Source organism: Notolepis coatsorum (genome assembly GCF_963971535.1).
Source record: "Notolepis coatsorum genome assembly, chromosome: 5".
NCBI lineage: Eukaryota > Metazoa > Chordata > Actinopteri > Aulopiformes > Paralepididae > Notolepis > Notolepis coatsorum.
The window spans coordinates 141,456,894-141,601,072 of record NC_140169.1 but is presented as its reverse complement, the minus strand read 5'-3'; the positions used below and the strand labels follow the sequence as shown (position 1 = coordinate 141,601,072).

The window sequence follows — 144,179 nt, the reverse complement described above, 5'->3', positions numbered from 1 at the left end:
TACAGTACTGTTAAACAGAGATTCTAACAGTAAATATATACATACGAGGGGGAGGAAACTGTACATTAGGAGGGGGTGGGTGGGTGGGAGGGGGGTTCAGACATTTACGGGGGCCAGTTTCGAATTAGAAGCCTCCTGTAGGTGTTCTTTGAGAGCGGTTTTGAAGGTGGGTAGGGATTCAAATTTTTTTTAAAGGATCGGCTGTAGACTGATTCATTTTGGCACTTGCTTGCTTGAACGTGTTGAGTAGGCAACAACAGTCTTTACAATGTCCGAGCTGTTTCAGCTCCGATCCGTGCCGTTTCCTCGACTGAACTTATTTTTGTTAGACTACGCAAACTTAACCAGCTGCCTATTCCAGTCAGGGAGGCAGGGAAGGTTATTACAGGCTGTAGTCGGACACGCCTGGCACGCTCGACTGATAAGAAAGATAAGCAGCACCAGTACAAATTATGTCAAAATATAATCTCAAAATAGATTACATGGCATTGTAATGCACTAGTGTGGAACTGTATTAAGTATAAAAACAACACTAGCTTTTTCCCCCCCCATGTCATCATAACAATGGGTGAAAAATGAAATGAGATGATGATGATTACAAAGCTGTAAAGGAATGTGAATCCCTGCCCACATTCAAAACCGCTCTTAAAGAGCACCTACGGGAGGCTGCAATTCGAAACTGGCCACCGTAAATGCCCAAAACCCCCACCACCTCCTAATAGACAGTCTCCTCCCCACCGCATGTATATATTCCCTCCCCGCCGTATGTATATTTCCCTCCCACCCACCCACCCCCTCCTAATGTACAGTCCCCTCCCCATCATATGTATATACTCTGTCAGGATCTAGGGGTAACAGTACTGTATATTTGAATACCGCTTATGTCACAAATGTATCAGTACTAAATACCATAAATGTCATGTATGTTGTGTATGTCATAAATGTCTATATGAAATGAAAATGGGGGACCCTGATGGAAACAAGACAAACGTCTTTCTCAGGTCTGCATCCCCTTAACAATTGTATGTATTGAGCCGTACTGTATTGTACCCATTCTGCAATCTGTTAAATAAAGTTTTCATTCATTCATTCATTCATTCATTCATTCATTCATTCATTCATTCATTCATTCATTCATTCATTCATTCATGTCATTTGGTGGGAAATATTCCAACGTGTTAGCTCATAGTAATTCTCAAACCAAAAGGTTTTGTGCCAGGATGATGTACAGTTTGGGGGATATATACTGTACATGACAAACCAGCTTCTTCAGCTGAACCTGACCAATCTTTAAACCGTAGAAGAAGAAGAAGAGAAAAAAACACTCCTTTCCCATCAAATTCCCTTTTTTTAACTGTGGTTTTTGGATAAAGGCCAGTGGTCTGGTTTCATTTTCATGCAAGCCCTTTTGACCACAGCAGAGAAGTAAACCGATACGCTGCATGCAGGTCCCGTGCTCTCCGGAATCCCCCCACCGACCGGGAGAGATGCGAGAGTGAAACCACGGCCAGAACAGGGCAGGGTATACGTTTGGAAAACGAGAGAGAAAGTTCTATGCCAGTGAGTCCCAGAACGTGCACAGGAGAAGACTGTTGACTTTTCCACTGAAACGGTAATTAGTGATTTATAACGGGGTGTTGAGCACATCATGACATCCTCTTGTGTTATTCCTGGTGCCGCTACCTCACGCTGACCCCCGTTCCCTGGCATTCGCTTTGGACATGTCAACCTTTACTGTGTGTTGTCGTCGGCGTACAGGATCTCACCTATTCAGCTTATTCTGGGCTCCCTTCCTAAGTGCCACCCCGCCCCAATCATCCATTACTCATTGTGTCCGTTTGACGGAAAAAGTGGTCAAATGTGTGTGTGTGTGTTTGTGTGTGTGTGCGTGCGCATTGATGTCTATGGGTGGGTGTAAGGATGTGAGCGGTTTACTCAAAGTGTAGGTGTATACCGGTGCATGCTGAATAGCAGGGGCGTAACTATGGGGGGGGGGGGGGGGGACACCGGGGACATGTCCCCGGCATGTTTTCAGAATGCAGTTAGTGTCCCCTGCACGATAATAAACGGTGACGCGACGTGATAGGACCACAAGGAAAACGGCTGCTTGGCCATCTCTGATTGTCGTGCAAAGTCAAGTAGCCAGGTGAGCACCCGGCGCTAAGTAAGTACCACAGCTGTCTTTGCATATCAACAACAGCCCAGTCTTCAGGTGTGCTCAAATAGGCTACACACCCCTCCCCAGTTTGGTGTGAAACTGTGATAAATAGCATCTCTCTCTCTCTCTCTCTCTCTCTCTCTCTCTCTCTCTCTCTCTCTCTCTCTCTCTCTCTCTCTCTCTCTCTCTCTCTCTCTCTCTCTCTCTCTCTCTCTCTCTCTCTCTCTCTCTCTCTCTCTCTCTCTCTCTCTCTCTCTCTCTCTCTCTCTCTCTCTCTCTCACACTACGCACGTTTCGAGACTCGTGCCGCATTATGACTTGTCATAAGTGAATTGTATATAGAAACAACTCACCAAAATTGACTTGCACAACTGATTAAAAAAATAAATCTACGAAAAGGGGGGGGGGGGCCCCCTACCCCCACCCCCGTGACCATACAACTATACGTAGCACCCCTCCGCCACTGACCACGCCCCCAAATCTGTCCCCTCCACCACTGACAACAGAGTTACGCCCTTGCTGAATAGTACACTGTGTAACACATTTGAAGAACTCGGGTCTGTCGCATGGAAAAGTCACCGGCCAAGAGAGATGTTATTCATACTAGGCTACGTTTCAATAGTCGTTTTCCACGCGTAAAACCTGCAATAGCTATTTTCTCACCACTAGGGGGGGGCGCAAATCGCCATTATAAACAAACTCCATTTACCCCCGAAACCACGCATCAACATAGAAATGCCTTACAGTACCTTACCTACAGGCACAATGCTGTTCAGACAGCACAGTATTGGTGTGAGAGATTCAACAGCGATGTAGTACACTCAGAGGCCCATTTTAGCCAGAATGCACTGCGATTTTTCTGCGTTTCCTGTGCGAGAACCAATGACTGAACAGACTAGTGTAAGTAAACAAACAATATCAAGATTAACTATCTGTGATATTTTCTGACTCATTACTCTGTAATTACTTTCACTCCCTAAAGCTTTAGATTTCCTACTTGTCTGCGTGAGGGCAAGTGCATTCCGTTTCAGTCTCTGCAAGTCGCTACGTATTACCAAGGGCAGAGGGAAAATCAGCGAGGGCAAGTTAAACAACTAATGAAACGAAGCCTAGGATTCTTCAGACAGAGCTGTACCCTCACCCCCCCCCCCCCCCCCCCCTGGATTCAAAGCCAGGTATCTTGCATGGGAAGCAACATGTCTACCTCCTTGGTTTATGAGGCTTCAGGCAGGCCTACTCTACTACACATACTGTACACACATAATGCTACCATTGAAAGCCAGGTGCTTTCAATATAGTACATTAGGGCTATCCTCAACTGTCCTCAACTAGACAACCTCAGTGTCACAGGATTTTGTCAACTGATCAACTAACCTAATTAATTGACACATCTGTAAAATAGATGTGAAAAAAACATTGTGATCCTTGCTTAACACTTTGAGTGCCGGCCTCCGTGTCCTATTTACCCCGTTGAATGCCACCTCTCTATTCAATGACAGAGCACTCGCATTTGTGAACGCATAAACTATATCTTAAATTATGGCTATGTGTCTAATACGACCGTCGCTTATCAATGACTTGTTTGCAGTCAACATTGTCGAAACGGATTGTTTTTTAATCGGTTCATTTCCGTTTTATACCATTTTGAAAAACGCTAGTTTTTTAAAACTTTCAGAAAAAATTTAAGATTCTGCAGGAATCGCGCTTTACTGTAATACACAAACACGTTGTAATTTTTCTGCCTATTTATGAATCGTTTTCAAATAAACGCTAGATTATCGATAGCATATGTGTACTTATGCACGCTATAGAAGCGGGCTGAAAAATCTATTCTCTTATTTCCTGATCAGCTACACACACTCACAGCCACACACACACATATGGAACACGTTGATATATAGGTGAAAACAGCTCTGATTATCCCAATACTGGTAAAATAGATTCCTTACCTCAGATCAGATGTTCTCCAAAAAGATTATTCCAATTCCTGATCGCGTTTATTGATCCAACGCTGGGTACTGGAAACATATATTCCACGCTGTTCTGATGGTCCACAATGAGTCCGATCGGCTCGAGTTACATGCCTGAGAAGTAAAATGTGGATTCCGGACTCTTTTTTTGCCATGCGTTTCATTCAGTCTAATCCAATGGGGTGCAGTACCATCTGGAGAGACGATAGGGGGCGGTATTTTCCCAATTCGAGCTCAGAGAGAGTGCCAGTGGTAACATGAGGCTAGATTGATGAAATATGAATGGAAATTGCTAATAAAAAAAATAACGATAAAAAAACAGCATATCTCATTCCTGGCACTCAACTGTTGGCATGAAATTACGAATTATGCCGTGGCTGGCACTCAAAGTGTTAATGAAGGCTGCAAATGAAAGACAAGACAACAAAACTAAATGTATCGACTAATAGAGGAAAGGCTTAATGTGCTTAACCTTGCTTTCCAGGCCTGGAAAAAATATGGAAAATTGTATGTGTCCATTAAACATTATTATCATGTAGGTCATGGATGATAATGCAGGTCATGATTATTTGTTATGAGGCTATTTCTCATGGAATCGTCATGGAGATGTCTTGGAATTGGATCAACAACCAAAAACATGTGTAGGACCCCTTGAGGCACGGAGCGGTTTCCCCCGCTACGTCAGTCAGTCAGCTGACTGCTTCCTCCCCCAGGGGGATCTCCGCGGACCTGGGAGATGGAGAAACCAGACGAGTGCTCTCCCGGGTGCGTCCTGTCCTCCATCATCACACAGCCACTCTTAATAACTCCAGCAGGTGTCACCGCAGCTTTAGAGGAAGGTACCAGACGGTCAGGACCCTGAAGAGAGGCTCTTCAGCTGTAGACGGTGTAGAAAGGCCTTGACTTAAAGGTGATCTGGGAATAACAGGTGACATGCCTCAGTGAAACCAACCAGGGAAGAAGACATGCTTTTTTTTTTTTTTTTTTTTTTTTAAATGATTTAGTCGGAAGAGGGCGATAGAAGGGTCACTTTGTATATACTAGTCTGGCTCTATGCAGACTCTTCCAATTTAAAAAGGCTGATGCGGTTTCTTCGATGTTCTATATGAGTAGGCAACAGAAGGGGTTTTATTGCGTGTGTTTGCTTGCTACACTTGTGTAATCTCGTAGAGCTATAGTATTTGCTACACTTGTGTAATCTCAGAGCTATAGTATTTGCTACACTTGTGTAATCTCAGAGCTATAGTATTTGCTACACTTGTGTAATCTCAGAGCTATAGTATTTGCAACAGTTGTGTTATCTCATAGAGCTATAGTATTTGCTACAGTTGTGTGATCTCATAGAGCTATAGTATCTGCTACAGTTGTGTGATCTCATAGAGCTATAGTATCTGCTACAGTTGTGTGATCTCAGACCTATAGTATCTGCTACAGTTGTGTGATCTCGTAGAACTATAGTATTTGCTACAGTTGTGTGATCTCAGACCTATAGTATCTGCTACAGTTGTGTGATCTCGTAGAACTATAGTATTTGCTACAGTTGTGTGATCTCATAGAGCTATAGTATTTGCTACAGTTGTGTGATCTCAGACCTATAGTATCTGCTACAGTTGTGTGATCTCATAGAGCTATAGTATTTGCTACAGTTGTGTGATCTCAGACCTATAGTATCTGCTACAGTTGTGTGATCTCATAGAGCTATAGTATTTGCTACAGTTGTGTGATCTCGTAGAACTATAGTATTTGCTACAGTTGTGTGATCTCATAGAACTATAGTATTTGCTACAGTTGTGTGATCTGATCTCATAGAACTATAGTATTTGCTACAGTTGTGTGATCTCATAGAGCTATAGTATTTGTGGAGGAGGGAAGCGGTGAGGTCAGATCTGTTTAGCTGATAACACCTTGCATCACTTCAGTGCAAGTTTTACCATGCAAGGCCACAGCCAAGTTCACACTTGTCTAAAGGGGTAAACTTGTTTAGTGTGCATGCCTTTTGGAGTAACTCACTAAATGTGTGTGTGTGTGTGTGTTCAAGTGTGTAAGCACATCTGTCTGTAGTATGTACAGTATGTGCTTGTATGTATGTACTACGTAAAGAGGTATGTACACGTGTGTGTGTGTGTGTGTGTGTGTGTGTGTGTGTGTGTGTGTGTGTGTGTGTGTGATCTATATGGTGATCAGCAGCATGTTTTCTCAAGGTTGTGTAAATGTTGCAGTACTTTGAGAACACACGCAGGACGAGACGTGTTGTACCTGTGCACTTGGCGTGTGCTCTTCAACGGAATTCTTAAGCCTTTGTTGTGTCTTGTGTGACCCTACGTGAACAGATTGTAGACTTAAAATAGACTGACTGGGTGTGTAAATGTAAGCAGCTGCGTGCCGATGTGAGTTGAACGTAACCCTCCACCACAACACTTAACCCCGTCCTGTCGGGACACTTGATGTGTTGATGAGAAAACATTCCAAACCTTGTTTTTTTCAGTGGAGCGTAATTATATTGCGAACGAATGATTCTGGACAGGTGTCGCATTAAAAGAAAAAAGTGCCGCACAGGCAGCACACACTGTGATGTTTGGACATGAAGTTGTATGGAATACTTGCCGCCAGTAGTGTAGTCCAGTGGTTCCCAAAGTCGGGGTCGCGACCCAAAGGTGGGCCGCGAGATGATTAAAAAAAATAAAATAAAAAACAAAAAAAAAAAATGTGTCAGGCCACTGAACTTAGAAGCAGGCCAGGACAGTATTTCTAGTTGTATTCTAAAATTCTATTATATTGTATTCTAAAATGTGACTATATGGTTTTATATTAACTTAATAAATAAACAAAAACGAAAAATCTACTTATTTCAACGAACATTTCAAACTAAATAACAGATTATGCACATAAAACGCTGAAAACAACCAAAGCAACAATAGTATTTTAATGAGGCTATTATTATTATCATTATTATTTTGCAACAAGTTAGCCCTCTCATAAATAGCACATATAAATGAATAACTAACTTGAACTAACTTAATAGGATTGAAGTGATATTTGGCTTAAAAAATCGGTCGCCTGGCAAAAAAAAAAAAAAAAAAAGCCTGACGATGTGCATTGGGCCGCGGCTCTCTGACACCTTATTTTCTGGGCCCTGGCCTGAAAGGTTTGGGAACCCCTAAGTCGATGCAAAGCTAGTAGCTTTACTTACTGAGACCGGTGGTCGTCAGTCAGAGTTCTTGCCGGGTTCCGAGCAAGGCGGGAAGCTTTAGACGGGCAGCATGAAATCCACACCACGTCACATGCAGGCGAAAGGGTTAAACCATCTCCAACACAAAGCCACGACCCCCCAGCGTTTTGAAACTGGCTCCAGTGTGTACAGGGTTCGCACAAGGTCCTTGAAGTGCTTAAAGTGCTTGATTTCATTTTGCAACGTCTGTGGGAACCCTGTGTGTAGTAATACACTGGTGCTTTTCTAGAAACAATAGTGCCAAGTGATAGAAGAATCCAAAGTGCTGGAGGACCATGGTTTTGTGTTAGATATATAGGTAAGCATTTTGCCTATGTTGCCTATGTATCTGAACCCGGCCACAGCTCTGATCACGGGACTTGGCAAGTAAGCTAAAAGCTTTGCATCCACTACACTACGACAAGTGTAAACCAAAGTATCCCTTTAAGGACTTTGTTACGCTCATCCAACCTTCATCGGTTATCTCACTAATGAAGGTCGGATGACCAAAAAGTAGTGTTTGATAATACAGTTGAATGTAAGTGAAGACTGTGGGGCTTTTCTCTTTTGATGAAATGTATTGTATAAAAAGATAAATATAACTAATTCCACCACCAGCACACCTGATTCAACTTAACTAGCCGTTTATTAGTTGAATCAAGGTGTGCTGGTGGTGGAATTTAACAAATACATGGAACGGCTGAGGTGTCTCGAGGAGAGGTTTGGGAACCACTGGACTAGAGCGTACATTTGAGCCATCAAAGAAATTAACTGGTTGAACTGGTTTATCTTTTTGAAAATAAAAAAATATAGTGGATTACTATTACGACTACTACCACTGCCAATACTACTGATACATCCCTATTGGCGAACTTTATATTAAAAAGTTTTGAATTTTTTTTAAATACTTTTTTTTTTGTGGTTCATTATAAAACTAATTAGACTGTGGCGGGCCGCCACAGTGTAGGTAATTAATGGGAAACACTGTATATATATATATAATACAGGTAATAATAAGGTGAATATCCCTAATGTTAAGTGACTCAGTAATCTTGATATTGACACAGAATTCACATGATGTCATTAAAGGGGACATGTACTGCTATTCCTAGCACTATTTGGGCAACTTTACACAATTCCTGTTAGTCTATTGAAGACATCTGTAAGGTTTTTTTCAAAAAAATGCATTGTTTTATATTTCTAATCAAGTACTCAAAACCATCATTTTCCAGCTTTAAGATTTCAGGCTGTTATGGCCTGGCTCCGCCCATAAGCACTTTGAGTGACAGTCAGTCCACACAGTCTGCGACTGGTAGACAGAGAGAGATAGAGAGAGAGAGAGAGAGAGGGGGGGGGGTGCGAGAGAGAGAGAGAGAGAGAGAGAGAGAGAGAGAGAGAGAGAGAGAAAAAAAAGACAGGCCGTCTCTTCCTTTCGTTTTTTCTCTCCCTGCGGCAGCTTGTGGGGGGGGGGGGCCTCCCTTCCTCCCCTCTCCCGTGTGGCGCGGCAGGTCCCCCCCCCCCCCCAAGTGCTCCCTCCCTCTCTCTCTCCCTCTCTATCTCTCTCTCTCTCTCTCCCTCCAGAGTATGCAGAGGTGTCGGGTTTCACTGCCTCGCAGTATGAGGAAGTGGTTTTCCACTCGCTGTCTAGTCTATGTAGATTGTGGGCGGGCATTAGCTACAACCACAGAGCCAATCACATCACTGTCTTCTACCCAGAGCCTGAACAACGTGACTCAGGCCTTCAAATCAGGATGGGCTAATTTACTGGAGCAGGAAATTATCTGAACTGAATCAGAGCAATCCGCCAATATGGTATTTAGACACTAAAACACATTGATACTAACCCCTATTACTATAATACAATGCTAGAGACTGAAAAATGACATTTATAGTACATGTCCCCTTTAAGTCAAATGAAATATCTACAAACTATCCATGGATGCAGACCATTCTGTTGAAGGGATATCTCACTTTAGTAGAACTCCACAGTCTTATCTCCGTGTAAAGTCTAGAGCTGCTGTCCCTGCTGTTGGCTGTCAACACCACCGCTCCTCCCAGGCGTCGGGCTCCTCGTTGACTTCCATACGTTTTTAGGACCAAGTCTAAATATCACACTTCTGAATTATAAACAAACAATACAACGCAATATTATTCTGCGTAATACATTTTTCTGAGTCAAAAGGTACTTGTTGTTCTTTAGAGCTAATGTTGCCGTTAATCTTTGGAATCTTTCTTCCAGCAAGGCAGCGGGTAACCACCATGGTAACCACTCCCCGAACATTACATACAGGGCAAATTACTGTTTTATTGAAATATGCACAACAGTAGTAGTTAGTTTACGCTTCAGAGGTATGCTATTTTAGACTAGGTCCCCAAATCGAATGGAAGTGAATGAGGAGCCAGACACCTGTGGTGGACGGTGTTGACGGCAGATGACGGGGACAGCAGTGGTCGCTAGCTTAGTAGTAGATGCACTTACATAGAAGTAAGAATGCTGAGTCTTGAAGAGTTCTACTAAAGTGGCAGCTTAAAGGGCCACTTCAGCGATTTTCAACCTCAATCCTATGGTTTTAAGAGCTCTCATCATCCCCCCCCCCCCCAGAAACGCCACCGGAAGTTTTGTCACTGGCAGGCCTCTGCTGGTGAACGGCAGACACTATATCTTCAACTATGTCTTCTACATTCCTGGAGTTGGGCCTCTACTACAGCTGGAAATAGTTAAGGAGATAGCGATTATTATCACACATTAAGCAATGACATCACGGATGGACCACTGCCAGATCCTGAACAACAACCAGATATGACAGGGCAGAGCATTAATGTGTGATTTCTCATGCAACAGGCTTGTCCGTTCTGTGAGCACTTTAAACACAGCAGAGAAAACAGGACAGACGTCAGTAAGGCAACAAGTAACGACACGAGGAAGTCAACTGATGATGCAATCCAGATTTCAGCATTGTGTGAGTGGTCGACTGTCATAGCTGGAGGCCATCGGCTGGCCCTCCTACTCCCTCTAGTGGATGGTTTGTGTATGTGATGTAAATACTTTGACTGCACATGCTTGTAAGCCAAGGGATGCACTGATATCGATGCTGGTATCGGATATCGGGCCCATACTAGACTAAAAGAGGATATTGGTATCAGATATCGGGCCCATAACAGACTAAAAGAGGGTATTGGTATCAGATATCGGGCCCATAACAGACTAAAAGAGGGTATTGGTTAGGGGTGGGAATCGCCAGAGACCTCACGATACGATACTATCGCGATACTTGCGTCACACGATACTAAATATATCGCGATACGCTGAGTATTGCGATATTAATATCACATTTGATTTATTACCTTTTTTCAACTGCAAAGTAAAACGTTGTCAACATGTTTTATCTAATAAAATAAAGTTCAGTCTGTTCATCTCACTTCAATAATTTTTATTGCAGAACATGGTATTTTCTCAAGCAGACAGATGTAAACACTGTAATCTGTGTTGCATGTACCTGACAAACTGAACTGTTTGTATTACAGTCATATTCCAACTTAACTGAATGCACGTGTGTGTGTGTGTGTGTGTGTGTGTGTGTGTGTGTGTGTGTGTGTGTGTGGACTACTGTACTATTACAGGTATTGAAATGAACAATCGTATACAAAAATAAAATAAAGTTTTATTTATTTTTTATGAATAATTAAATATCGATACTTGGCGTCCCTGTATCGATACAGTATCGCCATGCAAAGTATTGCGATACTACCACGTATCGATTTTTTCCCCCACCCCTAGTATTGGTATCGGATACCGGGCCCATACCAGACTAAAAAAGGGTATTGGTATCAGCAAAGAGACTTGATTCTCTGCATGTTGGACACATAGGAAGAGGTCAGATCTATATATACGCTTTATTCTATAGTAGTGTTATCAGTTGCAAAGCAAAAAATGTTACCCTTATCCAAAGTTACTACCATCTCTCCCTCTTCGTTTTCCATCGGAACCATCAAGCAGCTTTTTGATTTGTGAGGGGAAACCTTTTGAAACCGTTAACACCGATTACAAACATCACAAAACAAACTGGTCAGACTTCTGCTTGACCTTACTCCTAGAACTCACCTCACCCCTGCCCACTTTGACAACCTGGGATGGCTTAGAGTAGACGACAGAGTACAGCAACTTGCAATGGGCCTGGTCTACAAGATACACTATACGACTAAGGTACCCATGTACATGTCAAAATACTTCCCAAAGGTCAGTGAATACCACGACCACAACACCAGAGGGAGCTCCACAAATCATGTTCAACCCCGATTCGGCTCAAACAAGGGACTAAACACGTTTTGCAATTATGCCACATCAATGTGGAACGCCCTACCCAAAGCTGTAAAGGAATGTGAATCACTACCCACATTCAAAACCGCTCTTAAAGAGCACCTACGGGAGGCTGCAATTCGAAACTAGCCACCGTAAATGTCCAAATGCCCCCACCCCCTCCTAATAGACAGTCTCCTCCCCATCATATGTATATACTCTGTCAGGATCTATGGGTAACAGTACTGTATATTTGCACATCGTATATGTCACAAATGTAATGGTACTAAATACCTGTATGTCATGTATGTCCCTATGCCATAAATGTCATGATGTCATGCATGTTGTATATGTCATAAATGTCACTATGAATTGAAAATGGGGGACCCTGATGTAAACAAGACAAAAATCTTTCTCTGGTCTGCATCCCCTTAACAATTGTGTGTATTGAGCCGTACTGTATTGTACCCATTCTGCAATCTGTCAAATAAAGTTTTCATTCATTCATTCATACTCTTGTGTTTGTGTTCCAGGACTATTTGGCTCACATCATCGACCAGGCAGACCTGGCCATCCGGCCTGAGCAGGTCTGCGCCCTTTTTGGAAACATCGAGGACATTTACGAGTTCAACAGGTGAGAGCCGTGAACATCTTAACCCTTTCACTGCCGCACTACCAAATGGTTAACCCTTTCACTGTGACAATACAGATGGTTAACCCTTTCACTGCCACACAACAGCAGGTTAACCCTTTCACTACCACACACTACAGAAGGTTAACCCTTTACTATTTACTATAGTGTGATAGTAAAGGGTTAACCTTCTGTAGTGTGGTAGTGAAAGGGTTAACCTTTTGTTCATCCAGTTCCCTGGGTGTTTAGCTGTTTTCTACTACTCCCTCCAGGAGACGGATCAAGTTCAGATTCAGATTCAGATTATTTTATTGTCACAGCTTTTTTAAATGTACATACATTCAGAAGAACGTGAGATGCTTGTTTTTTCCCGGCTCTTCAACCGTAGTTGATTTGTATAATATACAACGATCTATACAATACAAGGTAAAAATTTATATAAAAAAATAAAAAACAGTAGATGAATAAAAAAAAAATTATTCCACAGTGTAAAAAGCAGTGTGTGTGTGTAATAAGTGTGGTGTGTAAGTCACTTAAGGTGCTTTTGTGACGTATGCTCATGTGATAATTCAGAGTGTGTCCGTCAGTAGTCTGATTGCCCGGTGGAAGTAGCTGTTCAGTGTTCTCTTGGATGTGGACCTGAGACTGCGGTACCGTCTGCCACCAACAGTTTGTGGTTTTGGTGGCTGGGGTCTTGTGGTGGATATAAGACTGCAAGTCAATGGATGCCGGATCACCCCCATGCTGTAGGAAAAATACATACTTTTGTTCACAGTGGCTTTCCACAAATGTGTATTTACACACACACAAAGAGATACTGTAGATGTTCAGACAAAGAGATGCATACAGATAAATATACACTAGGGCTGTCACTTTATTTTCGAATTTAATTTCGAATTTACATAAAAACACGAGATTCGAACTTGAAGGGAGAAATTCGAATTTGATTATTATTATTATTCTTTTTTTTTAATAATACTATTCTTTTTTTAAACGGTTAGGTCATATAGGTGAGCCCGTGCTGAAAAGAATGATACCAAACATACCATGGTAAAAAAAAAAGTAGCCAAAACTTAATAGCTTAGACTTTTTTTAGGTTTTTCTTTTTTTATTTATTTCTTTTTTTTACACTTGTCTACAATTGTGCAACGAATTTCTAATTAGATTTTTTGTTAACACTATGGGTGCCGGCCAGAAATCCGGAAAATGACTGGATTGCCAGCGCTATTTGTCTATAGAGAAATTCCCCTTCTTTGCAGGGCTATAACTTTTTAAATTCTATTGCTACATTGCCATTATTAGGGCCCATTCAAAGTCCTATATGTATTGTTCATTGTGTAGCAACGTTAAACTTTTTCATTCACATATTCATAGTAAAGTATGGTCTAATGTATAAGTATGTTTTCATCTCTTTCTGCAGCTTTCTCCAGAACGTGATATATAGCCCCAAATGCATTATATTGATGATGAAATACAGTTTGATGGCAATCGGGGCGATATAAAAAATTTCAATTGGACGTACTTCTAGAATGATCTACGTATGATCTGATGATGACCGGATGGGCGGGGGATCGTTTATAATTCCGTGGGCAGCGTTATATCATTCATCTAGTGTGGGTGATATGTTCATCATAACAGTTTATATGGAATACGATCAAAAATAACGCTGAATCTTACCGTATCCTCCTCGCGCCGTTGGGCGATGAGCGTGGAACAGTCATTTACCTATTATGGTATGTAGAAATATCGGGTCCATTTCCAGCTTGTATAATAGTATATATGTCCAAATCATGTTGTTTATCGAGTTATTGGCAATCGATCGCTATGTATTGTGTCGAGATCGAGTCCCGGTAGCCAAACAGAGTGCCCGGAAGTAATACGGCCGACCAGCACAACCTCCATAGCACTTCCTGTTTGGCGATTGCGCCGATCGGCCACCAGATGGCGCTCCTGAACCGCCAGAGAGCTCAGTGGGTCCTCCTGGTGGATCTCAGGCCAGCGGAGGGGAAATATGAATCCGATTGCAGATTTTTGAAATATTGATATAAGGACGCTGTAAAGCGTCCTCCGGCAACTTGAGCATGGCCGGGAATGGCGCTTTTAAGCGTTTTCCGGCAGTCAAAGTGTTAAAGTGACAGCCCTAATGTACACACGTGACGGCAAGCATGTGCACAGATAGAGTCCAAAGCAGGCTTGAGTCCCTGCTGGTCGCCCTCTCACAGAAAAAGTGCTCTTTTGGATGTATTTTTTTGCATATAGATTTTTGTTTACCGTCATCTCCACTCAAAACGTGGCATGTCTATCAAACCAGAGGTGCTTTACAAAATAATTTAAATGTAAATTAAAAAAGGGGCCACGTGGGATTGTCCTTTTGTTCGCAGACCCCAAGAGTCCTACCCTGTGACGTGTGTGAACACATATTTCACATATTTCTCTAATGAATACTTCTTAATGGGGCTGCCCCCTCTTAGTCGTCCTGTGTTAGTCAGCCAATACTTTGTTAGTTGATTAACTGGTTTATTGCTGGCTGTCTCTTGTCTGCTAAATGCTTATGTCTTGTTGTGCATAATTGTATCTTGCCCGCTAAACTATTTGACTTGTTTTATATATATTTTATTTTTATTTTTTTATAAACCTTGTGGCTTTTAATTGTTTGCATGCTGTTATGTCTTCCTCTTTTTAATGGATATTTAACCCTTTCACTGCCACACTACCAAACGGTTAACTCTTTCACTGCGACAATACACAGACAGTTAACCCTTTCACTGCCACACTACAGAAGGTTAACCCTTTACTATCACACTACCGACGATTAAAACATTTTTATCATAGCATACCGGTGAAACATTTAAATAATAATTATGATTTTTCTTTTTAATCCTAAATGGGTTATTTCTTTAAATTATTATTATTTAAATTATAAGCACATCTCTGTTGAGCACTGGATTTAAACAGGTCCCCTCTGCATAATTGATCTATCTCAAGCCCCACCCTCTTTTAATGATCCTCCAATCACAACTGTCACTTCCCTCTGGAGAAACTCGACGGAGTCCTATGACGATTAAGTCGCTGAAGAATTTCGACAGCCCCACAGTAATGACTACTTACCTCGTCTCTTGTCAAAGTCCCATAATCACAGACTGCATGACACACTATGAAGAGACTTCTGTCCGTGACCGGTATCATGTTTCCTTTGTTCCACCGGGTTCCATAGACATGTTCGCTGTATACAAACATACTGTGTTCGAGCCAATCAGCGATACCAGCTGAGTCACGTGACTAAGTTGCCCCCCGGACCTGCGTGACCTTCTGCGCTAAAAGATTACGACAGGGCTCTATCTCACGGGGCGACAGTGGCTCGGGAGGTAGAGCAGTCGTCTGGCAATCCGGAGGTTCCCGGTTCGGTTCCCGCTCCTCCTGGGCAGCGTGTCGAAGTGTCCTTGAGCAAGACACTTAACAACTAATTTCGTTGCTCTGACCAGGGTTACGTTCCTTTCTGCCCCGGTGATGCGCGCGCACACTGAGTCTGACGTATATGGCGAACAGGTCTATACAGTGGTGGTGCCCCTCTGTCCTAGTCAGGAGAGAATGCGAGCCATGCACACTCATCTCCACAACTGTAACGTCAGTGTTTTTATTTTATTTTTCCCATCCCACTGTTAGTCGTTATGCACTTTCCCCTACTGTTGGTCCGAGAGGCCGGAGACTGTCCGACGCATGTGCAGCCAGCCGGCAGCCAGCCTGGCCGCGCAGATTCTCACTGGGAGAGTGTAACGTGTGGAAGGTCGCACTACCTCTCTCCAGATCCTACCCTCGCTGAGCAGGCGCCCCGACCGAACTGTAGGGGTCGCTGTCCACAACGCCCAGGACCCACCCACGGCTCCCCTCCCCCTAACTCAGCCAAACGAGTTAGTATAGCGATCAGCCCGGCGAGCCAAGGCAATGCTGACTCTCCGGGAGTCGAGACCGCAGCCTCTTGCATTGGTGATGAGCACAATCTCTGCTACGCAACGTCAGTGTTTTTACTAGTGGAACATCTTGTCCTTTCATTTGGATTGTGTCTGATAAACAGTAAGGTCCCTCAAATGGCGCCAACAGTACCCCCCCCCCCCCCGCCCTAGCCTGCACCCCATTAACGCAAGGTCTGTAATTAGCTCATGCACAGCACAAAAATAATGATGTCATGCCTATTCATTAGATAGAGATCTGCTTTTAGATCTGGTTTTAGGGATAGTTCTGCTTTCTGGAAGCCTAGCCCTATTTCCTACTTACTGTACCAATGATGATGTTGATCGGTAAACACGTTTTGCAATTATGCCACAACAATGTGGAACGCCCTACCCACAGCCGTAGAGGAATGTGAATCCCTACCCTCCTTCAAAACCGCTCTCAAAGAGCACCTACGGGTGGCTGCAATTAGAAACTGGCCCCGGTAAATGTCAAAAACCCTTATGTAAACGAGACGAAAGTCTTTTTCTGGTCTGCATCCTCTTAGCAGTTGTTTGTATTGAGCTATACTGTATTGTACCCAGTCTGCAATCTGTTAATAAAGTTTTCAATCAATCAATCAATCAATAGAGTCCTTTCTCACACACAATCCATGCTGTTCCTCATGCTAGTTCCAGCTAGTTAGCCACAGACTAATGCAAAGTCAATGGGGTCAAGCTCCCGTCTGTACACACTGACTGAAGCTCAGTGAAATCTATGTTGTGTGTCCTTAGGAGTAAATTTCAGTGAGCTTAAGATAAGATAAGATATTCCTTTATTGATCCCCTTGGGGAAAGTCAGCTTCTACAGACAGGAGCTAACTAGCCGCAACTGGCATGAGGAACAGCATGGATTGAGCTAAGAAAGGATTCTACCAATTGATATCAGCATGGGTACAACAAGGGTTCCAACAAGGGTTCCAACAAGCATGGAACCGTACAGACCCACGGCACCACCTGCACATGCGTCCGGCAACATGTGAGTGAGTGCGTGAGGGAGTGAGTGATTGAGTGATCCCATCACCTGTAGTTTGCCCACCAACATGTCTGCAATACTATGAATAACCACGCTTTCTTCATTCTCCAAATAGATTAATCATTCTTCCATCATTCGTTCAATCGGCAATAATGGAATAATGGTGTGATTGCGATGATATGAGACAGTTGTAATTGTTTTGCATGATCGAGATCATTTGTTTGATTTTCCCCTTTTAGAAATGTTGCAATGTCACACCGTGTGCATTGCGCAACAACATGGATCGCGTTGCAACACCATGATGCACGACTGCAACAATCTTGGCACAGTTTGGATTCAAACCAAATCAGACTATTAAATTGTTAATTGCAATAATTTGTGAGACAATAATTGCCATTGAAAATGTCCTGATCACAGTGGCCCTAACTTTGACCTCTACTGTGACTGTTTTTACTGACATCTCCTTTGTAGCGTCCTCTACGGTGACCGTTTCTACTGACATCTCCCTGTATAACGTCCTCTACTGTTTCTACTGACATCTTCCTGTGTAACATCCTCTCCTGTGACTGTTTCTACTGACGTCTTCCTGTGTAACATCCTCTCCTGTGACTGTTTCTACTGACGTCTTCCTGTGTAACATCCTCTCCTGTGACTGTTTCTACTGACGTCTTCCTGTGTAACATCCTCTCCTGTGACTGTTTCTACTGATGTCTTCCTGTGTAACATCCTCTCCTGTGACTGTCTCTACTGACATCTCTCTGTGTAACATCCTCTACTGTGACTGTTTCTACTGACATCTTCCTGTGTAACATCCTCTCCTGTGACTGTTTTTACTGACATCTTCCTGTGTAACATCCTCTCCTGTGACTGTTTCTACTGACATCTTCCTGTGTAACATCCTCTCCTGTGACTGTTTCTACTGACGTCTTCCTGTGTAACATCCTCTCCTGTGACTGTTTCTATACTGACATCTTCCTGTGTAACATCCTCTCCTGTGACTGTTTCTACTGACATCTCTCTGTGTAACATCCTCTCCTGTGACTGTTTCTATACTGACATCTTCCTGTGTAACATCCTCTCCTGTGACTGTTTCTACTGACATCTCTCTGTGTAACATCCTCTCCTGTGACTGTTTCTACTGACATCTTCCTGTGTAACATCCTCTCCTGTGACTGTTTCTACTGACATCTTCCTGTGTAACGTCCTCTACTGTGACTCTTTCTACTGATGTCTCCAACGTCCTCTCCTGACTCGCTGCTCCTTGTAGACCAAAGAAATGCTGAGCAAGTCGTTTCTGTCGACATCAGCAAACCACTTGGCTAAAGTGCCGAGGTTTATTTAAAAAACTCTGTGTTGTCATTAAAACTCACCAGGGGGGCTGCCTCTGCCAACCATGTGTCTATGAAGGGTGAGTTTTAGTTTGCCAGTTTGAAGTGGTGGGCCGTGTGCAATGCCAGGACCGCAGGCTCGGCGTGTTGTGGTGTGTGGTTTGTTTGCCGTGTCTAGTTTAGGCCTCCGTGTGGTTTAGGCCTCTTCAACCCAGTGGGATCTGGGATTATGATGATGACGAATGGTCCCGAATCAGACTCGGGAAGTAAGTGCGGAGAGACAACGGGAGCAAAAACGAAATGTTCAGCCACTCAAGTCATTTCAGAAAAGCTTTCACATCTCAAAGCTTTTCCCCTGACAAATGTTGCCATATTGCAAGTGTTCCATCAAGAGCACGAGGTAATTCAGTCGTGGGGTTTTGTTAACGATGCATTTTGAAATCGACACCTATACCGTGTACAGTTTTTAAACATCAAATTCGCATCGCTGTTGGGCAAAATACACGTGACGGCAAATGTAGCCTAGAGCGTGTCTGTCTACCCCTTCAGGGCCTGTGGATATTTCACTTTCCCTGGACCAATGAGAAGTTTATAAAATCTCTGGTAATTAAACCATAATGTAATGGCTTTGTTCACGATTAATTCGGATTTTCACTCCCTGAAGAGCGAGCCAAACGACAAGTCACGTGTTCTTTTGCCCGACAGCGAGCGTGTGTTGTGTTTCACAGCCTTTATAGCTTTTTCTAACCTTCATCTGTGTTCAGTCTTTTCTTACAACTGGTTTCATTATGACCTCTTTTCCAGTGAGCTGCTGCAGGCCTTGGATCGGTGTGACAGCGATCCTGTCGCCATCGCTGTGTGCTTTGTGGATAAGGTGAGGTCCCCACAGCATCAGTGTCAACTTACCAAGATCGCCTGATAAGATAAGATAAGATATTCCTTTATTGATCCCCTTGGGGGAAATTCAGGCATCATAGCAGCATGGGGGGGGGGGGTGTACAGGTAGTAGAAGACATGATACAGGTCATAGAATTATAGTACAGTGGAGAAGTAAAAATAAAAATAGGCAGTGTAAACAATATAACAATATAATTAACTCTGGACATGCGCATATGGGCAAGTAGGCAGTGTAAAAATGTCAAGGTGCAAGATGAGGGTATGCCCTCTGTTATATTTTCCCTACAATAAATATAGTTACAATATATATCTAATATATCTAATCTACAAATGCTAAATATATGCTCTGATTAAATAAGTATACAGTATAATAATAACCTAATATCTAATATACCGTAATCTAAAAATGCTAAATGCTAAAAATGCTAAATATATGCTCTGATTAAATAAGTATACAGTATAGATAAAGCATCAGTGTCAATTTACACGCATTCATGCAGCAAAAACAGAGAGACTCAGACTCAGCTTCTTCCCCCAGGCCATCAGAACACTGAACACTGATCTCTCCACACACAAGCACACACACACACACACACACCACACATCCTCACTTACACTTACACAAATACACTACAAAAATGTCACTTTAAAAACAACTGTATATTTGTATATACTCATTGCCTTTATTTCTTAAGCTTAGCATTGTATTTTATTCGAATGACTTTTTTATCATGTCTATTTCTATTTTATTATCTATTCTATTTGATTATTTGTATTTTTGCACAATCGAGCCACACTGCATGCAACTTACAGAGATCGCCTGATCACGGATCTGCTTCGGTTTGGTTCCCCGCAGGCCTAGCGTTACGTTTGTGAAGCAATAATCTGACAACGTGGCAAGGATGTGACTCCGTATTGACCCACTGCTTTTCCCTCATTTCAGAGCGAGTACTTTGAGATCTACACACAATACTGCACTAATTATCCAAAGTAAGTACCGGTAATAGATTGGAAAGTTGATGAGATTTCCGTAAAAGTCAAACGTACGAACATATTACGTATCATGGTTTTCGCTTTTCTTCAGATGTTTTCATTCCGTTTTCACACAAACGTGACTTTTCTTTACTCATTTTTGAAATTCATTTAGAAATTCAACTTGGTAACTCATTTAGAATTCAGGCACAACCTCCAATAACCCTTTCACTGCCACACCACAGAAGGTTAACCCTTACTATCACACTACCGACGGTTACCGCAGTGAAAGGGTTAACCGTTTGGTAGTGCGGCAGTGAAAGGGTTAAGGTGGTACCATTTCGCAGGGGCAACATCCCTCCAGCCTCAGCTTTACATGTCTGTCTGAACTGATGTGTGGATTCTGAAGCAACGTGGCAGCAGACACAATAATAAAATAGCGTGTGTGTGTGTGTGTGTGTGTGTGTGTGTGTGTGTGTGTGTGTGTGTGTGTGTGTGTGTGTGTGTGTGTGTGTGTGTGTGTGTGTGTGTGTGTGTGTGTGTGTGTGTGTGTGTGTGTGTGTGTGTGTGTGTGTGTGTGTGTGTGTGTGTGTGTGTGTGTGACAAAGTGGCAGCAGAAATGATAAAGTAGGACATTGTACCAGGAGAATGTCATCTTTATGCACCTGGCCCACTGCTCTGAAGTAATGCCAAAACATCTGTAATGTTAACAGATACGTTGTCTTACACTTAGACACACCCGTTCTGACGGACCTCTCCTTAAAACTGACAGTCTCTGTCAGTAGTCTGTGTCTGTAACAAATAGCGGATTGGACAGTGAAGTAAACACTGTAGCTATCTGGTGTTTGCTCTCCACCTAGTGGCGGGAAGTGTAACTGCTGCCATGTGCCACAATGTCCTGCTGTTGATAGTTCAGTTCAAGGGGATTCAATAAAAACTTTATCTCATGTACCGCTTACAATAGGCAATTACGGTGGGGCGTGATGACCAATGCAGTTAGGGTTATGCGTCTAACAAGGTTACGGTTGGGGTTATGGTGGGGTGTGAGGTCCAATATCCCACATTGATATTTTTTTCTCATGATTCCTGGCCAAGAATGCTGCATGCCAAAAGTTTCACCTGAAAGATTTAACACAAATATATAACAAATATATCCATGAATATAATGGATGGTAAAACATGTACACATAGTTAGCAAGGGTAGCATAGTTAGCACGGGTAGCATAGTTAGCACGGTTAGCACCCTCTCCAGTTTGTTTCTTTAAACGGGTCAATTCCAAAACTAGACAACTAAGCTAAACGCATGCTTCCTGATTCAGCTCTCTGAATCACAACATGACACACAGTTTTGCACACAGTTCGTAGCGTCCACTTCATGGTCGAGTGAAGTAAATATTTACCGGTAGATTGGCAGCTGTCCCAAAATTGCCTTGTGAATAAACACTGCACATACCAAGGTGACATAACGCCTTATAGCCAAGGAGCGGCCGCGCTACTAGTCCAAACAACAATACAGTGATGAGTCCTACTGATGTCCCGTTTTAAACTGTGATAATTCAACCGTGGAATAGTTAGAACTTGGATTTGAACTGAAAGGAACATGCCAACATTTTGGGAAATTAGCTTACCGTCTTCTCCAGAGAGAGACAAGAAGATAGATACCAGTTTCCTCTCTGTGCGTTCAGTAGAAAGCTATCTGGCTGCATGTTGGCCTAGTTTAACACAATGAATGGAAGCGGACATGGCCGGTTAGCCTTCGGGAGAGGTGTTGGACAATGCCTAGGCTAACCGGCCATGTCTGCTTCCATTCATTGTGCTAAGCTAGGCTAACGTGCAGCCAGATAGCTTTCTACTGAACGCACAGAGAGAAAACTGGTATCTATCTTATTGTCTCTCTCTGGAGAAGACGATAATCTAATTTCCCCAAATGTTGGCGTGTTCTTTGAAAGTATACAGAAATGTTTATCTATTTATTTTACTTACACTGCATCGCTTCCCCTTATGTCCGCCCGCCCGCAGCTCTGTCGCTGCACTGACGGACTGCATGAGGAACAAGTCCCTGGCTAAGTTCTTCCGCGAGCGCCAGGTGTCTCTGAAACGCTCCCTCCCTCTGGGCTCCTACCTGCTGAAGCCCGTCCAGAGAATCCTCAAGTACCACCTGCTGCTGCAGGTAAGAACCACGTCGGCGATTTTTGTCCGCATACTCCTCCCAGAGCTTTCGCACCACATACAAGTGTGTAAGGTATCAAAATGACCGGCTTGGTCCAACTTGAGTTGTTCTTACTTTTTGGAAAGTTTCACCGCACCGTTTGGCTACAAATCGACTCTAAACGGGCAATTTTGGTCCATAGGAATGAATGACGGAATGTTCAAAAGTAGAGTGTAGAAGCTGGATTTTCTTTGTTTTACCATCACCTTTTGTAAATTGCGACAGTGGGCTCAAGTTTGGATCAAATCAAAACGATGCCACGACTGTGCCCTCACTCATAAAAGAAAAATAAACGGAATTGGACATTTCTATCTCAACTTATGGCCATTCCTTTGACAGTCATGCTCTCTGCACTCTAGCTTTGCGTCAGTTAGGATTTGAATCAATTAAGGCTTGCAGGTGTGCATGAGACTTAAGGGAGGTGTCAATCAACTCAGTACTGACTTCTACATGCCACTGCCTCTTGTGCAAAAAGATAAAAACGCTGCCTGCAACTACTACTCTTATCTATTTTCTTCTTTTAATATCCTGACAGTAGCGCTGGGCTATAGATCGTGTTTCAATTTCAATTTGCGATTTTGTCTCCCCGCGATCATGAAAACAAGATAATCGAGATAAAGCGGTTATTGTGCCACATGCCGTGTTGCTCTCATTTAGTCTTGTGTTGTAAACGCAGCGCACGCTTCCTTCACATTAGTGCACTCCGCCACCCCCCCTCAAGCTCAAACAGTAATTGAGAGAGGGAGTTATTTAAGCGTTTCTCCAGTTATTATGAAATGTCTTGCAGAACAGTAACTTCTCAATCTCATTGAGCAATCGTGTTAAATAATCGTGATTTCAATATCAATCAAAATAAATGTAATAGTGGACGGCTGGGTAGCGCAGTGGACTAAGCACTCGCCTACCACTGCAGAGACTCTGAGATCTAATCCAACTGTCAGCGGTACCTCCGGCTTGGTCAGTCGTCCCTACTAACACAATTGGCAGTGTTAGCGGGTGGGAAGCCAGGTATGTGTCCTGGTCATTGTAAACTGCGAATCCTACTGGTCGGGGCGCCTGTTCAGCAGGGAGGGGATCTGGGGTGAGATAGCGTGAACCTCCGCGCACGCGTTACGTTCCCCCAGTGAAACTCCTCGCCGTCAGGTGAAAAGAAGCGGCTGGCGACTCCACATGTATCAGAGGAGGCATGTGGTAGTTCTACACCCTCCCCAGACCGACGGTGGGGCAATGCGCGCAACGACCAGGAAGGGAATTGGTATAACGACTAAAGTGGGATGGGTGAAAAATACAGAAACCCCAAAAATGAATAGATACTTTTTTTCTTTATGTAATAGTGGAGTAGCCCTATCTGACAGTTATAACATTGTGAAGAGGACGGAACGGGGGGACTTTATTGGGAAAATGCTATAAGAAAACACATCATCTGAAATGTTCAGAATTGAACCCGTCTTCAGTTTATTTCATTCAATGGATTTCTCTAATCCAATTAATTGTAAAAGTATTACCTTGTTTATTTTAATGTGGATTTCTATGTTTGCTAAAAATGCAGTTATGATGGAGTCCCCTTTTTATGTAAATACATTGGAAACATAGTCTGGTACACTGACACTTTTGCTGTCTATGTTTTGTCAGGAAATAGCCAAGCACTTTGACCCAGAAGAGGAGGGCTACGAGGTATGATTCAATATAATAATAATAATAATAATATATGACATGATATACTTTATTGTCCCCATAGGGATATTTGTCTTGGACTCAAATTCTGCACACATACATACACACAGACAATACTGCCTCCATGCAGTAGTAATAAAAAAACAAACAAGCAACATATAAACAAAGCAATACATACTGTAGCATCACAACCACAAATGACACATATTACGCAACCAGTGATGAGAACAGCAATGTACTACACAACCCCTCACAGCCCCTCATATCCTATCATGAATCTATTTCCACAGGTGGTGGAGGAGGCCATCTACACCATGACTGGAGTGGCCTGGTACATCAACGACATGAAGAGGAAACATGAGCACCAAGTCAGACTACAGGTCAGGCCACTATTGTACAGCAGACATTATCGTACAGCAGACACTATTGTACAGCAGACACTATCGTACAGCAGACACTATCGTACAGCAGACACTATCGTACAGCAGACACTATCGTACAGCAGACACTATCGTACAGCAGACATTATCGTACAGCAGACACTATCGTACAGCAGACACTATCGTACAGCAGACACTATCGTACAGCAGACACTATCGTACAGCAGACACTATCGTACAGCAGACACTATCGTACAGCAGACACTATCGTACAGCAGACACTATCGTACAGCAGACACTATCGTACAGCAGACACTATCGTACAGCAGACACTATCATACAGCAAGTTCAAGTTCAAGTTTCTTTAATAGTTGTCATACATAAGTACAGAATACTTTTATACAAAATGCTTCTTTCTGTATCATTGAAGCCACTGTGAACGAGCCCGACGGCAGCAGTTAACCTTTGAACCCGCTGGCCTCTCTTGACAGACTGCTATGACACTATGATTACAAGCCTCCGGGTTGGACGGATGCAGGTCCTCTCTTTGGACTTCAGAGAGATGCTCAGCAGCAATTACAGCTCTGACCTTGCCATTGGTTCACTCTTTTGTTGAATCTTAATTACCTCCTGTTGATTTATAAAAAAATATATATATATCTGCCATTATGAACCTGCCTGATGCAGCAGGAGCCACACGGGCACAGTGGAGATTTCCGCCCGGCAACAGGGAGTCGAGAGCATCATCAATTTATGCCAGAATGAGAAGTTGACAATACATTTTTAGTCAGACTGTTACACGGTCATTCTGCGGGTTCTTGTTCTCTCTGATAATGTGGGGAAACGGATTTGTTTAGTAAATCAACTAAGGATTTTAGTCGAGGACAGGGTTGAGCAAATAAATACACAACAAGTTTCAGAACACCATCTGCCGGTGCTGCGCACGCTCTAAACCAGCCGGCGCTCACGCCTACCGTCTTGTGGTTTTTTCCAGGAGGTCCAGTCGCTCTTGCTCAACTGGAAAGGACACGACCTCACCACGTTCGGAGAGCTGGTCCTGGAGGGAACCTTCAAGGTCCACAGGGCCAAGAACGAGCGCACGCTCTTCCTCTTCGACCGCATGCTCCTCATCACCAAGCGGCGCGGTGAACACTACGTCTACAAGGCCCACATCTCGGTAAGCCACCGGTGCTGCTGCTGCCGCCTGCGTGAGCCCACGGGTCGTCCCGCTCGCGCTCTGCTGTCTTTCGTTTCTCTCTCGGTAGATATAAACCTGATGACTTCATTTGTCCGAAATGTGACGCACTGATGCACAAATACCTCTTCTTCACTGACACTTTCTCTGAGTCCTAGTCTTAAAGTATCTGGTATCATACTGGTATCAGACCCATATCTGATACTGTGTTTTAGCCTGGTATCAGACCAATATCTGATACTGTATTTTAGCCTGGTATCAGACCAATATCTGATACTGTGTTTTAGCCTGGTATCAGACCAATATCTGATACTGTATTTTAGCCTGGTATCAGACCCATATCTGATACTGTGTTTAGCCTTGTATCAGACCAATATCTGATACTGTGTTTTAGCCTGGTATCAGACCCATATCTGATACTGTGTTTTAGCCTGGTATCAGACCAATATCTGATACTGTGTTTTAGCCTGGTATCAGACCACTGATCAGTATCAGTATCAGTGATACTGTGGTTACTGTTGTTCCTTCTGTGAGTCCTCCTGAACTTAAACCTTCTCTCCGCTGCTCCTAGTGCTCCACCCTCATGCTGATAGAGAGCGCTAAGGACTCCCTCTGCTTCAGCGTCACTCACTACAAGCATCCAAAGCAGCCTCACACGGTCCAGGTCAGTCACTACGAGCATCCAAAGCAGCCTCACACGGTCCAGGTCAGTCACTACGAGCATCCAAAGCAGCCTCACACGGTCCAGGTCAGTCACTACGAGCATCCAAAGCAGCCTCACACGGTCCAGGTCAGTCACTACGAGCATCCAAAGCAGCCTCACACGGTCCAGGTCAGTCACTACGAGCATCCAAAGCAGCCTCACACGGTCCAGGTCAGTCACTACGAGCATCCAAAGCAGCCTCACACGGTCCAGGTCAGTCACTACGAGCATCCAAAGCAGCCTCACACGGTCCAGGTCACAGTCACTACAAGCATCCAAAGCAGCCTCACACGGCCCAGGTCAGTCACTACGAGCATCCAAAGCAGCCTCACACGGTCCAGGTCAGTCACTACGAGCATCCAAAGCAGCCTCACACGGTCCAGGTCAGTCACTACGAGCATCCAAAGCAGCCTCACACGGTCCAGGTCAGTCACTACGAGCATCCAAAGCAGCCTCACACGGTCCAGGTCAGTCACTACAAGCATCCAAAGCAGCCTCACACGGTCCAGGTCAGTCACTACGAGCATCCAAAGCAGCCTCACACGGTCCAGGTCAGTCACTACGAGCATCCAAAGCAGCCTCACACGGTCCAGGTCAGTCAAACACGACAGGAAATGGAATACGGAGTATGTTGTGTGTTTCATGGAGGTGTTTCAGAATGACATGTGACAAATGTTTTGTATTTTTAAAAAAGGTTAACAAAGCAAAACACTTTTAATCTTAAACTAAGCTCTGCTCAGGAAAATAGTCGGGTAAAATGTGTAAAATATGTGTACTGATTAGTAAATGAGCAAAAACTCACATTGAACTCACTGTATGGTCCTTTACACACAGACCTTGGCTGACCAAACCTTGGTATTGTATTTTGTAAGATAACTGTTGATGGAGTGGATTCATTTGATTCAATGCCGGACATGATTCTGCTAATACATTAGTTGTTGTTACTGATCCTGCTTATTGATTTGCCAAGAACCTGATGTCAATCTGATTATTCTGGTCATTCTGCAGCTTGGCTGGCTGCATCCAGATGATACAGAAATAAAACCAAAATAAATCCAAATAAAAACCCCATGCTACTGTGTGGATACAAACCTCAAAGGAGCTGACCCCAGACCTGTTTTATGTAGGCTTCGCCGTCTGTATCTCGCCAAAACAAACACCTCGAGTCTGCTTTTATGTCTTTACATTTTTCTCTGCCTTTTCCCCTCTCAGGCGAAGACGGATGACGAGAGGAAACTGTGGGCCCACCATATCAAACGGATCATTCTGGAAAACCACCAGGCCATCATTCCCCAGAAGGTACATAAAAGTATAAGATAAGATACGATATTCCTTTATTGATCCTTTTGGGGAAACTCTGGCGTCATAGCAGCATGGGGGAAGGGTGGTACAGCTATGGGCAGGGTAATAGTAGAAAGACATAAATATAGGCAATAAATTATAATACAATTAAAATAAACAGTGTAATCAAAGGTGCAGATGAGGGTCTGTAAATGTGCCCCATCGGTTATATTATATGTTACAATAAATATAGGCAATTAATAATTAAAATGTGAATATATACTATGAGTAAAGTAAACGGTATACACGGGTGCAGTAGATCACCACCGGAATAAAGAAGTAGAGAAAAGATGCATTGTGACGCTTCTTGTTCATTTCTTCCAGGCGAAGGAGGCCATCTTGGAAATGGAATCAATATGTAAGTATTGCTGGCTGGCTGATGACTACAGGCTAGTCACACTGTCACATGAGACATGCATGCAGGCAATGCCGTTCGTCAGCCCAGGGGATAACGAGTATCCCTTTTTGTATGCGCATTGTATTGTATCTTAAAAGAACACGCCAACATTTTGAGAAATTAGCTTACCGTCTTCTCCAGAGAGAGACAAGAAGATAGATACCAGTTTCCTCTCTGTGCGTTCAGTAGAAGGCTATCTGGCTGCATGTTAGCCTAGCTTAGCACAATGAATGGAAGCGCACATGACCGGTTAGCCTTCGGGAGAGGTGTGTTAGTTGGACAATGCCTAGGCTAACCGGTCGTGTCCGCTTCCATTCATTGTGCTAAGCTAGGTTAACATGCAGCCAGATAGCTTTCTACTGAACGCACAGAGAGGAAACTGGTATCTATCTTCTTGTCTCTCTCTGGAGAAGACGGTAAGCTCATTTCCCAAAATGTTGGCGTGTTCCTCTTGCCAGTGTAGTTGAGGTTGTTGATTGTTCTCTGTGCTGACAGACCCGTCCAAGTACCGCTACAGCCCAGAGAGGGTGAAGAGGGCCATGAGTTCGGATGAGTTCCTTCGAGACGGGTGCCAGGCCCAGGGCCGCCGGCGCTCAGGTATAAGAACAGACAAACAAAAATTACCAATGTGTTTTTACACAAATAGCTTAATAAAGGAATCTGAATCTGAATCTGAATGCAGTTTCATGAATAAGCATGTTTTGATTTATTATTATTTATTCTTGTCCCACGCGAGGTTGGTGAATCTTGTTTTATTGAAACAATTGCAATACGTTACTTCTTTGTAGACATGGGGTGTAGATCCTTGTAATTGTCCCTTTGCTGTAGTTGAAAGGGAATGTCCCGTTTGATCCCACATTAAAGGGTCTGCGACAGAGCTGGTCTTGTGCGCTGATGAGGCGATAACTGTCTGAACCGCTTTCCATTCATCTAACGGTCGTCTTCTCTCTACAGAGCCGACAAAACAGATCCTAAAGAACGCCAAAGGTGAGGCAACTGAACTGTCACTTAAAATGTCTTTGAGCTCACTCAACAAGTGCACTCGAACCAAGTATGATATAAGTACGTTTTTTACGTTTTCACCTAATTGAAGTTGAAAATATAAGGTTTTTAACAAATATGGTTGGATGCCAAACTTCTTTTCGTTGTACTGTACTTGTGCGGTATAATGACATTACATTTTAATCGAATCCAATTTAAATATGCATCATTGCTGGATTTCCCCACTGATAAATTAAAAGATGAAAGAGCTCTTAATTATGATGCAATTCCTAGACTCAGCAGGGGACTTCAAAGGAACTGTACTATCAATAGACTATGTTCTTTTGACCACGTTATTTTTCCATTATCGGATGAGGTCCACCTCTTTCTCCGTCTAGAAAGAACCTGCACCGAAACAAGCTTGTATCGGTGTTATCAAATGTGCCTCTCACTGTGTAGTTCCCTTCTCTGAAAGTCACAAGTATGGTTTTTGCCGCCAATCAGAGTCTCACCTGTTTGGCTTTAAGCCCAGTAGTATTAATTTGGCTTTGGCTCCATAACACAAGCAGGATCCGGTTGCCTCCATATTTCAAGTTAATAATCATATTACTGTAGTAACCATAACAACTGAATTCCGAGAGGGTGATTGTGAAGTTACGAAGGTTTAAGCTATTTCATGAATACCTTTGTGAACAGAATTCCCTTATCATTAAATCGTGTGATAAATGTCATGATAAATCAATTGTCCCTATAACTGTATGAACAACATGTTATATATAGGCCATAAGATATGATTTAATATATGAAGATTAAACCCAGAACTTGATTTCAAAATGATATAGCACAAAGGGAGATATTCTCATTTACATGTGCTGTAAGTGGTATTTTTTTGTTAAAATGTGTGTTAAATAGCTCTACATTCCGACAGCCATCACTGATATAGAGTGTTTGGTCAGTAACATTAACATGGGTACTCTCCGCTCTGTAAACACAACATAAATGTTCTGGTATCCCTTCACACTCCAATCATATTACTTATTTCAAGAAACCTTACCAAGTCAAATTTGCTTACTGCACTGTGGTAGATTATTTTACTTGTTTCAAGCACTATTTGCTGATAACTAAGTTGTATTTCTTATTTTGGTCAGACCATTTTTGCAGTGTGGCGTTCTCTCTCCTGATTGGATAATGTGGGAACGGGATACCAGAAAATATATTTTGTGTTTATTGCAGAGCGGAGGGACTGGGAGACCCATGTTACTGACCAAGCACTCTATATCAGTGATGACTGTCAGAATGTATAGCTATTGTATAGATGTATGTATTTAACAAATAAATACCACTTACAGCACCTTTAAATGATGTTGATTTGGCTTTATGCCTATATAAATATTTAAATCCCTTGTCGTTTTACTAACCGTGACTATTGTTTCTTTCTCTCTTGTTGACCCCACAGCCATCCTGAAGGTAAGCTGCTAGTGATTAGCTGGAACCCTCTCCCTCTACCTGACGTGTCTGTGTTCCCTGTTATGATGAAAGGACAATGGCTGAGGTTAAAAACGGCACACGCCAAACCACTTGAATATGGCCTGCATCAGCACCTAGAGCCCTTTGGCACATGAGTGATTGTTTCCTTTGTATCTGAAAGGTTATAGTTCTGGTAATATTCTCTCAATAGATGGGGACGATTTTAACCAGCAGCGGTATAGAATATTAATTATATGGATATCTACTTTGTGAGGAATAGAAAGGATCTTCTCAATGTTCTTTGGAAACTCGATATATCATTTTAACATTGTTATGTCATACTCATGCATGTAATACAGTAGCCTGACACCCTTTAGTTTCTCCCCTGGTATATTTGTTTATTTATTAATTAATTTATATATAAATGTGTCTGAACTTTGAACCATATTCTTGTCTGTCCCTGTGCGGTGGTACACACTAGATACGACATGCAGTTTGGCGCAATGATAAGAGGATGGTACTTGACAGATTTATGCGCAGTATGGTCCCGATTTACCCAATGGGGGCACTATTATTAGCAAAGATGAAAACTTTAAAAGGCCATATCTCACATACTCTCTGTGTCAAATTGGCATGGCTTGTGGCTGTAGTGTGATCCTTCTGTAGCTGTCCTTGTAATACTCCTCTCAAAATGTAATAAGTTGCTTTTCCCCCAGTTCCCTAGTCCATATCGTGCGCAAAATCACGATAGTGAAGAGTCCTCCTTTTTTAAATAGTGTAGGCTAGGGTTGGGTTCTGTTAGTCGGTTCCGTTTTTTAAACTTGTTCCAAGTTGGTAAAAATTTGTTAAAGGTAGAATCTGTAATGTCGCCAAACAGCGACCTCTAGGCAAAAAATAGACAACATGGTACTGCGCTTTGTTTACAGTTTTTGTTTTTGTCCGATGTGTTGGATTTCAGTGGGAGTAGGGGAGAGGGGTTGCTGCTGCTGGGCACACCTCGCCGGGCGATAATAAGTTACTAAACTCCAACCCACACGTCTAAAACACAAAGCGCAATACCAAGCAGGGCTCTTTTGCCTAGAGGTCGCTGTTTGACGGCGTTACAGATTCTTCCTTAATTAAGCTCCCGAGTCTCACAAATCTTCAAATCTCGTTTCCCCTCTCATTTACACAACTGTCATCCGCAAGTGATGATGTAATAACGTTAACTATGCTCCTTACACTTATGACATTGCTGAACGAATATTTTCTTTTGCACTAAGTGCGATAAAAGTGATAGTCTTATAAGAAACCTATAAGAAGGAAATATAATTTTTTAACTAATTACCTAAAAAGATTTGATACTGGATTCCGATTTGATAAAAAAAAAAATGCTTTCGAACCCCAACCCTAGTGTAGGCTCTCTCTCCCCCGGCTGTTTAGAACACATGGTCGAAATGACGTGTTAAAAACAATTCATATAAAAAAAAAAACGGAATCTGTGTGACCCCCCCCCCCCCCCCCCCCCGCACTACAGCACGCAGACAGCGAGTGGGCGCTGTCCCGCACCCTGCAGGCCGCCGCTAGCGTCAGCACCCTAGGCTCCAGCCTGGGCGAGTCTGACGCTGAAAGGCCTAGCTTGGAGGACGAGGACGAGGAAGACCTAGGTAGCAGGAAGAACTCTTTCGCGCGCCTGTGCACCGGCGCTAACGAGGAGGAGGCGGGGACCGCGGGGTTGCCACTGTCCCAAAAGGGCAGCCTGTCCCTGGGGGAAGACAGTGACTCGGACGATATTGTGATGGAGGGCGACCAGGTAGCCGACTTTGCCAGCTACATGCTGGCTGCCATCTCCTGCTGGCACTATAGAGCCAGGGCTTTGCTTACCATGGGGGTCACAACGGTGAGGCTCTCTGCCAGCATCGGGTTTCCTTTCCCCCCCCCTTGTTTCTCACACACCACCACCACCACCGCCGCCTCCGCCGTCACCTTTCGTCATGTGGCTTGGCCAGCGGTCTGACGTAGACCAGCTTCATAACCCTACTAAAGTCGCGGATGACATACAGCGCTGTTTTCATCTCTCGGTCGTAACTGACCTGTAAGAAAGAAATTGCCACGTTGCAGAAAGGCCATCTCTTAATTAACTGTGATGCTTTTCCGTTTGTTTGATGCATGAGCTGCGTACGCCAAAACAGCCTAGAACTACCAGTATGGCTGTTTGACTAGATTTATGGTTGTACACTCTATAACTACCAGTTTGGCTGTTTGGCTCGATTTATGGTTGTACACTCTATAACTACCAGTTTGGCTGTTTGGCTCGATTTATGGTTGTACAGCCTATAACTACCAGTATGGCTGTTTGACTAGATTTATGGTTGTACAGTCTATAACTACCAGTATGGCTGTTTGACTAGATTTATGGTTGTACACTCTATAACTACCAGTTTGGCTGTTTGACTAGATTTATGGTTGTACACTCTATAACTACCAGTTTGGCTGTTTGACTAGATTTATGGTTGTACAGCCTATAACTACCAGTATGGCTGTTTGGCTAGATGTATGGTTGTACACCCTATAACTGCCAGTATGGCTGTCTGGCTAGCTGTATGGTTGTACTGTCTTTGCATGTTTGGTGATTGCAAGTGCCTCACCAGTTGCGTTTGTGAATGCTTAAGACAAGAAGAAGAAATCCTCCATATGTATTATTCGATAATCATATTCATTCCACTGGCATAATTACCAAATAGATAATTAGACATATATAAGCCCTTACAGGACATTTAACATTAGTAGAGGATTTGCCGGTATGTATGTATGAATGAATGAAGAAGTACCTTAAGACATTACTAAAAATGTTGTTTGTGGTTAACTCAGTCAATAAAGATGTAATAAACTTAACAACTTAGAAATGCATTAGCTATTTATGAATGACATTTAAACTCAAAAAGCGAATTCACTCTGACCTTTAGAATTTAATTCTGTCTCCTTTAGTCAAATATGTTTCACAGACACTATGTGTGGATACAGTAGGTCACTTAAACAGTCTCTTAATTGCTTCCAGTCTAGACCACACAAACTGTACTTGCTGTTTTGCCCAAATCCGGGTAGAAATACAAGCAATTTTCCTGGTTCGACAAATACAAATAACACCACCCATGTTGTTCGCTATGTAGTTATTACATCATTCTATGTGTTGAAAATGAATTAAAGTGCTTGTAATCTATAACATCTATTATTAATTATTAAAGGATTTTCTTCGTTAAAATAAGTGTTAAATAGCTCTACATTCCAACAGCCATCACTGATATAGAGTGTTTGGTCAGTAACATGGGTCTCCCAGTCCCTCCACTCTGCAGTAAACATAACATAAATATTCTGGTATCCGCACTTTATCCAATCAGGAGAGAGAACCCTAGATATTTGTTGTTGATTATTTTCTTATATTTGTCAAGACAGTTCTCTCTCCTGATTGGATAGCGTGGGAATGGATACCAGAACATTTATTTTCTGTTTACTGCAGAGCGGAGGGACTGGGAGACCCATGTTACTGACCAGACACTATTATATCAGTGATGGCTGTCCGAGTGTAGAGCTACTTAACACTATTTTAACATGTAAACAAAATGATCACTTACAGCACCTTTAACACATTGAGTGCCACGCCCCTTCCGGGAAGTGACCCCTTCCTTGCCGTCCATTAAACCCATGTAAACGTAGTTGTAGAGTTTGTAGAGCTAAACCTATATTTTATAGTATAGCTATGGGTCTAATAACGCAGTCGAGTCTCAGTGACTTGCTTCTGGTCATCGTGCAAAAAACAGATTCTTTTTTTATCCGTACATTTCCGTTTTTATACCGTTTTGAATATGAATATAGTTTGGGTGCTTCTGAGTCATTCCAGGGAAAAGAAGCGAAAACTGCGTTTTTGTGTAATTCAATAAACACGATGTAATTTTTCGCCTGATTATCGGATCTTCCTGAAATCAACACTAGATCACGGGCGTGCAGGGTCAGTAGTCAAAACCATCCCTACAAGCGTGTGTTTTGCCGGAGTGTTTAGGACCCGCCCCCACGCCGCAGCTCGGTAGAGAAAAGAAACCAACCCGTTTCTAACGGGGTGCAATACTGGCCGAAGGCGTTAGAGGGCGGTATAAGACTGTCTGCCAGCTCAGACACATTCAGTACAGCATGCACAAGGTGCCCCGCTGAATTATGAATGGCATAAAAGAATAAAAGAAATACCGCGAGAAAAACGTAGATCTACGTTTCCGGCACTCAGCGATCGGGGCGACAGAAACGTAGTTCTACGTTAACGGCACCGGATGTGTTAATATGTGTCTAATTTAATTTCAAACCTTTATTTAAACTCGAAAGGCAACTGAGGTTTCCCTCATTTACAGTCATGTCGAGTGTACATACAGAGTTAAGCAAAAAAGGCATAGAAAATCATAACATGTAAGGATAACAATAATGTAACAAAAATGTCCTGTTAGGGCTCCTATGTGTCCAATGACCTATTTAGTAAATGGCTTTAAAATGGCTCATAAATACAGTACACCTCATTAAATGATATGTCATTGCCATTTGTTTTGCTTTGTTCCACTTCTAAAAAGAAGAAAAGGTAATAATTATTATAATAATAATATTAATAATAATCTTTATTGTGCATAATTGTTTGCTTTTAACTACTGACATAGTTGTAGTTAAAAGTGCATGCATGCTAGTATTTTACGACAGCCTCTGTAGTATCGTGTCTGAACCAACTCTGTGTCTCTGTGTCAGACTACATCGGACAGTCTGGAGTGTGTCTACTGTTACTAAACTAAACACAGTGTTTGCCGCTGCCTTCGTATGCTGCTACCATATTCAACGAGCATGTTAACGCCTGCTGATTAGCACATGTGTTTGCCCAGAGTAGGATGTTAATACTGACGTTTAGCATTATATGGCTCAGGCTTTACTGCTAATCCAGCTGTCGATGTAGTACTGTCCTTATTCTCAAACACAGACAATTACTGTCCCTTGTGTATTTAAAGTAATGGTGTATACGATATGTGAGCTAACTGTACATCCTGGAGATTTGCCAAGAATAATAACCAACTCATTTGTGGTTTATTTATTATTTATGTATTATTATTTATTTACTTATTATTATTATTATTATTATTATTAATTATTATTATTATTATTATTATTATTATTATTATTATTATTATTATTATTATTATTATTATTATTTGTTTCTAGATTATGCTTATGATTATGCTACACAGCTAAAGGCCATCCTGACGTTATCATGCTAATGATAATGACTGTCCTAGTCTTATTTAAAATGTTATATTGTATACAATTCTTGCTGAAGGATGAAGAGGGGGATAGCATACCTGAGGAGAATGGATGTGACCAAGAGAACGGACAGCTGCTCAGCCAGGGGGCACTCTGTGGGAATGAGCCCCAGCACAACGAGGTAAACATCATACTCTATATTCCATCAATACTGTAAGCTACTTGTTCAGACATTATTTATTTCAGTCTATTCTGATTGTTGTATTTTTTTTTGTATAATTTTCCTCTTCAGATATACTGTAGGCTACCATATGTTTAAAAAAAATGTTTTAATCAGAACTGCCTCTGAAAAAATAACTTTCTTTTTATATGCAATGACTGCTCAGACTAATTAATAATTTGACAGCGTCTTCGTTGAACAGTCCCAACCGATGAAGGACAAATGAAATCCCTATTATAATGCCTTCAAACGCCCCTGACTTACAGTCGAATCCTGCTTTGAGTTAAATGGCTGTGGCGTTACCTGCCAAACCTCTATAGTGGCAGAGCTAATTACAATGGCTCTCAATCTCAATTATCTTTGCCCCGCTGTGCTGTGACGATGTGACTCTGTGGCATGCTCACTACATTGAAATGACTGAAATGGAATTTTAAAAACCTGCATCTGGGTTTTTATTAAAGCAAATATTTAAATTAACGTCCCCCGTTTTATCAGACCTCTTTCCAATCTCTAATAAAATAAATTATGTGTGAGAAATCGAGTGCAGTGTATTCTGCAGATTCCCTCCTCAAATTATTTCAGTAAGAAAAATGCACTCAGTACAATGCAGACCTCTGCCAAGGCCTAACAATCCACAATAATGTTTCCTTTCCTTTCCTTTAATATTCTACTGGGTAGAATTGCCTATAGTGTCACAAAAATCAATATGTTTCTCCCTCTAGGGTTCATGCACGTTCACAGCAAAGTGTCTGTGAGGTATTTTTGGCCTGATGGTGGCTCAAGAGGAAATGTCATGGAGTCACCTAAATCAATAGGTGTTTTCCTCTAGGGGTCATGAATCTAAACGGCACATTTTGTGACTGTACGACAAACATGTCAGGATATACGCTCATTTGAATAATTTGCCCCTATGATGGCGCTTGAGCAAACGTCATAGGGTCACCAAAATCAACGGGTTACTTCCAAATGGTAAATGGCTGCTTTTTTATATAGCGCTTTTATCCAAAGCGCTTTACAATTTAACTTCCACTTGGAATCCTGTATGTGCACAGCTTCATGGCAATCTGGCCAGTATTTGTCAAGATATGTCACAGGACGACTGACAATGTTGGCATACACACAGCATAACCTCCTGAGAAAACGTCTAGTTACTTCTATTTTCTTTTCTTCCTCTCTAGACACAAGACAAGCTGCTCCATAGGAACACAGTCTCTGAGCCATCAGAAGGGATCGAACCGGCACCGACCTCAGATCCAGATAGCTCTTCTGCCACAACCCTCAAGACGTCGATGCCTCCCCGCGAAGCGGAAGCACCTGCAGGTCAAATGGCGAGCCCCAGCAATGACAAACCAGCGCCTGCCTCTCCAGGGTCGGACTCCAAAACCCTGAGCAGTGGGGAATCCTCCGATGACGGATCGGAAGAGGACGAAGAGAAAGGGGCAGAATCAAAGGGGAGTGAAGCTAACAGCATTCTACCCTCCTCCGTCTTGGACAAAGCCAGCGCGATCGCGCAGCACTTTACTAACAGTACCAGGCGAGGCAGCCTAGCCACGGAGGATCCCTCCTCTCTTGGCTTTTCTTCCCCACGACTGCCCAGCAGGACTGGCAGTACTCTTAGTCTCGGCGGTGAACCCAACGAGAAGTCCCAGTGGCTGACCGGCGCGTCTTCCGAACCTCAAGAAAACTTCGACGGGACCGATTTCACCCTGTTGTCTCAGCGAGACGACGCCATCTTCGACAGCGACAGGGGAAGCATGAGGAGGAGGGACTCGACCCTCTCGAAACAGGACCAGTTGCTCATTGGCAAAATCAAGAGTTACTACGAGATCGCAGAGAGCGAGGACGCCAACTTCTCCCTCAAACGCCGGGAGAGTCTGACCTACATCCCCACTGGACTCGTCAGCAACTCTGTCAGCCGCTTCAACAACATCCCTAGCGACAATGCTTCGGCAGCGGAGAGAAACCACTGCTCTGAAACTGTCCAAACATATGCGTCAGCCCTGACCACGTCCTCCATTCCTGACCCTTCCATGACGGAGCCGGTGCCAGCTAAAGAAACTCCGGGTCACATGGTCTCAAATGAGAAAACTAAGGAGTCGGGTGATTCTGGTTTCAATGTAGAACGAGGCCTCAGCGCTCACCGCATGAAGGGCAGATCTCGGAGCATGCAAGAGCAGTCCGTTAAGGACGAGGACTTTAGACCTTCGTCTGAAATGATCAAGATCTGGCAGGCTATGGAGAGAGAGTCCAGCGGGGCAAGTCGAGGTTTGCCTAGCAGGAATCAGACCCCAAACAAGAACTCTGAAAAAAACGATGGAGAATCTTTCACCATTTTAGAAGAATCTTACCTTAGCACCATCACAGAGGAATCCACAAGCCCCTCTCCCCACAAGGTTTTCGGGGTAAAAAAAGAGAGTTTGAAGAACACCCTAAATGTGTCGGGGGATGAGCGCATGGTTCTTAGGGCACCTGTTCCAAGGGTCATTCAGCTTAGGGCTGAGGCAGAAGGGGAGCCAACCAGTGAAGAGGATGATGCAGAGAAGGCGAAGAACAAAGTGCTGCATCTGGCTCGTCAGTACAGCCAACGCATCAAAACTACCAAGCCAGTGGTCCGGCAACGGAACCAAGATGGAAAGACCCTGCCTTGTTTGATTGAGGAAAAGGAGAGCTCAGGTACAATTATGCTTTGCTTAGCATTTTGTATCTTTTATATCAATAAGCTTGATATTACTGAGTGCTAGCATTAAAAAAAAAAAAAAAAAAAAAAAAAGCTTAGTTAATTGTTATATACAGATTAGATATAGTATTTTTAGTCGACTAATAGTCGACTAACGGCAAATTTTGGCCAATCATAGTCGACTATCCAAATCCTTAGTCGGGGACAGCCTATGTAAAAAGTATTATATGCAGGTACAGTATATTCAGAGAGATGTGGATAAATATATATTTACAGTAAATATAAATGTAGTGTTAATTCTTAGCGTTAGTTCCCTAGTTAGTTCTTAGTGTTGTATGACAGTAAATGGAAATAAAAGCACTCCACAAAAGCAGTCACAAAAAAAGAAGAAGCAAAAAGCAAAAACAGTCACAAAAGCACTCCATTCACACCCCAGGAGTGATGTATTAGTCTACACAGCAAAAGGTTCCACACAGTTACCAAAGTAAACCCAGGAGTGATGTATTAGACTACAGCAGGGGTTCCCAAACTTTTTCAGCTCGAGACCCAAAAGAGAAATTTGGTGTTTCCCCGAGACCCAAACTTACAAAAATACATCATGAATTGTGGGATCGAATCCGGCTGTGGTGCCTCCGGCTTGGCCGACCGTCCATACTAACACAATTGGCAGTGTTAGCGGGTGGGAAACCCGGCGAGGGTGGGACCTGGTCGTTGTAAACAGCGACTTCCTACAGTTCGGTCGGGGCGCCTGCACAGCAAGGGAAGGATCTAGGAGAGGTAGTGTGACCTTCCACACGTTACACTCTCCCAGTGAGAGTCCGCGCTGCCAGGTGGGCTGTGTACCCAGCAGTGGGCTGGGTACACATGTGTCGGAGGAAGCATGTGATAGTCTCCGCCCTCCCGGACTGACGTAGGGGGTAGAGTGCGCAACAACCAGGAAGGGGATTGGGAATTGGCATGACAACTAACATTGGGATGGGAGAAAAAACGGAAAAAGAAGGGGGGAAAAGATAATAATAAAAAATTAAAAAACAATTATAAACTACTGATAAAGAACACAACAAACCATGAATTTCAAATGTATATGAAATGTATTTATTTAATTATAAAAGTACATCACAGCAATAATCAGAGTGTAATGTTAAGTTGCTCACCACCGCATAACATATTTTACATACAATTTTGTAACACTTTTAAAAACAAACATGTTCTACTCCCCTTTCTATTTCTCACCCCTTTTTCAACTCTCCATTTCTTACCCCCTCCCTCCGTCCCTCAACCTTAAACGCCAACATTGAGCAACATTCTGATTAATTTGTAATGACTTATTTAACAATTCTACTGACCTGACATGCTAGAAGGGGTATAATATTTCATCTATGACACAATGAAATCTAATGAGAGGTATGTGGCTGGTTGAAGTTTTCACCCAGCAGATCTATTCTGGGCTTGTTTTTTGAAAGTGCTATTCTGAGGTCATGCTGAGCATTTAGTCTGTTTCTGTATTTGTTTTTCAGGTATGCTAGAATAGAAAACCCAGATTCACATAAATATGTGGTGCCAAACTGAATCAACACATCTACAGCTAAACAAATAAGTTTCTTTTTTTTAATTGGCGACCCAATAAAAAAAAGTTTGGAAACACTGGACTACAGCAAAGGGTTCAGTACCAAAGTAAACCCAGGGGTAATGTATTAGTCTACAGCAAAGGGTTCAGTACCAAAGTAAACCCAGGGGTAATGTATTAGTCTACAGCAAAGGGTTCAGTACCAAAGTAAACCCAGGAGTGATGTATTAGTCTACAGCAAAGGGTTCAGTACCAAAGTAAACCCAGGGGTAATGTATTAGTCTACAGCAAAGGCTTCAGGACCAAAGTAAACCCAGGAGTGATGTATTAGTCTACAGCAAAGGGTTCCACACAGTACCAAAGTAAACCCAGGAGTGATGTATTCGACTACAGCAAAGGGTTCAGTAACAAAGTAAACCCAGGAGTGATGTATTAGACTACAGCAAAGGGTTCCACACAGGAACAGCTTTGTATCTGTTTATTTCCTGTCAGCGACTGTATTAACAAACATTGTAACAGGAAACACAAAGGGGCCTATTTAGAATGTTTATGTTGTCAAGTTAGAAAAGGTCTATACGAAGGTATCACAACCGATACGACAAGGATATATTTAGTTAAAAAGTCTCCTTGTAGCTGCTTTAAGGTACATTTTGAACAGATAAATTTTTTTTGCGATTGATCATTCACAAGTAACTCTGGACAATCATGTGATTAAATCTTTTAATTGATCGACAGCCCTAAAATCACGTTAGGATGAGTTGGGCTGAACAAGAGAAAACAGTAATGCATCGCTTGTGGTCGGGGCGCGAATCCGTTAAAGGCTACACTCTCATTTCTGGAGCATGAAATGTAAACGACACAAATGTAAAACAGTGCCTTAAAGTTACCATGCTTGAATGTCTTCTTTGTTGCCATGTTCTCCTATACAGTGCAGTTACCTCCCATGGCCACAGGGCGCCGATAGTAGCTTAAAGCTCATAGTGCAGATTTAAGCTTTTTCACACAGTGGTACATTTGAAGTGGTTTGCTGCTGGCATTAAAACGTATGATGTTTATGTTCGCAGGTAAACCCAACTTGGCGCTGGTCTCTTGCGATGAAGTCACCACGACGACCACACAGCTGAGCCCCGTAGAGCGGGTCAGGTCCCCGAGTCCCGCTCGCAGCGCCGCCAGTCCTCTGGCCAGTCCCCGGGTTCCCTCCCCAAGCCGCGCGCGCTCCAAGTGTCCCCTCAGCCCGTCTCCCGGCCACGGCTTCAACTGGCCGGACGTGCGCGAGCTACGCTCCAAGTACGTCCTGCCGCCGGTGGCACGAAGCCTTTCCGTCCCCGAGAGAATGTTGGACAGTTGTCCCAAGAGGCGCTCCAGTTGCTCCTCCAGCTTCGTCTTGTCTCACGGCTCCGTTGAGGTTCCGTCATACAGGCCTCATCTCGCCAGAGACTCGGTACTACTCGAAGAGCGGCGCGCGAGGCTTCGCAGGGCCAGATCCCTGTGGGGTATTCGCCGGGACGACGTCCCCAATGACGGCGATTACTATATCTCGGCGGAGGCCTCTCTACCGAGCGACGCCGGTCGGAAGATAGTCGTTGTGGAGAAGCTTCCGCAGTCCGCGGCGGAACGCGCAGGAGTGACCGAGGAGGCCGGAGAGGAAGACGATAACTATGTCCAGATCCGTTCTCCGACCAGCAGAGATAAGATCTCCATCATGGCCGTCATCGACCGCTGCCGGGCTTATCAGGAGTCGGATGAGTATAAGCAAAGGGAGGAAGCTGGGGCCAGAACGGAGGCAGTTCTCTCGGGCGGAACGGGCAAAGAGCTCGATAAGGGCACGGCGTCTTCCGACCAGCAGCCTGACGGGGCCCCGAAAACAAACACAAACTCTAGCAAAAAGGCCGACGCTAGTCAGCAGAGCAACGTGAAAAACCTGAGAGAAAAATTCCAGAAGTTGAGGTGAAATATCAGTCCCTGTGAAATATTTCACGGACGTCTTTGTAAAAAAAAAAAAAAAAAAAAAAAACTCTTGATTACAATGATTAGAACACGAGATTCTTGGAGAGGCCAAAACGAGAAGGCGAAACTGAGAGTGAAGCGGCGGAATGTTTTGCTCGTGTGGGTTAACAGCGTAGCACCACAGACGTCTTATGATGAGCAAACACTGCATCTGTTGGACCTGTGTCACGACTCTCTCTTTTAGGTTTGGTTGTCAAGTTAAAAAAAGAACGGTCATGTCACAATGTGCTTAGTTCGTTTAGGCCGAATGTGGGCCTGTCTGCTCTTCTCTGAAGCAAAAGGAATGAATGGCCATGGCGATGTAGATTACTGTATAGAAATGTGTAAATAACTTTGTACAGAACTCAAGAACATTTCTTCTGAGTGATTTGATTCATTTGTTTAAAGCATTCTTTTTGTATAGGTTGTACATTTGCATTATGTGGCAATTGTGTTGCACGATTTAATTGATTTGAGCAGGTGAAAGTCCCTCGCCTGGGGACTGGCGTGAGAATGGGGATTGAGGCAGCACTATGGCAAACTGCCACGTCCTGTTCATTCGGGAGAAACACGATATCGCTTGATAACAAAAGCTTTTAGGGAAATTCTGATCACTATACTAAGGGATTGAGTCTTCACTGTAAGAACATGACTTCATTGGCTGTATTTACACCTTTTCCTGTGTGATATGTTGGAAATGCAACATAGACTATGATGCTTAACACTTCCAGTGCCACGCCTCTTCCGAGAAGTTATTGCCTCATGCCACCCATTAAATCGGTCACCTTGTTTTTAGAGCTATAACCATATTCTATATTATAGCTATGGATACAGTACTATAGTCATTTGACACTGGGTTTCTTCCGGTCAAGATGCAAAAAATAAATAAATTTTCCATCCATACGTTCCCGTGTTATTCCGTGGTGAATATAAGTATGGTTTTAGAGCTGTCTGGCGTAATTCATGAAATGCTGGGTTATAGCCCTACACGTTGATTACATTGTAGACGCTAGCGGTCCTCGCCTGAACCCGCTATTGTTCCGGATTCAAATCCACATTATAGGTATTATGTTCCATCATGAATGCATGAAAGGGGGGGGGGGGTCGTTTCTGATTATTCGATCATCAGTAACGGCATTCGCATTGAACACTAAACACGGTTATCAGCCCGATCGCTATGAAAGCATTGCAGGATCAAGCTAGAATTGACGTCAAATCGCCCTTACCTTTGGCCGGGAGTAATCCAAAAATAATATTCCAATTTCTTGATCGCCATCTGGTAGATCCAATCCCCATTTGCTCGACGTTATAAACTACCATAACATACGGATCGGGCATAGTTGACAGGCTTCGATGTAACCGGCAGAACTGTGCTCCTCCCCGATAAGAAAAAATGAAATCCGAGACCTGGGGTCCAAGCCCAAGATACAATGTTAGAAATGGTGCTCGATACCGCCGCCTGGTAGGATGCGGCCGGTACTGCACCTTCGGATTCCCACTATGCATTTTCCAGGCAAAACATAGCTTGAAAAAAAAAGGAAAAACAACCCAGAAACAAGAATCTTCGTTTATGGCACTGAACGGTTGGGGCACAGAAACGAGAATTCTCGTTTTTGGCAATTAATGTGTTAAAGGGGCAGTTAACCAAGAATTCCAAAAAACACATTTCCCTTTTTGTATTTGTATTCTTATACTTTTTTTTTTTTTTTTTTTTATAGTTCCTACATGAAACTGCTCACAACAATGTATTTTCCGGATCATGATTTCTGGAAAGAGAATCCTTTGGTGCATTCAGCTCCATTGTATTGGAGTGACGACTGATATCTCCAAAACTAAGCTAATGACACCAAAACGACCTTTTGGGTGAACTGCCCCTTTAATTTGGTTTAATCTGTTGGTGTTGGTTGGGGGTTCAGGGAGTGGAATATAAAAGATAAGCAGCTACTGTAGGTTGAGCTTGAACTCCCATTAATTCTTAATGTTTGGTTCCAAGTGGCTGAACCTGTTTAGAAACCATAACAACATGTTCTTCATGGCGAACCTGCTCTGTGGTCTACTGTGCTTAAAATTAATTTTTATATCATTGATGTCGGTAACCGTCTGTAGTGTGGTAGGGAAAGGTTAACCTTCTGTAGTGTGGTAGGGAAAGGTTAACCTTCTGTAGTGTGGTAGTGAAAGGTTTAAGCAAATCAGAACCATTCTCCTGAACATACCACCACCCACGGGTTTCATTCTGTTTTTTCTTAGTTTTTTTAATTATTATTATTGTTTTGTTTTTTCATCATGCTTTGCTTCCACCAACCACATGTAGCCCATATCTTCTCCTATAGCTCTCCGGGGGTTAGCACTAGATCTTTACGGCACACGGACTAACCACTAAGTCAGCGTGGAGTGACCAAAGCGGTCCCTTTCTCATATCTTCTCTATACCTCTCCTGTGGCTCGGTTCTTGTCAACCTTGTAAATACTTCTCGCCAAGTCACGATAGAATCTACTCGTTATAAAATGTGTTCATGGGAAAATCTGGGGACTGTAGCTTAACATTCTTTTAAGTTCGACGTACAGTGTACGTGATCTGTGGTGCACTTTGTGCATCAGTGGCCCTAACTGTGTGAACTTCCCTACTGATTATAATCTCCACCATACTGTTCGTACCTATACGCCTCCGCTGATCTCGACAAGTGTGTAGGGGTCGATTTGGGATGCGGCCTGCTCTTCATCTAGTACGACTGCAGAGAGATGGTAGTCAGAGGAAGTCGGCCGTCGCTAATGATGGTTATCTTATAATGGTTTGCAGTTCTGTGGCTCGTTCCTCGGACTGACTCTTTATGTTTATGTACCTCTTATTTATTGTGCTGATGTAAATTTCATGAATTGTCTTGTCTTTATTATAACTGTGATTGTATGTGTGGTATCGAGAGGTGTGCTGTACAGAAATGTTTACACTGCCTAGCAGAGGCGTACATTCCATATTAAAGCAACTCCATGGCTCGCCTGTCCAGAGGATTATTGTGTGTGTCTGTAAATGGGTAATTATATTATATATGTTATATATGACTGAATTCGGTCATTAAAGAACCCAGGACGCCTATTGTAAAGAGTAGGGGGTTCCCCGACGTTCCTGGCCAAATTCCCAATCAGGTCTCTGACATCAAGGCCACCTAATCATCCCTTCCCCTTAATTGGTTGATATCAATCCCTGTCTCCTGAGCCGTTCAGCCATTGTGTAGTGTGATGTGTGCCTGGTGCCAGTGTGTATGGCAGCCATTGAGCCTTCTGCGTAGCCCAAGGTTGGGTGCTACCAGGGGTGGTGAAGGAGGCAATTTCCCTAACCCTATGTTGTAAAGCGCTTTGAGTCTGAGAAAAGTGCTATATAAATGTCATTTATTATTATTATTATTATTATTATTATTATTATTGTTATTATTATTATTATTATTATTGTTATTGTTATTGTTATTATTATTATTATTATTATTATTATTATATATCAAGTTTCAGGTTTTGGTTTATTTGTCACTAAGGTGTATGTACATTATAGTGGAATGCTTGGTTCTGTATGAGCCCCCTGAGACACTATACAAAGTATACAAAACTAAAATGTACAAAATGCAAAAATGAGGTAGAGCAAATATTTTAGTAATAAATAGATACAATATGGTGTAGTGTTAAAAAGGGTCTAAAGTGAATGTTAAAGGTGAATGTTTAAAGTGACGTGGATGTTGTGTACAGTGAATGTAGAATGGATGAGTTAGTGTTGCATAGACTGTGCAATACTATAACTCATCCATTCTACATTCACTGCACACAACATCCACAGTTTCTATGGCCCTGCATAGAGCATCCTGATGGCCTGATAGAAATTCCCTTTGTGTTTCTCTGTACTGGCCATGAGAGACTCCACAAAGATATTCCACAAAGGTAGTATTTCAAGGACACCTATTGTTGCCGGTACTATTGATCTGAATTGAGGATCCATTGGGGGAAAATAAGGAAAGTCAGGAGAAATACAGTTAACCGGTTTTGAGTGGTAACCCTGTGAATGAAAGCTGTCGTACATTCAGTATGCCCCCTGGAGTTTAAGAGCAGCACAATGCTTCAAAGGGGAACAATGACCACATTTACAAATTCCAATATGTTATTTCCACGGTCTAGGAAAGTTCAATAAATATTGAGCTACACTCTCCTAAAGCCAGAAACCAGAGAATCAATACTGATTCATCAGTGTGATTTCATCACTGACGATGACGATGAATGGATGACATGAGTTCATGGAACCATAAAATGACCTTTATTCTATTGTAGTGTTCTCAGATTTGAGATGGAAAATGTACACGTATACTCGGAACATTCCCCATGGGTGCTGTCATCTCTCTACCCTCTTTCCCAATTCAAGAAGCTCCAGACTTTTTACTTGATGACCTCACACGTTTGAGTATAACATACACGCACTCTAGTTTTTGGATTTGGGAGAGTTGAGCGTATTCACTAATATCTTTGGACTGTCGGACCATTGGAATAACATGTATGAATTCTGAAAATGGGCATAGTTTCCCTTTAATCAGAGGATAGGCAGTGGTGCTTTCAAGGGAGATTAGAGATGCCCTGCACTAATGGCTCTCTTGCTGCTGCATGTGAAAGAGATGGGGGTTTTTCTTTTCAAAATGGTTTTCCGGGAGGAAAAGAGCACATTCTACATTGTGATAATGCACTTGTTACTCAGAGCACTATACAGTTGCTACTAGCTAGCAAATGGAAGTAATTATGTTTTACCCGTAGCCTGGGCCTGTCTTGGATGAGTGCCTTTCACAGAAAATTCATTCATCAATGTAGCAGCCCTAGATTTTACATCCCAATGACATCACCAATTGGATTCTCTCTCTGATTGCTTTTGGAGAAAGTGGCGCGTGTTCACAAATACTGACTGAACTGTCTTGGATCACAGGAAGAACATGCTGTATGTGGATTTTTAAAATGGGTGGTCCTAATCACATGTATGTACAGTAATAAAGATAGAAGGGCAAAAAAAATGCCTACACAAAGGGACAACACATTTCAATTATAATCATACAGTATTTGTCAAGTTTGGTGCAAATCAGACAAAGCGTTTACAAGTAACATCACTTCGGGGTAATCTGAAATTCACTTGGATCTGGTGGTCAGATGGTTTGGCATTTAAACTCTGTAAATAATAAATGACGTAATGTTGCTTCCCAGACGACACACAAGAGAATCGGGTGAACGGTATAGGAGGAGCAGGGCTTTACCAAAAGAAAAATCCAATATGGCGGACTAAGGCTGTCCCCGAAGCCTGTTTTTGGGATTTGAACTTTGTCAGGGTTTTTCGAACGGACGTTCGAACCTTCGTTTTTAATTTAAAAATAAAAGAAATTCAAATTATTATTTAAAAATGTTTTAAACATTTTTTTTTACTAAATATCCTCGAACTAAATCCTCAATTTTAATAAAGTGATTCATCTGATTAAATTAGTCTTTTTCTTTTTATTAAATCAGCTTTCCAGCCCCAGACCCAGCCCAGGGAGAAGCCCCAGCCCAACTAAATCAATTAAATCAACTTTCTTTAATGAATATAACTCATCAGTTTTTTTTAATACTATAATATTAGTGTAGCCTAATCTTTATCTGCAACTGTGAAGAAAAACCCCATTGGTTTAAACAGAATGAATAGGAAAAAAAAATAATTTTAATAAAAATTAATTTTGAATGTTGATTTAGAATTAGAATGCCAACGTAACAAACGAAGGTTCGGACGTTTGGGCTCAGCCCTATGGCGGACTCCACAGTTCCTATGGCTAAAGTTTGTCTATGCTGAAACACATCTCTGAAGTTTGGCCTGATGGTGGTGCTGGAGGAAAGGTCAGAAGGTCACCTAAATCAATAGGCTTCTTCCTGTAAAGGACATGAATATTCTCAGCAAGTTGTGTGATATGACTGGGTCAGGAGATGTACTCATCTGTACATGTTGTGTTTGGCCTGATGATGGTGGCCCTATAGCGGAAAGGTCACGGAATTCCTATGAGGATCATGAATGTGTACAGAAAATGGTCATGGCTATCTGGCCATTATCCACATATCTTGGTCACTGACGGACAAACGGGGCGAAATCGATGGCTTACTGATGTTGATGTGCAGAGATATTCTTGAAAGTGTATTAATCCTTAACTCTGATGCAAATGACAATGGCATATAGCTGACATAAGAGGTTGGCTACTATTACATCCTAAATGTATCGCACCGTTACAGAGGGGTACAGTGCCTGGGTGCAGGACATTTAAACAGCTCTGATTATCTCTTATTTTCTTGGAAAGATTTGCTATAGAAGCGTTGCTCCGGTTCCATGATTGCCAACATGAACACGTCGATTTGAAAGGCTCATGTTGTAGTCGTGTCGTCGTCGCCCCCATAGATATAGAACATAGATATCTATGGTCGCCCCCCCCCCCCCCCCCCCCCCAAAGAAAAGAAAAATAACAATACAAATAAATGATTTTTTTTTAAAGGGCGTGAGGGAGCTAAATATTAGAGGCATGTCGTTTAAAGAAACTCAAGACATAAACACTAATGTAGGCTGTACAAAACTACATTACAAAACTGTAAATGTCTTTATTTTCAAGTTTCAAGTATTTTCAAGTTATGGGGGACCCTGATGTAAACAAGACGAAAGTCTTTCTCTGGTCTCCCCTTAACAATTGTATGTATTGAGCTGTACTGTGTACTGTACCCATTCTGATTCTGCAATCTGTTAATAAAGTTTTCAATCAATCAATCAATCAGCCTGTTCCTATTGCAACAGAGAGCGTTGATATGTGCACCACCTCAGGTTGACTTGATCATGTGCATCGCCACAGGTTGTCAGTCACCACAGTCTCCACACAGGTCGTAGTGTGATTTTGAAAGTAATTGCATGTTATTTAGGGAGATGCGAGTCGATCCTGCAGGAAGAAGCCTATCACACCTCAGACACACTGTTCACACTGTGCGACGCTCTGGCTGCAGAGATACCTTCTCCAAATAAAAGCTTCAGGCGGGTGGTCGTTTGGTTTGGTTAAGTTATTATTATTATTTTTTTTTTTACCGACATGAATGTAGTAGCTTGGCTTTAGAGCAGTAGACTATAGTGATCATCATCCCCTGCCGCCGGACATGGGCTGCGCAATATCAGGTTTAGGTTTGGTGCCAAAACAAGTGAGAAACGTGAAGGATGAGGCGCCTGTCATCGTGAATGATGTGCATCTGAGTGAGGGGCACAGAGAGATCATCAAGGAGACGTGGAAATCCATCCAAGAAGACATCGCGAAAGTTGGAATTATCATTTTTATGAAGTGAGTATTGGCGCGCGTTTATTTGATAGTTAATCAATGGTGCGTAATTGCACGGTCGCCTATATGACATTCATCCACCATATTAAAATAAATACTATATAAACATGTTAATACAAATAATGCAAGTCTGTAAAACCTACGAATATGTGTTTACATGTGTATTGCTGCTTGTAAGAGTTGGAAAAAAATAGGTGGGTTGAGAACTTGAGATCTGGGGCAATGCACTTACCATCAACCTCAAAAGTGCACAGACCAATTGGCAATTACTGTATCATCATGCATCAATTCAATGTTACCATCAGCCATTGTACTTGCCATTCTTTGTAACAATAGCACACACAATTCACTATACGCTCATATATAGCATATAGGCTTCATGTGTTCTTGCATATTGATTAGGAAAAATAGGCTACACTCAGCATTGGATGAGGTTGGAAGGACATTGATTCCAAACAAGCATTCACAACATTTGACCAGGAATTGATAAGATCTCATAAGGCTCTATATATTATTAAATGTGCTGTAAGTGGTATTTTTTTTGTTAAAATAAGTGATCTACTGTATATGTTAAAATGATAGCTTTACAGCCATCGTCTGACAGCCATCACTGATATATAGAGTGTTTGGTCAGTAACATGGGTCTCCCAGTCCCTTCGCTCTGCAATAAACACAAAATATATTTTCTGGTATCCTTATCCCGTTCCCACCTTATCCAACCAGGAGAGAGAACTCCACACTTCAAAAATGGTCTGACCAAAATAAGAAATACAACTATAGTTATCAGCAAATAGTGCTTGAAACAAGTAAAGCAGTAAGCAAATTTGACTTGGTAAGGTTTCTTGAAATAAGTCATATCAAGGGTTATGTGTCCTGATTGGAGTGTGAAGGGATACCAGAACATTTATTTTGTGTTTACTGCAGAGCGGAGACCCATGTTACTGACCAAACACGCTATATCAGTGATGGCTGTCAGAATGTAGAGCTATTTAACCCTTATTTTAACTAAACAAATACCACTTACAGCACCTTTCAGCATATTGTATTTAGGTTACAATTCAATAGGCTCAAGTCTGAAATATGATATGACCAGATATAGAATTTACACAAATTATTAATATTATTAAAATATGGAACTATTTACTAGCCAGCCTATAAGACTCAACCAACCCTGCATGTGGTGACGTTCACTCTGTCTGCTTGGCTGGCAATGGTAGATCTCTCCAGCCTTGGAAAAGAACTAGAGACTCATATCACTGGACCGACTATCTTGTATTTTGTACTAGAGACTCACTGGACTCATATCATTGCACTAACTTTTTTATATTATATTGTATTTGTATTTATATTTTATATTGTATCTATAGTGTATATAGATATTGGACTGTATAGGACTGTGAAGCTCTGTATCACCCCCCCCCCCCCCCATGCTGCTTTGACACCCGAATTTACCCAAGGGGATTAATAAAGGATCATCTTATCTTATCTTAAATGGGCGAAGTAGATCTCATGCTCAAAAAGGTTGCCCACCCCTGGGTTAGGCTATAGTTTTGCTATATATATATATATTTCTTTAAAGAATAATGTGCCAAGATTTTGTCAGCTGCATGTTGTTGTTGTTGTTGTTGTTGTTGTTGTTGTTGTTGTTGTTGTTGTTGTTGTTGTTGTTGTTGTTGTTGTTTATAATTCCAAATGTCTATGTACTAAAACATGACAGACCATAACACTTACTTTAAAACATCTCAGGCATTGCAATTTGATGTTGTCATCGCACTGCATTTCCTATCTTTGAAAGCTGATAACTCTAAACTCACAAAGTGACATAATTTTTTTTAATTATATTTGAAAAGTTTAGGAAAATATCAAATTTTACAGAATTATTATCTACAAGTTAATTATGGCGGGGCTTCCCCGTTACCTCATGTCAAAAGTGAAATAATTTCCTTTTCAGGCAAATAAAAAAAAATTGTATCAGGTATAGGACATTTTCTTTTATCAGGTATAGGACTTGATGTTACGTCCCTGTTGCACGTCCCTGTTGGATTGTGGGTCATGACTCGTAGGCATGAAGCACCATTAGGAGGAGAGAGAGCGGCAGCCACAATACCTGTGTGCTATTTTCAGGCTATTCATCATATGACTTGTTTGGACTTCTGTGTCTCGGTCGGATCAGTTTGGCTCTTCCTAACGAATGAGGGTTCTGTGGGACCTGGTTGGGGCCGCTCCAGTAGAGCAGTGTCCCCTGAGAGGTTACATCAGCATGGCTCCAGATTTGATTTGATTTGATTTGATTTGATGTTTTTTTTTTATTTCCGTGTCTTACATACAGGTGTATGCCCAGCCCATATGGGCTTACAACAAGACACATAAACAATAAGTATATAATAATATACTTGACAAATTACTTGACAAATTATGACATATAGACCAAGAAAAAGGGTCAGAGGAACCCACGATTATGTAATGCAAGTTTAGACAATGTCCCTCTAATTAATCAGACAGGGCCCATGTTGTCATTTCCATATGCTATATGCAAATACTTAAGGTGACACCGGTTATTATGCTAAATATTTATTCCTGTGTGACCAACATAATACACCCTTTGAGTAACAGTAATAGTCTTATAGCTACAGTATAGTATAGTGGTAATAGTCTTATAGCTACAATATAGTGGTAATAGTCTTATAGCTATTATAGTGGTAATAGTCTTATAGCTACAGTATAGTGGTAATAGTCTTATAGCTACAGTATAGCGGAAATAGTCTTATAGCTACAGTATAGCGGAAATAGTCTTACAATATAGTGGTAATAGTCTTATAGCTACATTATAGCAGTAATAGTCTTATAGGCTAGCTACAGTACAGCAGTAATAGTCTTATGGCTACAGTACAGCAGTAATAGTCTTATGGCTACAGTACAGCAGTGATAGTCTTATAGCTACAGTATAGCGGGAATAGTCTTATAGCTACAGTACAGCAGTAATAGTCTTATAGCTACAGTATAGCGGTAATAGTCTTACAGCTACAGTATAGCAGTAATAGTCTTATAGTATAGCAGTAATAGTCTTATAGCTACAGTATAGCGGGAATAGTCTTATAGCTACAGTATAGCGGGAATAGTCTTATAGCTACAGTACAGCAGTAATAGTCTTATAGCTACAGTACAGCAGTAATAGTCTTATAGCTACAGTATAGCGGGAATAGTCTTATAGCTACAGTATAGCAGTAATAGTCTTATAGCTACAGTACAGCAGTAATAGTCTTATAGCTACAGTATAGCAGTAATAGTCTTATAGCTACAGTATAGCAGTAATAGTCTTATAGCTACAGTACAGCAGTAATAGTCTTATAGCTACAGTATAGCGGGAATAGTCTTATAGCTACAGTATAGCAGTAATAGTCTTATAGCTACAGTATAGCAGTAATAGTCTTATAGCTACAGTATAGTGATAATAGTCTTATAGCTACAGTATAACGGTAATAGTCTTATAGCTACAGTATAGTGGTAATAGTCTTATAGCTACAGTATAGCGGTATTAGTCTTATGGCTACAGTATAGCAGTAATAGTCTTATAGCTACAGTATAGTGGTAATAGTCTTATAGCTACAGTATAACGGTAATAGTCTTATAGATAGTGTAGCGGTAATAGTATTGTCAACGACAAGGTGGGCAAATGCACATAGCATGGCTCAATGATCAATCTCTTGATGTTTTCTATTTGATTGATTGATTGATTACATTTATTAGACACAATTAAAATACAACGTACCCCATAGGGATATCACATTAAAAACCATCAGGAGAGCACATTTACAGTCATTTCCCTTGTGGTCCCAAGATCAGACAGGCAGGAAATTGTTACAAATACAACAAATGTGGTCAGCAGCATAAATTAAACATTACTTACAGTTATAAACAAACTAGCATTACACATGATTACTGCATGGACTACAACGTATAACATATGACGTATATCATGCCAGTTAGGGTACCTTATGTATACTGCACCTGTGTATACTGTATACTCTACTTACTCATAGTATATATCCAGATTCTAAGTGTTTATTGGCCATATTTATTGTAACTTATAATATAACTGATAGGACATACAGACCCTCATCTGCACCTTTGATTACACTGTTTACTTGCTCATATTCTTATATTCAGAGTTAATTATATGCTTATTTTTATCTTTACAATAATGGTATTGCCTATATTTATGTTTTTCTACTATTACCTGTACCTCCCTCCACCTCCCCCATGCTGCTATGATGCCTACATTTCCCCAAGGGCATCAATAAAATAATATTTGATCTTATCTTATATAGTGACCGCCCGGTCGAGCTACCGCCTGGTTTCTTTGTCCGACAGCTATTTCTTTAGATGTCTCTAGAAATAGTCCAGGGCAGCAGGAGCTTTAGATTTCCCTCAGGCAGCTTGTTCCACTCTTCTCTCCTGCACCTTTCATTTGAGAAAGCTCTCATCATGCTTAACGCCAAATGCTTAAAGGAACACGCCAACTAAAGCATAAAGCTATCTGGCTGCACGTTAGCCTAGCTTAGCACAATGAATGGAACCGGACAGTGCCGGTTAGCCATCGGGAGAGGTGTTAGTTGGACAATGCCTAGGCTAACCGGCACTGTCCGCTTCCCATTCATTGTGCTAAGCTAGGCTAACGGCTTTCTGAACACACAGAGAGGAAACTGGTATCTATCTTCTTGTCTCTCTCTGGAGAAGACGGTAAGCTAATTTCCCAAAATGTTGGCGTGGTCCTTTAACGTCCAAGTCATGAGTCAGCATGCAAAAGTACCTCACTGCTACAGAGTGATCACGGCTGAAGATGGTGTCTTACCTCAACCATGTTTCACCCCCGGAGACCCGAGACCTTTTCTTGTGGTTGTGGGGGAGTTGGGGACCAGGGTTCTTGAGGGGGGGGGGGCTTAGCTACCAGTTAACTCCACAGTGGTCTACACCTCCAGAGAGCTAGGAAGCTGAGGATTCATTTGAGATGCAGTTTAACCAGTTTTTTTTCACAGCTGTATATGTAGCGCTATGCTTTGCTCTCTTCGTATCACAGCTGTATATGTAGCGCTATGCTTTGCTCTCTTCGTATCACAGCTGTATATGTAGCGCTATGCTTTGCTCTCTTCGTATCACAGCTGTATATGTAGCGCTATGCTTTGCTCTCTTCGTATCACAGCTGTATATGTAGCGCTATGCTTTGCTCTCTTCGTATCACAGCTGTATATGTAGCGCTATGCTTTGCTCTCTTCGTATCACAGCTGTATATGTAGCGCTATGCTTTGCTCTCTTCGTATCACAGCTGTATATGTAGCGCTATGCTTTGCTCTCTTCGTATCACAGCTGTATATACCGCTATGCTTTGTCTTGGTGAAGTACCTTGCATATAGAGAGCTGTTATTGTGAGAGTAAAGTGACCCCACATATCAGTCATTATACCAGATGACTTATCAGATTAACTGGCGAAGGAGCTATTTTCCCACAATGCACTCCTGTTAAATAATTCCCAGTGTAGTAATGAGAGGCACTGGTTGTCAACCAGTTGTCATGAATAATGATTATAGCGACATCACCGCAAACACTGAGTGACGTATGGAAGAAAGTAGGTCAACACCTCTGTGGACAAGAAGAAGGGTCGTGCACAGCAACATGAGAATGAACAGGCGGACTAGAGACTAGAGAGAGGACGGTGACGAAACGTGGAAGAAGATGGAGGAAACACAATGGCATTCTTGAGTGGCCATGTTCAGTGTGTTCAGTTCAGTGGGTAAAGACACACATATGGAGGGGTGCGGCTGGGTAGTGGAGAGGTCCAAGCACTCGCCAGTAGAGACCCACAGAGACCACAGGGTTCAGGAACACAATTAGCGGTGTTAGCGGGTGGGAAGCCGTGGGGGTATGAGTCAGGGAGGGTCCTACTGGTCGGTCGACGAGATGGCCGACGGTAGAGTAGGGTCTACACACCCTCCCCAGACCGATGGTAGGGTAGTCTACACCCTCCCCAGACCGACGGTAGAGCAGCATGTGGTCATCTACACCCTCCCCAGACCGACATTAGGGTCGTCTAGACTCTAGACCCTCCCCAGACTGACAGTAGGGAGAAAGCATGAAAAGGCAAAAAGATTAAAAAGACACAAATAGGATGTAGTAATGGAGATTAGAACTGATTCTTACACTTCCTTAAAGAGGATTCATTGTCACCGAAGAATTCACACATGATAGATTCCTGTCTCCCGGGACCGTCCAGTCAATATTTGTGAATTTGCACCGCTCTCCTGAAGCTAGAAAGAGAACCCTCCAATAATCGGTGTCACCCAGATGCAAAATCTGGAGCTGCTCCGTAGACAATGAATAGGACACTGACTTTGTTGGGCCGTTAAACACTTACACAAGGCTTCAATTCTGTCTCAGACCCGTTAGCAATACTAGAATTTAAACCTTCTTTGGGCGTGGGAACATTTTATGATGTGCCATTGAGTATGGTGCAACTTCAGACATCTACTTGCAATATTAGCACAGATGCATCTTTCTCTGAGGAATACCGTACCATGACATACCTCTTCATATACTTCATTGTCACCGTAAACTTAAAGGAACCAACATTATGGGAAATTTGCTTACCGTCTTCTCCAGAGTCAGACAAGAAGATAGATACCAATTTCCTCTGTGTGTTCAGTAGTAAGCTAGCCTAGCTTAGCACAAATGAATGGAAGTGGATACGGACCACTAGCCTAGCCGTTGGCCAAAAACACCTCTCTCAGGCTAGTGGTTCGTATCCGCTCCCATTAATTTGTGCTAAGCTAGGCTAGCTTGCATCCGGATAGCTTTCTACTGAACGACACAGAGAGGAAATGGTATCTATCTTGTCTGACTCTGGAGAAGATGTTAAACGCATTTCCCATAATGTTGGCGTGTTCCTTTAAGATCAATCAACGTCCCACTAGTGTGCCGCCGAAGACCAATCACCCCCCCCCCCCCCCCCCCCACCATGAGTTGATCAATGAAGCCTCGACACCTTCTGCAGCCCCGCCACTGGGAGGACAAAGGATAACCAATAGAACCACCACAGAAGAAGAGATAATCAAACCACAAAGTTGAATCAACACTTTAATATTGTTTTATTGATCCCCATCATAGCAGCATGGGGGAGGGGGGAGGGGAGGTACAGGTATGGGCAGGGTAATAGTAGAAAGACATAAATATAGGCAACACAATTGGATCTGGATATAAAAAAGTTGAGAAAATAAATAAATAAATAAACAATATAATTAAATTAGATTACATTAAAATGTATTGTCCTTATACAGCACAAGTACAGTACAATGAAAATAAGTTATATTGTTATGTATGTAAGTTATGTAATTATATGGAGGGGTTATATGCAGGTATATTCAGACACATATGGATATATATATACAGTAAATAAATAATATAAATAGAAATGTGCTGTATATACAGCACTGCTGTACATGCTATCATACAGGGTATATGGGTAGACTAATATTATGAGGTGGGTAGTTAAGATTATTATGATTACTATGATTACAGTGTAGGGCAGTTGTAAAGCAGTCATAATTTGGGGCAACATTAACAGATAATTAAGTTAGAATAAAACTAAATGGAATATATAAACTCAATTCAAATAAAAGTACAATAGAATAAAATATAGGACAGAGCTGTACAATTGTGCAGTATGTAGTAAGTAGAGTATACACTACTACTACTACTACTAGAGTATATTTAATTTAATTTCAAACCTTTATTTAAACTCGAAAGGCAACTGAGGTTTCCCTCATTTACAGTCCCATCGAGTGTACATACAGAAATAAGCAAAGGAAAGAAATACATATAAAATGAATGAATGAATGACGTTTATTTTTTGGTCTTGTTTACAGACAAATCAAACACACCCGTGTGGACTTACAAAAGGAAAAGAAAAAAGAAAGAAAAATCACAAATGTACATATTCAAGGCAAGATCACACACAAAATCCAAAATCAACGACCGAAAAAAAGACATGCTTATTTTTGCCTATCCTTTACAAATTCTTAAAAACTAAATATATTTTAATATAAGAAATAAAAACTTAAAATATGCTGCGAGATATATTTTTTTTTAAATCACACAGCATATAAAATCACAACAATTAGACAAGTAAGGATAACAATGCCGCCAGGCCTCACAATGTGTCACAGCGGGGGCGCTCTGTAATGAGGGATGAGCAAAGCAGGTGCGCCGTGGTCTCTCTGTCAGCCTATTCTGTCGGTAGGTTGACGTAACATGCTGTGTGGTGCCAGATCAGGCAGTGCTCATCCAAGCACCCAATAACCCTGAACAAGCAGCCACATCGCATGTATTTGCACAGGAGGCTTCCACTGGTAATGTTGAAAATGGTGATTCTAGACTCTTAAATATAATGCTTGGCAAAGTCAGCGGAGCTCTTTGAAGTGAGCTGTAACTACGTTCCATACAAGAGTCTAAATATATATTTTTCATTTCATTTCAAACCTTTATTTAAACTCGTAGGGCACCTGAGGTTTCCCTCATTTACAGTCACGTCGAGTGTACATACAGAGTTAAGCAAAAAAGGCATATCAAATCACACAGCATATAAAATCATAACAATAAGACAAGTAAGGATTAACAATCAATTAACACATGTAAAACTTGATTGACAAAGGTTGGAGATCAAGGTTTTAAACTCTGCAACAGAGGGCAGAATCTCAAGCTTTAAGGAATTCCATTTCCACCATTTCATCCAACCACAATGGCTGTATAACTTGATGTATGCTGCAGTGATGATTGATTTGATGATGAGCTAATGAGCCTGATGATATCACTGCTCTCTGTACAGCCCTTTCCTCTGTGTAACCTTTTTTTTCTCACACCCTTGAAGAAAGCTTGTGATCGGTCAATAATGATGAGCTGTGCTGACTCCGTTTAATTAAGAAATTAGCTTTCCCCTGCAATTGTATAACCTACAATAATAATAATAAAAAAAATATATATATATTATTATAGATGATGTATTTCATAAAATATATATTTTAACTATATTATACATAAAATAAATATATATAGGCATACTGTATATTTATTTGTCCTCTTAATATTATGTTATATAAAAATATATATATTTTATGAAACACATCATCTATAATTATCCATATTTATGTTTATATATTGTAGGAGTGCTAGTACAGTGTTGACAAGCATGCATTTTGATGTATTCTTCACATCTTGAGTCTAGCTCGCGCAGAGTTTAAAAAGGGAGTAGGCATAGAGGGGCAGCAGTCATGGGGACCTGGATGAGGTACATTATCTGACATGACCTTTGTCTGATGACTGTCCTGTTGCCATGACTGTCAGTTAAAGGTCAAAGGTAATCAACTGCCCCTTTGGCCCCATGACCCCCTTCACCTGTGGTATTTTAATAAGTGGTCTACATGTTAAAATAATAGCTCTACATTCCAACAGACATCACAGATACAGCGTGTTTGGTCAGTAACATGGGTCTCCCAGTCCCTCCGCTCTGCAGTAAATAGAAAATAAATGTCCTGGTATCCCGTTCCCACTTTATCCAATCAGGGATTGGAGACTGCAAAATTGGTATGACAAAAATAAGAAATACACTAGTTTTAAGCAAATGTGACTTTGAAACAAGTCAAATAATTTGCCAGCAAATTGGCAAGGCAAGATATTTTTTTAAATAAGTAAAAATATCAAGGGAGAGATAGATTTTGAGAAGTGAATGTCCTGATAAAGTATGGGAACGGGATACCAGAACATTTATTTTGTGTTTACTGCAGACTGGAGGGACTGGGAGACCCATGTTACTGACCAAACACTCTATATCAGTGATGGCTGTTAGAATAGAGCTACTTAACACATTATTGTAACACAAAAATACCACTTACAGGGCGGCTACATGGCGTAGTGGGCAAGGCGCTCGCCACAAATGCGGAGACGCTGGGATCGCCTGTTCGATCCCAGCGCTCCACATTGCTTTCAGTTTAGCTGGTCGTCCACAGTAATACACATTGGCCGTATTACGGGGAGGGAAACTGAAGGGTGGGGATCGGGCGTTGTGGACAGCGACTCCTACAGGTCGGTTGGTGCGCCTGCACAGTAGAATCAGGAAGTGTCGGGGGCAGCGTGAGCCTCCCACGCGTTACTCCTCGCCACTGAGAGATCGAGCTGCGCAGGTGAAAAGATGCGACTGCTGTTACCTCAAGTACCGGAGGGGACTTGTGCTATGTATGACTTAGTCCACATTGCAGCCGGCTTGTGGGAGGCAAGAAACAGCGTTCGTGACAGGGGAGGGTTGAATTGGATGATACGAAATTGGGATGGGTGAAAAATAGAAAAATGGGAGAAAAAGTGGATAAAAAAAAAAAAATACCACTTACAATAAACAATAAACTTTAACAATGAAGTGTGACAACAGGTATTATGCAGTGAACTGGTGTAAAATCATAAAAATCACAATGTATTGAATCAGAAATTGTGATGCATCAAGACTCGTTTGATAATTTAATCGTAGCCTTAACCCTTTCACTACCACACTACCAAAGGGTTAACCCTTTCACTGCCGTCTGTGGTGTGGTAAGTGAAAGGGTTAACCTTCTGTAGTGTGGCAGTGAAAGGGTTAACCATTGGAATTCAAACCGTGTGGCCCCTATAACCGAGGGGCCAGTTGACTCCCCCTGGGAGCCCTGATTCCCCTGCTGCACACCTGCGCTTCATTGTGACTGGTCAAGATAATCATACATCACCTTTTTGAGATGCAATGTCTTCAAAGGAGCTCACGCCGCGTTCAATTGCAACGTCAGAAATTCCTAGTTGGAAGGTTGTAGTTAAAACCAAGGGATAACCAGGGAGGCCTGAAACAGACTGAATCAAATACCTCTATATCTGGATGTTGAGAATTGCACCCACTAGAAAAAGTGTATTCTAAAGATTACAAATATGTTAAAAGCAATGTAGTTTACAGTGTATGCTGCCATGTTGACATGACAGTGGCTCAGGAGGTACAGCGTCGTCTGGTAATCCGAAGGTTCCCGGTTCGATTCCTGCTCCTCCTGGGCATCGTAATTGCTCCTGATGAGCAGGTTGGCAGTTGGCACCTTGCAATGTGTGAGTGAATGGGTGAATGTGAGGAACAAAATTGTAAAGCGCTTTTGATAAAAGCGCTATATAAATGCACCATTTACATCAGATAACTTCATCTTGGAAAAGTCACAATTGAGAAAACCGTGGCATTTCTATCAAAAACGTGGTTTGGTGATGCTTGATATTCAATGAAACGTAGCTGGCTTGATATTAGGAATAGAGAAATAATGATATAGTTCTCCACAGTGATTTCTAACATCTCATGATTTCTAACAGTCAGGCTCAAACTGTGGTTACGTTTACTTTATTTGATCAAGGGGGACAGCGTACATTAATAAAACATTTTACATAATGTAAATGCACCCAATTTTAGCCAAAAGGCTAATTTCCATTGGCAGTCCCCCTGCCAGAAGGTACAGGCTAAAATCCTGTGTGAAAAAGGGTTAGCAATAAAAACAGAATAAAATCAAGATAAATAACATTAGAATAAACACACAACAAAAGCACATAGAACATACAATAGGGATACAGGGCACAATACAGTCATGGACACAAGGACAGAGCACATCATGACATATTAGAAGACCCAGACATAGACAAACGCACCATATCCACACACACCACACACACACACACACACACACACACACACACACACACACACACACACACACACACACACACACACACACACACACACACACACACACACACACACACACACACACACACACACACACACACACACACACACACACACACACACACACACACACACACACACACACACACACACACACACACACACACACACACACACACACACACACACACACACACACACACACACACACACACACAGGCACCTCAGTGTTGACAATTCTTGTTTTCAATGAGCCATTCCTTAACCCTGCACTTGAATGAGTGATATGATGTGGACACTCTAATTGTTTGAGGTATTGAGTTCCATTGGTGGGATGCTCTATATCAGGGGTAGGCAACCCTAGGCACGCAGGGGCATTTTCATTGGCACAGGGGGCAGCATTAAAAAAAAAAAAAAAAAATATATATATATATATATACTTTTTTTATTTTATTTTTTATTTTGCTTTGAAATATTATAGTGAAATATTTTGCACTGTTGTCGCATTTATCTTGTTGAAATCCTCCCACAGGTTCTTTTTTGTAAGTCGAGTATATCAAGGAGGCTTTTCTCTGTAGCTCAGATGTTTTGTTTGAAGGCTTGCCAAACAAAGAGACAATCAAATCAAGGATAAAATATATCCCTATGTCAGCTTGAAGTGTCGAGCGACGCATCAACGAAATGTCAGAAAATGGCCTCAGGGAGCTCGTCAAGGATGTTTCATTTCTGTACAAGATTTTCAAGATTCAAGACGTTTATTTGTCACATACAGTACATACCAGGGCATACAGTGAAATGTGGGTGGCCATGCCCACTTTGATTGTGCAATAATACAATAGTAAATCAAATAAGTAGAAGATAATAAAATAGACATGATAAAATAGACATGTTAAAGTCCTGAGATAAATGCAATACACTGTTAGCTACGAAACTGGGTCCTATGTACACTACTATACAATATACAGTTTTTACTCTATATCCTTATGCTATACTAGCTATTTCTAAACTATACTATACAAGAACCACAACAGTTATTTCCTTAAAGTGACATTTATTTTCTCATTCCATTAAAGTGTCCTTTCCATTGTGTTTAACGTGTTAAGTGTTAAGTGTTAAGTTTGTGTGTGAGTGGGTGGGTGCAAGTGCAGACAGGGTGGGTGCAAGTGCAGACAGGGTGGGTAAGTGACGTACGGCAGCACTATGTTTAGGTATGTAGTTATTAATCCCCCACCCAGAGATCTTATGAGTGTTGTCCTGGCAACAGGTTGTTTGAGACTCATCCTGAGTGCAAAGACGCCTTCTTCTTATTCCGAGATGTGGAGGACCTGGAGACGCTGCACGCCAGCAAGGAACTGAGGGCCCACGGCCTACGGTCAGTGGTCAACACACAAGCGCACACAGGCGACTTCTTCTTCTTCTTCTTCTTCTTCTTCTTCTTCTTCTTCTTCTTCTTCTTCTTCTTCTTCTTCTTCTTCTTCTTCTTCTTCTTCTTCTTCTTCTTCTTCTTCTTCTTCTTCTTCTTCTTCTTCTTCTTCTTCTTCTTCTTCTTCTTCTTCTTCTTCTTCTTCTTCTTCTTCTTCTTCTTCTTCTTCTTCTTCTTCTTCTTCTTCTTCTTCTTCTTCTTCTTCTTCTTCTTCTTCTTCTATTCATCTACTTCCCTCCACAGTTATGCTGTATGTCAAGTCAAGTCAAGTCAAGTCAAGAGTTTTATTTGTCACGTCATACAAGCATACAGTGAAATGCGGGGGGTCCTGCCTGCAGCGATTGTGCAATAATACAAGTAATAAGAATAGGAATGAGAATAAGACATTCGTGCAATAATACAAGTAATAAGAATAAGACATAACAGGTATAATGTACATAAAGTTTACAAAAAGCATGGTAAGACATGCTAAGGTCCTGCGATAGTGCAATACAGTGTTAGCTACGTTCCAGTACCTCAACCTCCTCCCGGTAGGCCTTCTCGTCGTTGTCCGAGATCAGCCCCACCACCACCGTGTCGTCTGCAAACTTCACTATGGAGTTGGAGCTGAACTTGGCCACACAATCGTGTGTGTAGAATGAGTACAGCAGGGGGCTCAGGGTGATGGTGTTGGAGGTCTGACCCCCCACCCTGCATGGACTGTGAATGCGTTTGGGCAGGATTCTCACTTGCCTTGTACACTGACAACCAAGTAATGACAACGTGTCTCTCAAGAGACGTCTGCTCACTCCGCCTCCAGCTTGATAACGGCAACTAACAAGACTAACAACACCTGACTCCCTTCTACATATATGCTGCCATCCAGTGTTTTCTGCCACAGAGTCCTTAGTTACCATGGCAAACACTTACTGTAGAGATTGTTATTGATTTTAAACACCTTTAAAACTCACATTTCACCTCGAAATGCAGTAGATTATAATTGTACTCAACATGAAAAACATGTAATTGTTAAGTAGTTTCCATATTTAGCTATGAATTTCTCTATTCAAAACTCCCACAGTGTTTTGTCTCCTCATCAGTGTCTTCTTCTTCTTCTTCTTCTTCTTCTTCTTCTTCTTCTTCTTCTTCTTCTTCTTCTTCTTCTTCTTCTTCTTCTTCTTCTTCTTCTTCTTCTTCTTCTTCTTCTTCTTCCTTCTTCTATTCATCTACTTCCCTCCACAGTTATGCTGTATGTCAAGTCAAGTCAAGTCAAGTCAAGAGTTTTATTTGTCACGGCATACAAGCATACAGTGAAATGCGGGGGGTCATGCCTGCAGCGATTGTGCAATAATACAAGTAATAAGAATAGGGATGAGAATAAGACATTCGTGCAATAATACAAGTAATAAGAATAAGACATAACAGGTATTGTAACTGAGGGGTACAATTCCCTGACTGTATTAATCAAGTACTGATATCATTAATCACTACCGTCTATGTACTCCTGACCAATACTGTACATAAGTATTATTAGATTAGAACACTCCAACAATAACACGGTTTTCCACACAAATACTCGGTTAGAATATTTATTACATCAAAGGGAATATTGTTACATAATATACTTTGCTTAGATTGCGCTTATAAGGCAAATAGAATGTGCAGGCAAATCAAATGGTGAATATTAAGTAATTGGATCTAGGTACCCTGGGAAAGGGTGTACTACCGGTTGTAAGCCAGCAGAGGGAGGCAAAGCTCTAGGCAAGTCAATGGTTCACGGGGGCGATGTCACCCCTGGAGCAGCGGGGAGAAGCAGCCTGATCCCAGGATGCGCTGCCGTGTAGGTGAGAGCCGTGGAGCCTCTGGTACAACAGAAGCGGGCTTGAGTGATGGTCTCCACGGGCACGTGGATCCCACAGCAGTGGGGTAGGCGGTTCTCTGCTTCCAGCAGCGTGGCGAAGAATAATAATCCTTGCCGGAGAAGTGGCACTGCGGGCGGGGTGTAAATCCCCCGTGGTGCTGCTGCTCCGGTGTAAATCCTCCGGTGCGGTAATGCACGGCTGAACTTGACGTTACTATACTATTAGCACGGGCAATAAGTGCTCTATGTCGACGCACAATTACTCACTCCACGTGGTCTTTGACTCGTAATGAAGGTTTACTAATGAATAGAGAACGATACGACAAACAGACGTATTAGGATAACACGAGGCTCTATCTTAGGGCAATGCGAGCCCTGCTGTACCGCACGTTGCGTAGTGGGTAAGGCTTTACTTGGTAACTGAACCAGACTGAACTGAAGGCGAACTGAAAGGGAACTGCAAGGGGGGTTCTGTATTCTTGCGCCATATTTATATCCACGGTGGACAAATAGTGCCTATCTCATTTCTGTCGCCTCTCGGTCTCGTAGCCGTGGGCGAAAGCGGGCATGTTTGGGCAAGTCCTGGCGGTAGCTTTCAAGTCAGCTCGAGGGGGTAAGGCTTTACTCGGTACCTGGCGCCAGGGGATCGCTTCCAATAGGGGAACAAATATTATGGTCTGTCCAGTAACTACTAGGTTAAAGGGATATTCAGTGCATATTGTACAAGGAATATACAGGGGATATCAAACGATATACAGATATTATACATGGGATCTCAGGCAATAAATATATATATTCGGTTTAATCTGACCCTTTGTAACAGCCGCCCCCTAATTAGTCCCACCTAATTAGCTAAGCAGGGACAGATTAACCGCACTGTCCACTACTCAATGTCTGTGAGGGGTCGGGCAGTTCACAAAGTCAGGGGTCATGGTCGTCATTAGGCGAGTCGGGGAGCCTTGGCGACTCGATCAGCCTCGCCACGGGTCGGTTGTAGATCCGCCCTTGGCCGAGCACTTCTGCCACTCTGACCTTTCCGTCGGCACCAGTGGTCACTTTGCTTATGCGGCCGGCCGGCCACGCAACTCGGGGTAGTGACTGGTCTATGGTCATGACGACTGGACGGGATGAAGGGGGGCTTAGGAGGAAGCGGGCCTGAGACTGCTTTGATCTGTGCTTGGCTGTGCTTTCTCCTCCTCCGTCTGTTTCTCTTGTTCGCTCTGTACCCCGTGTGAGGAGGGGCCGGTCCCGGCCGCCCCGTCAAGGAGTCGCTTGGGGTGCTGGGTTCGAGGTCAGCTACGTCTGAAGCGCAGCTGAGGGGGGTGGAGTTCCGAACTCCCTCTGGTACCCACGGTTCGCTCACGGGCCTCTCGCTTAATGTCAATAGCCTCTGCTGTATGGGGGAGAGGCCGGTGTCTTCTTCTGTCGCTCTGGAGTGGAGGCAGCTAGTGGCTGCTGTTCGGTTGAGAGATTTAGCGAGGGGGCCTTGCAATGTCCATCCTAGGCGGGTCTCGACTGCTGCAGGACAGCCTCGGGTTCCGGTATGGACCCGGTCTATCGGGACGATGAGGTCTGCATGGTCGGAGCCTATCAGCAGGGTCGGGGTTGCGCCGTCTATGAGCGGGATAGGTAGTTGACGCAGGTGCACGCACTTATCCATCAGCTGTGGGATGGGGTAGGTGTACTGTGATAGTCCTATTTCTTGGCTGGTGAAAGCATTTGTAATCCTATACCGTCGCTCTGGCTGCCCGCTTGCTGCGATAGTGAAGGAGACATTCTCGCCCTTTATCGTCTTTAAATCTCTTCTTATTGTCCGAATCGTCATTTGGTTCTCGCTCCCCCGCAGTCCCAGCTGGGCCGCAGCGGACGCGAGCAGAAGGGTCTTCTCTGACCCATCATCAAGGATGGCGTAAGTGTCCATGACCTTGTCCCCGTGGCTCAGGAGCACCCTGACCACTTTGAGGAGCACACGGGGGGTCCCGCTATGCTGGGGGTCTATGTGGAGCACTCCTGTCTCGGGTGGTGACGTAGACTCTATATGGTACGAGTCGCACCTTGTCCGCCAGTGTCTGCCGTGGCAGTCGGGACAGAAGGGAGCGGTCTGGTGGAACTTTGGTTCTGGTGCCACCGCCTCGGCGTGGTACATGACCGCGACGGGCCCACTCGGTTGTCCTGGGTGACGCTTGTTGATGTCGTGCAGGACCTCCAGGTGGGTGCCACCGCACCTGCTGCACTTTTTCTTCAGGTGGCACTCAGCTGCTAGGTGGCTGCGCGCGCAGCGGAAGCAGCGGCGGTGGTCCTTGACCCACTGGCTCACATCATCCGTGGTCAGCTTCTTGAAGTCTTCGCACTGATGGAGCCGATGTTCTCCCTCACAGTACTGGCACTCGATCTTCCACTGGTCCTCTTTCGTCGAGGGGGTGTTGTGGTTGGAGTGCTGCGGTACTGACTCTGATTGGTGCATGACAGTCACCGATCTTCTTCCATCATTTATTCTCCTGGGTCCCTCTCTGGAGCTTGGCGTGCTCCGCCCGAAGGTGTCCAGTCGTAAGCTGCTGACCTCTCTCGCCAGGAAGTCGGCCAGATCAAGGAGGGATGGCTCGGGGCCGTCGGGGTCGCGGTAGTCCCTCTGCCGCCGAAAGCGCTCCTGTCTTGCGGGTGGCAGCTTCTCCAAAATCCTCTCAACGTTAGAGTTGGCGTATAGCTCATGCCTGCCCTTCTCCCGTTGCGCTCCCAGCATCCCCACCAGGGACTGCACTTTGATTGACAGGTCGTCTAGTGAGCGGTTGTCTGTGGCTGGGGGTAGGCGGTCAATATGCCTTATCTCTTCTATCACGTAATCCCATATACGTCCATATCTCTGGTCCAGCGCTGCAAGGGCCGCTGTGTATGGTGTCGAAGAGGAGGCGTAGGCCAGCGCTATATTGTGCGCTCGCGGTACTTTCAGGTGCTTCAGTAATATTGCATACTTGTGGCGTTCATCAGCGACATCCACCATCATTGTCTCTAAGCACATCCGGAGCTCCGTGTACTGTGCTCGATTCTCATGGATGAAGTCTGGAATCGTCGGTGTGGCAATGTATGACGCTGTGGGTGACTGATACATCGGTGAGCGTTGGGGGAGAGGCCTCCTAGGCGAGTCTCCTCTTGCGTGTCGTCTTGGGCTGGTACTTGGTGGGTACCGAAGGTCGGGTACCCAGGTGCTGTTCCTCGGGGCTGGCGGTGCGTCAAACTCACCCGTGAGTTGAGTCGGGGGTTTGTAGCGCAGGGCCTCGGGGCTGACTTCTGGGCTGTACTGGACCTCCTGGTCCTGAGTACGTGGCTGCGGGTCGGGGCTGTACTGGGCCTCCTGGGCCAGAGCACGTTGCTGCTGGTCGGCTTGACACCCCTCCTCTTCCTCCTCCTCTTCCTCTGCTAGGACCTGGAGTCGTCTGCTCAGTCTCTCGGCGTGGTCCGGTTCCGTTACCCGGTTGCTGGGTCTCGTATGGACCGGCTGGGGAGGGGGTTCGGAGACGTGGACAGGATCCTCCTGTAGGCGGGGTCCCGGGTCGCTTCGTCGGGTGGGGGAATGTGTCCTAGACCCGTGTCTTGACGACCTCTGAGAGCTCCGTGCGGAGTGAGGGGGTGTCGCCATGGCAACCAGTTTGTCCATCAGCTCCGCCTGCAGCCGGTCGCGCTCTGCCTCGCGCCGGGCATGGGCTGCGTCGCGCGCGGCTTCGCGCTGGGCGTTGGCGATGTCGCGCTGCGCATTGGCGCTGGCCTGGGCAGCGTCGCGCTGTGCGTTGGCGACGTCGCGCTGGGCATTGGCGCTGGCATGGGCGGCGTGGAGCTGTGCATTTGCGACGTCGGCGCGGCTTCGCTCGATGTTCTCTTCTGTCTGGAGGCGTCTGGTCTCCAGCCTTATGCGGTCGTCTTCGCTCCTTTGTTGCGCCTGGAAGCGCTCTCGCTCACCTGCGTAATGTTCGCGCTCGCACGTCTGTTGCGCTTGAAGTCGATCGCGTTCGGTGGAGGCTGCCAGGGTGGCGATGAGTGCTTGCGCCAGCATCTTGTCCGCCTCGCTGGGGGAAGACGCCATTCGGGGCGATCGGCTCCCGGCAGTACTGGTTGGAGATCCATTCTCCTGTTGCGTACCGAGGAGATCCGTCTCCTGGGTGCGTGTCTCTTTAGGGTTGTCTTCCTCCCGGGGCTGATGGGGGACTATTTCTTCGGTATTGTCTGGGGGTAAAGTCGTGTCAGTTCCCTCCTGGTCCCCACCGTGAGCTTGGTCAGTTACATTAGCACCCACTAGGGCCTCTGTGGTCGGGGTAACCTGGTTGTTAGGGTCGGACATAATTTTACTTTCTACTTTTTCCGCGTTTAACTTCCCTTTAAAACTAGGTATTGGACTGACAGAGTATGCCTCTAGGTAGGGAGGTGGCTGTCGTCTGCGCTGCGGGCGATCTAGCTTAGGAGAACCGTTTGTGGAGTGTTCGTCATCGGCCATGTCAATATTAATATTATATTAATATTACGCTAATTATTATCTCGGCTATCGAAGGACCAATTGTAACTGAGGGGTACAATTCCCTGACTGTATTAATCAAGTACTGATATCATTAATCACTACCGTCTATGTACTCCTGACCAATACTGTACATAAGTATTATTAGATTAGAACACTCCAACAATAACACGGTTTTCCACACAAATACTCGGTTAGAATATTTATTACATCAAAGGGAATATTGTTACATAATATACTTTGCTTAGATTGCGCTTATAAGGCAAATAGAATGTGCAGGCAAATCAAATGGTGAATATTAAGTAATTGGATCTAGGTACCCTGGGAAAGGGTGTACTACCGGTTGTAAGCCAGCAGAGGGAGGCAAAGCTCTAGGCAAGTCAATGGTTCACGGGGGCGATGTCACCCCTGGAGCAGCGGGGAGAAGCAGCCTGATCCCAGGATGCGCTGCCGTGTAGGTGAGAGCCGTGGAGCCTCTGGTACAACAGAAGCGGGCTTGAGTGATGGTCTCCACGGGCACGTGGATCCCACAGCAGTGGGGTAGGCGGTTCTCTGCTTCCAGCAGCGTGGCGAAGAATAATAATCCTTGCCGGAGAAGTGGCACTGCGGGCGGGGTGTAAATCCCCCGTGGTGCTGCTGCTCCGGTGTAAATCCTCCGGTGCGGTAATGCACGGCTGAACTTGACATTACTATACTATTAGCACGGGCAATAAGTGCTCTATGTCGACGCACAATTACTCACTCCACGTGGTCTTTGACTCGTAATGAAGGTTTACTAATGAATAGAGAACGATACGACAAACAGACGTATTAGGATAACACGAGGCTCTATCTTAGGGCAATGCGAGCCCTGCTGTACCGCACGTTGCGTAGTGGGTAAGGCTTTACTTGGTAACTGAACCAGACTGAACTGAAGGCGAACTGAAAGGGAACTGCAAGGGGGGTTCTGTATTCTTGCGCCATATTTATATCCACGGTGGACAAATAGTGCCTATCTCATTTCTGTCGCCTCTCGGTCTCGTAGCCGTGGGCGAAAGCGGGCATGTTTGGGCAAGTCCTGGCGGTAGCTTTCAAGTCAGCTCGAGGGGGTAAGGCTTTACTCGGTACCTGGCGCCAGGGGATCGCTTCCAATAGGGGAACGAATATTATGGTCTGTCCAGTAACTACTAGGTTAAAGGGATATTCAGTGCATATTGTACAAGGAATATACAGGGGATATCAAACGATATACAGATATTATACATGGGATCTCAGGCAATAAATATATATATTCGGTTTAATCTGACCCTTTGTAACAGGTATAATGTACATAAAGTGTACAAAAAGCATGGTAAGACATGCTAAGGTCCTGCGATAGTGCAATACAGTGTTAGCTACGGATGAGGCACTGGGTCTTATGTACACTACTATACAATGCTATACTATACAATCTACAGTTATACTATGTGTCCTTATGCTAACTTGCTATATCCATCTATTTACTACGGTATACAAGAACCACTCCCGTTCTCTTTATTTTATTTTTTTTAAGTGACCTTTTCATTGTGTAAAGTGACCGTTGAGTGTGAGTGTGTGCAGCATGTGTGTGTGTGTGTTCATGCTAAAGTGACTGTTAGTGTGTGAGCGTGTACAGTGTGTGTGTTGTGTGTGTGCTCATGTGTGCTTGTGTGTGGAGAGTTCAGTGTTCAAGACTCTGATGGCCTGGGGGAAGAAGCTGAGCCGGAGTCTCTCTGTCCTAGTTGCTGGTGTTCGCAGGAGTTTGCCTGACCACAGCAGCTTGAACGGGCTGTTGTTGGGGTGGTGAGGGTCTTTCATTATTCTGCAGGCTCTGGATTTGCACCTCTTGTTATATAAGACCTGCAGGGGTGGTAGTGCAATACCCGTAGTACGCTCAGCCGAGCACACCACTCTCTGTAGGGCCTTCTTGTCCTGTGCCTTGCTGTTTCCATACCAGGCAGTGATGTTTCCAGTCAAGATGCTCTCTACAGCTCCTGAGTAGAAGGACTGGAGTATCTTCCCCGATACTCTGAACTTCCTTAACTGTCTCAGGTGGTAGAGGCGCTGCTTCGCCTTCTTTACGACTGAGTCTATGTGTGTTGTCCATGTCAGGTCTTCTGAGATGTGGACCCCCAGGTACTTGAAGCTGCTCACCCTGTCCACGGTAGCCCCGTTTATTCTCAGTGGTGTGTGTCCCCCCTGCTGTGTTCTCCTAAAATCCACGATCAGCTCCTTGGTTTTACCAATGTTCAGGAGCAGGCTGTTGTCCTGACACCAGCGTTCCAGTGCATCAACCTCCTCCCGGTAGGCCTTCTCGTCGTTGTCAGAGATCAGCCCCACCACCACCGTGTCATCCGCAAACTTCACTATGGAGTTGGAGCTGAACTATGCCACACGAATGATGATGTTCATGGTGTTAATGTATCAAGAGTGATACGTATAGTCTACTAGTACAGTCATAAATGTATCAAGAGTGATATAGTCTACTAGTACATAGTCATAAATGTATCAAGAGTGATACGTATAGTCTACTAGTTACTAGTAGACTATACGTATCACTCTTGATACATTTATGACTATGTACTAGTAGACTATATCACTCTTGATACATTTATGACTATGTACTAGTAACTAGTACATAGTCATAAATGTATCAAGAGTGATACGTATAGTCTACTAGTACATAGTCATAAATGTATCAAGAGTGATACGTATAGTCTACTAGTAGCCTACATAGTCATAAATGTATGGAGAGTGAAAGTTGATTTTGAAAGTTGTCCCTAACCGAATCAAATCAAAGGTACCCCTAACCAAATCAAAGTTATTCCTAACCAAATCAAACTTCCAGGTGTAATTGTTTTTGTAATGGTTTCCAGAAATTCAGAATTCTACCATTCACTTCTCAAATTAAAATGTAAATTAAAATCTACAGTATATCTATCACATGTGTGATTGTACACTGGAAGGCTCCAAAGCACAATGAATGAATGAATGAATGAATAGTTTATTTTGACAATAAATATAAACCAGAAATAACAATGTAAAAAAAAAAGATACAAAGATAATTAGCTGTGAAAATAAAATAAATTAAGTAAGATAAAATAATAAACAAAACAGTATTTTGTCCGAAAAGGAATAGGAAGAAGCAATATGCTTATCAGGCCCTAACCACTTATTGCAATAACTCTTTTTTCCAAAAATCCTGAACAACTTTTCCAAGCACAGTGTTAAATTCTCTTCCAACAGAATCATCTGCAAACAAAATCACTTGTCCATCGATCAAGTTCATATAATCATTACTGTTAATAAATAACAAGTTATTTTACAATCAATAGGTTACTGTCCATCCAGTATCTTTAGAAAAAGCAAAAGGTATATGCTGACTAGATCAGAACAAAAACTCAATTGTTCTATAATTTCTCCAAAAATTAGATGACAATACGAATACAAATTCACCCCAAAGTTTCAACCCTGCCGTATAATACAATCTCCCGATGTCGTTAATGTCTACAATAGCTCCCTTAACCCTTTCACTACCACACTACAGAAGGTTCACCTTTCACTACCACAACTACAGAAGGTTAGCCTTCCACTACCACACTACAGACGGTTAACTAAGTGTGGTAGTGAAAGGGTTAAATACTTCACCCGTGAGTCTGTGCTTCTTGAGTACTATAGACGCTTGAAGCAGTTGGTTCTTCAATGCTTGCTTTTTGAGAGCCGTGTGTGTGTGTGTGTCTGTGTGTGTGTCCATGTGAGTGTGTCTGTGTGTGTGTGTGTATGTGTGTGTGTGTATGTATACAAGTGTGTGTGTGTATGTGTGTGTGTGCGTGTGTGTGTGTGTGTGTGTGTGCGTGCGAGTGTGTGTGTGTCTGTACTGTGTGTGTGTGTGTGTGTGTCTGTGTATGTGTGTGTGTGTGTGTGTGTACTGTATGTGTGTGTGTCTGTGTGTGTGTACTGTATGTGTGTGTGTCTGTGTGTCTGTGTATGGCCTTTCAGGGCGGTCTGTGTGTGGGCGTCGAGACACCGTGTTCTGGGTAGAGAGGCTTTCTTCACCAGGGAGACCTTGAGGTCCAGGCGACCAGGGAGAGCCTCCCACACACACACACACACACACACACACACACACACACACACACACACACACACACACACACACACACACACACACACACACTCACACACAGACACAGGCTCACAACACAGACCGTCCTGAAAGGCCTTCGAGCCCGGAATGAATAGGGACATAAAAACAGCTAAATTATGCTGCTGCTCCCGGAGATCAGTGAGAACACACTGTATCTTGTTACAAATACCCCATCAAAATAGCAGGGATATATTTAATACAAAAAAAATATTATTTTCAGAATACTGAAAATGGAATACATATTTGTCACAGGAATTTCAATTGAAACTATTTTGTCTGTTCATACTGTTGAATGTCGTATCGCTCCAGTTAGACTGTGTCTGTTCATACTGTTGAATGTCTTATTGCTCCAGTTAGACTGTGTCTGTTCATACTGTTGAATGTCTCTTATCGCTCCAGTTAGACTGTGTCTGTTCATACTGTTGAATGTCTTATTGCTCCAGTTAGACTGTGTCTGTTCATACTGTTGAATGTCTTATTGCCCAGTTAGACTGTGTCTGTTCATACTGTTGAATGTCTTATCGCTCCAGTTAGACTGTGTCTGTTCATACTGTTGAATGTCTTATCGCTCCAGTTAGACTGTGTCTGTTCATACTGTTGAATGTCTTATTGCCCAGTTAGACTGTGTCTGTTCATACTGTTGAATGTCTTATCGCTCCAGTTAGACTGTTCATATGGGATCCACTTCATTTTCTAGGTTTTGAAGGGTTGCATAATCAGACAGGTGATAAACCATGTGGGTCCTCATTTATCAATGTTGCGTAGAAAGTGTTCTATATCTGTTCCTACGCACGGAATTTAGAATGTGTGTACGCACAGAAATATCGGGATTTATCAACCGTGCGTACACGGGTCCTACGCACACTCCGTATTGATAAATACCATTTGTTCTTACCGTCAATGCTCGTGCATGATTATCCATATATGGTAATGAAACACCCCCCATGGGATGTGAAATAATGGACTGACCCGAGTGAACTCTGAGAAACTCCACGAGCGAGATTGTTCACGGAGGCGCTGTCGAACCAAGAAGACACAACCCGTGTTATGGGATAAATAAAAGGCTGGCGGACTTGTACACGGTGATGTCAGATATCAACGACTCCCTAAGACCATTGCTGCAATTCTGCCTGGACAGCTCAAAATACTAATAAAGACCGTTTGTGTATGTTAACCACTGTTTGGCGTTGGTGTGTCATTATAACCATGCTGGAATATGAATGCCTTTATTCGTTTTGTTCGATTGGCTACCGGTTATAATATGATTTGTAGAGGCATACAATCTATTTTGTTGTCGGTATTAGGTAGCCTATATGAATTACATATAATAACAGCCATAGCCTACATTATGCAACAGTAACTTGCGCATATATAATATATCATATCATATTCCTATGTCTCCCAGGAATCGTGGGGAATAAAGGTTGGGAACCCCTGCTATAGCCCATATCCTTTATAATGTTATAGGCTATTTTATTTACAGTTTACTCTATCAGCCTACCCAGCATGTAATACGTTCTTTGTTAGAACTCAACTCGTTATTATTTTGCACATAGATTGCAGAAATACGGGAACGTTTTGATTTATATTTAAAAGGCTTTGACATTGTAAAACGAAATAAGTGGAATTTCGAAGTTATGTAAGCAGAATACAAGTCATATCACCCACACGATATATGCTACCTGTATATCCAGAGCATGTATGCTTTTCATTCATTTAAGACACATTTATTGCAAGGGTTTTGTAATACACATAAACTCAACAAATAACCTCTGTTCTCGTTGCAATGTGTATGCGTTTTTTATTCATTCTTATACAGTAGGAAGGGGGAAGAACACTATATTGTGCGTGTTCATATGACTTGTATTCTGCTTACACCTTCGAAATTCCACTTATTTCGTTTAACAATGGCAAAGCCTTTTAAATATAATCAAAACGTTCCCGTATTTCTGCAATCTATGCGCAAAATAATAACGAGTTGAGTTACGCAGAGTGCAGTCAGTACACCCCGTATATTCCGATAACGCTATATATAAACCATGCTGCATTCATTCAGAAGGAAAGACCTATTATTCCAAATGCTATTTATAGGGTTTTGACCATAATTACACTACTGTTGCTATTTTACAATTAACTATAATGAATTACGGGGGTCATACAGAACACGTCAGTCAAACTAATGAACAAAAGCTTATTTCCGCGTTGAAACTAATGCATGAAACTGATGAGAGCATATGCTGTCCGTCTGCAGTCTCCATATTCTACCGCCGGGCGCCAGGTACGCATGCCCTGAGCTGAGCGTAAATATACGCACAAAGTCAAGCACACGTTCAAATTGATAAGTCACACACTTTGCTTAGAAATTATAGTACGCACGGGTTACGCACATATCTGTGCGTACGCAACGTTGATAAATGAGGGCCCACTCTAGGATTGGATGTGCAGGGAGTAGACAATATTCCTTCAACAGGACATCCTGCACCATCCGTCTTTTCAGTCTGACCAGTGAATAACTATAATAATAATAATAATAATAATAATAATAATAATAATAATAATAATAATAATAATAATAATAATAATAATAATAATAATAATAATAATAAAAGATATGTCCACACATCTCCAGCTACTGTATCATATCAATCATCATATATTTTATGACAGATGTCTGTCCCAGCTCTTGACGGTTCAAAAAGCACACTTTTAAAATTTGTTTTTCAAACACTCTTTTTTTCTTTCCTCCAGGATCATGTCTTTAATTGAGAAGAGCGTGGCCAGAATCCACCAGATGGAACGCCTGGACCAGCTGATCCTGGATCTGGGAAAGAGTCACTATCACTACAACGCCCCGCCCAAATACTATGAGGTGAGTCTTCTAATGCAAATCTATTGATTCATTCCTTAAAGATAGATTTCTATAAAAATTTTAAAAAAGTACAACGCCCCGCCCAAATACTATGGGGTGAGTCTTCTAATACGAATCTATTGATTCATTCCTTAAAGATAGATTTCTATAAAAATTTTAAAAGGAAAACTGTATGGCTCACTTATTAAATTATATTTGTGTGTTGCGGAAATGTTACAAACAGCACTACCAGGGCGGTTAGGTGGTCGAGCGGAGATTGCGTTCGTCACCAGCCCCGGAGCTGTGAGCTGGGTTCGCCTGTTCGAATCCAGCTCACAGCTCCGGGGTTGTCACCAGCTTGGCTGGCCGTCTGCACTGATACAATTGGCTGTATCAGAGGGTGGGAGAAGCTGGCGGGGTGGGTCCGGGTCGTTGTAAACAGCGACTCCTACAGTTCGGTCGGGGCGCCTGCTAAGCGCGGATTGGACGTGAGGGGGATAGTGTGGTCCTCCCACACGCTACGCCCTCTCAATGAGAATCCGCGCTGCCAGGTGAAAAGAAGCGGTGATTGGCTGGACGTGTGTCGGAGGAAGCACGTGGTAGCCTCCACTCTCCCAAATGATCTGACTGTGGGGGGTAAAGCGCAGCGACCAGGAAGGGACTGGGAATTGGCATACGACTAACATTGGGATGGGAGAAAATCGGAGGAAAATGGAGGGGAAAAAAGACCAAAAAAATAAAAATAAAAAACAGCACTACCTTTTTTGTGATAAACGATTAATGGATAAACACCCAAGTATGCAAATGTCCCAACTCTATTGCATTAATACACACAAAGTAGTCATACTCCACTAATACACACAGTAGTCATACTCCAGCATCATCATGGGTTTTCCAATTAAAGGAACACACTCACCATCAATGACTCCACCATCACCCCCTCCCCCCTAGTCCGCAACCTCAGTGGCATCCTCGACCCCACCCTCTAATTCGACCCCCATGTCCGCTACATTGTCAAAACCTCATACTTTCACCTCCGCAACATTGCCAAAATTCGTCACTGCCTCTCCCCCCGCTGCTGAATCCCTCATACACGCCTTCATCTCCTCCCTCCTCACTGGCATCACCTCCCGCTCCCTCCATAAACTCAGCCGCCCGCCACCTCACAAACACCCGGTCCCGTGAACACATCACTCCTGTCCTCTACTCTCTCCACTGGCTCCCGATCAAGGAACGCATCAACTTCAAAACATTGCTCCTCACCTTCAAAGCCCTCCATAGCCTGGCCCCCCTCCTACCTGACTGATCTCCTTCTCCCCTACCACCCCACCCGTTCCCTCCGGTCCTACTCCACTGCCTCCCTCACTGTCCCGTCAGCCTGTAGCTGTTCCGCAACCGTTCCTACTTCCGGGGTAGGCCTGATTGGCCCCGACAGGCACGTGACCCGCCGCGGCCACGCCCCGCGGCAGCCCCAGGAGCAAGCGCGCTACTGCTGGAGTTCGCTTCGCCTTTCACATCGCTGCCGTTGGCGAAAGCAGGAGGATGAGAGGCGAGAGCGTAGATTTAGCTGTGTATCATTTAATCATTTAACATTTGAAAGGCATACATTGTTGTCATACAGAAGTACAGAATACTTTTATCCAAAATGCTTCTTACTGTTACACTGTTAGAGACTGTGCAGTGCACGGCTTTAGTCTCACTCGAGTGAGGAAGACCGCTGGTTCTCCAACATACAGCGGTGTGCTCTTCAGAATGTACCGGGAGAAACGTTTACTGTACCCCGCAGACATAAGCGTCTCACAGGGCTGAGCTGTGCACGGCTTTAGTCTCACTCGAGTGAGGAAGACCGCTGGTTCTCCAACATACAGCGGTGTGCTCTTCAGAATGGACCGCTGGTTCTCCAACATACAGCGGTGTGCTCTTCAGAATGTACCGGGAGAAACGTTTACTGTACCCCGCAGACATAATAAGCATATAAGCAGTGCTTACTAACGTTATTAGTTACGTTATTTCTGACCGAATTAGTAATTCATTTGTCTGCTTTCGCCAACGGCAGCGATGTGAAAGGCGAAGCGAACTCCAGCAGTAGCGCGCTTGCTCCTGGGGCTGCCGCGGGGCGTGGCCGCGGCGGGTCACGTGCCTGTCGGGGCCAATCAGGCCTACCCCGGAAGTAGGAACGGTTGCGGAACAGCTACAGGCGTCCCGTCATCCAAACTTAAAAACTTTGGTGATCGGGCCTTTTCACGCACTGCACCTCGACTCTGGAACTCCCTCCCTCAGACCATCAGAGACTCCCCCACACTCTCCACCTTCAAATCCCGCCTCAACACCCACCTGTTCTCCCTAGCCTTCAACCTTCCCCAACCTTAACCCCCCCCCCCCCCCCCCCCCAACCTGTTTCGATGTTACTGTGGCTTTATGTTTCTGTGTATCTCATGCTGTTTTCCCTGTTTCCCCCGTGGTCTTATGATCCTTTTGTTTCTTTGTTTTTCTTTGTTTCTCTGCCTACTGTCAGCGACTTCGGGTTCCTGAGAAGCGCTATACAAATAAAATGAATTATTAATATTATTATTACCGCCTTCTCCAGAGTCAGACAAGAAGATAGATCTATGCCTATTTCCTCTCTGTGCGTTCAGTAGAAAGCTACCCGGCTGCAAGCTAACCTAGCTTAGCACAAATGAATGGAAGCGGATACAGACCAGCTAGCCTAGCTGTTGGCCAAAAACACTTCTCCCAGAGTTTTAAGCTAGGCTAGTGGTCCGTATCCGTATCCGTATCCGTATCTATCTATCTATCTATCTATCTATCTATCTATCTATCTATCTATCTATCTATCTATCTATCTATCTATCTATCTATCTATCTATCTATCTATCTATCTATCTATCTATCTATCTATCTATCTATCTATCTATCTATCTATCTTCTTGTCTGACTCTGGCGAACACGGTAAGCACGTTTAAAAAAATAATTATAATAATAATGTTACTAATTACATTCTGTATTTGTATTCTGTTATATAGTTTTCTTGTGAGGACCCCAGGAAGACTAATGGCCATTAATTTGACAGCTAATTGGGATCCTAATAAAACATAAAACATTTCCCATCATTTTGCCGTGTTCCTTTAATGGCTCTTTTGAGATTTTTTTTTTAATCTGGTCATTCCAAGGTATTGTCCTCCGTTTGTCAAACATTCAGTCTTTCCAAGGCTGTATTGTCCTCCGTTTGTCAAACATTCATAGTCTTTCCAAGGCTGTATTGTCCTCCGTTTGTCAAACATTCATAGTCTTTCCAAGGCTGTATTGTCCTCCGCTTGTCAAACATTCATAGTCTTTCCAAGGCTGTACTGTCCTCCGCTTGTCAAACATTCATAGTCTTTCCAAGGCTGTACTGTCCTCCGCTTGTCAAACATTCATAGTCTTTCCAAGGCTGTATTGTCCTCCGTTTGTCAAACATTCATAGTCTTTCCAAGGCTGTATTGTCCTCCACTTGTCAAACATTCATAGTCTTTCCAAGGCTGTATTGTCCTCCGCTTGTCAAACATTCATAGTCTTTCCAAGGCTGTATTGTCCTCCGTTTGTCAAACATTCATAGTCTTTCCCGGAGTCCAATTATGTCCCCGGGGTCTTTTCCAGTATATAGGGGCGGAGTTTGTCCGTGCCGTCCAACCAATCCTGAAGGACCAGTGGACCTCTGAGGTGGAGCTTGCATGGAAGGTACATTTTATATATTTTTTTTGTATTAACCTTTATTTACCCAGGGTAGGTTTGATTGATTGATTGATTGATTGAAAATTGATTGAAAACTTTATTAACAGATTGCAGAATGGGTACAATACAGTACAGCTCAATACACACAATTGTTAAGGGGATGCAGACCAGAGAAAGACTTTCGTCTTGTTTACATCAGGGTCCCCCATTTCGCTGAGCAGATGCTCTTTTTCAGCTACGCCCTGCTTCACATTCACACAGTTCCATTCACACCTGGGAGCTGCCCAGTACAACCACAGTCTGACACCTGGGAGCTGCCCAGTACAACCACAGTCTGCCACCTGGGAGCTGCCCAGTACAACCACAGTCTGACACCTGGGAGCTGCCCAGTACAACCACAGTCTGACACCTGGGAGCTGCCCAGTACAACCACAGTCTGACACCTGGGAGCTGCCCAGTACAACCACAGTCTGACACCTGGGAGCTGCCCAGTACAACCACAGTCTGACACCTGGGAGCTGCCCAGTACAACCACAGTCTGCCAGCCACCGTTGGCCACTGAGCAACTCCACTGGAGCAGTTGGGGGTTAAGTGCCTTGCTCAAGTAGGAGGAACAGTGTACAGGCACCAGAAATCTGTCAAATAGGACTTGCAAAGGATCCTTTGATTATAGTATATTTGTTAATAGGTTGGCTATGTCATCAGGTTTAGACTATTTGAGAGACAATTTAGTATACCTTTTTATTTATTATTTTGTGTGTATTATATTTTAATAAAAAATTGTTATTGCTCTGTAACATAGAATTTAGCAACTGTAATCCGTTACAGCCATGTTAAGATACGATAAAATTAGATTATGTTATTATATTTTTTATACCCAAATTATTCTATAGTTATTATTCTATGGGGCGACAGTGGCTCAGGAGGTAGAGCAGTCGTCTGGTAATCCGGAGGTTCCCGGTTCGATTCTTGCACCTCCCGGGCAGCATGTCGAAGTGTCCTTGAGCACTTAACCCCTAACTGCTTCCGATGAGCAGGTGGTTGCCTTGCATGGTTGCCTCCGTCGTCGGTGTGTGAATGTGTGGGTGAATGGGTAAAATGTGAGGAACAAATTGTGAAGTGCTTTGGATAAATGCAGCCATTTACCATTATAGTAGTGTTATCAGTTCTGAAATGTAAAATGTACCTATATACTCAGAACATTCTCTCAGTGCTCTCAGTGTCATCTCTAAGATATCTCCCAATTCATTGTCTATGGAGCAGCTTCAGACTTTATACTTGATGACATCGCAATTTAGAGTTTTAGGGCTCTCGTTTTTGGGTGAGAGATGTTTATGTTCACTAATATTTCTTAGACCATAGGAGTAACTATCTTATAATTGAGAATGTGCGTAGTTCCCCTTTAAGCATGTTCTCTCTATAATCCAATAATTACCATTGTTTGCTTCACAGCAACTGTGGGGGATAAATGACGCACAGAGAAGCAGTAGGCAGCCTAAAAACCTGAACAGTTTGAGAAAATAGATACAACTATAACCTACAGATTGTGTTTTAGCAGGTCTGTATGGACACTCAACTATAACCTACTGAGGGCTGCGGGTGTTTGGGTCAGTAGCAAATAATAGGGACTCTTTCTAAGTTATTTGTATAATGAATAACCACTAAACTGCTTAAGCAGACATTAAGGAGAAGGGGGGAAATAAACAACAAAAAACGACCTTTACAGGTGGAAGCCTCAAAGTGAGTATTTAGGAAAATAAATCAAGTCCAAAAAACAGGACAACACTCAATAAAGAGGTATTGTAGAAAAAACGAAATAAGCCACAAAAGCACCTCCTAATAACATCGGGTTTATGTTCAGATTCAGATTCCTTTATTGTCACTTATTTCAGTACTTTGCAGCAAGAAGAGTGAAAATCTATTTATTGTGGTCCCTCGACTATAGCAGCTTCCAATAATAAAATACAATACATTTAGCATAGAATAAAATAAGATGACTAAAACAAGATTACTATATACAGTTCTAAAAAGTGTGCATTGCAGATCAGGATATAGATATTTTACTATGAAATTGAATAACAAAATGGTTATGTACAGTTCCAAAGAAAAAATTTGGTGTGATGTGCAATGAGCAGTTTTATTTTTATTTTTATCATCAGCAGCAGTGTTCTGAAGTGGGGGGGGGGGGGGGGGGGGGGGTTAGGGGGCGTCAATGGGCTCTGTTGATGAGTCTGATGGCTTGGGGGAAAAACTGTTCTTCAGCCGGTTGGTTCTGGCTGTGTGGCTGCGGTAGCGCTTTTCAGACCGCATCAGCTGGAACAGTCCATGATTGGGGTGGTTAAGGTCCTTGATAATTTTCCGGGCTTTTTTGATGCACCAGCTCTCATATATTTCCTGGATGGAAGGAAGCAAATGACCAAAAGGAACAAAGGAAAACTGTCATGAAAAGAAACACTGCAATAAAAGGCTCAGCTTCTAGAAAACAAAAGTATAAAATAAATCCAGTAGCCTAAAACAAGAATGGCTACAAAGAAAGGCTAAATGCCGAATAGGGCAGAGATCAGCGCTACAATTTAATATAACAAGCCTGACCGGAATGATAATAACCAACACAAAAGGAAATGAGAAAGCAGCTAACCCTGCGAGACTCAAACTTAAATAGACTCAGCTACCATTAGGCACAGCTGCACTGAATCAGGTGCAATCAAGCCCACACACCTGCCTTACCATGAGGCTATTAACCGTCGTTGATAAGTATTCAAAATGTAGTGTCCCAGTCAAGGATGGATATTGTGCTGTAAATAGTGCAGATGGTAGACAGACTTAGGCGTTCAAGTAGTATGGTTGTCTTTTTGTGGGTGCCGGCCCATATAGGAGTTCGAGGGAATGAGTTTGCGGACAAGTTGGCCAAAGGAGCTTGTGGACTTAATGGAGTTACGATGAATGTACAGATTAGTAAGGCTGAAATAGTCAAAATGAAGGTTAGGGAAAAATGGAAAGGCATGTGGGATAATGAGAGGTTAGGGAGATGGTTTTATGGGGTGCAAAAGAGGGTGGGTTGGAGTAGGGCTACTAGTAGGAGCAAGCAAGAGGACGTGTTTACAAGGATGAGGTTGGGGCATACAGGGTTGAATAGTACGTTAGTTATGTTAAAAAAGCATATTAATGGACAATGTGAGTGTAGTGTTAGTCTAGAAACGGTAGAACATGTGGTAGAACAGTGTACATTGTATCAAAGGCAAAGGAAAGGTCTTATTAGGGATTTGAAGAGGGAAAAGATAGCACTTAAAATAGTTGATATTTTGCAAAGGAATTCTGGGGAAGTGTGTATGGAGAGTTTGTTTTATTTTTTGAGAACGACGTTTATTTTATAGGATTTAGGACATCCAGATCCACACTCCTTTTCAGTAGATGGCGGTAATGCTCGTCGAAAGTGTTTGCCAACCGCCAAAAAATAGAAAAGAAGAAGAAGAAGAATTAACCACAGAGGCCAGTGATTGACAGCTGTTCCTCACAGGAAGATGAATAATAGACAACTGTCCCTCACAGGAAGACGAAATAGACAGCTGTCCCTCACAGAAAGACGAAATAAAGCAAAAACCATGACACCTACACATTATGTTTTATCCAGGTCTGTCTGGACAACACTCAACTATAACCTACACATTGTGTTTTATCCAGGTCTGTCTGGACACTCAACTGACATACTGTGTGTAGATATTACATCAGTGTAATATCAAGCTACAGAATCCTTGCTAATATGCAACCAATGAGCTCTTGTCCCCATAAAACCCCAGAGAGAGCACATGGAGCACCCATCTAGAAGAGAGAGAGAGGAACTGGGGCGGTATTTGAATGGCTGAATCTGTTATTACTTTATTACTATGCTTTGTTTAGATTAGATTTATTGTCATTGCACAAGTACAAGTACAGAATACAACGAAATTAAGTCTAACCAGACTGCAAAGGAGCAGTAAAGTGCATAGCAGTATACAGTATAACATGTGAAAATGTGGAGTATATATGACAAAGATACAGAGTAAATATGCTAAGCTAATGTATGTGCAGTATTATTATATACAGTGGTACAAGTATGCATATACTATAGTAATACTAATACACCAGTCTAGCCAGCGGGGAAACTAATATGAGTAGATATGGATATATATATATATATACAGATATAGATGCATGGAATACAGCTTAGCACAAATTAAAGCAAAATTGGATCAGCTAGTTTAGCTGTTGGCCAAAATCACCTCTCCCGGAGTTAAACAAAAGGGCAGTTTTAAACACACCCCCTACACAAGTCAGCTGATACCTGAAACAGAGTTCAGCTTTAAGATGCCGTTAGAAGACATTTCCCAAGGCAGCCAGTCAGCACTTGAGACAGTACATGAGTTTGCAATTGTCTCAACTTGCACAAAAAGATATTCTCAGAGGGATCGATAGAAACCCATTTCAGTACGGAGGAGGTGTGAGGGCTTTGTTATTTTATCACACAACTGGATTACACTACTGGTGTGAGGGCTTTGTTATTTTATCACACAACTGGATTACACTACTGGATGTTCCTCGGGTCAATCTGAAAGACTGCTTTTAGCTTTTGTGCTCCAGTCCAGACTCTACAAAGCACTTCAAGTTTCAAGTTTGTTTATTATTTGTCATAATAAAATACAGAATACTTTATGATGAAATGCTTGTTTCTGTATGAGCCCCTGAGAGTGTGCTACATAAAGTTTAAAAAAAAGTAATTAAGAAGTAAGTAAAAAGTAAGTAAAGTCAATATACAATACAGAGTAAAATTAGTAACAGTGAGGTACAATGCAGAAATGAGATGAGGTACAACACTTAGGGTAAGGTGCAAATGAGGTATGAATGTAGTGCAAATCTCTTTTAATAATAGATAAATATAAAGTGTGTTAAAGTGAGTAAAATGAGTGGTAAGGTGAGTGTTTGATTAAAGTGAGTGTGTACATGTGGATGAGTGTGCAGTGTGTGTACAAGTTCAAGTTTCAAGTTTCTTTAATAGTTGTCATACAGAAGTACAGAATACTTTTATACAAAATGCTTCTTACTGTTACGCTCCAGAGACTGTGCTAGACAAGATAAGTATGAAATAAAATAGTATAGCATGTAAAATAGAAGTAAAAATAGAGGTCACAGTGTTCAGTATAGACATATGTACAATGTTCGATGCATGATGGGTTGTTACATAGTGTCATTGTCATTGAGCCTCCTGATGGCCTGGGGATAGAAGCTCCTTCTGAGTCTCTCTGTAAATCAAATCAAATGTATTTGTAAGGCCCGACAACACACGTTAACTGACAGACATACTTTTAAGTGTGGTTCGAGCTCTAGGCTGTTTCAAATTGAGTGTTCTTCTTAAATTATACATCACCTCTCGTTCTTTAAACACAATTTGTAAGTTACATGGCAGTTGATAACTTCTAGCTTCAAAAACTATCTCTGCTGTTTTAAGGTCAACTAAGTCGAGGAACTTTAATGCCCTTAGTTCAAAAAACAGTGTGTTTGTAGGATGGAGATAACTAACATTGTTCACAACCCTTATTGCCTTTTTCTGTAAAATGATAATAGGATTCAGATTAGTTTTGTATGTGTTTCCCCAAGTTTCTATACAGTAAGTTAGATATGGTAATAAAAGAGTACGATAAATTGTGTATAATGATCTCAAATTTAATATGTGTCTGGTTTTTCTTAAGATACCTAAGCTACGCGCTGTTTTTTTCTTTACATAGTTAATATGAGTTTTCCAGCTGAGGTTTTGGTCTATCACGACCCCCAAAAAAGTATATTCCTTTACTCTTTCAAGATGAACATTATCTATGCATATCTCTACTTGAGTATCCGGATGTATTTTTTTTATTACCAAACAAAATAAATGTAGACTTACTTATATTTAAGGAGAGTTTGTTAGTATCAAGCCAACATTTCATCTTCCCCAGTTCACCTGTAATATTTGTTAGCAACTGTTGTAGGTCTGCACCTGAACAGAAAATATTGGTATCATCTGCAAAAATGACAAATTTAAGTGTATCAGAAACATCAATGATATCATTAATATACAATATAAATAATTTCGGCCCCAAAATGGATCCTTGCGGTACCCCACATGTTATCACTTTGCAGGATGATCTGGTCTCCCCCATCTGCACACATTGTTTCCTATTTTCTATGTAACTTTTTATCCAACTGAGCCCTATCCCTCTAATTCCATACTTTAAGTTTTCTGAGTAAAATATCATGGTCAATGGTATCGAAAGCTTTTTTCAGATCAATAAAAACTCTAGCCCCTTTCGTGACTTTCGGTTTGCAAGCCTGTGGCTTTTGTGACCGGAGTCACTTGCCCACCCGCCCCGATCACCCAGTAGAGAAACGACCAAGCGCCGTCAAGGGGCTCGCGGTGTGTCAAGAATACATCAGATCTGAATTTCAAAGATACCCAGCGTACAATATGGGTCCAACACAGCTCCACGATGGGGTCTGGAAGCTCGCAGTTGCCAATAAACAGTTTAAAACATTGTTACTCGACGAGTGGTATTTACAGACCGAACGTCCATCTCCGCCGTTGGTGTCACAGCGCATGCGCACCATGCCGCGTTCACGTTACTGGGAAGAAGCGGAAGAACCAGCTTCCGACTGGGAAAAACCATTCACGTCAGCCTCCTAGTGGTAATTCCTACTAGGACATATGGGATTCTTTTATAGACCCCATATCTCCCACTTCGCGTCACGAATTGCGGAAGTATGGATGTGGGCGTTTCATCCATAGATATATATAGAGTCAAAGCGTGAAGCTTCCTAGTTGTAGCAACGAGATGTCCTCTGGTTCTTCCGCTTCTTCCCAGTAACGTGAACGCGGCATGGTGCGCATGCGCTGTGACACCAACGGCGGAGATGGACGTTCGGTCTGTAAATACCACTCGTCGAGTAACAATGTTTTAAACTGTTTATTGGCAACTGCGAGCTTCCAGACCCCATCGTGGAGCTGTGTTGGACCCATATTGTACGCTGGGTATCTTTGAAATTCAGATCTGATGTATTCTTGACACACCGCGAGCCCCTTGACGGCGCTTGGTCGTTTCTCTACTGGGTGATCGGGGCGGGTGGGCAAGTGACTCCGGTCACAAAAGCCACAGGCTTGCAAACCGAAAGTCACGAAAGGGGCTATAAAAACTCCAACTGCATACTGTTTATTATCGATTGAATTTGTTAACTCTTCTGCTACCTGCATGAGAGCCATTGATGTGGATCTGTTAGTTCTGAATCCATACTGGCTATCAATCAATATCTCATTCTTATCAATAAAACTGTCCAGACGTGCAAAAAAAAGTTTTTCCAGAATTTTAGAAAATTGAGGAAGTAAAGAAACAGGCCTATAATTTGTAAAAACATTTTTTTCTCCTGCTTTATGTATTGGAATTACTTTGGCTGTTTTCATTTCAGTTGGAAAGGTCCCCATCCTAAAAGATAGATTACATATGAAAGTAATTGGATGAGGATCTACAATTTCTTTGATTCGTTTTTGTCTATCCCATTCACATCTGTAGATGTTTTATTCTTGAGATTGTTTACAATGTCAATCAATTATTTCCATATTAGATACGTCATACAAAAAGATTGTGGATGGGTTTCTATCTGTATTGTTCTGCAATAGCTCCCCCTTGTGGAGGCTTGATCTTCCTTGCAAGATCTGGGCCAACATTTACAAAAAGATTATTAAACTCCTCCACCATGTTGGTTATTTCCGTTCCATTTACAGAAAAATGATCAATATAGCCTGGTTTGTTATTTGATTTTCCAATTATTGTGTTTATAATTTTCCATGTTCCTTTAATATCCTTTATTAATTTCTAGTAAGTTATTATAATAATCCTTCTTACGTTTTCTTATAGTATCTATTAATTTATTTTTATATATTTGATTTCTTTCTGTTTAGTTCTATGCTTGATGAAATCTCTATAAAGAGTATTCTTCTTTTTACAGGCATTTGAAATACCTTTTGTTATCCATGGTTTATCTGGCTTCCTAGTTTGTTGGCTACTTTGCTGCAGAAAAGGACAGAAACGATCATATAAAGTCATGAATGTATTCAGAAAGCAGCCATATGCTGAGTCCACATCAGTTGCTTCAAACACCTCAACCCATTGCTGGAGAGCCAGTTCCCTTTTGAGTGCCCCTATTGAGTCCTCTGAAAGGTGCCTTTTATTACACATTTTCTGAGATTCCCTCTTTGGCTGATTATTATCTTCTATTATTACAAAAACTGGTAAGTGATCCGTTATATCATTTGTCAGCAGTCCGCACACAATTCTATTATTTATAACATCAGTGAAAATGTTATCGATCAAAGTAGCAGAATGAGAGGTTATTCTGCTAGGCTTATTAATTATCGGGAAGAGGCCTAGGCCAGTGGTTCCCAAAGTCGGGGTCGCGACCCAAAGGTGGGCCGCGAGCAGCCACGGATGGGCCGCGAGATGATTTAAAAATTTTTTTTTTTTTTTTTGTCAGGTCACTGAACTTAGAAGCAGGCCAGGACAGTGTTTCTAGTTGTATTCTAAAATTCTATTCTATTGTATTCTAAAATGTGACTATATGGTTTTATATTAACTTAAAGAGGAACTATCTTATAAATGGCCTTTTTGAGTGTTTAGCATTGTTTCCTAGCTATGTGAACTTATATTAATATGATCTATGTCTCAAAATTCTCATATTGGCGCATTCTTCCAATTCTCCTCTCACAATATTCACCCTCACTGAACTGAGTCGTTTGAAAATTTATATTAACTTAATAAATAAACAAAAACGAAAAATCTACTTATTTCAACGAACATTTCAAACTAAATAACAGATTATGCACATAAAACGCTGAAAACAACCGAAGCAACAATAGTATTTTAATGAGGCTATTATTATTATCATTATTATTTTGCAACAAGTTAGCCCTCTCATAAATAGCACATATAAATGAATAACTAACTTGAACTAACTTAATAGGATTGAAGTGATATTTGGCTTAAAAAATCGGTCAGCTGGCAAAAAAAAAAAAAAAAAAGGCCAGACGATGTGCATTGGGCCGCGGCTCTCTGACGCCTTATTTTCTGGGTCCCGGCCTGAAAAGTTTGGGAACCCCTGGCCTAGGCTATGCATGGTTGATGTAAAATCATCTATATTCGTTTTTTTGTCTGGGTTTAAAATATTGATATTAAAGTCGCCACAAATGAATGTAACCTTTTGCTCTATGTTAGTAAGTAGCTCTTCCATATTTTCTCTACTACTAGGGTTGGGCATCGTTTGGATTTGAACGATTCTCGATTCCGATTCTTTGAGGTGCAGGTCAAAACAGTCACAGCTTATTTCGCAGGAGATTTTTATTTATTTTTTTATCTTTAATTTTTTCCCCCATACTATTCACATTGTCAGTTGACTTGATACAGTTTAATTTGGTTGCTGTACTGTAACTAGGGTATTAATTAACAAAGTAAAGAATTTTAAGAATCGAAATTAAGAATCGAAATGCAAATATGTTACTTCTGGTTCCAGAACCGGAAGTTAGGAACCGGTTCCTATTAGAACCGGTTCTCGGTGCCCAACCCTACTTACTACTATACAATATACAGTTATACTCTATGTCACTATCGCATAATAGTGTATGCTATACTACCTACACTATACAAAAACATCCAGTTATGATTTTTTTGCCCTTTAAAGTGACCTTTTTTCTTTCCTTTAAAGTGACCTTTTCTTATGTGTTTAAAGTGACCTATGGTGTGTTTGTGTGTGAGAGATTGCAGAATGTGTGCTTGTGTGTGGAGAGATCAGTGTTCAATGTTCTGATGGCCTGGGGGAAGAAGCTGAGCCTGAGTCTCTCTGTTCTTGCTGCGTGTATGCGGAGGCGCCTGCCTGACCGCAGCAGCTTGAATATTGGTGTGTTTCAAAAGGATTCAGCATGGAATCTATGGTGGAAATTATTCCAGTCACAGCCTTTTCCTCAGCATGGATATGGGTGCTGTCAAGGTCCTTACATTTTCGTATTTCAGGAGATTTACCAGCCATTGACTCACATCGTCTTGCTATGTTGCAACAATATCCAGCGATAGGCCGCGTCTTGATTTGGTGTTATCCCGATCCAACCACCCTTTGTCTTGGAATCTCTGTTGCATGTTTGCTCAATAGCCTGGTCACAAGCTATGGAGGAGAATCCATGGTCACTTTGACATTGGACCGTCCACTGGCCTTTAACACGCGGCACGGTGGTGTAGTGGTTAACACTGTCGCCTCACAGCAAGAAGGTCCAGGGTTCGATTCCCGCTTGGGGACCAGGTTTCCATGATGCCAGGTACCCAGGTGGGTTATCTCCCAGGCTTTTCTGTGTGGAGTTTGCATGTTCTCCCCCCATGCTCGCAAGGGTTTCCCCCCTGATAAGATAAACCCAATGGAAAAACATGCACAACAACAGATCGCTAACGCTGTGGCGTCCTTGACGAAGACGGGCAGGAGCACTTGGATTGGTCCCCTGGCGTGGCTCACGTTGACGCCTGTCTGCTCCCGGCTGCCCTTGGGGGGGAAGGACGACAGGGTTTGGGTTAATCGCAGAGACGAATCGCATCGGCGATCCTACAGAGACAATACATGCGTGTGTGTTCCGGTGTGTGTGTGTTGAGGATAATTGCATGCCAATTAAAGACCTCTGAGCAAGTCCTGCATTATAACACTGAGCTCATTGTGGCAAGAAGGATGTGTGAGGGGCAAATTGACCATTTCCAGCCAGTATAAATACCTTGCATAATTCACACGATCGTAAGCAAAGAACCAGGCCATCATCAGGCGCAATGTGGAGAGGTGTAGCTGCCAGTCAGATTCTCGTGTTGCCCTCACAAACAGAGTATTTGCACCATGGTCCATGTCGATGTATGAACTCCAGAAAGCAAACATTGGGTTTTCTGCACTTTTCCTTTGAACAAAAGCGGCATAATTTGAGCACATTGTCAAATGTCTCATTTGCACACATTGCTCTCTCTGGGAATGCACATGTGATATCACTGATCACATCCATATACTTGTTTTTCTCTTAATAAAAATAATAATTAATTTAAGTTATAGAGCGCTCCTCAGTAACCGAAGTCGCTCTTGTGTGGCAAAGAGTCTAATAGAGCTGCCGCGGTATTGATTATTTCCTTACCGCACAAATTTGCAAAATATTTCCTACCGCCGCGGTTTTTACATAAAAAAAAAAAAAAAAAAGTTTGAATGCATTTTTTTTTAGTAGTAGTCTACTCTTTATAGCATATAGCCTGCCTCTAGTCTAAATGTCTATCTTTAGAGGATGACTTTGCAGCATGAATATTGTTTGGGATTCGGCAAGCACGCATTCGTTATTAAAAGTGAAACACGGATTCGAAGTCTCCCCTCTGGTCGTGCGCCGTTCACTAGGTGTCGCGGGCAGGAGTGGTAGCGGCGCGCCCGCCGGTTACCCCCCCGACCCTTTCTTCTTATAACGTTACTACTTATGATTACAAAGGCATTCGATTTGTGGCATTAACGTTAGTATAGTTACACGTTCGTATTTACCGGACCATAGCAAGGCAAGCGTTACTAAATTAATATCTAAGTTCCTTTCTTTGCTCAGAGCGTGCCGAGTTGTACCCATTCTGCGGTCTGTTAATAAAGTTTTCAATCAGACAAGTGTATAGAACGAAGGGCTTTTATTATAACATTTCGTTGCAGTAAAATCATTATGCCTCGTTCCCTGAGGAGCGACGGCAATCCACTCCGGTCTCCGGTGGGAGCTAACGTACTATTAGCCGTGTTGTGACTGAGCTCTGATCAATGGCTCATGGCTGAGATTCAGGAAGTAAAAGCACTTCGCGTATCTCTTCTGACCAATCTGTGGTCTGCAGTGTTTCATGTGACTTTTCTGGTACCCAATAGGGTCGCTTGGAATCTCGACAGAGAAGTAGGGTATATCTGCAGAGCCGCAAGCCCAACGAGAGCGTAATAATAATAATAATATAATAAAAAACAGCGGTGATGCCGGTATTCAGCCCAGCTGCGGTGGGCATGATGTAACAGCGATACCGCGGTAATACCGATACCGCGGCAGCTCTAGAGTCTAATAAGGCGAGAAATCGAATGCGCTGCAGACTCTCATACATAAGTTTGTGTGCCCTTATGCTGTGGTTGTAGTTATGACCACTGATCACCCCATTGATGGATCCTGGGGCAACAACTTCAGATTCTATGAGTATGTCTTGCAGTCCTGCATCTCCAAATCTTTTTCCTAGAATGCTCAGGTAGGACATGGAAACTCACCTAGTCTAATCACTAGACACTTTGTTAAGTCATCATCTTTCCAGTGGATCCGCTGCATATATGGCTTGATCGAAAACTAACACTACATGGTCCAGTTCCAGCTGATCTGCGACTTTGATACTTCGCTTCAGAATGGTATTTACTGTGGACATCTGTGTAGGTGAAGCCTCAATGACTGGAAGTGCTAGCACCTTGAAGCAATGTATGGAAAGGAAACCAGTCCAGCTTGGGATAGTGCATTTTGCTATCCTGGAGAATCCCTCCCACCCCCTCTAGTCAAGATGAGAAGCACGTTCAGTCACAGACTCATACGCTCCCCGACACTCAAGTAACCACCTTGGCCAGTCCTTCATACCAGCAGCCATCAGGCTCCACAACAGTGGGCAGGGACTGCTGCCAGACATCCAACTACAACTACTAGGAACCTAAAAAGGACAATAACACTACCTTATGCACCTTATGTGAATACTGTATACTTCAGTTAGTTAGTTAATTATATTGATTTGTTATATTTTCTACACTGCTTGTTTTTACTACCTGGCTGTACCTCCCCTCCCCCATGCTGCTATGATGCCTGAATTTCCCCAAGGGGATCAATAAAGGAATATCTTATCTTATTTTTCAGCATCTATGGACTTCACTGAAACATACGGCAGTTCAGTTTGTGCAACAGACACTGTGCTAAGCCTGTAGGGCAGGGCTATTCAACTGGCGGCCCGCGGGCCAGATCCGGCCCGCGGGATGATTCTGACCGGCCCGCCAAAGATTACATGATTACACTTTTTTCTTTTCATGTCAACGTTAACACGCACAATTGAGCCAAAAGTCACTCAATTAATGACAGATTTAATTGATAAATTGAGGGAAAACTTTGCAAGTCGATTTGATGAATTTGAGAATTGATGCATTTTGTGAGCAACCCATTTGCCAATGTAGCTGCTATTTCCACAAAAGGACAAGAGTTCCTTGCATCGCTTCACATTGATGAAGGTCTCCTGCAACTTGAAATAATTGACATGCAAGCATCATCTGCTCTGAAGCAGGCACTTGAGAATGAATCCACCACAACATTTTGGATAAAGTGTATTCGTGTGAAGACATTCCCCAAAATAAAAACGCTGGCAATATCTGTGCTAACAATGTTTGGCTCAACACCTGTGAATCCAGTTTCTCTCACATGAATGCCATTAAAACAAGCAACCATGCCTCCTTGACAAATGAGCATTTGCATCACTGTTTGCGGGTAGCCCTCACTTCCTATGAACCCTCTTTCTCTGCCATTGCCCAGTCAAAGAAGTGCAATCACTCTCATTAGATGTGTGTATGTAGGCTAGGCCTGTCTGCCCCCCACCCCCCTGATGTTTGAGAGTTAAGAGTCGACAATAAGTGCTAATAAGATGCTGTGATTTGCTGTTGTTGCACAGACATGAAGCACTTTTTCATAAGCTCAGATGCACTATAAATGTGTTTTTTTGTTCAAGTGTTGATGTTAGAATGTTCAGATGCACATCATGCACTTGTTTGTTTTTTATTTTATTTTTATATTGAAATGTTGAAGAGGAGATGTTGCAGTTGTTGCACAGTCATAAATGAAGCACTTTTTGCAGGAGATGTTGCAGATGTGGCACATAAATGAAGCACTTTTTTTGAAAAGTATACTACTTCTGCAATGTAGTTAAATAAAGGTTGTGAAAATGTGGTTGCGTGTTGTGTCAAGTGTACATATATTCATAGCACGGGGAGGCGCCGTGGCAGTCCGGCCCCTGGCCCCTTGGGTTTCTGACAATGTGGCCCCCTGAACAATTTAGTTGAATAGCCCTGCTGTAGGGCTCCGCCTGCAATGGAATGCTTTCATGATGAATTAAATTCTGTGACCCTTGTCTTTTAGACTGTTTGGTACTGTTCTACAGGGATGCTAGGGGACCTTTGAAGGAAGAAACTCCTTTCTGTAGTGGCTGTCTTCTCACAGAAGATGCTGTAGCTGCTGACATCAAACTGTGGGTTGTTTCTGATACACACACACACACACACACTTAAAGGGGAACTATCTTATAAATGACCTTTTCCAGTGTTTAGGGTTATTTTCTAGCTATGTGGACTTATAGTAATAGGATCTATGTCTCTAATTCTCGATTTGGCGCATTCTTCCAATTCTCCCCTGACAAAAATGTCCCTCCCTCAAGTGAGTCATCTGAAAATTTGCCTATATGGGACGTCATATGGTGCATTTGCATAATAACACCCGCCCCCTCTAGCTGCCCGCCGAGCGAGAGAAGCAGAGAACTGTAAACGCTCTGCGTGTCTCCCTCTCCCTCTCGAGGAAGTGAAGTCCACCACCGTGCTGCGCTACAGCTCATGCTCCCGAACCGAGAGAGAACTGTAAACGCTCTGCGTGTCTCCCTCTCCCTCTCGAGGAAGTCCACCACCGTGCTGCGCTACAGCTCATGCTCCCGAACCGAGAGAACTGTAAACGAGCTCCCGAACCGAGAGAGAGAGAACTGTAACACTGCGTGTCCTCCCGGCTCCCTCTCCCGGGAGGACACGCAGAGTGTTTACTTTTTTTTTTTTCTCTCTCTCTCTCTCTCTCTCTCTCTCTCTCTCTCTCTCATAGCAGCAGCAAACTAACACAACGTATAGACATAGGGTGTCTGTCTGTCTACACCCCCTCTCTCTCTCTCTCTCTCTCTCTCGACTGACTGTCACTCAAAGTGCTTATGGGCGGAGCCAGGCCATAACACCTGATTTCTTGTGGCTGAAAAATGATGGGTTTGAGTACTTGATTAGAAATATAAACCAATGCATTTTTTTTTTTTAAACGTACAGATGTCTTCAATAGACTGACAGGAATTGTTTAAAGTTGCCCAAATAGTGCTAGGAATAGTAAAATAGTTCCCCTTTAATGAATGATGTGCCAATGGTTGGGCAGTCATAATTGCTACAGACAAACAGAATAGGTGGTCAAGCTTTACTTTTAAAATGTGCAATATGCAGGAATTAAGAATTGCTCATGGTATAATATTAATAACTCACTCTGCTTCCGTTTCTTCCAAAGTCCCAGTAGCTGTTGCAGTTGATTGAGGCCTCAAGAATCTGGTGTACTCTCTGTAACAGGTTGTGTGATATCGCACCTCCAAGGCCACACAGTCTTTTTCTTGGATATGCAAAAGAATGCTGGTGTCTTGCTTCACCTGGGCACATTTCAGCAACAGGCCTTTAAATAAAATTGGAAAATGACATGAGTGTGACTGAGAATTTATTTTATTTTATTTGATCATTAACTCAACAAGCAGGCCTGTGGCTTCACTCACCCCCCAGGGGGGGGGGGGGGTAACACAAGCATTGGTTCTGAAAGCTAACATACTTTAAACATCACTATGAACTAGCAGAGCTACATAAACAGCACTGTAAAACGAGATGGCATACAGTATCTGAAGAAAACTAGAATGCTAGTTAATGTAAACTATAAAAACACAGCTAGACTGTCTCTCATTGCACCTCATGGTACCAAAGCACATCAAAGGCCCTAAAAACAAGGCTACACACATCACAAAACAAACTGGTCAGACTACTGCTGGGCCTTACTCATAAAACCCACCTCACCCCTGCCCACTTTGACAACCTAGGAGTAGGATGGCTTAGAGTAGACGACAGAGTACAGCAACTTGCAATGGGCCTGGTCTACAAGATACACTACACCACTAAGGTACCCATGTACATGTCGACATACTTCCCAAATGTCAGTGAATTCCACGACCACAACACCAGAGGGAGCTCCACAAATCATGTTCAACCCAGATTCGGCACAACAAGGGCCTAAACGCCCTACCCACAACCGTGAAGGAATGTGAATCCCTACCCTCCTTCAAAACCGCTCTCAAAGAGCACCTTCAATCAATCAGCACAGCATCAAATAGTGTATTTTTCCTTATTAGTGTTAGCTAGGCTTATTTCTCATACCTGCAGTCAAGGTTTGAGCCAGTGATAGATGGTCCCTCTTGCGTCTGCCTTTCACATGCACAAACTTGTCCGTTTTCTTGCAAATTATGCACAACACTGGAGGTACATGGTCGGCAAAAGCTGGTAGGCTTGTCCTGGGTCGTTTTTTCTTCAGAGAAAGAAGCCATGTAGAATCATATCTTAGAAATTCAGACTCCTTTGCATCCACGTCTTGAGCTGCAGAACACGCTCGGGCCCGTTTCTCAGCTGCATCCAAGCGCTTTTTGTCGATAAAACGCCTATAGCAAGTAGCGTGAAACCCAGCATCTCCAGGGACATTGGCAAACTCGATCTCTAAACAATGTCTGTATGTCTCCGCAATGACACCATTCTCGTGCGACACGTTAAGCCACCGTTCGACGCAGTATCTATATCTATCCCATCGTGTCTGCGTAAAATCTTGTACACGTTCTTTCCGAACGGACGTGAGATGCATATAACATTGTTTAGAAACCTTTTTGCGAACTTTAGACGGTGGTTTTACTACTTTGTGTCCATTTTCGTACTCTTCTGTCCTCTTCGATAATATGTTGTCCGTCTCCGTTGATGCCATGCTGTAGTGTTTACACAATGTGTTGTCGTCTGGTGGTAACCTGGCAACAAAGCTCGCGCTATTAATAATAATAATAATAAATTCAATTTGGTCTATCGTGTACGTTTTGATAGTTTGTTTTTCGTTTGAAACCAAAACACATGACAGAAGAACTCGCACCACTTACATGAAATATAACGCCAGCTCCACATTGTTGTTGTGATGACGCGTTTGTTAGTGCGACAGCCAGGGGTGACAGGCGCGTACGCGTGACAAGGAAGCTCGATGTTGCCAGATTCAATAGTATGCAGCTGCAGCTCCGGAGACCAGCGCTTACAAGCCCCCGCACATACAAGCCCGCACATAGCAACCCCTCGCTTCCATTGGCTGATTTTGGTCACGTGATTTGGGTCCCACCCAATGGCTGAAGTTCTGCAGACGCCTCTCTGATTGGTTGGGCTCCATTTCTGCAGCCCCCTCTTTGATTGGTTGAGCGAAGCCCCTCTCTGATTGGTTTAGCTCGCCATGCGGTAAAATGCGGATGTTAATGTTATCATCTCAAGAAGATACAAATAAATATACTACCAGATTCGCGTTTATAACGTTATTTCGCGTGACTTCGCGGTTTATTCATAACGTTATGCACATTTCACAACACAGCCAGCTGTCAGAAACTGTACATTGTAACGTTATATGTTTATTCACGTAACGTTATTTCACGTGACGCGTTCAACTTGTTTACACTCCCCACTTACTGAAACTGTACCATGACGCACTCCCCACTTAACCCAGTTAATGCCTTAACTAGACAGTTAACAATATAACATTTAGATTAATTAACCCAGTTAATGCCTTAACTAGACAGTTAACAATATAACATTTAGATTAACACAGTTAATGCCTAACTAGACAGTTAACAATATAACATTTAGATAGAGAGGCTGGTGGTCAAGTCAAGAGTTTTATTTGTCACAAGTTGTTTATTTGCATACACGTTTATGGGACAGTTTTCTACACCTGACTGAACGGTCTGGGGACAAATGATTAAGGTGGGGTTACAATGATATCAAGGATGAATATGAAAAAGGGGATCTGATCTGATGGTACTTGTACTTTATAATGTGTTATATATGTATGTACATGGATTTTATGTCCGGATGGTATATCTATGGAATGGTCACTGTCTCTATCACACTCTCATATGTGCATGTTTAGCCGCATACAAGTATCTAGGATACACATATTCGTATGTGTACATAATAGGTTTACACACACTCATATGCACAAGGCTAAGTTATACATGTCAGGGGCACACATACATGCACATACTCACTTATAGGAAATAGGCATACACACACCTACATATACACATAGTTGAGGTATAGGCTCTCACTGACACATATGGGGGATATACATGTTGTACATAGGAGACACACACATACGTAGCTGAGACGCACATATATATGCACACCTGAGATATACACTCACATAGGGGGCGGAGGCACACATGGATACGAGACACACACAAGAGATAGGAGTACAGTCGCATACCTGGAAGATGCACACACACACACATGTGAGGCATGTACACATGCTTACGTACACAGCCCTCACCCAACCCACCCAACCCCACCCCACCAACCTCCTCCAATGTACAGTTTCTACGCCAAATGTATATACACTCCTTTTCTGGACACTTTTGTATCACAAACAGTACTGTATTTGCAAATCTGATATGTCATAAATGTATAGATGTAGCAGTACTGTCTATCTGTATGTCATGTATGTCATATATGTTATGATGAATTGAAAATGGGGGACCCTGATGTAAACAAGATGAAAGTCTTTCTCTGGTCTGCATCCCCTTAACAATTGTATGTATTGAGATGTACTGTACTGTACCCATTCTGCAATCTGTTAATAAACTTTTCAATCAATCAATCAATCAATTCAATCAATCAATCAATACACGTACCCACATACATATGTTGGAGACACACATGCATGCATGCTATCATGCACACCTACATGTGTCTGGGACGCTTTCTCTCACATGCAATATGGAGAAGGGTGGCATCCCGATAGAGGATGCAGCACATACCTGCTCGCAGGTAGATCGGTCTACATGCAAAGTATATATATCAGGGATGTATACGCACAATGTATAGTATAGTATTTTTCTTTTTTTCGTAAGTCTTTTTTATTTTCCATGTCAGTTGTACCCATTCTGCAATCTGTTAATAAACTTTTCAATCAATCAATCAATCAATTCAATCAATCAATCAATCAATACACGTACCCACATACATATGTTGGAGACACACATGCATGCATGCTATCATGCACACCTACATGTGTCTGGGACGCTTACCGAACACTGTGACCTCATTTTCTTCTTCTAAATTCATGCTATATTATGTTATTATGTTATTTGATACTATCTTGTCTAGCACAGTCTCTGGAGCGTAACAGTAAGAAGCATTTTGTATGAAAGTATTCTGTACTTCTGTATGACAACTATTAAAGAACTTGAACTTGAACTTGAGTTGTTAATGTATTTGTATGAGTCCTTTACATGTTTTGTATGTTCTTACAAAAAAGAAAAAGGCAAATCTTGGAAGTTGCATATGGTGATGTGGAAAGAGATGTTTTGAATATTGGAGAGATTTGTGCAAAAAATATCAAAAAAAAAAAAAAAAATTAAATGCGGGTGGTCGTGCCCGCAAAGATGTGCATAATACAATAGTAATAACATATAATAGAATCCAATAGAACGACATTGTGCAATAAAACAAGTAAACAGAGTAGGGCATATCGGTATATGTACATAAGTTATTTACAGAGCATGGTAGGACATGCTAGGTCCTGTGGTAGTGCAATATTAGCTACGGATGAGGCACTGGGTCTTTATTGGTGGTCAATGTCACTTCGGATTGCTACGACACATCTCTACTGCTTGTGACAGGCTGTGGTGCGTTCCAGACTTTACTCCTGTTGGGAAACTATAGCGATGGTCTGTGCTCACCACACTTTTCTTCGGCCTCCCCGCAGCGAGCCGTCGTCGACCCCCGAGCTTCATTTTACGACGGGCAACAGAGGTGGGTTGAGCCGCTATACTTGGCCCAGCACGGTTAGCGACTCGCCTGAGTGCGTGTGCACGTTTTGATGCATGGCTGATACCAGAGCGGCCGAAGGTGTGTAGCGCTGACAGCAGCTTGGAGGGATTCCCCTTCAGCTGATTGAAGGTCTTTATCATGGCTTTATCATCACCACCCTCTGTAGAGCCTCTTGCTCTGCCTTTGTGCAGCTGGAGAACCACACAGACTTCACACAGACTGTCTGTACAATACTGCTGTAGGCCTATAATACTTATGTAAATAAGTAAGGCAATTGAAATATATCTGCAGTACAGCTCAATACACACAATTGTTAAGGGGATGCAGACCAGAGAAAGACTTCCGTCTTGTTTACATCAGGGTCCCCCATTTTCAATTCATCATAAATGTACAGTTCCCTCCCCCTTGTATATATTTACTGTATGTCACAAATGTAACAGTACTGCATGGTCTGCATCCCCTTAACAATTGTGTGTATTGAGCTGTACTGCATTCTGCAATCTGTTAATAAAGTTTTCAATCAATCAATCAATCAATCAATCAATCAATCAATCAATCAATCAATCAATCGGTCACTGTACCCATTCTGCAATCTGTTAATAAAGTTTTCAATCAATCAATCAATCAATCAATCAATCAATCGGTCAGGTCACGTGTACCCATTCTACAATCTGTTAATAAAGTTTTCAATCAATCAATCAGGGCCTGTGGTCACGTGTACCCATTCGGCAATCTGTTAATAAAGTTTTCAATCAATCAATCAATCTGTTAATAAAGTTTTCAATCAATCAATCAATGAATCAATGAATCAATGAATCAATGAATCAATCAATCAATCAATCAATCAATCCCGCAGTGCAACGTGACCCAAATCATACGGCAATCTGTTAATAAAGTTTTCAATCAATCAATCAATCAATCAATCCCGCAGTGCAACGTGACCCAAAATCACGTGACCAAAATCAGCCAATGGAAGCGAGGGGTTGCTATGTGCGGGCTTGTATGTGCGGGGGCTTGTAAGCGCTGGTCTCCGGAGCTGCAGCTGGAAGCATCTCGCCAGATTAGGTGGTTTTCCGCTTTATAATTAGGCCTGTTTACCGGTGGGTTTTCGTGCAAGACATAATACAACCTGGCACACTTTTGACAACCTGGCACACCAGATTTACAAATACAGTACTGTTTGTGATACAAAAGGAGTCTAATAATAATAATAATAATAATAATAATAATAATAATAATAATAATAATAATAATAATAATAATAATAATAATAATAATAATAATACAACCTGGCGCGTTCACGTTCATCTAGCGGAAATACAGTACTGTAACGTTGCTAGGTTTTAGCACCGTTATTCACGACTCTTGATTGAAAACTTTATTAACAGATTGCAAAATGGGTACTATACAGTACAGCTCAATACACACAGTTGTTAAGGGGATGAGATAAAGACTTTCGTCTTGTTTACATCAGGGTCCCCCATTTTCAATTCATCATAACATACGTAGGCCTATATGACATACATGACATAGGCTACTAGACAGTACTGCTACATCTATACATTTATGACATACCAGATTTACAAATACAGTACTGTTTGTGATACAAAAATAGTCTAAAAAATATATACATTTGACGAAGAAGCTGTACATTGGAGGAGGTTGGTAGGTAGGTGTGGTCTGTTCTATATATATCTATGGGTGTGGTGGAGGGGGGTTGGGTAGGTGGGTGGGGGGGGGGGGGGGACTACATTGATTGATTGATTGAAAACTTTATGAACAGATTGCAGAATGGGTACAATACAGTACAGCTCAATACACACAATTGTTAAGGGGATGCAGACCAGAGAAAGACTTTCGTCTTGTTTACATCAGGGTCCCCCATTTTCAATTCATCAGGACATGTATGACATACATGACATACAGATAGACAGTACTGCTACATCTATACATGTATGACATACCAGATTTGCAAATACAGTACTGTTTGTGATACAAAAAGAGTCCAGAAAAGAGAGTATATACATTTGACATAAAAACTGTATGTTGCGGCAGTAGGCTGTCATAGACAGATAGTGCCGAGGGGCTGAGCGATGGAGTTCAAACAATTGACGCGCGACATGAAATAACTCCGTTCCACGTCCAGGAAATACTTTTAAGGCATTTATTCTTTCGCTTCATCATGAGACAAACAAAATACGATTTGCACTTTGCGGTATTGCGTTATTGCGGTCAAAAGATAATATGCTCTCCTAACTCTCACCCCCTCTCTCCGTGAGCTGTCAACCTCTGTGAACTGTCAACGTGAAAATGAATGAAATTCCATAAGACGCTCCCATTAGCGCCACACCCCCGTGAGCACGCCCACCACCTAAAGTGACAGTACAACTAATAATACAACAAAACTAGAATACTGAATCATAATAAAGAGACCTCCATTACGGCGCCTACACTGTACATTGGAGGAGGTTGGGTGGGGTTGGGTAGGAGGGGGGGGGGGGGGGGACACTGTACAACTGTACAAGCAAAACTGTACATTGGAATATTGACAACCATACTAGGTAATTTACTATACATTGGAGGGGGTTGGGTTAGGACATTTACAGCGGCCAGTTTCGAATTGCAGTCTCCCGTAGGTGTTCTTTGAGAGTGGTTTTGAAAGTGGGTAGTGATTCACATTCCTTTACAGCTTTAGGTAGGGCGTTCCACATTGATGTGGCATAATTGCGAAACGTGTTTAGTCCCTTGTTTGAGCCGAATCTGGGTTTAACATGATTTGTTGGAGGGGGTTGGGTAGGTGGGGGGGGGGGGGGGGGGTAACTGTACATTGGATTATCGACGAAACCTTACTTGGTCCCAAGAAGAGGGTCTCGTGTATTATTGGGTTAGGACATTTACTGTACATTGGAGGGGGTTGGGTTAGGACATTTACAGTTTCGAGGGGTCAGTTTCGAATTGCAGCCTCCCGTAGGTGCTCTTTGAGAGTGGTTTTGAAAGTGGGTAGTGATTCACATTCCTTTACAGCTGTGGGTAGGGCGTTCCACATTGATGTGGCATAATTGCGAAACGTGTTTAAGGTCAAGGTCAACTTTATTTATATAGCACATTTAAAACCAACCGAAGTTGTAACAAAGTGCTTCACAATATAACACAGAGAAATACTAAAAATACAATATAAAACTGAGAAATACAAAAAAATACAAAATACGGTATACACACATTAAAACAATATAAAAACTAAGAAATACAAAAAAAATACAAAATACAGTATACACAAAATCAGAAGCTGGAAAAATCAGAAGCCACAGATCCCGTTGTTTTGTTTTGTTGTTTGTTTGTTTTTGTTTCAACCACTTCATCCAATTGGACAGCACCTTGCTTCCTTTTTTTTATTTATCTTATTTGCTTTTTCCTGTTGTTATTACTATACACATAATATTCATCATTTTTATTTTTTATCTTAAATTTTTTCTAAATTTCTCTTTTTTTCGACCCTTTTCTTGTACAGTGTCCTTGAGTCTGAGAAAGGCGCTTCTCTCTTAAAATCCCATTTATTATTATTATTATTATTATTATTATTATTATTATTATTATTATTATTATTATTATTATTATTATTATTATTATTATTATTATTATTATTATTATTATTATTATTATTATTATTATTATTATTATTATTATTATTATTATTATTATTATTATTATTATTATTATTATTATTATTATTATTATTATTATTATTATTATTATTATTATTATTATTATTATTATTATTATTATTATTATTATTATTATTATTATTATTATTATTATTATTATTATTATTATTATTATTATTATTATTTAATACATTAAAACAATCACGACACAACCAGGGATGTATGGCTTACTAAACCTCAAAATGCCAAAGAAAATAGGTGAGTCTTTAGCTGAGCCTTAAAATTCTCTAGGGTCTGAGCAGACCTAATTTGTAGTGGAAGACTGTTCCATAGTTTAGGGGCAGCCACTGCAAAAGCTCGGTCATCTTTTGTTTTTTGCCTAGACCTTGGGACATCTAAAAGTAATTTGTTTGATGTTTAGTCCCTTGTTTGAGCCGAATCTGGGTTTCACATGATTTGTGGAGCTCCCTCTGGTGTTGTGGTCGTGGTATTCACTGACCTTTGGGAAGTATATTGACATGTACATGGGTATAATGCAGGACCTGTTGCAGAGGTCTTTTATTCGGCATGCAACGACACTCAATGTTTTTAGCGGTACACACAGCGGTTAGTTTTTAGCTCTGGGTACCTTGGTCGTGTAGTGTATCTTGTAGACCAGGCCCATTGCAAGTTGCTGTACTCTGTCGTCTACTCTAAGCCATCCTAGGTTGTCAAAGTGGGCAGGGGTGAGGTGGGTTCTAGGAGTAAGGTCAAGCAGTAGTCTGACCAGTTTGTTTTGTGATGTTTGTAATTTTGTTTTTAGCGCCTTTGAGGTGCTTTGGTACCACGAGGTGCAAGCATAGTTGTAACTGAGGGGTACAATTCCCTGACTGTATGGTTAGATATGATACTTACTACCACTACCTCTTGTACTTTAGACTCTGGCCACCCAGTACTAGGTATAAATAATTATGATAAACACTCCCACCTGATGAAACGGATCCAACACAAATGTACCAAGTCGAAAGTCTGCGTTTAATAATAATACATAGCAAAAGGTATGTACAACGATCACTTAATTACATTTATGATTTGAAATAGTATGCACTTTTATGGCAAATGAGTATTCGTAGGTAGATCAATATCGAATGTCCAATCTCTGATTGCGCAGGAAGCAAATATACAACCTGGAATATTTAGGGAACAATAGCAATGATACTTGAATGATTATATAGCTGGATACACTAGGGGAAGGTTCCGACTGCTTGTAGGACAGCTGGAGGGGGGGGGGGTAGAGCCTGGCTGTATCCCGTCTGGCCGAGGGTATCCTGGGAGAGCCCACAGTCGTGCGACCCGGTGCCCAGCGATCCTCGATCCACAGATGAAAGCAGTTGGACTCTCTGTGGCCGGCGTCCTCCGGTCCACGATGGAGAGACGTGAGGCGACCTCGTCGTGTAGAGCGTCTTCTCACCTGTCGTCCTCTCCGGGGGGGGTATTTCCAACACACCGCAGTGTTGGCCTTTATCCATAGAATAATCAAAGTACTCAAAGCATAATCCAAGCCGGGGAAGGCTAGCCGTCGTCGGTAGAATAATCCAATATACAGGTCCACTCGCTCTTTGGCCTGGAGCTCCTCGGGTGCAGCTTCCCGTGGGGTCAACCACCCTGGATAAGCGTCCAGCTGATGCCCGAAACGATGGGGGTGCTGATTACTATAGAACTCTTACCGCACGAGGCACTACATATGAATAGACTATTATTAGCTTAATAGAATACGTCCAACTCGACGATATAGTGCCAAATATGACTATTCAAATATTAATATACACGATGTCTCAATGCCGATACTGGGCCGAATTGGCCTTACTGCCCACACGTGGTTCGCGGGGAGGCTTTTGCGTCTGTCACTCTGTTGGAGGGTAAGGAACTGGACTAAAAGAAAGCTCTACTTTAATAGCGCAGTATATATACGCACTATGAACAAATAGTACCATTAGTGGTGCGGTAGACATATTCCTACGCGGAACTAGGACTTGTCCATACATGTTGAGCGGTACGATTGAACCTGGTCTGAGGGGTATGGCGACCTGGCACCAAGGTCTCGTCCAATGGTAGAATGGAGACTATTATGGGATGTTCAGTAGACTAGAAGGGATATTCAATGCATATTGTACAAGGAATATACAAGGGATATCAGGGGATATACAAATACAATTAAATATATATATATAAATAAATATATATATTCGGTTTAATCTGATCCTTCAGAACAGCCGCAAGGGTTCGCTGTAAGGGTCAGTCAACTCACAAAGTCATAGGGTCATGGTCATCATCGATTGTGTCTGGGAGTCGGGGCAGTTCTATGACCCTCGCCACAGGACGGGTGTAAATGCGCCCCTGGACGAGTACTTCAGCTGCTCGGACCTTGCCATCGGCACCGGTGATCACTTTGCTTACGCGGCCAGCCGGCCACATAGCTCTGGGTAGTGACTGGTCAATAATCATGACGACTGTTCCTTCCGTCAAATTGTCTCTCTCTTTTACCCACTTCTGGCGGGTCTGTAGAGACGGTAGGTAGTGCAGTAGGAAACTGCTCCAAAACTTGTCAGCTAATACTTGGCTGTACCTCCACATTCGTCGGCCGTTCGCTTCTTCAGGCCGGTACATTGTCTGGGGTAACGCGGGATCTAGCCGCCCCATCAGGAGGGTGTTGGGGGTGACTGGGTCGACATCTGCTACATCACTGGAGACGTAACCGAGGGGCTTGGAGTTCAATACTCCCTCAATCTCCGTGAGGACTGTCATTAGGACTTCTTCCGCCACAGTCTGGGCCCCAAGTACTGCGTACAGGGCTGTCTTTATAGAACGTACTTCTCGTTCCCAAGTTCCACCGAAGTGGGGTGCGTTTGGGGGGTTGAATTGGAAGTCAATCTGGGCTGGAGCGAGGTGGGTCTTAAGTTCTGGGCCCATAGCTTGGAAGCTCTCCCTCAGCTCTCTTTCTCCGCCTTTGAAGTTTGTCCCGTGATCGGACAATAATGTAGACGGTTTTCCTTTCCGTGATGTGAATCTTCGGAAGGCCATAAGGAATGAGTCTGCGCTCATGGTCGGAAGGAGCTCGATATGTATCGCTCTGGTGGTCATGCATTTGAATACAATACCCCACCGCTTCTCGGTGCCTCTTCCTTTCTTTATGTGCAGCGGGCCAAAACAGTCCATGCCTGTTGAGTGGAATGGCTTGTCGCCGAGTCGGAGGCGACATGGAGGTAGGTCAGCCATCCGTGGTATGCTGGGCTGCGCGCGGCACTTTCGGCAGTCTAGACAGGTTCGCTGGAAGCGTCGCACCGCCTCTCTTCCTTGAAGTATCCAGTAACGACGTCTGATTTCCGCGAAGACTCTCTCTGCTCCTGCGTGGTGTACATCCTCGTCGTATTTCTTTATAATCAGCTCTGTGACCTTGTGTCGGCTGTTCAATACGATTGGGTACTTAATGTCATCCGGTAAATTGGGGGCTCTCCGCAGGCGACCACCCACTCTGATGAGGGTATGTGTGTCACTCTCGGGGGCCAGATGAATCAATCTGCTGTCTGATGGGACGGGCTTTCCTCCCTGTAGACAGTCTAGTTCATCGGGGAACGAGTCTCTCTGGGCTCGTTGCAGTAGAAGCAGTCCTGCTTCCTCGTAGTCAGCTGCTGACATATCAGCGGGGGACTTAATCTCTGGGTGGTGCCGCAGGAATGTCCGTTGCTGCGCACTCTCTATGGTAATGCAATCGTCTATGTTGGGGTCTGCGGAGACAACAGTGCTCAATCCACAGAACATGGGTTTCTTATTCTCAGCCTCCTCGTCACTTGCTTCCCTCGGGGTGGGCGTGGGCCAATCTCCTTCCGGGAGCTTGAGGAATGCTGGTCCGTCACTGTAGATGTTATGACGGGTTAAGTCATCTAGGGACATTCCCCGGGTGATGACGTCAGCTGGGTTGTGTTTTGTATCAACATAGCGCCAGTTTGCTTCTCCGGTTAACTCTCCGGTTAACTCTTGAATCTCAGTGACTCTGACTCCCACGAAGACTTTGTATTTGCATGAATCCGATTTGATCCAGGCGAGTACTGTCGTGGAATCTGACCACAGGATTGTTCTATGCACCGGAATGGTGAGCTCACGTTGGATGAGCGTGGCTAGATGCGCTCCTGCGAGGGCTGCGCAGAGCTCTAGACGTGGGATAGACTGTTGCTTGCGTGGGGCTATTCTCGAGCGGGCGAGGATGAATGCTGTGTAGATCTCTCCCCCCTCTTCTTGGGCCCGCAAGTAGGCTACTGATCCGTAGGCGACCTCGGAGGCGTCACTGAAGACGTGTAAATCCATTTTACATGTCTCTGGCCTCACCGTGGGTGGGAAGTAGCTTCGGCGTATATAAACGCCTGGGAGTGAGTGGAGTTCCATCTCCCACTCTCTCCTGGTCGATGCAAGGTGTGCGGGAATGGGGTCGTCCCAGCCCTGGTCCTTGTCCCACAATGCTCGTACAATCATCTTTGCCCTGGTGGTGTACGGTAGTATACATCCTAACGGGTCATATTGTCGGGCGAGTGTTCTGTACACACTCCGTCTGGTGGTCGGTATTGCCGTCGACCTTCCCTGCTCCGTGGTCAGGGGTTTGTGTCTATAGTGGAGCGAATCTGTTTTGAAGCGCCACACTAGTCCTAGTGTCATCTCTTGGGCTTCTCCTGGGATTGTGGCCATCCAGGTCTCGCTGCTCGCTGCCTTGTCCTCGGAGGAGAGGCTGCGCAGTACGTGTGGATCGCTGCTGGCCCACTGCCTGAGATCAAAGCCGCCTTTGATCAGAGAGGCGCGGAGTTTATGTAGGAGAGCCTCGGCTTCTTCCTGGGTCGAAACGCTTTGTAGACAGTTATCTACGTAGAAGCTGTTCTTCACACTGTGTCGGACCTCTTCGTCCGCTGCTGGGTCCTCTGCGACATGTCTCTGTAGTGCAAATGTAGCACAGCATGGGCTGCATGTAGTTCCGAAAGGGAGGACTTCCCATTGGTAGATGGCTGGGTGCTCATCTCCTGGCCTCTCTCTCCATAGGAACCGCAACAGGGGCTTGTCCTCCTCTACTAATCTCACCTGCAGGAACATCCCTTTGATATCCCCGCTGATAGCCACCTTGTCCTGGCGGAAGCGGAGTAGTACGCCTAGTAGGGAGGGGCCGAGTGTAGGACCGGGCAATAGCTCTTTATTCAGATTTTGGGATCCGATCTGGTAGCTGCAGTTAAACACGATGCGGTCTTTGCCGTTGTGATGAACCTTGTGGTGGGGCACGTACCACGATTCAGTCGTCTGGTCGGCCTCTTTAATGTCAATCTTTGTGACGTGTCCCGCTGTGATGAGCTTCTCAATCTCAGCGCGGTATACACTTTCTTGGGCGGGGTCCTTGGCTAAGCGCCGCTCTGTGTTTAGTAGGTACCGCTCTGTGGCGTCTTTCTTTGCGTGAAAGGTAGGCATCCCTTCCCGCCGCAGGAGTGGCGTGGCGTATCTCAACACGCCGCTGACTGGGACTCTCTTTGTTCCCGTCTCGAGGAGGTTAATGGCGTAGATGTCGTCTTTAGAGCGAATGTCTTTCTTTTCGTTCTTAGAGGGCATTTGTTCTAAGGTCCATAGCCTCTCTACATGCTGCAGGAGTGCGGTGTCTCCCTCTGTGACTCGGGAGTGGAGACAGCTAGTGGCTGTGGTTCGGTTGAGAGATTTGGCGAGTGGGCCTTGGAGAGTCCATCCTAGGCGGGTCTCGACTGCTGCAGGACAGCCTCTGGGTCCGGTATGAACCCGGTCTATCGGGACAATGAGGTCTGCATGGTCGGAGCCTATCAACAGTGTCGGGGTAGCACCGTCTATGAGTGGGATCGGTAGCTTGCGTAGATGTACATATTTCTCCATCAGCTTGGCTACGGGGTATGTGTACCGCGAGAGTCCTATTTCTTGGCTGGTGAAAGCGTCTGTAATCCTGTACCGTCGCTCGGGCTGGCCGCTTGCTGCGATAGAGAATGAGACATTCTCGCCCTTTATCGTTTTCAAATCTCTTCTTATTGTCCGAATTGTCATTTGGTTTTCGCTCCCCCGCAGCCCTAGCTGGGCCGCAGCGGACGCGAGCAGAAGGGTCTTCTCTGACCCGTCATCAAGGACGGCGTAAGTGTCCATGACTTTATTCTGGTAGCTCAATGTCACACGGACTACCTTTAAGAGCACTCTGGCTCCGCTGCTGCTGGCGGGGTCGATGTACATGACGCTTGCTTTGCTGCTTGATGGTGCGGGTGGGGGCCGCCGTCTGTTACTGTCGTGGAGTATGTCCAGATGGGCTCCATCGCACCGACTGCACTTTTTCTTTAAGCGGCATTCGGCTGCCATGTGTGATCGCGCACAGCGAAAACAGCGTCTGTTGGACTTTATCCATTGACTCGCTTCCTCCGCATTCATCTTGGGGAATGAGTCACATTGTGACAGCCAGTGTTCTTTCTCACAGTAGGGGCACACTATCTTCCACTTCTCCTTTCTTGAGGGGGTACTGTGGCTCCTACTGCTTGGCACTGACTCCGATTGGTGCATGACAGTCACCGATCTTCTTCCATCATTTAGTCTCCTGGTTCCTTCTCTGGAGCCAGGGGTGCTCCGTCCGAATGTATCTAGCCGTAAGCTGCTGACTTCCCTCGCCAGGAAGTCGGCTAGATCGAGGAGGTTCGGTTCGGGGCCATTAGGGTCTCGGTCGTCTCTCTGCCGCCTAAAGCGCTCCTGTCGGGCGGGCGGTAGCTTCTCCAAGATCCTCTCTACATTTGAGTTGGCGTATAGTTCATGCCTACCCTTTTCCCTCTGCGCTCCCAGCATCCCTACCAGGGACTGCACTCTGATGGACAGGTCGTCCAGTGCTCGATTGTCTGTTGCTGGGGGTAGGCGGTCGATGTGCCTGATCTCCTGGATCACGTAATCCCATATACGTCCATATCTCTGGTCCAACGCTACCAGCGCTGCGGTGTATGGGGTCGTGGAAGTGGCGTAGGCGAGCGCTATGTTGTGCGCGCGGGGTACCTTTAAATGCTTCAGTAGTATCGCGTATTTATGGCGTTCATCAATGACATCCACCAACATTGTCTCCAGACACATGCGGAGCTCCGTATACTGGGCCCGGTTCTCCTGGGTGAAGTCTGGTACCATAGGTGTGCCAATGTATGACGCGGATTGTTGATACATCGGCGAGCGTTGGGGGAGAGGCCTCCTAGGCGAGTCTCCTCCTGCTCCTTGGCGTGGGCTGGTACCGGCTGTGTACCATGGCCCGCTGGTCCAGGTGCTGTTCCTCGGTGCGGGTCGTGCGTCGTGCTCACCCGTGAATAGCGTCGGGGGTCTGTAGCGCAGCTCCGCGGGGGTATAGCCTGGGCTGTACTGGACCTCCTGGTCCGGTAGAGTACTGTGCTGTCGTCGGGCGTGGTTCTCCTCCTCTTCCTCTTCGTCTTCCGTTAGGTCATCCAGGGCTTGTAGTCTCTGATTTAGCCTCTCCGCAGTGTATGCTGCTCCTTCCCGGTGGCTGGGTCTCGCTTGGACCGGTTGGGGAAGGGGGTCTGCGGGGGGTATAAACCTCGTCTGTTGGTCAAGTTCAGGGTCGCTTACTCGGCTAGGGGATGCCGCCCTGGAGTGATGTCTAGACGAGTTCCTGGAGCCTCTGGTGGAGGGAGGGGGTGTTGTCCTTCTGATCAGCTGTTCTATTAGTTGCGCTTGTGCTCTGTCGCGCTCGGCTTCGCGCTTGGTGAGATCCGATTCTCTCTGGGCGCCGGTGGCGGCGCGCTGGGCGTCGGCCCGGTCTCTTGCCATATTCTCTTCCATCTGAATGCGTCTTATTTCCAGGCGTATGTGCTCTTCTTCGCTCCGTTGCTGTATCTGCAATCGATCGCGTTCACCCTGGAGTCTATCGCGTTCAGTAGAGGCTTTCAGGCTGACGAGGAATGCCTGCTGTAGTGTCCTCTCTGCCTCGCTGGGAGAAGACGGTTGTATAGGGGAGCCGTCCCTTGGGGTACTCCGTGCGGAGTCTTGGAGCTCTATCTCCACGGTGCTCTCCTCATCTTCTTCCGTGCCGAGTTCTCTCTCGGTAGTGTTGTCTTCCTCCCGGGACTCGTCGGGGACTACTTCTTCGGTATTGGCGGGGTGTAAAGTCATGTCTGGTTCCCCCTGGTCCCCACCGTGAGCTGGGTCAGTTACGTTAGAACCCATAGGGGCCTCTATGGTCGGGGTAGCCTGGTCGTTAGGGTTAGACATAATTTTACTTTCTAGTTTTACCGCGTTTACTGTTGGTAGAAGACTAGGTTGTTGACTGACAGCGTAAGCCTCTAGGTACTGAGGGAGCTGTCGTTTGCGCCGCGGGCGTTGTTGGTTAGGAGGATCGTTTCGTGGAGTGTTCATCATAGGCCATTTTAATATTAATAACACTATATTAATATTACACTGATTACCATCCGGCTCGAAGGACCAATTGTAACTGAGGGGTACAATTCCCTGACTGTATTGTTAGATATGATACTTACTACCACTACCTCTTGTACTTTAGACTCTGGCCACCCAGTACTAGGTATAAATAATTATGATAAACACTCCCACCTGATGAAACGGATCCAACACAAATGTACCAAGTCGAAAGTCTGCGTTTAATAATAATACATAGCAAAACGTATGTACAACGATCACTTAATTACATTTATGATTTGAAATAGTATGCACTTTTATGGCAAATGAGTATTCGTAGGTAGATCAATATCGAATGTCCAATCTCTGATTGCGCAGGAAGCAAATATACAACCTGGAATATTTAGGGAACAATAGCAATGATACTTGAATGATTATATAGCTGGATACACTAGGGGAAGGTTCCGACTGCTTGTAGGACAGCTGGAGGGGGGGGGTAGAGTCTGGCTGTATCCCGTCTGGCCGAGGGTATCCTGGGAGAGCCCACAGTCGTGCGACCCGGTGCCCAGCGATCCTCGATCCACAGATGAAAGCAGTTGGACTCTCTGTGGCCGGCGTCCTCCGGTCCACGATGGAGAGACGTGAGGCGACCTCGTCGTGTAGAGCGTCTTCTCACCTGTCGTCCTCTCCGGGGGGGGTATTTCCAACACACCGCAGTGTTGGCCTTTATCCATAGAATAATCAAAGTACTCAAAGCATAATCCAAGCCGGGGAAGGCTAGCCGTCGTCGGTAGAATAATCCAATATACAGGTCCACTCGCTCTTTGGCCTGGAGCTCCTCGGGTGCAGCTTCCCGTGGGGTCAACCACCCTGGATAAGCGTCCAGCTGATGCCCGAAACGATGGGGGTGCTGATTACTATAGAACTCTTACCGCACGAGGCACTACATATGAATAGACTATTATTAGCTTAATAGAATACGTCCAACTCGACGATATAGTGCCAAATATGACTATTCAAATATTAATATACACGATGTCTCAATGCCGATACTGGGCCGAATTGGCCTTACTGCCCACACGTGGTTCGCGGGGAGGCTTTTGCGTCTGTCACTCTGTTGGAGGGTAAGGAACTGGACTAAAAGAAAGCTCTACTTTAATAGCGCAGTATATATACGCACTATGAACAAATAGTACCATTAGTGGTGCGGTAGACATATTCCTACGCGGAACTAGGACTTGTCCATACATGTTGAGCGGTACGATTGAACCTGGTCTGAGGGGTATGGCGACCTGGCACCAAGGTCTCGTCCAATGGTAGAATGGAGACTATTATGGGATGTTCAGTAGACTAGAAGGGATATTCAATGCATATTGTACAAGGAATATACAAGGGATATCAGGGGATATACAAATACAATTAAATATATATATATAAATAAATATATATATTCGGTTTAATCTGATCCTTCAGAACAATAGTCGTAGTACCCTTGAATGAGTGCTCCTGCCAGAGTCTTCAGGGTATTCTTGTTTACCAGAGAGGAGATCCGGTACAAGAATCGAGTTCGTTGGTTGACTTTTTTTTATTACATTGGATGCCATTTTGTCACAGGAAAGATTTGCCTCTAGGATGGAACCTATAGGTATGTAATTTCATCTTTCCTTGTGACAATATTGGCACCCACTGTAACTGAGAAACAAGCTTGCCAACCTGCTCATCGGGAGCAATTAGGGGTTAAGTGTCTTGCTCAAGGACACTTTGACACGCTGGGAGGAGTGGGAATCAAACCTGGAACCTCCGGACTACTACCAGACGACTGCTCTACCTCCTGAGCCACTGTCCCCGACAGGGGAGAGAAAAGCCCTGGCTGTGGCTGTAACACATGAACTGGATTATCTAGCATATGATTTTTACCAACCTAAACCAATACGGTGATATTGATTGATTGATTGATTGATTGATTGATTGATTGATTGATTGATTGATTGATTGAAAACTTTATTAACAGATTGCAGAATGGGTACAATACAGTACGGCTCAATACACACAATTGTTAAGGGGATGCAGACCAGAGAAAGACTTTTGTCTTGTTTACATCAGGGTCCCCCATTTTCAATTCATCAGGAAATTGAAATTGAATTGATACAGTATCCATGTGATAATAGTCCTTCTGTATACTGTGATGTTCATATTTATTTCCTTACTCTGAATTGCTTTACCCTCTCAGACGCTGTTCCTGTACATCACTACCATCATGAAGAAAGGCTACATGGAGGAGGAGGATAAACAGAGGAACGCTATGGCCAATACCAGCAGAGAGGGTCATGAGGGGAGGCTCAACATGATCTAACCCCCCCCCCCCCTCCATAACAGCTCCATACCAGCAGAGAGGGTCCTGAGGGGAAGCTCAACCCTCCATAACAGATCCATTATGAACTATTGGACATGCTTCAGCTGAATATCGAAACAGAAACACATACTGTATAAGACTTGGATAATATCTATTCATGGCGAGACTTGCTCACAGTGCCACCTACTGGGCGGTTAAAGCTGCTCCATGTAGTTTCGAGAGGGACATTTTAACCAGAGAAAAGTAATATTATGAACTTGTAAGTCGCTTTGGATAAAAAGCATCAGCTAATTGACTAAATAAATGTAAAAAATAAAATATAGAATTAATTAATTAATTGAAATAATGACAAACATAAACATGACAGTATATTTTCATAATGGAATATACAAACCAATTGGGACCCTGGAACACTGGGTGAGGTTAGAGAGCTACCTGTTTCACTGTGTGCTGGGCCCAGTACCATTTAGTTTGCCTGCAGCCTGAACCTTATTGTTTCACTGTGTGTGCTGGGCCCAGTACCATTTAGTTTGCCTGCAGCCTGAACCTTATTGTTTCACTGTGTGTGCTGGGCCCAGTACCATTTAGTTTGCCTGCAGCCTGAACCTTATTGTTTCACTGTATGTGCTGGGCCCAGTACCATTTAGTTTGCCTGCAGCCTGAACCTTATTGTTTCACTGTGTGTGCTGGGCCCAGTACCATTTAGTTTGCCTGAACCTCAACTTGCTTATGGGCGGTGAAGTTCTCCCAAAGCTCTCTCCTGCTTATCCTTCTATCATAAAAAAAGAAATAAATATATATATATTACTGCATCCTACATGTATGTGAATGTGAGTGAAGTTTCATGAATTGACCATGTTCACACGACGGGTGGAAAGGAATCCCAACCTGAGCATGACACAAGAGCAAAATGGCCACCGTGTGAATGTGGTCAATAGAGCTGAATGTGATAATGGATCACAATCCAATGTAGCAGAGTATGTTAAGATATTTGTGAAATATGACATTGTTTTGTATTGAGACTTCATTGTACACAGATTGTAACAGATTGTATTTGCTTCGTCTGTAATCTTAAACAGTGATTAAACAGGGGAAGGCAAGTACGTATTTTAGGGATTTCAAAGAATCTCTGAGGATTAGTCTTTCACACGATAGATGATGATGTAGATGACTGTATCATTTTATGTGGTTGCATGTGAACTGAACAGGGTGACAGAAGACCTTAAAAATAAATACATGTCCCTCAGAATGATCTGCAACCGGTAATGATAATTTAAGAGACACACACACACACACACACACACACACACACACACACACACACACACACACACACACACACACACACACACACACACACACACACACACACACACACACACACACACACACACACACACACACACACACACACACACACACACACACACACACACACACACACACACACTTACTGAGCTGTACTGTGAACTATTGTGCAAAAGTATAAAATATTGTATTTATTTAGATTATATTATTTGAATCAGAGGCCTTTATTCAGAAATGATAAGTTGATTTTTTAACGTATGATATGTAGCCTCTATTCTAGTTCTAGTTAAGATCCATTGTACCCTTGGCTGTACAAAATGTATCCCGTCACATAAGTGTGTTATCTGGTGTTATAGCACTTCGATTCCGTATAACTGGTTTAACCGCCTAGATCACCAGACTTGCTGTTTATTCCTTTTCTCATTTGAGATATTTTTTAACCGCTGTAAGAATATCTTTTTGTGTAAGTTAGTTATTGAATTTATAGTTTCTGTGCAAGAGGTTAGCGGGTGACCTTGTACGCGTCCTCTGTGCCAGTCGGAGTGACTTGTACAGGACGTGTGGGTGTTTTGTTTTTTAGGGGGCAGGCTCTCTGCCCAGGCATCTTTGTGCTTTCTATGTTTATCTGTTTGTCTTTTAACGTCTTTTAAAGTGCCAAATAAAACTAAATACAAATTTGAGTGCCCATTACTGGGGGGTAACAGCCACTTCATCCTATTGAAACTGCTCCAAAATTGTGTCTTGGTAACAAGTCTGCTCAAGGCCTTAGACTAGACACGTTGTTAATCACCAAAACAAAACACAACAACTCTCAAACCAAGTGGATTTGTACCAGACAAGTTTGTAGTTTTGGGATATGTGTGAATGTTTTTGGGTGGAATATTCCTTTAAAGTGTGAATGTGTAAGCGTGGCCCCTGCTGGCCACGTGTGGTACTGTCAGTGTATTTTCAACACATTTCCCACGGTGCTTACTTACACGCTCTGTCGCATCTGAGTGCTTTCTAGTTCTTGGTGGCTGAGGTGGTCCTTTTTGAAGGGGAAAGCCACCCATATTAGGAATTCACATAATATGTTCTTCCTGTGCTCCAGGACAGTACAATCAGTGTTTGTAAACCAGTGGTGGATAGTAACTAAGTATTTTTTTACTTAAGTACTACTGTACTTAAGTACATTTTTGAGCTACTTGTACTTTATGTGAGGCGGCACGGTGGTGTAGTGGTTAACACTGTCGCCTCACAGCAAGAAGGTCCAGGGTTCGATTCCCGCTTGGGGACCAGGTTTCCGCGTTGCCAGGTACCCAGGTGGGGTATCTCCCAGGCCCCTCTGTGTGGAGTTTGCATGTTCTCCCCCTCTGTGCTCGCAAGGGTTTCCCCCCCGATAAGATAAACCCAATGGAAAAACATGCACAACAACAGATCGCTAACGCTGTGGCGTCCTTGACGAAGACGGGCAGGAGCACTTGGATTGGTCCCCGGGCGCGGCCCTCGCCGATGCCTGGGGGAAGGACGATGTGATGGGTTAATCGCAGAGACGAATCGCATCGGCGTGTGTGTGCTAACCGCTAAACATTGAGGATAATTGCATGCCAATTAAAGACCTCTGAACAGGTCCGGTATTATTATTATTATTATTATTATTATTATTATTATTATTATTATTATTATTATTATTAATTTTAGGGAACTTTATACTTTTACTCCTACATTTCAAGGGATATATTGTACTTATTACTCCATTACATTTATCTGAACCCATCAGTTACTAGATACTTTGAAGAAAATTATTTTGCATAGAAAACACAATATACTAAATAAAAAAATTATGAAGATTATATACATTCACATTTGAAGCCTGTCAACTTCAAGAGGACATAATCAGAGCAGCATAACTGGACCACATCACTTTAACATAACCTATAGAGGTCAATGGATACACAAATGTCATGTAGAAATGTGTACTTTTACTTTAGATAATAATAATAGCAAATACTTCTCCACTTTTACTTAAGTAGAATCTGAATGGAGGACTTTTACTTTGACCAGAGCATTAATTTATCTGACTATTTATACTTTTACTTAAGTAAAGGAACTCTGTACTTCTTCCACCACTGTTGTAAACACGTACCACCCTCTCCGGAAGCTAGAAACCAGAGAGAGAACGCTCCAGAATGGAGCTTGGGTGTAGGAGCTCACACAAACATGTCATGGCCTCATAAAATCAGAGTCTTATTCATGTCTATGGAGCAGATCCAGATGTTAAATACCAACCGGAGGGTTTCTCTCGAAAGAAATCTCAGATTTCTGGCTTTAGGAGACAGTGGTATTACAGCCCATATGAGGTTTCTCTCCTCCACATCGCCTGTGGTGCTTCTTTCCTATGGCTAGGTCTTTAGTGAGTTTTTCCTTATCTTCATTGGGGTTCAAGTTCAAGTTTCTTTATTAGCTGTCATACAGAAGTACAGAATACTTTTATACAAAATGCTTCTTTCTGTTACGCTCCAGAGACTGTGCTAGACAAAATAGATAAGTACAAAATAAGTATAGCAAGTATAAAATAGAAGTCAAGTGCGGGTATGTCTGGGAGTGTCGCATATTTAGATTTTATGGTGGTTTTTTGGTCTTGATTTATTGTGATGTTTCTTCTTGACTTGTTCAAGAAGACTTGTACAGCCCATGATTTCGGGCTTTACAAATACATTTGATGTGATTTGTTTTGAGTGGTGGCATGTTCACAAAACTGACTGAACTGTCCTGGGGAAATTCTTAAAAGGAGTGGCATTCCCCTTTAATTGACCAATCTCAAGCTCTGCTCTCTTTTTTTGACCCTCAAGCATTGCTCAGTACCTCACAATAAATGACTCGGTACAACAAGAGCTTACAAAAACAGACATCCAGCATGAAATCAGTTTATTACAAATGATATGATGATACAAAGTAATTTCGTTGATGACGGACAAACTGGCACGAGAAGATCCAGCGATCTGTAAATCAAGTGATTAATCTCAACGTAATGATAATAAATAATTCTGGAGGGACATAATTCGATATTTAAAAACAACATCGACGGTCACCCTTATCGAAGCCATAAAAAAAGGTTTTGGATTACAATTACCCTAGCAAATATCGGTGCAGTTGATTTTTTTCCTATCCGTTGGTTTTGTACAGCATTTTTTTTGTATATTTGAGTTGCATGCATCGTAACAAAAAAAACACAAGATACAAATACCCCGATTGACATCACCTTTAGCAGCGACAGTGTGTCATCAGAGCATTAGCTGGTTAAATGTCTTTTCTCGGGCAGCTGATAAATAAATACATTCTCAATGGCTTAACACTGGTACCATTGATGACTGCAAAAAAATTAAGAAAATTCAAAGCTACATTTAGCATAGATACAGTACGGTGTGTGCGTGCGTGTGTAGGCAGATTAAGTGTGTAACTGATTGGTAGCTCCTTTAGCGAAAGTGTGAAACCTACATTTCCACAAGTCGCCAATGTCACAGCTATGTTAGCTTCATTTCCACCCATTATACAGTATTTCCAGGTGGAGCTCAAATGAAAAAAGTGCACATTTGGTGAACTAGTCTGAAACTTAACTTAGGTTATGGTAAAACATGCACTTTTCACAAAATAGTTTGAAAATATAATCCCCCCTCCCCCGACATAACACTTTATCCTACGTACATCTGTACAGCAGTAGTCACACACACACACACACACACACCGAACCCCCAGCTTCCTCCACAGATGAGGGGGAAAACTTGTTATATTAGCTAAGCACACAGCAAATAAAAGACCTCACAGGCGCGTAAACACACACACACACACATTAGGTACATACATACAGATTTGGGACATATCCAGTCTACATACTGTAACAGACCATGCATACCACGGAAAAGTCCATTCAGACGACTTTTAGTTTCGAGCCAAATTCATCAAAGTGTTTGAGAATCTGTAACGGCTATTATGGGGAAACAGCACAAGACACCGATTATAACATAATCTTATGCTATATCCTAAGAAAAGGCTCTTAGTGCGGGGGAACGTTGTCGTACGGTCCTCGGTTGGTTTTGAAACTGGTTATAAAAGGTGCCCACTGACCTACTCAGGTATAGACCACTGCACTTCCACGTTACATTGAGGTCAGTCATGGGAGAGAGAGCGGGGGGAGAAAATGAATGAATGTGGATGAGAGCCTTGACATTAAGTGGTTGTAGCTACGGCTGTGGGGGGGGGTGCTGGAGAGACATGATCCAATAGACTCTTATACGCCCGAGTCTCCTGAACACGGAGAGACCAGTCCTGATCTTCACTTTCTCGGCCGAGCTATAATAACAACAACCACTTAATGTCAAGGCTCTCATCCACACATTCATTCATTTTCTCCCCTCGCTCCCTCTCCCCATGATTTCAGAATACCGGAAGTGTTGCGGTGGTCTAGTCGATCTCAAATGTGAGATTCAAATTTGAGTACTGAACATTCTAATGTTGATGTCACATATACTGGTCATCAAATGCTACAAGGAGGGGGGGGCGGGGCAACATGTGGTTGCCATGTAAAACAGTACAAACATGTTGAGACATCTTGTCCAAAGTCACCCAGCAATGTTACCTACTTACACACAGGGACAGAACAAATTCTCTGATCACATGTTGGCCAATGTACATTTCCATTTCTATTTTTCCCGCCCCAAATAGACAAATGGTAAAATACAATGTCGCTTTAATATATGTTGATTTATTTTAGAAAGACATTCAGAAACTAAAGAAATCTTATGCAACAGTGGGTGAGGTCTTCAGTCGATTTTTGACCCAACTGCTAATGCTTCACTAAGAGCAATTTCCTAATATATATATATATAGTCTTAACTCTTGAGACAGCATGTTGACAGTCGAGATCAAGTGACATAATATACATCATGTTTTGTACTTGCCCTCTACCCTTCCTAACCCCTAGACCTAGAGGTCGCTACTGCATTAGGTCTGTGCACACCGTACGTACTCAAGAAAAGCTACTAGCCAGCGGTGTTGAGACAAGCATAATGTCGCTAGTCGGGGTTGGAGAATATCCACATATGAATAACAGCAGGAGACGCATGGCAAAAAGAAAAAAAACTAAAACCGATTTCTAAACTAACATTTGAAGCAATCTAAAGCGTAGATTGTCGTTTCTTTCCTTTTTGTTAATAATTGAATTCATTCGGATTAGGAAAGGCTTGATCTTATGTACTTTCATGTAATACCGAAACACTGCATTTGTTTGGGCTCACATACATTGTATTCACTACTCTGACATTCTGTACTCACAACATTCAAATAGAACAACTCTTTAGGTTTTCCCACACGGTTTACATGATCACACAATCATAGCAAGGTGGAGGGGGGAAGAAAATAAAAAGAAAACAGTGTAGCCTTTAGTTTGAATCTGAAGCTTTTGTTGCAAAGCAAGAGTTCCAGCACCTAGGGAACATTCAACGACTGACTTTTGTGTTTTTACAAGACAAGTACAGAATACTGTTAACACCTTCCTGGCTGCAGATTGTGCCGCTCCCTTGAAGCAGTCCAGGACACTGTCCTGAATATTATATACCAGTGCTCCCTTTCTGATCAAGAATAAGGATACAAAAACCAGGCATGGAAGAACCCTTTTTGCAAAAGACAAAATCTGTCGGATGCAACGCAAGCACAAGGAGACATTATTAACATTATTTTGTACACAATCCACTCACTACTGTTGTGCAAGCGACTAGTTACAACTTCTTTATTCTTTTTTTGTAGCTTTGCCTAAATTCTGTTGAGCTTGTGCGATGTGGAAGCAATCCTAAAACAGTGGTCGTCAAGTTACATCGCCAACCACTCAAAATGCAGGTTTTTAGAACCAGCCGACACGTGGTCTATACAAATGACGGCGTCGTTTAGACAGTTACTATATTATGGAGAAGGGGCCCACAGAGAGGCTCCCGGTCAGGCCATGTAGTGGGCCCCTTCGGCTCCGCGAGGGGATCTCTTGGCGCTTGCATTGGCGTTGGAAGGACCGCCGGCGGCACCACCGCCACCACCACCACCACCGCGAGGCCTGTCTCCCGCGGGCTTCGTCGAGGCCCTCTTCTCCCGCGATGACGGCCTGGCCTGGGCAACTGAAGCGGTGGCCACGGCTGTGGTCTTGGGACCTCCGCCGGGCTCCACGATAGTGTTTATAACTGAGCGAGAAGGTGCAACGTTAATTAATACTGGATGAACTAGCAATACTTCTAGGTTAAGGGTTAAAAAAAGGATGCGTGGAAGATTTAGCATACGCTTGTATCCAAAGCACATGGACAACAAGAGGAACAATATAGGATGTGCTCATATTTTCCAACATTAACTAGCAGCCAAAAGGCGGAGTATGATAGTATCGAGTGTAAATTGAGAGAATAGGACACAATTTCTACATGTTATGATCTGGGATTATGTTTAAATACTTTAGAGGCAGGATGTTAATTCTGTATTATGTAACGTAGCTGGACAATTAACAACTATTATTATTTCAAATAGTCGACATACCATTCTTTATTGTCCAGCTATGTTACGTATTCCTACAGAACAATAGACATCACACTGGCGTATAATGAGTAGGTCTAAATGTAAAAAATATATCTTTTTAATAAATTATTAAAAGAAAACCTTTACCTTCAAGTTGCCTCTGCACTCTTCTCAACTCTTTCAGAATTGAAGTGATTTCCTGTGACATACAAAGAGAAACCAAATGAGGACAAGAGGGGAAAAAAAGAGGACATTTCCATTAGACAACCTCTTCTGCCAGTATATTTACATCCCAGGTTCTTAGCACATTCCCCATTTCAGAATTCCATTTTTCTTGGATTTTTGAAGAGTTTGTTTGGTGTTCAATATGACATATTCTCATACACAGATGATGTGGCAATCTGATCTACTAACTACTATTACAGTAGAGTGATATGGCCTAGTTAGTAACTAGGCCATATCACTCTACAGCTGATGATTATTCTCCGACTGTCCAAGACCTGGAAATTATCCAATTCATTTTCCATACTTTTTCAGATTTTCTAGACCCGAGTATAGGGAACCAATGCACATCAGATCCTAGCTGGTACTAATTAGGATACTACGGGTGCTAAATCTAACCTTATTTGAGGTCTTGAGAATGGGGACTTCATTTTCAGCATTGATCTTGGCTTCGATCTCCTCCCACGCCTCCGTCTTATTGTGGAATAAGACCCTGAGAAGAGAGATAGAGTACAGTCCATCCATCAAGGCTGAATTTTACTACTGAATTTTACCTAGTCGACTATGACTAGGGTTGGGCAATAACTTAATATGATCGTTAATGATATTGCATTATTGTTGTGCACAATTTTGTTTATGGGTTATTCATTTAAATCAATAAACTATTCAATCAAAAAACAAATATATTAACTAAAGATTCTCCTCAGTATTGTGGGATTTAAAAATAATAGTTTTGGTTTGATATATTTTATATTATCATGCAGTTCAATGCGATGAATAGCAATTCAATTATTTATCTTGTGATTTTGCGTATACGTGAACAGATATCGGTGTACATTCTTTTTATCCAGATGGTTATCGTCATAGGAATTCACCCAGCCCTATTATTAGTGCATGTGAATCCCAAACTAATGAGCCAACTGCTTAGTACAATTTACAGTTATAAACCGTGCAGTGTTGCGTTCAAGGCATGTCTGCGGACCAAGACACCGGCCCAATGGCCAGTCCAGGCTTGCTGGGAGGTCCGTCAACTCCTCTTTGCTATCGCGCCGTCGGGGGGCATGCAGGCCACTTTAGCAGGCCAGGCCACCAGGAAAACTTGATAAACCGATGGCCAGTCCAGGCCTGCTCTAAGCGAAAAGAAATCCCTTACTTCATTTTTTCAGCCAGCTGCTCTGTGTTCTCCCGAATGGCCTGCGAGAGCTGAGAGACAGGATTCAACATCAGATTGTCCAGAATAACCTGAAAAAGACAAATTAATGTAAAGGATGTCAAACCTCAAACCTGGACCATAGAGGATTCAACATCAACATCCAGGTGACCAAATTCCCAGCAGACCAAAATTAACTGCGGTAACTGGTAAGTTACTTTAGGGCTATTGCCTCTGCGTTGGTCATCCCTTACGTCCTTGTCGGGTTCCTCAAGTTTTCCAAATCATGAATTTTCAGTTTGTGAAAAGAAACGGAAGATGAGACAAATTGGACAAGACAGTGACCTCTTCGCGATTCCAAGGACGCCGTTGCTTAGAACTGAGGTCTGGCTCATTCATGTTTGGGTCCAGGTCCAGGACGGCGGTAGAACCTGGCGGAACCTTCTGGTAGTTTAAGCTGGCCTCTGGGATATGTTGGACCAGCTGTGAAGAAAATAGAGTAAGTGCACGGTCTGCATGTTTGAGGAAACCGCAAAGACCATGACTACTAAAGACTTGAGTGCCCAAAAAGGCAGTCTTATTCAGGGGGGGGGGGGGCTATACTAGTGATCCAAAAACTTGGAAGTGAGGGGGGGGGGGGGGGTACTTGGAATGCTGGGACAAAAACGCCGGTGAGAGCCGTGCTTGGTGAACACATGCACCCAAGTCAACATGCACTTGCGATGGTGAGAAGGCACTTCGTGTGCAGTGAATTTTAGTATTGCTGGGATAACAGCCTGTGAACCAAGACAGTGAGAAGGGCAGGAAGGTGCAGCTGAGGTGCATTTTCCGCCGTGAGTTAGATCCCTGAAAGACCAGGAACTTCAGTTCATTCGTCGTCCAGGACCAACTGTCACGACGTAAAAAAAAAAAAAAGTGTTAGAAGAGAATGCTGCGTGATTAATCCAACACCAGTCAGAAGGAATGAGTGTTAAGATCTGGGACAGATGGGAGACAAGGTGCGAGATGTTAGAATCTGGGACGATGGGGGACAAGGTGTGAGACGTTAAGACAGTGAGATAGGGGGGAGCGATGAGGGGGACACGGAGACAAATTAATCTTGAGGTATGCACCTGAGACGGGAGGACCGCCCGAAAATATGGATATGGACTCTGTGCGGTGGTAGAGAACAGAGAAATGCTTATGAGAATCCAAAAGTGTGATATGGGGGTCCTTCACAAAAATGTCATCGCACCTGTGAACCAGAAAGTCATCTGTAGGAACTAGGGGGGGGGGGGGGGGGGGGGGGATTTTGCACTAATTTCACTGATAATCAAGTAAACAATGTGAAACAACAATGACAGACAATGAGTTGCGACTAGGGTCGCACGATACACCGATACTAGAAAGATATCGCGATACCCAGCCATTAAAAATGGTTCAATAATTAGTATCGATACTTGTAGAATATATTGGAGCTGCACATAGCGGCGTCCGGGTAGAGTTATGTTTTGTTTCCCAAAAATGAGGAATGGGAGGGGCTTAGCCCATCTCTCTCTCTCTCTCCATTCCATTACTTATCCTGATGTTTTAGGTTTTTGCTGTGGTACTTAGGCTGGTATCGGTATCAAAAGTCAAAATGTTGGTATCGTGACAACACTAGTTGCAACATATTCTGAGCCATGGAACACATTGACCCATGAACCCCTTCGTGAATGAATGTTTAGAACACCATGCAGAATGAAGACACTCATAACATTGTGTAGACCGAGTAGACTTTGCTTGCATCCCCCACCAATTGTGTCCCCGAGTCTGAAATCTGTTCTGTCGCCATCTTGGGCTTTACTACACACATCAATGGCTAAAACCTTTACCTTAGTCTCCGTCGTCCATCTTTGACCAATTTGAATAAACATCAATAGTGTAGGCATGGAGGCTGACTGACGACCTACTGCAATCGCAAAGTTATCCAGATCAAATGAGAAACGTGCAAGTTATCGCTGTGACAACCAGAGTGTTTACCATACACCCTTCATGCTCGAGTGGAACTAGCCTAAAAATCGGAACATACCTTAAACAGGCATAGCTGAAAGCTGTTTCTTAGACATTATCCGCTAGCCTATACCTGTTTTCCATCACACCTGGATAAACACTGCAATCCTGCTTTCCATCACTGCAATTTTCTTTGTTTTAATCTTTCTGCATGATAGTTTCACTTATTTTTCAATCATGTTATAATGGTAAGATGTATACAAAAATCACAGCTGTTCTGAAATATGGACAAATAAGCAAATTAATGGCATGTTTCCACCGCATGGTATCGGCTCAGCATCAGTTCAGTGGTCGCCTATTAGGCCGCCATTGTGTAGAATAGTGTAGTGAGTCTGGCCAGAGCAGATGTTTTGTTTTGCCAATAGGGAGGTGTAGAGTCTGACGTCACTTTGAACCGCCCACGCGGTCCACCCGTTTAGGGATTTATCATTGGGAAAATGGATTATCGGCTATTGCAATAATTATGCCTCATGAACATTGGCAAACTTTCCATTTTTGCACAAAATGAGTTCTTGTATCACTAACTTAAAAACATTTTGGTTGAAATAAAATTTGACGTAATTATTTCACGATTAATTGCGAATATTTTCATGTTGAGCTATAGATTGTGGATGAATACACACAGAAAGGTACACCATGCAAATGTTCATGCTTTAAATGAGACAATTTAGAAACAACAATGACGTAACCACTACACCTCCCTATTAGCAAACATGGGAAATACTTCATCTACAAGTACAACCTTGCTTAGCTTACAGCGTTGTTGTACCTAAGAGATTAGCTGAAAAAGAATACTTGTGTTCGTGTGCAGATCAACTTCTAATACAATTTTCACGTGAGCGTGTTTCTTTGTCTATAAGAAGAAGATGGTTGAAAATTCTCTCTGACCAATCAGTGGTCCGCAGTGTTTTCACGTCACCTTTTTGTATCGCCTCCGTTCGCTTGAAACACAGATGGAGGCGATACCTTTTGCCCAATGGAAAAACTAAAGAAACAAGTAGAGTCGAGTCAAGTTCAGCCGGTGCCATGCAGTGGAAAGGGACCATAGCACAGAATCAGAGACGAGCGAGAGAGACCGTTAAAACTAGAGAGAAATTATTAAAATAGCTGTCGGGCAAACCGTAATGAGCAATGTGACAAAGATATCGGCCTCCGTTGGACATAATGTAGTCCTTCTGGTTACCCTACAGTGCAATGCGGCACAATTTCCATTAGCTAATGTTAGGACTAATGCTAGCTAACATTAGACTCTCTTTGATTAACACTAGCTAGCATTAGCTTTAGCATTTGGTCACTAACATTAGCTCTAATGTTTGATAGCTAATGCGAGCGCTAGCTAAGACAGCAAAAGCAGATGTGTTAGATGCTTTGCATTGTGGGGTAGGATAACCGATGACTGGGGAGACATCTTCAATACAGTTGCCCATTGATTCCACCCCTAACAGAATCACCGTCTGTGGTTTTTTTGACTAAGCAGAACTTTTATTCCCGGGCTAGTTCAACAAAGTCCCTACATTTTACGAAGATGAAAACTCAATCTACTGTACCAGATTGCCGTCATTCATTCTTCTTGGTCAAATCAGACAGTGTACAGTGATTTCTGCCTGATTGCCACTATCAGTAAATGAGAATCATATCACTCGGGCAAATCGTCCTCTACAGCTAGCTGGGAGAAAACTGGGAGAAAACTGCTCTACCAAGGAGAAACTTGACGTTAATATATGTGTGGCTTTGGTGAACCCTATAATAGTGGCCCACCTCCTCCCGGGCGGAGATGGTTGAGGGGGCAGGTGTATTGGGCACAGAGGTGGGAGGGGTGGCGGTGCCCGCGCCAGAGCTGGGAGAGTCTCCATCCCCAGCGACGTCGTGGATTTCACGTGCGAGGATGGCAAGGTCTTTGGCCAAGTCTTGACTGAGCCTAGAGATACAAACAAAAGCCAGATGAACACAACATTACACCGTTTTCCTACTGATATAAATACAAACAGTCCTCTAGCCAGACCACATCTTATAGCCTGTGTGTTTCTTTACACCATTGCTAATTTTGCTACATGGCACAACTATATTGTCTTGTAGTCATGTTAGGCAACACCTTACAAAAATCTTTCTGATATTTACTCTAGGGATGCTCGATATTGGCTTTTTTACCGATACCGATATAGTCCAACTCTTAATTTCCGATACCGATATCAACCGATACATGCAGGGTTTCCCCCCCAAAAAACGTAATAATTTCAGGTAATTAACATTACATATGTATTGTTGTGGAATTAACATAACATTATGCATACTTTTGACAATAAATAAAATCAGAATTTGTTCTTAGGTTATAGAAATGTATAGAAATGTTTTTTTTTTAAACAGATACCGATATTTTCCGATATCACATTTTAATAATATCGGTAGGCCGATAATATCGGACATCCCTAATTTATTCTTAATAGACCAGCAAAGACCAGCATAATGCATGCTGGTTAATGGTTATACCAGCAAAGACCAGCATTATGTTGCGTTTTGGTCCAGGCTGGTCCACCAGCTAAACCAGCATCACACCAGCACTAACAGAGGGTTATGTATATAACCCAGTTCTATGAGTTATGGTGCGCTCAGCACCTGTCTGCACTGTACTTCACTTCGTGCACGAGCACTGAATAAAAAATTCCACCAGCCGGCGCCCCAAGGAGACATTTCACCCCCCTCCAGTGGGGCGGCGTGGCTCAGGGGTAGAGCTGGTCGTCCAATGATCGAAGGGTTGGTGGTTCGAATCCCGCTCAAGCCCATGTCCATCCCACTGCCGTTGTGTCCTTGGGCAAGACACTTAACCTACTTGCCTCGTATGAATGTGTATGCATGTGAATGAATGTTGGTGGTGGTCGGAGGGGCCGTAGGCGATGATTATTCGCCACGCTTCCGTGAGTCTGCCTCAGGGCAGCTCTGGCTGCAATTGTAGCTTGCCACCACCGGTATGACTGTGTATGAACGAATAATGGACTCTGTAAGCGCTCTGGGGTCACTGGGGTGTCATGAAGAGTGCTATATAAATCCAATTCATTATTATTATTATTACCTGGACGGGCGGGATACATGTCTCCACCGGGCCTTCAAATAAGAACCCGTCCGCCTCTACCATGTAATCCTCTGTTTCCATCAGGCAGGTAGAGACCGACGCATCCTCACTGGGCTCCAGCAACTCACCAAACCCAGGCCGTTCGCGTCTGCAAGCCACCATCTTGCGACGGGAGCGAGCAGACGCAAAAAGTTTGCGTCTCAAATCCTCTGGAACCAAAGGAACCGGCCGCTCAACAGCGGACGATTCCCCGGAAGCAGAGGAACCAGAGCCAGGACCAGGCCATCGCAGAGGCGACGGCACCGGTGCACCAGCTCCTTGGAGAGGCAAACTACCCATCGGACGCCTACCGGGCGTGGCTGTCAACCACGAGAGAGGCAACAGCCCTGCACCAGAACGCACGACGGAGGCAGAAATGGAGAACCGCTGGTGGAGAGTGGCTCTGCGACTCTCCGAAGTAGACATTATGACTTAGATTTTTCTATCGAATATTTATGAGAGAAGAAAAAAATAAGCACAATGTAAACACGTCTCAACTTTCTTCAGCTAACAACCTCGTCAAGTGGGGATCTACCGAAGGCACTTCCTTGTGGTGAAAGTGAAGAAGGAGGCGAGTAGGTGACCACACACCTGCTTATGAAGGTAAGCGGAAGGGGGTGTGGTCAGACGGATGTTGGGATGTAAAGGTACATGGTGGAATTTTTTATTCAGTGCTCGTGCACGAAGTGAAGTACAGTGCAGACAGGTGCTGAGCAAGCCATAACGACATAGAACCAGCATAGACCAGCATTGAAATTATGTTGGTCTATGCTGGTCTTTCTAGCAGGACGGCCAGTGTACAAATAAGGTACCATGGTGCAGCCGTGGTAGAAGTCATGGATTGCCATGATGCAGATGGTACAGAACCATGATAATATTCATACAATGTATGTATTTAGTCTTATATCAACAGTATGTACAGTATGTCTCATGCTTAAGTCTGTATCAATGCTCAATGACTATGCAAAACTAACCCATTCTACATTCATTGCACACACATCCACACACATCCACACTCACCTTAGACATTTTAAACACTTTTTAACACTACACCATATTTTATCATCTTTGCATTTTGTACTTTAGTTTTGTATATTGTTTTGGTCTTTATTCTTTTAACTTTTTTTACTGTATGAAGCACAATCTCAGGAGGCTCATACAGAACCAAGCATTTCACTGTAATGTACGTGTACCTTATATGTGACAAATAAAACAAAACTTGAAATGCAATGCATGTATGGTACTCCTCTTGCGTTGTGTAATTTGTCGATGCCCCAAGGGAGATTCGAACACGGGTGTCCCATGCCGTGGGCGACGACATAGACCGCTGCACTAAGAGGTGAATTCACTCCTGGGTACCATATCTATGAGTCTTTTAACCCCGTTATGGGGAAGTGAGTTTTTTTTTTATTTTAATTTAAAAAAAAAAATTATCTTTTTCCCCCTCCTCTTTCTCCGATTTTTCTCCCATCCCACTGTTAGTCGTTAAGCCAATTCCCAACCCCCTTCCTGGTTGTTGCGCACCGTCCCTACTGTTGGTCCGGGAGGCCGGAGACTATCACATGCTATCCTCCGACACATGCGCAGCCAGCCGGCAGGCCAACCTGGCAGTGCAGATTCTCACTGGGAGAGTGTAACGCGTGGAAGGTCACACTACCTCCCTCCAGATCCTTCCTTTTGCCGAGCAGGCGCCCCGACCGAACTGTAGGGGTATTTTTCTGTTTACAACGCCCAGGACCCACCCATCAGCTTTCCCACCCTCTAATACTGCCAATTGTATTAGTCCGGACGACCAGCCAAACTGAAAACAAAATGTGGAGAGCTGGATTCGAACACGCAAACCCAGCGTCTCCAGCATTTGGTGGTGAGTGCCTTGCCCACTGCAACACCTAGCCGCCCGGGGAGCGTGTAGCTTTATGCCAAGCAAGCAGTGCAAAAATTTACCGTAGTGGCGTGCAGTAATGCGCCTTTCATTTTCCGCCGCCCAGCGCCCAGGTCGCGCGGAAATAGGCTGTCTATTGCCATTCTCTTTGACAAACTCTAACCTTAACCAGCTCCTTAACAACGCCTAAACTTAACCGTTCTAACCTTAACCAACTCCGAAACAATGCCTAACCTTAACCTTAACCTTAACCATGCCTAACCTTAACCATAGAAATTATATTGCCATTCTCTTTGACAAACTCTAACCTTAACCAGCTCCTTAACAGCGCCTAAACTTAACCGTTCTAACCTTAACCAACTCCGAAACAATGCCTAACCTTAACCTTAACCATGCCTAACCTTAACCGGCGAAAGAATACACGTTAAAAAAAAATCACGTTAAAAAATATTTTCGATGGGATTCGAACTCGCCAGCAAACGAGCCATAGGATCCACAGCCATGTGGCCTTGCCAATTGAGCTATTGCTAGATACTGAATAAGGGGCGGTGACTTATATATATTGAGCTCCGCTCGTGTCGAACCAAGGCGGGATCTCATGCGCATGCGCGGGCACCTCGCGCGAGCACGCCGGCGCACGCACGCACCTGAGCGAGCACGCCGCCGCCGGTGCACGCACGGTAGCATTTGTCTGAAAAGAAGGGCGCTTTACCGCACTGGCGTGCGGTGACGAATGCGGAAGCATTTTTGCACTGCTTGCTTGGCATTAAGGAAAACGCGCCCGGCGAAGTGAGTTTAACTCGCAGGCCGCTTACTGCCACGGTCACTTCACAACACACGCGTTTATCGTGACTGCTGTGGATAGTACTCACGGACCTCCGTTACACACGGGCTTACTTTGCGATCTCGGCGCTGTGCGTGGACCAGTTCTGGTAGTGGTCCGCCTCGTTCTGAATCGCGTCCTCCTCGATCTCCGCGGAGACGGACTTGGAGCGGGTCACCACCGCGGTCTTCTGGCCACGGGCCGTCTGGCTGGTGGCGCTGGAGGCGTGGCTGGAGCGCTTGGATTTGGGCGGCGTCTGGTGGGTGGAGCTGGCCTCGTACTCGTCCTCCGACGTGGAGCTGTAGTCGGAGCCCTTCTGCCGCCGTCGGGAACCTGCAGGCGGGGGAACGAGCGTTAACCCTTTCACTACCACATTACGGAAAGGTTAACCCTTTCACTACCACACTGCAGACAGTTCCGTTGTGTGGTAGTTAAAGGGTTTAAAAGGGACGATCCACCCTGAGATCAGATCTCAAGAGTGTTATTTCTACTAGTACTGTGCAGCTCAGTGCGAGTCTCTCCTTGAGCTGAACACCAGAGAGATTAAAGGCTCTAGTGATGATGATGATGTCATCGAGAGACAGATCCTGCAGCTGCTCCAAAAAACAGAGAGTGAGTGGAACAACTCCTGAGACACTATGACAGTAGCCATGACTCTACTGGGATACAATTCCCGATTCAGAGCCGTGAGCCCTACATTTAAATAAAGCTAATTTGGATAGAGTAGCTTGAACAGAAATTCAATTTACCCACAAAGTCACTAATTCGTTGTAGACTTCAACAGATAAATGCTCAATAATTCAAGTCTTGATGCTCTGATTTCGTATGAACTTCTTATGAACGTATATCTTGTTTATACTTAACTGCCAAAGATAATTGGAATAGTACAATGTCTGGTCTATTTTGGGGTGGATTTCCACTTCATAACAAACATAATATAGCTAAACATAATGCAGTTTTATTTTAGTTTTCTTAGAATAGCCGTCCACAGTATTACAATATTACTTTGATACAAGTCCTCGATTCCATGCACTGAAGCACATGCACATCGTCGTATCTCCCAGGATTAGGAGGACTGTCTGTGCAGTGACGCCTGGACAAGAGCTGTGTTTCTATGGCAACAGCAGCCGGCTTCAGAGGTCGTCATGGGAGGAGCCCCTGCTGAACGAACAGGCCGGACGACCGCCTCCCAGCGTGACGCATCGGATAGAAAAGGTCAAACAGTCTCAACATTGCTCTTGCCCAGGCATGCGTTGTTCATGGCACGGGGTACCACTCAGTGGTACCTCACTGAGTATTAAAGATTTGAGCAGAAGCGCGTGCACGCACATGCACGCGCTCGCGAGAACGCGCTGCGCTCGGCTCGGATCGTTGTGTTTACCTGCGGCGCTACCTCGCATTATCATAACAATAGCCGCTATAGGCTGGTGTCTTCAACCAGTCTGGGACTCTTTGTGATGTAAATATGGAACGTCCCAAGTTGCCGCTGCCCACAGAGTGCACCGCCGTCCAAAGGTGAACGACGGCGAACGAAGGGCCAAATCAAAACAGCCGTCAATTCCGAATTGACAACTGTTTTGATTCAACCCCCCACCCACCACCACTCACCCCCGGACAACAACACACTCTGCAAACAGCAGCAACCCGGGACATTCCATATCTACATCACAAACTTCGGGACTGAGTAGATAATTAATTAATCTTCTCTTTATTTTTATTATTTATATTAAAACTGAATCAAACCATAAACAAGGTTGCCTGTTGGGATGTTAGATCCTAATGTGAAAAACTGATTTTATATATCTGCACTTTATGTGCTCATTTTATGCCTGTCTTAATTCTGTTGTGAAGCACTTTGAGCTGCAGTTTCTGTATGAAAGGCTATACAAACAAAGTGTATTATTGTGCGCGAGGGAACATACGCGCATGCGCGCGGGGCCGCGCGTGCGTGTGCACGCGCGCGTGCGCGCGGCGTCATTATCCTGCGTGGCGGCTCAGCCCATAATAACAACGCAACGCTGCTCTTGCCTACATGATGATGATTCAGTAGAAATGAGTTAACATAAGTATATAAAAAAAAAATATATATATATAATAACATATATATGTGATTTAATAAAATAAAAAAGATTTAAAACAAATATATACTTATGTATACACAGATATGTGTATTTGATTTAATTGAATTTTATAAATTGTTATATAAATAATGAAAATTGATGATTTAAGATTAGGTAGAAAGGGCATGGCCAAATTGTATGTATGCAATGGCCATTGTGACATCATGATTAAAATGTTCAGTTCTCAAAAGTCTAATCTCTAACCTGAAAGGGGTTTTGTCAAATGCAAGTGAAAATGTGATGACCAGTGCTAACCAGTGCTAACCAGTACTAACCAGTGCCGGAGTATTTGGCTCCACTGGACCGGGTGCGGCTGAGGGTCTGCTTCCCTGGAGCGCCAGCTCCTTTAGTCGTCCCCTGTTTGACCTCCCCAATCGACGTCTTCCTGGTCGGGGCGGCAGGCTCCGTGCTGCGGTTGGACAAGCCGGGCCGAACCACGGAGGACGACTCGTTATCGCTGGGCGTGGTGAAGGAGCCCGTGCGCTTCCTGGGCATGGCCAAGATGTCCAACCTGGAGAGCTTCTTCCCCTCGGCGGACGCCCTGGAAGAAGGCGTTCCGACGTGGTCCGAATTCTGGGACGTGCGGTCGGTCTCCGTGCCCTCGTTGTCCGAGGTCTCGCCCAGGCGGGCTCGGCGAAGCATGGACGCCCGGGTGGGCCGCGGCGCCGAGAGGCTGTTGGAGCGCGTCAGCGCCTGCTGCTGCTGCGCTGCCGTCTTGGAAGACGTCTTGCCGTTGTCTTCCTTCTGGAGAGGGGCGACGACTTTCTTACTGCGGCTGGATGGACGGGAGCCGGGTTCGTGGTCAGAGGCAGTGGTGTCCGGCCAGTGTTGCCCCGCGCCCTGCTGGCCCTCGGAGAGGTCCAGGGACCCGCGGTTGCCCGCGCTGCGGCGCATCTGGAACCGCTTGGCGGCCTCCGCCTTGCTGGATGTGTCGCCGGTCACCTGGCTTCGCCGTTTTTCAGATAAGCGCTCGCGGGCCGAGAGCTGCTGTCGGCCCTTCTCCTGAATGGACGGGCTGGAGGAGGACTTCTCTTTCTGCAGGCCGCTGATGGCGGGGCGCTTTTTGGCCGCGGAAATCACCGGCGCATTCTTGCTGCTAACCAGACTGACGGTACTCGCCGTGTCCACGTCCGACTCTCCGGACAGGGAGTCGTCCATGTGGCTGGAAGAGCCTCCTTTTTTGGAACTGCGACCCGAACCGGACGAGTGGAATTTGGTGTCCAGCGAGGAGGTGAGAGTGCCCTCGGCGGCTTCCCTGAGGAAGGACTGCGTGTCCCGGACGGCTTCCTCTCTGCTCTGATCCATGCCGCTCATGGACGGGTGGCTGGAGATATGCGGAAGCCTCTTGATCTGAATGCTATCACTGGGCCGGTCTTTGGTGAAGCTCTCCTGCCGGACAAAAGAGGAGGCGTTGTCCTTCGTGGGTATGGAGTCCTTGTCCTGTGTCTGGAGGTTGGGGGCAGAGCTGTTGGGCTTCATCATCCTCCGAGGTTCATGGCCGCTCAGGTGGCGGATCAGGACCGTGGTGGGAGGCACTTTGGCCGGCGGGTCTCGTCCCCTCTCGTGCTGAGACGGCACGGGGCTCCGCGCCAGGTCCGGCCTGCCTGGCGTATCGTCCGACCCGATGTAGAAGGAGGTGGATTTGGTCGAGGGAGACAACCGACTCCTAAACTGCAGGGCCACCCCTGGGGAGGTAACAGGGGCGGCGGCAGCAGTAACTCCGGTCCTCTCCTGGTTCCTTCTGGTCCTCTCCAGGATGGACCCGTCGTCCGAGCGGCTGTTGTCGCTCAGGCTGTCCGGATCCACATCATCCTGGACACACAGCCGCTGGGCAGTGTCCTGTTGGCGGGATGTGCCGGAGGCCCTGTCCGTGGGTTCGTGGTCAGGGAAAGTGTCCTGTTGGCGGGGCGTACCGGAGGCCCTGTCCGTGGGTTCGTGGTCAGGGAAAGTGTCCTGTTGGCGGGGCGTAACGGAGGCCCTGTCCGTGGGTTCGTGGCCAGGGAAAGTGTCCTGTTGGCGGGGCGTACCAGAGGCCCTGTCCGTGGGTTCGTGGCCAGGGAAAGTGTCCTGTTGGCGGGGCGTACCGGAGGCCCTGTCCATGGGTTCATGACCAGGGAAAGGCTCATGGCGAATCAGGATGCTCGGGGCAGCAATTGTCTCCAACTTGTCGCCTGGAGGAACCTGGGGCAGTAGCCTTCTGGTCCGAGAGCTGTGGCTGGACTCGGACTCCGAGTGGTCGTAGCCATGGCTTCCCATCTGCTGACTCACGAAGCGCGGATCTACAAAAAACATTCGTTTTTTCAATACATGTTGATTGATTTACAGTGTTTGTTGTAATATACTACTTTTGTTAAAAATCGCTTTGCGCTGGCCAAGCTATTCTTTTCCTATGAGGAGAGCGGTTGCTGTAAGGATAATGAGCTAGCTAAACAGTTTTGTGCTCGTATACAGTATGAGTTATTTATTCGGTTTGAGAATATCCACCCTAGCTAGCATCTTTGCAATGAAAGGAAGACGTGTCCAGCCCATGGGGACATTAACGTGTGTTGTCGGGCCTTACAAATACATTTGATTTGATTAGATAACAGCAGAAGTGGGCGGGGCCTATAAGGTGAACTGCAAAGCTGATGTACAGTGTAATAAATACAGTATATGGAGAGTGGTGTGTGTAGTCTGCGGCCTGCTGTTGTGCCGTTCCTGTGCACAGTAAGAGAGTTGTGTTGTTGTCAATGTACCATGTGTGTGGTCGGTCATACTGTGAAACCTGTCTCTGAACCGTTGTCACCAGATTCTTTGTATTCTCATTCTCATTCTCTCCATATTAAATTGTTATGTATGCAAATATGTATATACAGTATATACGGTAAATATAAGAATATAAATATAAATATGGGTATATACAGCACAGTCAGGGACACAAATAACCCTTAGCTCTGTATGATAGCATGTACAAATGCTGTATATACACACACACATATATATATATTTATTCTCTGTATATACTGTACCTATCCACACCTGTCTGTATTTACATATCTGTAGATAATATATCTATATCTGTACATATCCTACTCTTACTAGTTACGCTGCTGGCCAGTATGACTACTACCATACTGTCTTTACACCTGTATCACTGTACATATTAATACTACAACTCTGTACATACATTCGATTAGCACTACACTCAGGAGTACTAATTTGTATATTTTATACCCAGTTTAATCACATGTACATTGTATATTACTATTGCACTTGACTGCTACATTTGATTTTGATTTGATCTTTATTTATCTCGAACAACCATAAACACACAAACTTGAAATAACAAACTAAATAAAAAGTAAAATACAAATCAAATAAAATATATCTTCCTAGACATGGAAGCAATTGTCAACACAGCTCAAGACAAATGGTTTTGTTCGAGAAGGGACAGAAAAAAGCAAAGCTTATCTGGTCCTGCCCCTTCCTTACAATATCATATTAATATGTAATAAGTTATCCATCAATATAAAAAATTATATACCCATCCACTACAGCAAAAGTTAAATAAATAATTACTCTGATTGGATGGCAAACTTATTTTCGTTGTACTGTACCTGTACGATGACGATACATTTTAATCTAATCGTATGTGACACCGTTACATCTTTGCCGACACATTGTGGAAAGACCAAAAAAAAAAAAAAGGGAAGAAGGAAGAAATCACCTCCTTCTACGAACTCCCCTTGCGGAGTAGTGGAGCCCGGTTCTGCGTAGCCGTCTGCCAGGCTGGCCCAGCGGGAAACCCATTTGGGTCCGTCTACCATGTTAGCAGGTGGGACCTAGTGCAGAAGACGAGATCACAGCCACCAGTAGACAAAGCCACTGAATCAGACGTGTCAGAGAAAACGAAATAATAAAAAAAATAATAAAAATGAATAACTAGAAACAACTGATGGGAGCAAAACGGCCCAAAAGGAGAGGAGTAGGAGAAACCAAAGGAAGGACAATAACATGTGTACACACAAACATTGGGAGAGAGACGTGCCTTGTAGATCTCCATGTGCCTGATTTGTAACTTAATCCTTGTACACACTTGCAAATATTTCTCAAGGGTCCCGTTTTGGAAACGTTGTAGTTTAGGGTTTTTTCCCAAATGTCGGAACTCGGAACAAGACAATGGTGATTATTGCGATGTCCACAGTGTTAGGGGATATGGTGAACAGCTCTGCACTTCGAAACTTTCATCTGTCCTTGAGATGAACCATAGGATGGTTTAACGCACCCGACAAACTGCCTACAACTTGTTTGACGTTGTTAGAGTACGATGCTATCTTTGCAGTACGAAACTATCTTTCAAGTATACAGTCACGAAGCTATCCTTCAAGTATACAGTACGATGCTATCCTTCAAGTATACAGTACGATGCTATCTTTCAAGTATACAGTACAATGCTATCCTTCAAGTATATACACAATGTTTACAATGTTGCCATCGACAGTGCAGCCGCATTAACCTCGTCAATGAGGCGCACATGAACTAAGTGTTTAGCGTAAGCCTCTCAGAAAAACAGGTTCTGAATTGTTTCGATGCAGTGTATACGAGCCTACGTGACGCGACGAAGAGGATACCGCGTTGTTAGGGTTATTGTGGTTGACTGTGCAAAATCAGAGCAAAAAAAACCCCAACTCAACGGTTTTCAAAATATTTCCAAAACCCGGTCCTTGGCGGTTCAAAGTGAATGGTTTTCACATGCCCTGGAAGTGTGTATTATTTGTTGTGTACAAGGCCTTAAAGATTCAGTACAATGAAAAATCACGTTTTTTTCCAATCTTATTGCATTCGTATACAGAAGGTATGTTGATGTAAAATGACCCCAAAATGTTAGAACTGTTGTTGTTGAAGATGTGAAGATGATGACTAAAGCCCTTTGATCTCTATCCCCCTGGATATCAACGGAATCAAGCCATTTCAGATATGCAATCAGCTTCCTTGAGGAGATTACATAACCTACTCGGGTCACCCCGATTGGCCCGTCAGTCAGTTGTCAGTAGTTGTGAAGGATTTCAGCGAGCTAGTCCATAAACTAAAGTAACTAAAACTAGTTTGCTTCAATTTAGTTAATTTTAGTGGTCATCTACATCAACTGACAATTTATTTATCACCGGGTAGCACAGTTAGCCAATGTTAATCTCCCATAGCAACCGATCACACTGGTCCCAAGCGTCATGTATTATGATGCCAACTTGACATCTTTTGTCAACTAAAACAGAATGCCACGCCCCCTCAACATACCGAGCGTTGGCTGTGCTCAATTCTAAACAAATCAAAATGATACATCTGAAGCCGAAACAATTAAAACTCCAGACGTTAACGTCGCCCAAAATAGGCTTCTTCTCCTGACCGAATTAACATCATTGTACTGGATCTTTAAGAGTTATCAGAGTCTCCCTGTTGTGTCCAGGGGATATTACCTGCATGGGGCCCGTTGGGGCGCCAGTACTGATAGTGGCTGGGTTAAAGCCATGCATTGGGTCCACAGTGCTACCGTCGCTAGGGAGGCTAGTCTGTTCTTCCTTGCCATCATTTATTAGGGGTCTAATCACACCACTGTACTCCGGAGAGTCCAGGACGCCGAACACCTGTCGGGGGTGACAGAGCATGCTGTGAGGAAGGAGCAGCGAGAGGAGCGACGGCACTCGGCAAAAAGGAAGGAAGAGGGGGGGGAGAGGACAAGAGGCTTCATGCATCTCTACAGTGTGTCGTCACACGACGTCGATCATAGAACACAATCAGAAAGAACAGTGGGATTTGCTCAATGGCTGCGATTAAGGTAAGCTTGACCTCCGAGGAGCAGGTACAGAGGGTATAGCTTGCTTCCTTCAACTCGCACGTCGTCGGGTCATTTTTATCCTCTTCAGAGAAAGTTCATTCATACTTGTATTATCGCAACGCTCTCTTATTATTCCTGCCTCAGTCAGAAGATCACCCTGACCAGTTAGCTCACCAGTTAAGATTTTACAATTCGTATAATAGGTCTGGCCCCTGGCTACATTACAGACCTCTAGCCTTTATTAACCTAACCTGGAGCACCGCATGAACCTCAGGTAGCGCTCTCCCGACCGTGAGAAGTCATTAGATAGTTAGAGCCTGCCTCAGAAAGAATATTCTGCATCCTTAAACATACTTTTCTAGGCTTTTTGCACTATTTCTGACTTCACTTTCTCTATTTTTTCTATTTTTATTTATGTTTCACACTTCCCTTAGTGAAATTGTTCCCCTCTGTGCATTTTAATAGCATTACGGCCTTTTTATCAAAACACTTCACAAGTCCTACGTCAGTAACATGTATTATATCACCATATAAAACCTCCGCGCTGTGCCACGGACCGGCCGGTCGGTCGGTCCCGCGCGAGGACCGACCCGTGAGCCCACCTGGTCGATCATGTTGCGCGCCTCCTCCACCTCCTGGTCCTGCGACTCCGTCTCGATGGTGTAGGTGCCGGCGTCGCTCAGGCTGTCGTCCTCCTCGTTCCTCCCCATCCTGGGCGAGCCCCTGGGGTCCACGCCGCGCAGGCCCAGGGGCAGCGCCGGGGACATGGGTGGTGGCGGCGGGACCACCGCCGAGGAGCGGACCGGAGAGGCGGCGTGGACGCGGGCCGGAGAGGCGGTGTAGACGCGGACCGGAGAGGCGGTGTGGACGCGGGCCGGGGGGGCGGGCGGGGGAGCAGCGGAGACGGGAACCGCGTGGGGCAGCATCGTAGGGGAGGAAGGGTAGGAGACCGGGGACGGGGGGGCGGGAGGGGGTTGCAGCGGGGACGGAATGCGGGTGCGCGAGGGCGACACCATCACGGGCGGCGCGGACAGAGGAGGGGGCGACGTCTTGTCCCGGGTCGGGGACAACGAGCCTCGACCGGAGTCCTTCAGGAATTCCACGGCGAACTCCTGGGCCAGCTTGGACTTCTTCCCCACGCTGCCGAAGGGTCTGACGGCGACGCACGAGGAGGAGCGAGAGGAGGAGGAGGCGGCGATGGTGGTCTCGCCTTCAGTCTTCTCCCTCTTCAGAGAGCTGGACCTCTGCGGACCGCCGTGGCCCTGGCCCCTCAGCGGCACGGTCACCTGCTGCGTGGGCGGGATGTGCCCGTGGATGGACGCCGGCCTCTCGCCGCCCTTCCGTCTCTCCAGCTTGGCCTTGAGGGCGGAGTAGGTGTCGGCGTGCGCCGGGTTGTGCGTGAAGGACTGAGAGCGCTTCTTGCGCGGGTTGTCGTCGAAGAACTCGATGACGAAGGCTTGCTGGCTGAGGTGCTCCAGGGGGCCTTGCTTGGGCGTCTCCGCCGCGGGGGACTGAGTCGGCACGGGACTCTGGGACAAGGGCCTCTCGGGGGCCGGGGGCGGGGCGAGTCTGGGCGGAGAGTGTTGCGGAGGCTGGGGGGACTTCTGCGACGGCACGGACTGCTGGGACTGGACTGACTGAACGGACTGGACCGTTTGCTGCGACGGCTCCGATTGTTCTGATTGTTCCGACTGGAAGGAATGGACAGAATGCTGAGACTTGCTCCTCTTGCCTGTCAACACCGGGTCCTCCGAGTCGCTCTGGGTGCCATCGTCATGGTGATGACCTGGTGACACAAAAAGAAGATCTGGCATCATAATCACATTCAAGTTCAAGTTTCTTTAATAGTTGTCATACAGAAGTACAGAATACTTTTATACAAAATGCTTCTTTCTGTTACGCTCCAGAGACTGTGCTAGGCAAAGATAAGTATGAAATAAGATAAAATAGTATAGCATGTAAAAATAGAAGTAAAAATAGAAGTCACGTACGTAGACAGTGTTCAGTATATACATGTACAATGTTCGATGCAGAATAGAAGTAACTGAGTTACCATACAATATACAATATACTATGCAATATACTAATATACAATACTATATAGTGCAAATTCATAATAATAATCATATTTGTAACCATTAATAATCACATTCGTATTCATATTAATAATAATAATATGCAGAATCATATTCATAAGCGTTACCATAATCATATTCATCTCAATAATCATATACATGTTCATATTCATAAACATAGTAATGCTAATATTCATAATCAATCATATTCATAAACATATTCATGATAATATGCATATTCATAACTTCATTTTCAAAATAATAATCCTACATTTGCATAATCATATGAATAATGATAATAATCATAATCATAATCATAATCATAATTCTCACGCTGACTCCCAGCTCACCTCTGAGGGTCTTGGCGTTAATGGCGAGGTCGCTCTTGGTACTGTAAACATCGTCGCAGGTGGGACGTCTCCGCATCATGGTGACGTCGCTGTGCACCAGCCAGTCCGCCACCTTGCACTCTGCCGACATCATCTCGGTGGGCGTGCCGGCCGACCTCCCGGATGCAGACGCCGGCGGGTGCTGCTGCTGCTGCTGCTGCTGCTGCTGCTTCCTCTGGCGCGAGGAGAACTTGGTCACGTGGTCCTTGATCTTCATCCTGCCCGGCGTGCAGTCGTCAAACTCGATGGTGAAGGAGGCGTGGCTCTGCACCACGGGCGGGGTCGGGGCGGCGGGAGCGGGGGCGGGAGAGGGCGGGCGGGCGGGCGCCACAGCGTCCGTGTCCTTGGTGGGGATCTCGTGGAGCTCGGCGCCGGGGGGCTTGGGGTGCAGGTGGAACTCCTTGGTGGGGATCTCAAAGTAGCTAGGCTCCCGCTGGTAGGGGAAGAGGGACTTGCCATCCCTGTAGTCTGCCAGCGAGCCGTTGAACTCCGGCTCCAAGGAGGACGCGTCCTTTGGGATTTCTTTTCCAAGACAAAAATAAAAAGAAGCTGAAAACAGACAGAATTAGACTTGTAACGACCCCACTAACTACTAAAGAAGGCCCACCTTGTAACGACCCCCACTAACTACTAAAGAAGGCCCACCTTGTAACGACCCCACTAACTACTAAACTAGACTTGTAACGACCCCCACTAACTACTAAACTAGACTTGTAACGACCCCCACTAACTACTAAACTAGACTTGTAACGACCCCCACTAACTACTAAACTAGACTTGTAACGACCCTCACTAACTACTAAACTAGACTTGTAACGGCCCCCACTAACTACTAAACTAGACTTGTAACGACCCCCACTAACTACTAAACTAGACTTGTAACGACTCTCACTAACTACTAAACTAGACTTGTAACGACCCCCACTAACTACTAAACTAGACTTGTAACGACCCCCACTAACTACTAAACTAGACTTGTAACGACCCCCACTAACTACTAAACTAGACTTGTAACGACCCCCACTAACTACTAAACTAGACTTGTAACGACCCTCACTAACTACTAAACTAGACTTGTAACGACCCCCACTAACTACTAAACTAGACTTGTAACGACCCCCACTAACTGTGCCTAGCAGCCCCCCCCCCCCCCACATACCATGGTGTGAGGAGAAGCATCTCAGTAAATGGGTAAATGAATGACCAAGACATTTTTAATCGTCTTCATTTGTTGATAGTCTTCAAATGTAAGGGTTGGTTAGAAACCATCGGGTCGTGGGTTTGGTGGTGGGTTTGGTGACAGTGGCTCAGGAGGTAGAGCGGTCATCTGGTAATCAGAGGGTTCCCGGTTCGATTCCGGTTCTTCTCCCGATGAGCAGGTTGGCACCTTGCATGGTCACCTCCGCCGTCGGTGTGAATGTGTGGGTGAATGTGAGGCATAAGTTGTAAAGTGCTTTGGATAAAAGCCCTAAATACATGCAGTGAGTCAGAAGTTGGTGGTGGGTTTGGTGGTGGGGGAGAGGGGGACCGGTGGGGTGGGGCCACAACTATATTCTCATTTAGGGCCCCCGAATGAGAACCCTGTGAATAAAATGCATGACAGAACAAGGCGTTTTTAACAGGGGGGAAAGGGTGTCACGACGCACCTGGATGAGGCTCTTCTGCTCTGTGCAACTCACTGCTCTGTCCTCTGCTTCCAAAGTCATCCTCACCCCACCACGACGGCTGGCCATACAACGGGGTGGGCCGGCTAACTGGCACCTCTGTCACACACACACACACACAAAGAGAGAGAGAGAGAGGGGGGAGGAAATTCTCACTTATTTTGCAAATACAGAACGACGTAAAAATAATCTAGAAGAGAACACAGCTTTGAAAAAAGTGATAGTTCAACAGCTCCATACGACAGTGGCTCAGGAGGTCGTCTGGTAATCTGAAGGTTCCCGGTTTGATTCCAGCTCCTCCCGTGACTGTCCAAGTGTCCTTGAGCAAGACACTTAACTAACACTAACTGCTCCCGATGAGCAGGTTGGCACACCTTGCATGGTTGCCTCCGCCGTCTGTGTGTGAGTGAATGGGTAAAATGTGAGGAACAAATTGCGCTTTGGAAATAAAAGCTCTTATATAAATGCAGTCCAATTTACCATCCATCCATACGAGCAGGGACGTGCACAGGACTTTAGAGGGGCAGGTGCTCAAAGGCTGAAAAGGGCACTACAATTGTGTGTATATATTAACCGAGCACGCGTAGCGCGATTTTTAAGGGCC

General features: G+C 43.7%; 3 protein-coding genes across 3 annotated transcripts in view; 2 read left to right on the top strand and 1 right to left on the bottom strand.

Moving 5' to 3' along the window:
* The window catches only part of LOC311228968 (pleckstrin homology domain-containing family G member 3-like), a 121,841-nt gene extending 76,369 nt beyond the window's left edge, over positions 1-45,472 (top strand). Inside the window, exons 4-20 of the mRNA XM_084314938.1 lie at positions 12,167-12,267; positions 19,359-19,428; positions 20,395-20,441; positions 22,443-22,593; positions 24,265-24,306; positions 24,597-24,686; positions 25,681-25,863; positions 26,453-26,545; positions 27,797-27,883; positions 28,250-28,283; positions 28,818-28,919; positions 29,277-29,309; positions 30,760-30,770; positions 32,287-32,649; positions 36,109-36,213; positions 37,431-38,925; positions 41,561-45,472. Coding sequence (XP_084171064.1) covers positions 12,167-12,267; positions 19,359-19,428; positions 20,395-20,441; positions 22,443-22,593; positions 24,265-24,306; positions 24,597-24,686; positions 25,681-25,863; positions 26,453-26,545; positions 27,797-27,883; positions 28,250-28,283; positions 28,818-28,919; positions 29,277-29,309; positions 30,760-30,770; positions 32,287-32,649; positions 36,109-36,213; positions 37,431-38,925; positions 41,561-42,447 — 3,894 coding nt within the window. The 3' untranslated portion in view covers positions 42,448-45,472. The remainder of the gene's footprint in view (positions 1-12,166; positions 12,268-19,358; positions 19,429-20,394; positions 20,442-22,442; positions 22,594-24,264; positions 24,307-24,596; positions 24,687-25,680; positions 25,864-26,452; positions 26,546-27,796; positions 27,884-28,249; positions 28,284-28,817; positions 28,920-29,276; positions 29,310-30,759; positions 30,771-32,286; positions 32,650-36,108; positions 36,214-37,430; positions 38,926-41,560) is intronic.
* Positions 45,473-49,645: 4,173 nt separating this feature from the next.
* LOC311228395 (neuroglobin-like) lies at positions 49,646-114,468 on the top strand (the record flags this gene model as incomplete). Its single annotated transcript, XM_084314302.1, has 5 exons — positions 49,646-49,824; positions 62,862-62,969; positions 76,254-76,374; positions 79,990-80,070; positions 114,346-114,468. The coding sequence occupies 5 exons, from the start codon at positions 49,646-49,648 to the stop codon at positions 114,466-114,468; spliced, it is 612 nt and encodes a 203-aa protein (XP_084170428.1).
* A 5,733-nt stretch (positions 114,469-120,201) lies between these two features.
* Positions 120,202-144,179, bottom strand: part of LOC311228394 (centrosomal protein of 170 kDa protein B-like) — a 55,104-nt gene continuing 31,126 nt past the window's right edge. Inside the window, 16 exon segments of the mRNA XM_084314301.1 lie at positions 120,202-121,979; positions 122,449-122,500; positions 122,923-123,016; positions 123,677-123,765; positions 124,019-124,156; positions 124,786-124,824; positions 127,463-127,622; positions 131,590-131,848; positions 133,911-135,486; positions 135,489-135,499; positions 135,720-135,914; positions 137,342-137,456; positions 139,089-139,256; positions 140,050-141,233; positions 141,873-142,433; positions 143,558-143,674. Of these exon segments, the coding sequence (XP_084170427.1) occupies positions 121,744-121,979; positions 122,449-122,500; positions 122,923-123,016; positions 123,677-123,765; positions 124,019-124,156; positions 124,786-124,824; positions 127,463-127,622; positions 131,590-131,848; positions 133,911-135,486; positions 135,489-135,499; positions 135,720-135,914; positions 137,342-137,456; positions 139,089-139,256; positions 140,050-141,233; positions 141,873-142,433; positions 143,558-143,674 (4,994 nt within the window). The 3' untranslated portion in view covers positions 120,202-121,743.